Source organism: Schistosoma haematobium, chromosome 4 (genome assembly GCF_000699445.3).
Source record: "Schistosoma haematobium chromosome 4, whole genome shotgun sequence".
Taxonomy (NCBI): Eukaryota; Metazoa; Platyhelminthes; class Trematoda; order Strigeidida; family Schistosomatidae; genus Schistosoma; species Schistosoma haematobium.
The window spans coordinates 5,935,767-6,057,662 of NC_067199.1; the positions used below are offsets into that span (position 1 = coordinate 5,935,767).

The 121,896-nt window shown below is 32.8% G+C and overlaps 2 protein-coding genes across 2 annotated transcripts; one reads left to right on the forward strand and one right to left on the reverse strand.

Moving 5' to 3' along the window:
* Nucleotides 1-31,051: 31,051 nt before the first annotated feature.
* Nucleotides 31,052-118,712, forward strand: ORC2_1 (Origin recognition complex subunit 2). Its single transcript, XM_051208165.1, has 7 exons — nucleotides 31,052-31,764; nucleotides 75,037-79,026; nucleotides 87,696-87,754; nucleotides 90,895-91,561; nucleotides 102,644-105,402; nucleotides 110,708-111,587; nucleotides 118,420-118,712. The coding sequence occupies exons 2-5, from the start codon at nucleotides 75,348-75,350 to the stop codon at nucleotides 103,549-103,551; spliced, it is 5,313 nt and encodes a 1,770-aa protein (XP_051066044.1). The 5' UTR covers nucleotides 31,052-31,764; nucleotides 75,037-75,347; the 3' UTR covers nucleotides 103,552-105,402; nucleotides 110,708-111,587; nucleotides 118,420-118,712.
* Nucleotides 56,993-68,458, reverse strand: MS3_00000381 (uncharacterized protein). Its single transcript, XM_051208166.1, has 2 exons — nucleotides 67,362-68,458; nucleotides 56,993-58,184 (listed from the first exon to the last, which is right to left on the reverse strand). The coding sequence occupies exon 1, from the start codon at nucleotides 67,761-67,763 to the stop codon at nucleotides 67,362-67,364; it is 402 nt and encodes a 133-aa protein (XP_051066045.1). The 5' UTR covers nucleotides 67,764-68,458; the 3' UTR covers nucleotides 56,993-58,184.
* Nucleotides 118,713-121,896: the final 3,184 nt, after the last annotated feature.

Consider the following 121,896-nt stretch of genomic DNA (forward strand, 5'->3'; position numbering starts at 1 on the left):
TTTATTTAAACCCTTGTTATACTGTATGAATATGTCTTCAGTATAACTTCCAACCATACTCTTTTATGTAAGTAATTCAAACCCATTATGTAATAAAGATTTTAAATCTTGCAGATTGTAAGTAGCTGACGAGAACCTACGAAATAAAAGTGAATTCATGATATTCTTTTGTAATCTAAATTGATCAGTTTTTAGAAATACTTACTTACTTACATACGCCTGTTACTCCCAACGGAGCATAGGCCGAAGACCAGCATTCTCCAACCCACTCTGTCTTCCGCCTTCTTTTCTAATTCCATCCAATTATTATTCATTTTTCTTATGTCTATTTCCATTTCCCGGCGTAATGTGTTCTTTGGTCTTCCTCTTTTCCTTTGACATTGAGGATTCCATGTGAGGTCTCGTCTTGTGACGCAGTTGGGTGCTTTCCTCAATGTGTGTCCTATCCACTTCCAGCGCTTCTTCCTAATTTCTTCCTCCGTTGGGATCTGGTTTGTTCTTTCCCACAGTTGGTTGTTGCTAATAGTGTCCGGCCAACGGATCCGAAGTATTTTGCGTAGACAACTGTTAATAAACACTTGTATCCTCTACATGATGGCTTTCGTAGTTCTCCAACTTTCCGCCCCATACAGTAGAACTGTCTTGACATTTGTATTGAAAATCCTGACCTTGGTGTTGGTTGACAGTTGCTTTGAGTTCCAGATGTTCTCCAGTTGTCAATATGCTGCTCTTTAGAAATACTTCTTCATTCTTAATTTGAAGAAGTAAAAGAAACAATAATAAGTATTATCTTTTAATAGTTTGTTTATTTAAATGAACTGCTATTCAACCTGCATTTCATTGAATATCATCTATATTATTGCTTTTAAGAGTTCATAAAACATAATTATTTGACATGTACCAATAACAGAAGCAAGAAAAACATGTTATCATATGTAAATGGATATTTAAGTCTGATAATGATTTGACTTCTAGCTACTATCCATCTTTGCTTATAATGCTTGTGAATCAAGACTATATTGAGACTGATTAATTGCAGTCCTCAAGGCAATTTAGTGACAAGAATTTTTTATCTTCAATGATTAGTTTAAACTAAGATGCTGGTAATTGGTATCCTATCAAAAAAAAAATAATCGCTTCATTTATCAGAATAGGCCATTTTCAATATCTAACGAAAGAGATTTTGTTTGTATAGACCGTTTTTTGTGAAGATTATTGAGTTATATAGTTTATATCACCAACTGAAGTGTTGAAAACCAAAAACAGACATTCTCTCTAAGTAAAATTTAAGTATAATTTAAGTCAACAGAAAACCTCACACATCAGTAATGATTTTCTATTCACTAGTGACTAATTTCAAGAATCGATATCCCGAGTTCTGTTGAGAGTCTACTACCATTGTAGTTCAATTATATTAGGAGTGAGACAATACTCACCAATGAGATTGAATGAGTGTCGTATAAAATCTCAAATTGAATGGAGTTAGGAATATAGTTTACTGAACAAAAACTCAGTGGTTTGAAGGTTTCGCCCCTATCATATGGCTTGAAGTTATTGATTTCAATCTGTTGAAGGGATTGCAGATAGGCGGTTCTGTAGAGTCCCATATTAAGACCACTCAGTACTCCCTAGTTTTCAATAGTTGTCTTAATACAGTTGGTTTATGGTGTAAACTACAAAACGAATATCATTTTTCAGGTGCACAAATATTCTCCGATTCATAAATTCATGTGAATCTATGTGGCATAAGATGTGTTACGACGTAGAATTTCATGTGCTTCGACGATATTTATCTAATAAAGTAACTAATCAAACTTAATTAATGATGTTTATTAAAACTATTTTAATTAGGAATCTAATATTACTGTATATGTAAATGGAGGACAGTTGACAAAGTCGTTCGAAGTGAAGACCGGTGTTAGTCAAGGTTGCTTACTCTCACTCTTTCTCTTTCTCCTGGGGATCGACTGGATCATTGTTAGGATAGTCGGAAAAATATACCAATAATTATCGTGTTAAGTCTATGGTGGCCTTGGACCTAAAATGTACATTTCCTATTGGTCGATGTTTATTTCACTTGTCAAATATTGTGTAAATGTTGTTCTCTATTTTATGGTACGATGTGGTTTGTTTGTTTGGTATATAAATAGAGTATGTCTGAAATACAATGATTCATAACTCAGAGGCTGTGACTTGTGTTCTTGACTCAACTGGCTGGGACAGACAGCGAAGCAGGGCCAATCAGGGCACTAGGTCGTCCACTACGTGTTTACGTGTCTACTGTAATCGATCGATATAAACGCTGCTTATCATAACCTGCAGTCACACCTGTTACAACAATCATGAAGACGTCGACGTCTGAAGGGAAGCATGGGATACAGTGGACATCTAGGATGCAGTTAGACGATCTAGACTTCGCAGATGATCTGGCCCTCCTATAACACACGCAAAGACAAATGCAGGAGAAGACGATCAGTGTGGCAGCAGCCTCAGCAGCAGTAGGTCTCAATATACATAAAGGGAAAAGCAACATTCTCCGATACAACACAGCATGCACCAATCCAATCACAATTGACGGAGAAGATTTGGAAGATGTAAAAACCTTCACATAATTGGACAGCATCATTGATGAACATGATGGGTCTGATGCAGATATGAAGGCACGGATGGGCAAAGCAAGAGAAGTATATTTACAACTGAAGAACATCTGGAACTCAAAGCAACTGTCAACCAACACCAAGGTCAGGATTTTCAATACAAATGTCAAGACAGTTCTACTGTATGGGGCGGAAAGTTGGAGAACTACGAAAGCCATCATGCAGAGGATACAAGTGTTTATTAACAGTTGTCTACGCAAAATACTTCGGATCCGTTGGCCGGACACTATTAGCAACAACCAACTGTGGGAAAGAACAAACCAGATCCCAACGGAGGAAGAAATTAGGAAGAAGCGCTGGAAGTGGATAGGATACACATTGAGGAAAGCACCCAACTGCGTCACAAGACGAGACCTCACATGGAATCCTCAATATCAAAGGAGGAGAAGAGGAAGACCAAAGAACACATTACGCCGGGAAATGGAAATAGACATAAGAAAAATGAATAATAATTGGATGGAATTAGAAAAGAAGGCGGAAGACAGAGTGGGTTGGAGAATGCTGGTCTTCGGCCTATGCTCCGTTGGGAGTAACAGGCGTAAGTAAGTAAGTGATATGTAAATGGAAAATAAAACTCCATTTTGAATGTACAAACTATGCTCATCTGCTATTGTATTAGTGATTTTGCAAGAGAGATTGACAAAAAAGTGTTTTTCAAAACCACCATTATTTGATAACATCAAACTAACTTCTAATTCTACGAGTTTTCTGAAAACCTTCTATCAACTATTGTTGTGTACTTACGTCTAACTTGGTCTTAAATGAACTAATTAGAATTTTATGATAAGTTACATCTAGTGGAACGTGATATAGAACCATTCAGATAGACTGGACTTCTTGAAGTTTTTGTGATCACCAAAATACATGAAATTTATAATCTTATTGTTGTGAATATTCATTAAAACTAGATCAAAACAACTATCTAATCCTTTCAAACTTTCGACAATTCTATAAGTAATATCAGTGTGTAATGTAAACTACCGTCAAACAGAACTGACTAAAACAAATCATCTAGTTCAATGGTATTTACACCGACGTAATCAATGCGTTAAACAATAGGGGTATTTAATTGATGGGAATTACTAGTGTAATTACTTGTTGACTACTAAAACTAATGTTTTACGATTAATTTATTTTTCATTATATCATTTGAAAATGGATTACAGTCAAATTAAACTAAAGATGATTATGAATTTTTCTTGATTACAATTGCAACATATAGAAATTATGAGTTCGACGAATAACATATAGAAGGAATAATCGTATTGGACAAGGATGTGCAGGGATGATAACTATTAAACACATAATTAAAAGTGTTGTGTCTTCTTAAAAGTCACAAATAGACAAAGAAGCGAAACCTTTTAAAAGGTATGACTACTGTCCATTTTATCTTTGAACCGATGTGTTTCAAATTGTGATTGTTATCACACATAGGTGTCTAATATAATTTGTTTTCGAATGAGTGTTTTTTCTGCTGTTAAAATTACATCTTCTCATTGATGTTAAAGACTACAAGTGATCACTTTAATCGACCAGCAAACGGCATAAAGTTTGAGTATCAAAGTGAACATCATCTCTGGAATGCAGGTACATCCTAAACAGGATGAAACGTGCATCCCGGATTCCAGTGCTAGCCAACATCTATCTCTGTTTATATTGCTTTGACTATTTATACTATCATTACAAAACATTACTTATTTCTGTATAGTATTTATTCTACCATTTGTGTTCTTTGCGTTGTGCTTATGCATATAAACCAAATCATTTTATTCACTTATGTACTCAAATATATGTGTACAAGCTTATTTCTAATCATCTGCACTATTTTACTAGAGGATTTAAAGAGTTTATGACTATTATGTTTTAAAAAGTAGCAAACGGAACGAAGGTATGTAGCACACTGACTGGACAAGCTAATTTAATTTCATACTCCTCAGCCCCACTAACTAGAGAGAGACTAGATTCAGTCAAGAGGAAAGGATATCCCACAAGCAGCCAGAATCACGAACAAACCAAGTACACAACTCAAGCGTACTTTTACAATATAAAAAGGTCCTTGGGAAACATCACAAAATAGCGTATTAAAAGAGGAAACGAACTAATGGCATTTAGAGTCCTGTACATGATATCAATATGCGAAGAATTAACTTAAGGATGAGATTAACTCATTCAACAAAAAATCACAGAAATCATTTAAAAAGAATTATATGAATGCTTTCGTCATAAATTACATACTTACTTAATTACGCCTGTTATCTCTCCTAGAGGAGCACAGGCCGCCCAACAACACTCTCCATCCAACTCTATCCTGGACAATGCTTTTCAGTTCTTTCCAGTTCCGATTCATCCTTTTTGTGACTACTTCTAATTTCCGAAAAAGTGAGTCCTTTGGCCATTCACTTTTCCGCTTCATTTCAGGAGAAGTGGTACTTACCTCGTGATGCAGTTTGGTGACTTTCATAATGTAAGTCCTATCAACTTCCAACGTCTTTTCTTAATTTCCTCTTCAGTTGGAAGCTGGTATGTTTTCTGTCACAATAGGCTGTTGCTGATGGCATCCAGCCAACAGACATTGAGTATCTTGTGAAGATAGATGTTTATAAATACTTGTACAAATTTGATGGTGTTTGTAGTAGATTACCAAGTTCCAGCTACGTACACTAGAACTATCTAGATGTTTGTCTTGAAGATTCTGACTTTCATATTGGTCGACAGTTGTTTTGTGTTTCATATGTTCTCCAACTATAGGAATGTTATCCTTGCTTTACCGATCTTCGTCTTCACGTCTCTGTTGTATCCTCCTTGTTCATCGATAACAATGCGAAGATACAAGTAAAACAACACCAAGTGAATTTAAACATTCATAGTGTTAAATTAACTTAAAAAATTTCAGAATATTCAAAAGAGACTGTCTAAAACTTCCTGATTTCTTAAAAAAACAAAAAAAAGAGAAAACAAAACAAAACGATTACTGCTCATCTTAAAAAAATAAAAAAAGAGGGAAAAAATATACCTTCAAAATTCAAGAAAAAGAATAATAATTACCCTCCTATTCTCAACAAACTATTCTTCATTGTATAATAGAAGACATTTACCTTATTCATAGTTTTATTTGTTTATTTGTTTCCTCGTTTTTTTGTGTTTTTCTTTTTGAAAACCATTTTATAATGACATTTTATTGAAAATAAATTATAGACAAAGAAAAAAAATGGGGGGGGGCTTTCTCCAGTTTATCCTATTTTATATACAATACCCAATTTCTTTTCTCCTTATTTCAAAATACCGCTTCATTTTTCTTTTTCCTTTTTCTTATTTTTTTTCTTTAAAGATGTTTTATTTTCAATACAATAAGGAAAGAAATGAAATAGAAGAAATTGGGTCAATTTTAGTAGAGAATTTCTTCGTTCACGTTTTTTCCTCAACGGTTATTCACTGTTGCCGTTTTGTTTAGGATTTACATTCGAAACCCGGCTACTTATTGTGCATTTATATATATATATATATATATATATATACACCTATACGAACTCATTCAGATTTCTTCCAATGATTCTCCCATACAATTGCTTTCGTTGCTTTTTCCACAGGTGAATCTTTGCGTGACTAAACAATGCCAAATGATTAACTAGGAAAAATGATATGAATATTAAGTTTTTTAATTGCTTTGAATAGTTTGTTATTGTTGTTTTTTTTGTTGTTGTTGTTGTTCTTCCCCTGTTACCATTATGCAAGTATTTTATCTATTTAAGATATTCTAAAATGTTGGTACATAAGTTTATTCATTATTGGAATTGAATACTTATCAATATCATGGTCACTATATATATACAACACATGACCGTCTTCTATTCAAATTAACCACTGACTGTCTACGTAGAAACCTCTCATTTTTATCATTATTATTCTCATTGTTATCAGACTAATAACTTAATAACATTAATGATAATTTAAACAGAGATGAATAGTTGCCAGCACTAGAATGTAAGATGGGTGTTTCGTCTTACTTGGGACACATCAGCTGGCTGTACCTGGATTCCAGAGTTGATGTTCACTTCGGGACTCGAACGCAGTGCCGATTACTAGCTACCGTCCATCTTTGTTTATAATACTTATGACTTAAAGCAATATCAAGGCAATCCATACAGGATGCACATATGCCAATAAGAGATTGATCAATTGAAGTCTTAAACATCAATGGGAATATTTAAACAAACAATCTAAAATGAATGAATGATAATATTTTTAAGTGGTGTGAATGGTTTAATATCTTCATATGTGAAAGTATTTGAACAATTCAAAAACATTCCATTTGTATAAAAATGTTATTGTCTCTATATTGTCTTGATATTGAATGAAAAAAGTTAATTGACTTCTTAGCTCATGTTAAAGGCTCATTTGATATATTGATTACTTTTAACTCAACTATAAATTAAGCACTTCAATAATAGATACGGTAAGTGATTATTCTATAAAAACTAACATGAAATGCAAATAAGTCTAGTCGATGTATCAACTAAAAATGTGATGAAGCTAGAATGTATACAGGATATCTTTTAGATCTTAAATGAGTCTGAACTGTATTTATGAGCATATTCTAACGTTGTTTACATATGAAATAAATGTAACCTAGTAACAGAATAAATGTCTAATTTGTTCTAAACATTGAAATTCACTAGGAAAATTGTCACTGATCAAATTAAATGTTTCTTATTTACATACGCCTTTTACTCCGAATGGAGAATAGGCCGCCAACCAGCATTTTCTGGTTAGCGATTTTTAGCTAGTAGGTTTTCTACGGGCTGGGGTCGCTAACCTCATGCCAAACCCTCCTCCTGCATCCGGGCTTGGTACCGGCAGTAGCTCCAGATGGGCTACAGGCGGATTTGAATAAATGTTTCACAGAATGTTAATTTTTGTTTCGATAAATCAGCATCAGTTGTTACCGATATTAAATTATGCATAATTAAATTAATACATAATTTAAAACATGTTGTTCAGTTGACGTCCAATTTTGAGCATGGATGTAAGCTTTTTATTTTGACTGCCTATCCATTATACATATTGCTAACATTCTACTCTCTGGTTACCTTGGTAAATTTGTTTTCTTTCTTAGGGTAAAGCATTCTGAATTATCAATTTTATTCGGTATGTAATTTCATGTTGTTTTATACTTTTTAAACAGCTGAGGTCAACTCTTTTCATGAACTTTGATTTCTATTGATTACATTTCTATCTATCCATTATTCATCTTCCGTTAAATATTGATTTTTAATATTATTTCCCTTGTCTCGTACCAATAGGTCAGTCATTCGGTCAGTTACAACGTAAGACCAGGCACATATATGCATCGGTCCAAGTTGCCATACCTCATTAGCACAGCAAGACGAACACCGGATTCATAGAAGCAGTTAACTCAACGGTGTAATATATAAAGGAAAGATTTTATATAAGGACATACTACAGGCAGAAGGAATTAGTTCGTAGAATGAAAGATATGAAACGATTTAGGTCTCTTAGTTTAATGGAAGACAGAGAGTGTATACTGCTACGACATTGTGATCGATTCTGAACCATGTCACAAAGAGTCTCCAACCATTAACGACAATAGTCACGCGGACCACAACCAAGTAGTCTGCATCTACCAACATGGCTAAGACTAGAAGTTAGTGACTTCAAGCACTGATGCCACATTTTGGTTTGGCCGCCCCTAACTTTCTTCCAACCATCCCCAACACTAGCCAGCATTGCGCGTCATGGTAATCGGTGTTCATGTATACGTAACATGTGGCTCAACCATCTCAGTCGATGAAGATTCACAATTTCATCAACTGATTTACCATCATTTACCAGTACACTGCGTCTAACCTCACTATTACTTACCCGATGATCCCAGAATATGCAAGTGATATTTCTAAGGCATCTGTGGTCAAACACCAGTAGCTTGCGATTATCTTCAACTCTTAATCGCCAAATTTTGCAGCCGTAAAGTAGAACAGAACGAACTGCCACGCTTTATATTCGTCCCTTGATTGATAGACCCAGAAATACATCTGTGATTTTTATAATTCATTTTCTGTTAGGAGTAATGCTAATATTATTTACCTTTCGTCAGAAATTATTTTATTGAACTGATATGATGTTTCAAAACTGGAGCTAATACATGTTTTTTCCTTGTACTGAGTTGTTTATAACTGAATGATAAAATGGTTGATTGAAAGATAACCATGTACAGACACTGATTGATTACTGGACAGTGACCAATCTCAAATACGTGTTTTCTTTACTGTTAATAAAATTCTATAAATCAAATCAGCTAGTCAGTTAATCTTATCTAATGTAAAGCGTTAAAATATTTTCTGTTATCCAAAGCTTGTATTAACACATCAGGTTGACAAAATAAAATCAACTGAATTAAATAACAATGGGGTCGTATTAATAGTAATAGCGATAATAATCAGAAAGTTTCAAAATTAAGGATCCAGTTCTATAAAACACAATCAAGAGCTATTCATAAACAAAGATACTATGGCTTGAAAATTACTTAATAAATGACAATGAATCTTTACTGAACTATTTATTTAAAATGGTGACAACAATCCAACAAACCTGAAAAAATTGACAAACAGTTATTTCAAAACGGCCATCCAATGCTTCCAGGTTTTCATTGGTGGTCTAACATCAATCGGATCATGATCTCAATCGAAAATTTATTTCAAAAATTGAATTTAAGTGTGAATTAAGAAATGAATTTTTGTTTTTGATTACGATCATGAACTGATTGATGTTAGACCACCACTGAAAACCTGGAATCATTGGACGGCCATTTCGTCCTATTGTGGGACTCCTCAGCAGTGCGCATCCACGATCCCGCCTCGCGGGATTCGAACCTAGGGCCTTCAGTCTCGCTCGTGAACGCTTAACCTACTGGAGCACTGAGCTGGCATCCAGTGGTCCTAATGTCCAACCTCGACCAATCCACGAAGTTGCACGACCATCTTCAATTGTACTGAGGTAGACACCTGTTTCTACCCGACACCGATTAGCTCCACTGGTCAAGGCTTCTAACCAGAACTCTGAGAATTTTCTCACGAAGCTAGTCACTAGTGAGCACATGGTAGTTATCAGTATAGTGGTTGTGGGGACTGTTAAGTTTTTGATTGAGATCATGCTGAGAAGTCCCACAATAGGACGAAACGTCCGTCCAGTAATTCCAGGTTTTCAATGGTGTTCTAACATCAATCGGTTTATGATCTCAATCAAAAGCTTAACAATCTCCACAACCACTAAACTGAGAATTTTTTGTTGTTGGGAATAACATATATAGTAAAAGTTATTAAAAAGCTGTGGAATATTCTATTTATTCTGATTATAAATGAAAACTTAATAATACTGTTTAAAAAATAAAACGAACGAAATCACCATTTACTAACTGACCTAAACTGTTTGTGAACATGATTAAAACGGAAATGATTTAAGTGTGATTGCATGTTTTTATGCAAATAGATATAGTTGAGATCATGATCACTGTAGTTTTAAATTTGAGGAAAATGTGTTTTTTCATGTTTTATTGATTTTAGAAATAGTAATTGAATTCAAATATGACATAATTAAATATTGAATGAACCGAACACTTACTTACGCTTTTTAAACTCAATGAAGCATGGGCCACCGATCAGCATTCTCCAATACACTCTATTCTGGACCTTCCTTTCCAGTTCTATTCATTTGTTGTTCATTTTTCTTATGTCTGTCTTCATTTCTCAGCGTAATATGTTCTTTGGTCTTCTCCCTCTCCTTTGACTTTGAGGATTCCAACTAAGAACCTGTCTTGTGCTGCAAATGAGTGGTTTCCTCAATGTGTGTCCTATCCACTTCCAGCGCTTCTTCTTGATTTCTTCCTCCGTTGGGATCTGGTTTATTTTCTCTCACAATAGGTTGTTGCTGATAGTGTCTGGCCAACGGATTTAAAATATCTTACGTAGACAACTGTTAATAAACACTTGTATCTTGTGGATGATAGCTTTCTTAGTTCTTCAAGTTTCCACCCCATTAATGTCAAAGTGGCTTTAAATTTGTATTGGAAATTCTGACTTTCGTGTTGGTTGACTGACTGGTTCATCTACATTTATTTGTAGTTGAAATGAAACTGATGAAATCTATCGGCAAACTATATAGTTTGAATGTTTGATAAGCACAATAAGCCACCTAGTTAATAGTACTCATTTCCACGAATAATTTAATAGTTGAATCCATGGGTCGATTAAAGCTAGACCATCATGGAAAACCTAGAAGAAGTGGACGGCCGTCTCGTCCTAGCATGAGATTTCTGAACAGTGCGTACCCACGATCCCACATGTGGTACTAAAACCCAGGACCCTTAGTCTTGCGCAAGAATGCTTAACCTCTGTATTATTGAACCGACATTTAACGGTGTTAATGTCTAACTTCAACCAATCCACGATTTTGTACGACTGTCCACCATTGTATTGAACTAGTAACTGCCTCTACAACAGACACAGTTGAACTTCACTGGTCATGGCTTTTCACTAGAACTCCAGTAAATACCTTGTAAATCTAGTCACTAATGAGCACATGATGATTATTATCAGAATGGTGGTTTGTGGAGATTTTAGTAATTTAGTAGTTGAATTCATGAGTCAATTTAATAACTTCAAAATACATCAATATTTTAATGTATAAAATAATGCAAAACTCATGAATTTCATTTGTAAAAGGTCACTTTCAAAAAAAATTACGAATCGCACAACTAGTATAGGAGAAAACATTCAGAGTGCTGAATTTTCATATCTTTGATCACGAACTGCTGTTAGCTAGACCACCACCGAAATTATGGCAGCATTGGATGGCCATTTCGTTCCAGTTTGGCATAAGTTCTAATAGGCTAAACGTGAAGTTTTGTTCGCTGAGCTGGATGGTTTGATCGTGGAGATTTCATTGTTCTCCTGAATAACATCATCAACACAAACTTCGAGTAGAAGTGAAGTGTTCGAATTCCTCTGGGTGTGACATAGCTGATTCTGTCCACCTCGATCTTGATCGGTTACTATTAACCTTTATCCAACCACTGCTTATTTCTTTATTTTGATTGTATCTCTCACTGATTTGATTTTTGGTCCTGCATTTGTCCATAATTTTTTCCTACTGGTTGATAGATTGAATCGATTTCAATGTGTTTGTTGATTTCTTATAGTCTTTAGATATTTTTGTTCAAAAGAACGACTACCCAATCAGCTTCATCAAAAGATATCAACCCAACGCATCAAGAGAAACAAAATAAAGTATAGAAACCAACATATGGATCATTCTGCAATATATAAAAGACACCTGGAATTACTACAAGATTATTAAAGCTGTTTGAAATCGATGTGCCACACAAATCAGCAAAATCACTTCACTTAACCACATACAAACCAAAGAACGAAATGACGAAAGAAGAAAAACCGAATATCGCCTTCCTCATCTCTGCCTACATAAACATCACTTAGCGATCAAACTCCATGATACACCTTCGTTTATATCACTCCATGTAGATAACCGTGGACACACATTCGACTGGAAAAATGTTAAAATCTTGAATAGAGTGTATACCAATAACATCAGAAAATTTTTTAAATGCTTGACATTCAGGTCAATCAGTAATCAACAAACATTGAAATCAGTGCAATTTATCAACCATTCAGAAAAATCATAAACTGTAGGACCAATGATCCGATCAAATGGAGATACAGTCAAAATAGAAAAATAGACGATGACAAGTTACAGGTCAACAATAGTCAAACAAGATCGATATGGACAGGACAAGTTATGAGTCATATGTGGAAAAACTCAAACACTTCACATATCTTTAAACGTTTGTGCTGATGATATTGTTCAGGAGAACAGTGCAATCTCCACAATCAAATCACTTAACTCAGAGAATAAAACTTCATTAAAATTATCTACTTAAACTACAAATCTTCTCTACCATATCAAATAGATTATAGAATCTTTAATATTCTGATTCACCACACATCTGACCTAATATGATTACCTATTTGTATATCATTTCAGGTGATTAGGATAAGTACACTATCATTCTAATAATAATAATAATAATTAACCATAGATACTAATAAAAATGTCCACAAATGTTGAATGTTTAAAAAGAATAAATGATTGTTACAATTTGGAAGAATGTTGTTCTCCTCTATTTTTGTAAGTAACACTAATTCATGAAAGAAACAAGAAGAAATAAGGATGTACTTTTTTTAGAAAGAAAAGAAAAAAGAAAAAAAGGAAAGAAAGAAAAACATTATACACGTAACATTGTATCATTTCTTTTCCTTTTATTGAAATTATATATATATATATATATATTCTATGGGAGTAATACATTATGCTTAATACAGTCATATTATTATTAATATTGTAATTCAAATAATAAAGACATTTGTAATTTCAATGAATATAAACACTTTTAATTATCTTGTATCCAAATATGATTAAATTGACATTTTCTTTGTTAAAAGAAGAAGAAATAATAATGGGATATAGATGAATGAAGAATATTCATTTCAATAAATTTGTACCAACTTACTTACTTCTTTACTTGCCCCCAAATGCCCTGATACGGCCGAGAGTTGGGATAGTCCGCTCTCCCTCACGAAATGCTCTCAAACGGTCACGCGTATATAGCCTCTGCCATGGAAGTCCTAATCACTGCCTTCTCGTGGCGGGGTGTCGTTTACGAAAATGAAAGGACGAAAAGCGAATGTTCGGCGTTTTAACCGAATTCCAAAATAATGGTGTACATGGGCTCCAGTATCCTGTGGGAACAAATGGCGTATGAACCACTTGTTGGTCACTGGCTTCAATGGGACTGCATCTTCACGAGATGCTCCACTGCCTTGTGGATCAGACCTTCAGATTGAAAGCTCGGGGAGTGGCCCCCTAAGAAAACCATCTGCTTCGGTTTGGGCACCCGGTCAGTGTCACAGGCCTCACACATATCAAATGAGACTTGTGTGGCGCATATATATATGGTGCCTCCTTGTACCAATATCTATGTGTTAAAAGAAATAAATAAAACTTCCTTACTTAATTACTTACACCTTTTACTCCCAATGGAGTGTAGGCCGCTGACCATCATTCTCCAACTCACTCTATCCCGGGACTTCCTTTCAAGTTCTATCCAATTTTCGTTCATTTGTCTCATGTTTGTCTTCGTTTTTCGACGTAATGTGTTCTTTGGTCTTCCTCTTTTCCTTTGGCCTTGAGGATTCCATATGAAGGCTTGCTTTATGACACAGTTGGGTGCTTACCTCAATATGTATCAAGTTTTACAATTATTATAAAGTGAAACCATTTTGGAATAATTGAGATGATTTACAATTTGGATGGATGACTTCGATAATGTTTGATGATTTAAGTTATAGTAACTATTCTACAATTAATTTCGATGATGGTTTATTTTGTTTAAGTCCTTGTTATTAACTTACTTAACAGATAATTTTCGATAATGATATTAGAAGATGAAGATTATCAGAACTATGTGATATATTAGCGCAATACATTTCGAACAATCTGGTCACACATATACTTGTTAAGAGCATTTATATATAAAAAATAAAAGGTCAACTAGACAGGAAACGGGGTAAGAGGAGATAAGGATAATGATAAGAGTAATAATAATAATAATGTGAACACAAAGCGAAACCTAATCACTCTGGTTAATAAGTCAATATTACCAGGGTAGGTTTAAGGTAAGAACAAACTGTTTTTGAACACATAAAGGGGGTTTGAACTTTCGTATGGCTAAGGCTTCAATGAACCTTAGTATACGCCCTTTTACACTTTTATACAGCACTACAAAAGCTGAATTTAGATCAATCTTGTGACCTGTTTCAATTATATGTTTAGCAATAGAGGATGATGGATGTTTATCCTCTGCTCTTATTGGGTCACTTGATTGTATTTGTTTCTGAAGCCATTTGGGTACATGTTCACTCACCCTAATGTTGAGATCACGATTACTCCTCCCTATGTATGTGTGACCACACACACATTTAAATTGGTAAACACAGTGGGATGTGACGCAATCGTTTCCATGTACTTTAGGTTTTGAATGAAGCATGCACCTTGTTCTTTCTTTGATGATGACCTTTGCTGCGCAATAGGTTTTATTGATGACTGATTTAAGTCGTTGTTTTAGTAAAAGGCTATTTGAATCACCTCTGAATGGTAAGGTGATGTAGACAGGCTTTTTCTCTACCGAGGCTACAGTAGGTCTCGCTGAACCATGGACTTTCCATCTATTTATGAATTTCAGAGGATAGCCATTTTCTATTAACGTTTTATTTAACAACTTAACATCATCATCAATGGCGTCATTGGTACAAATACGGTCGAGTCTGTTGAAAAGACACCTTATCAAACCACGTTTGTATTGCACAGGGCAATAACTATAATAACTAAGATATTGACCTGTCCACGTTGGTTTTCTAAAAATAGATCGCTTTACTGAACCATCTTCTCGTCTACTCAGGAGTATATCTAGGAAGGGAAGCTGATCGTTTTTCTCCTCTTCACATGAGAGACTAATATGGTTTTGGAGAGTGTTGAGTTTATTTAATAAACCGTACATATCCTCTTTTTTCTCACAAACAACTAAGATATCGTCCACATATCTCTTATAAAGTGACATGTTTCCAATTAATTCATCAGTCTGATTTTCAACATGTGCCATGAACACATCTGCTAGTAATGGTCCTAGCGGACTACCCATAGCAACTCCATCAATCTGACGAAAGTATTCACCTTCAAAAGTGAACTGAACTTTGTCAGTACATAGTAATAGTAAATCTTTAAGAAGTTTTACAGGTACACGTGATTGAAAATTGTTTTCAGATATGTAATCACATAATATATCAATGGTTTTTTTTAAAGGTACATTTGTAAACAAGGAATTTACATCAAATGAACACATTGTCTTTTCCTTGATATTAATATCATCTAAATGATCAACCGGTTCAAAAGAATCCTTTAGAGAATACTTACATAGATGTCTTCGAATAGGATCCAACAACTTTGCTAACCATTTAGCCAGATTATGTGTAGGTGATCTGCACATTGATAGAATTGGACGTAAAGGAACATTAGGTTTGTGAATTTTAGGCAGTCCATATAAATGAGGGTACTCGGAACCCGCCTCGCGGGATTGGAACCCAGGTCCTTCGGTCTCACGCGCGAACGCTTGACCTACTAAACCACTGACACGGCCGGCATCCAATGATGTTAATTTCTAACCTCAACCAATCTACGGCCGTCCAGTGCTTCTAGGTTCTCAATGGTGTTCTAAAATCAATCGGTTCATGATCTCAATCAAAAACTTAACAATCCCCACAACCACTAAACTGATAACTACCATGTGCTCACTAGTGACTAGCTTCGTGAGAAAATTCTCAGAGTTCTGGTTAGAAGCCTTGACCAGTGGAGTTAATCGGTGTCAGGTAGAAACAGGTGTCTACCTCAGTACAATGGAAGATGGTCGCGCAATTTCTTGGATTGGTTGAGGTTAGACAATAACACTATTAGCCTTTGATTTGTCTTGTTGCGCCCTTATGCGATTTGACTATGTCATTGCTCATAAATACTTATTCACCTCTCTGCTTTAAATTCGTTTGTTTTACTTATAACTTTGTGATCTATGCTATTGACTAATAAACTGTAGTTGTCGTTTCTAATTGTCTTCTGATTTTTAACACCATTGAGATCTATATTACAACGGTTATCGCAGTGATTGATTAATGAACCAAAGCCAATACAAAGTATAATGCATTTATTATCACTCTGAACAACATTTTCAATACCTAATTCATGTGAAAATGAGCATTTCGAGTATTTCACAAGCGTCAGTATGTGATGAGAATTTGTATCTGTGACTGGTTTTTTTCATAAAGTTTGTTGTCTATATTTGTTCTTCTATCCATGTTTACTCTTTTTTTGCAGTCCGTTCCCGGTCTTGTAAACGATTTTCTTTTTCCGTATAGTTATGTGAAATGGACACAAATTCATATGTTTATTCAGTTGCAATCGATTTGATTATTATGTTTCTAGAAAGTCACCGGCATTCTTGAACTTTTCCTGGTCCAGATTATCAACGTTTCATGGTTTATCATTGCTGAAATACATTAACATCACTTCCATTCATTCCAATGTAATGTTTCATGCATTTATTTCAGTTTATTTCGTGGACAATATTGAATTTATTCCCTTTCAGTGTTCGGCTTTTCAGTTTGCTTATTTCTTCAAACTATCAAAATGAACTGATATAACAATTTTGAAATAACTGGAAAGCCTATTTCTGCAAAATGTAGGCGTTAAAGATATTAACCGAAATGAAAGTCCAGCAAATGATTCATCTAATTTTAAAATCACGACACCATTATATTGATCATTCTGAACAACAACAAAAAACAACGCTGGCTTAATTACTTACACCTGTTATCCCTCCTCTAAGAGGATAGGCCAACTACCAGCACTCTCCATCCAAACCTGTCCCAAGCACTACTTTCCAGCTTTTTCCTGTTGTTATTCATCCTTTTCATATCTGATTCTATTTCCCGATATAATGTGTTCTTTCGCTTTCCACTTCTCAGATTCTCTTCAGGATTCCAAGTTGAGGCTTGACTCGTGATGCAGTTTAATGACTTTTGATATATATGTAATATCAACTTCCAATGTCCTTTGTTCATTTCCTCTTCATTTGGAAGTTCGTTTGTTCTCTCCCACAGAAGGCTGTTGACGATGGTATCCGGTCAATGAGTGTCGAGTATCTTGTGTAGACAACTATTAATAAATACTCTTATCTTCCTAATGATGGTTGTAGTATTTCTCCAAGTTTCAGTTCTGTACAATAGAACTATTTTCACATTCGTATTGAAGATTGTGATTTTGATATTGAATGACAGTTGTTTTGAATTCTATATGCTCTTCAATTGTAAGAATGTGGCACTTTCTTTGCCTATCCTCACCTTTATGTTCACATCCGTAATGTTTCCCTATATACACTGTCGAACGCCTTATCATAGTCAATGAAGTTGATCTATAGTGACGGGTTGCAATCAACTGATTGTTCAACAATGATCCGTAGCGTCGCGATTTGATCTTTGCTCGATCGATCCTTACGAAATCCAACTTTTTGATTTTGCAGTTGCGCGTCTACAGAATTTTTTTCATTTGGTTTAGCAACACTCTGATAAAAACGTTTGCTGGTACTAACAGTAATATGATGCCTTTGTTGTGCTCTCTTAGTTGACAGGTAACTTATAAATTTACATGTTATGTTTGCTGTCTGATTAATTTATTGGCTTCTGTCAGATCATGATTATGTACATTTGATATTTTTTAAATTATATGAGAATGTAAAAGCTGTAATAACCTCCTATTGCAACTTTCTTTTCTTTTTGAAGCTATGGATTGAAAAATCTGATTACCTGAGGCACTTCTGATGGCGTATTTATTTTTATGATAGTATTACCAGTTATTGGTTTGTATATTTTAAACCAAATGCAAAATCCATAATATTACACAGTCAACCTCTTGAAAGTGTACAGTACTGTATGTAAATAAATCTTGGTCCAACTTATAAAGTCCACAATCAGAATACATTTTCGCCATTTTACAAATGAATTTATCAACCATAATTGGCGTTGTGAGACTATCAATTTATAAACATTATTTGAATTGTTTCAAGGATTTTGTTATAATCTAATGATAAACCGGTTTCATTATAACTGAATAATTAGTATCAATTTATCATCTAAAATGGTTATCGTTGAATTAATCGTCAATTCTTCCCATTGTTATTTAGGACTGCAATTGATCGGTCTCTTATTGGCATATACGCATACTGTGCAGACTACCTCGATACTGCCTGAAATCACAAGCTTTATAACAAAGATAGTTGGTAGCTAGCGGTAGAATGTAGGACGCGCGTGTTGTCCTATATGAGACTCGTCAGCTGGATGTGTATGCATCCCAGAGTTGATGTTCTCTCTAGGACTTGAACTTAGTACCGTTCTCTCCAAACGCCAACACGTTATGCACTTAGTTACTAAGTCCTGATAGGCAATCGCTTGTGCAATGAGGTGAAAATATATTCACTTGGTGTTGTTTTAGTTTTATCTTCCCATTGTTATTTAGGACCGAAATTTATCAATCTCTTGTATGCATATATGCATCCAGCTGACGAGTCCCAAATAGGACAAAACGCGCGTCGTGGATTCCATCACTAGCCACTATGCAATCTCTGTTATTATTATTATCATCAGAATAGGGAACTAATGATACAATAAATTATCGATAATAACTGTTTACTAATTAAACGTAGTTGTGTAGTGTAATTTTTTCACAATAACTTACAAATTTCTATTCACTTATTTACAAATGTAATGAGAAACTATACATTCATTAAAGTTAATACTAAAGTGATCTAAAATTAAATAACTAGTGTTATTGGAGTTTATTTAAGGTTTCTTATTATGTAATCAACCTAAACTCCGGAAACGCTGTCTGATATCAATTAATTCTACTATATAAATAAAAACAAATAGAATGAATAGCATGGTAATTAGCTATAATAAAAAGCAAACCAACAATATAAACGGATATTTAAACAATTAGTATTCTCATATGCCTCATATGTAATAATAATAATAGTAATAATGCTAATAATAATACTAATACTACTACTGATAATAAATTAAATTCTGCCATTAATGAATAATGAAAAGTCCCAGGATATCAGTTGTTTTTATTTTCTTATCTTTTATATTAGCGAATTTATGGAACGTACGGAGCTGAAAATTGAACTACCACAACTATCATTAAGAAGGTATAAGTATTTATAAATAGCTGTCTACGCAAGATACTCAACATCCATTGGCTTGATACTATCAGCAACAGCCTACTCTGGGAGAGAACAAACCAGCTTTCAGCTGAGGAAGAAATAAGGAAAAGACGATGGAAATGGATAGGACATACATTATGCAAATCATCAAAATGTATCACGAGGTAAGCCCCGGTTTGAAATCCTGAAGGGAAGCGGAAAAGAGAAAGGCCAAAGAACACGTTACGTCGAGAAATATATTCAGATATGAAAAGGATGAATAGCAACTGGAAGGATCTGGAAAGATTCGCCCAGGACAGGGTTGGATGGAGAATGCTGGTGAGCGGTCTATGCTCCTTCACGAGGAGTAACAGGGATAAGTAAGCAAGTAAGTAAAAATTTATAAAACGGACTAGAAATGTAAGTTTTAATTTATTGTGGCATAAGAACAATAAATGAGTACCTTTAGAAAGTTAGATAAAACATGAAGATATTACTTGTTCATTATAATAGCAATCAATAAGCATTCTGATCTTAGAGAGAGGAAAAATAGTTATCGATGTATAACAGTCAGTGTTATTGCAAGGGCCGCATTTCACAAATGAAGAACATATAGAATTCAAAACAGCTGTCATTCAATATCAAAATCACAATCTTCAATACGAATGTGAAAATAGTTCTATTGTACAGAACTGAAACTTGGAGAAATACTACAACCATCATTAGGAAGATAAGAGTATTTATTAATAGTTGTCTACACAAGATACTCGACACTCATTGACCGGATACCATCGTCAACAGCCTTCTGTGGGAGAGAACAAACGAACTTCCAAATGAAGAGGAAATGAACAAAGGACATTGGAAGTTGATATTACATATATATCAAAAGTCATTAAACTGCATCACGAGTCAAGCCTCAACTTGGAATCCTGAAGAGAAACTGAGTAGTGAAAGACCAAATGCCGGCATTCACTGGTGTTAATATCTAACTTCAACCAATCCTCGAAACTGAGTAACTCATGAAATTACTAGAATATCCACAAAAACCCTTCTTTATTATAGACAATATTTTTATATGAGAATAGATGGAAAGGAAGAAAAAAGAGAAAAGAAGAAATAACTAAAATAAAGTTTAATCATTATCTTATTTCAGTCAGATCATTTAGTTAATACATATAATTTATCAATAATATGTTCTGTGTAGATTGATAAGTTCCGGTATTTCATGGGGATAATACATTTTCAAATAAATGAAAGAGTAGGGAAATTAGACAATTTAATAGAACCATTTATTGTTCCTTATATATATGTATACATTACATAGCAGAAGTATTGATAAACTTCAATAACGTCTACATTTCTATTGACATGCATAATTATGATTAGAGTTATTCATCAAAAGTCTATTTTTTTTAATTATCAGTAGTATATTAACTAGTATATTAAGATTTCTAGTAAAATAATATGTATTATACTAGTGATATGGTAAAATGATTATTTACAATCATTAGTCAGTCAGTCTGTCAGCAACAACGTAGAACTTCGTACGTACGTACATCAGTTCTAGTTGTTATAACATATTAGCACAGAGATACAATTGTTGATTTAAATCCCCTAAATGGTAGAATTAGTAAAATTATAAGCAGTAATCGGAAAGATTATGGTTTGAAGATGTTATTCAAGGAGTATAAACCAGTGAAATAAATTTGGAAAGAGAAAAAAGGGAAACGAAGAACTCAGAAGATTAGAATCTGGGAGAACACAAAGAGTGGATTCACCTGCGCCATTGTAAACGACTTTGAGTCATGTCATTGAAGGTCTCTAACTATCGGTTGCTATCGTGTAACGGATCCCCACCAGGTAGTCTACACCTACCAAGATGGTTCAGTCCACTTGCCAGTGACTTTGTGGATTTGTGCTATGTTTTGGTCTAGCTGCCCCTACCTTTCTTACAACTTGATTTTACACCATTACATCATTATGTGCAAAGATGGAAAGTGGCTACAAGTGGAATCCGGGACGCGCGTTTCGTCCTATTTGAGAAGATGCAAATAAACAATACCAAGTGAATTTAATTTTCACCCCATTGCACAACGAAGTGGCTATCAGGACTCAGTAACTAATTGGATAATGTGATGGCGTTTGAAGCGAACGGTACTTAGTTCGAGCCCCAGAGTGAACATCAACTCTGAGATACTGGTACATCCATCTGACGCGTCGCAAATAAGACGAAACGAGTGTTCTAGGTTCCATTACTAGTCACTATCCATCTTTGCATAAAATGCTTCTGACTTACGTACTGTTAGCACGTATGTCAATAAGAGTCCTAAACATCAATGGGAATATTCAGACAAGCAAGACCAAATGATTGTTTAAAACGTTTGAGACGTAAATTTATGAACATCATAGTTTCAAGTAATTAAAGCTACTCTAATTGATTAGTTTCAACGGAAATGAAATCTTACTTCTAAGTAATTACATTTTGTCGATTCCAATAACATTAAGTATACTTATTCTGATACTGTACACAATAATTATTGAATTCCATAGTTTTCAGTACACCTATCAAAGCATCAACACCAACATGTTGGCGAAAATCTGAAAGATGTCGAAAGCTTCATGTACCTGGGAAGCATCATCGATGAACAAGAAGGATCGGATGCAGACGTAAAGGCAAGGATTGACAAGGCAAGGACCGCATTCCTACAATTGAAAAACATGGAACTCAAAATAATTGTCAACCACTATAACATTGAGAATCTAAAATACGTACGTCATGACAGTTCTATTGTATGGAGCTGAAACGTGGAGAAATACTACAACCATCATGAAGAAGGTACAAGTATTTATAAACAATTGTATACGTAAGATAGTGAAGGTCCATTGACCGGACACCATCTGCAACAGCCTACTCTGGGAGAAAACAAACCAACTTCCAACTGAAGAGAAGATTAACAAAAGCCATTAGAAGTGTGTAGAACACACATTTCAAAAACCATCAAACTTCATCACAAGGCATGCGCTAATTTGGAATTATGAAGGGAAACAGAAAAGAAGAAGGCCGAAGAACACAGTGTATCAAAAATTGAAAGCAAACACCAAAAAGAATAAATAGTAAGTGGAAAGAACTGGAAAGTATTGTTTGGAACAGGGTTGGATGAAGAGTTCTGGTGGTTGACCTATGCTCTTCGAGGAGGGATAACACACGTAAGTAAGTGAGTAGGTAAGTAAGATGAAGTTCATAGTTTTTCTTTGCTGTACTTCAATCACTTTCAATTCCCAATATACTTACTTAATTGAACACTCACCACAAGTCTAGTATAAACAACAAACTTATGCAAAAATGCATCAGCTATTTCAACAATTAGAACCAACAATTACCCTATTTTAAAACATCACAGATAAAGTAAGAGAAATAGAGAATGTTTACCAAAATAATTAACATAATTCCCTCCAATATTTCATACACACCTTATTTATAAAATAACTAAACTTATTGGGTGTCATCACACATGATTTCTAACTACTAAAAAATTATCTTTATCACTTTTTCATTGTCTTGTCTAAGAATCAATGGGCGAGGAACATAAAGAAAGAAACCTAAAAAGAAAACGATTATCAATTTTATCACATGCTATGTAGCTTTTTAAAATAAAACAAACAAAAAAATTATGGGTAAAAAATTTTTTCATCAGGTTTATTAATACTACTTATATATACTATTAATAATAATAATATTGTCTTATAGATTTAGTCACGCACTTAATTGAATACTCAGGTTTTATGTCGAAGCATTAATCTTTTTTTGGGTCACTAATCTCATGCCTATAATTTAAGATTCTTTGAATATATATGTATATGTATATATGTTACCATTTTAATTGAATTCATATTTGGTAGTCAAGAGATTGTTTGTGTGACTAATATGATTATTATTAGTAGTATTAGTATTATTAGTAGTATATTAGTATTAGTAGTAGTAGTATTGGTATTAGTAGTGGTAGTTGTGGTGGTAGTGGTAGTAGTAGTAGGAGGAGGAGGAGTAATTTACTCATAAATGAAATGTCTTATTTATTTTTAAAAAAAAACAAACATTTAAGCTCTCAATTAATCAGGTTATTCTTCAATATTCAATAATGATAAGTTAATATAGGTCAATTATAGATTGAAATAAGCTATCAGCTAATATCTGATAAAATTCTATTATTAAATAATAATAAAAGATAGAAACAATAATATGTGAATAGTGAACATTAGTCTAATATTGTTTACCATAGTCTACTCCCTTAGATTATGATATGATGATGAGAGAAATATAATTGCTTAATATATATTACAATTAAAAGGATTAGCATTTTAATATAGAAATAGATGATTCTTGAAAGGAATTGAAACTGATAGATGATGTAAAACCTGTTTTTCTTTTTTAAAATCAATAAACAAAATCAATTGAGTTATTAAGAAAGAATGAAGATGTTGTCAAATGATGTAAGACTTTAATTTTATGCATTATTTATCATGGATACAAACTGTTGAAGAATCTTATACTAGGATGAAACAGCTGTCCAGTGCTATCAGGTATTCCATGGTGATTTACATTCAATTGACTCATAAATTCAACTATTACAATTATTATAATATCCATAAAAACCATCTTTGATGTTATTCAGCATATGCTCACTAGTGACTGGCTTCAAGAGGTATTTCCTGAAGTTCTAGTGAGAAGCAGTGACCAGTGAAGTTCAACATGGTCTGTTATGACATGGTAACTCACTGATGACAATGGTGAACGGTGGTGCAACTTCGTGGATTAGTTGAAGTTAGACACCAATACCGTTGGATGCCAGCTCAATGGTATAGAGTTTAAGCGTTCACGTGCGAGACTGATAGATCTTGGGTTTGAATCTCGCAAGGCGGGATTGTGGATGCGCACTGCTGAGGACTCCCACAATAGGACGGAACGGCAGTTTAGTGCTTTTAGGTTTTCTATGGTAGCCTAGCTTCCATTGACTCACAAATTCAACTGAATAACAATTATAATAATAGTAATTATTAATAATGAATTAATTATTATACTTTAAGAGAAGCTTCGATTAGCTTTCATAATTTTGTTTGATATTGTTAAGCTCTTCAATCTTAATATAGAAAACCACATGTGAAATTACTGATAGCTATCATAGTACAGTCTAAGGAAATGATCTCATCCAAAAGGAAATTTCCTTTGTTAAAATGCATTCATTCACTTTTTGGAAATATCTCTTCTATGAATCGGTATAAGCAGTAAAGTGACTGAAAACTAATATGGAACATTAGATCATATACACAATCAAGCATTGGTCACATCACAATACACTGAACAACATATTGTAGAGTGATTGTGTTAGAATTCAATCACTAACTTTAGTCAATGCATAGTTGATTGTGAATTTTATTAGGTGTTATTGGTTTTCAATACCACTTCCTACTTAGTTAAATCAGTATGATAAGATCTTGTTTGAAAAACAAAGTTTAATGAAGAAATATATTAGTGTGTTGTTCCAACACCTGATACTTTGGTAAAGCCTTCAAAGCTACATTAAAAGAGTTCTTAATGTATCAGAAATTTCGATTGATAATTCTATATTTACATGATGTGACTGTATGTAATGACTTACAATGGATCAATCAACACAAATCAACCAAACCGATCTCCATCTTATAAAATGTAAATCAAGACGTTCATAATTGGGTGAATCGGAGATTAGGTTTCATCTATTATTAATGAAAATCTCTGAGTTATTTTACTGCAGAGAACGCGTTTTGTATCTCATTTTCTCCAGTAAAATTCATCAGTTAGAATCGTATGTTTGTTCTTATGTAAATACTCACCTCAAAATTAACTATACAAAACTCCACCAAAATAACTATACTGTCATAAATTGATCAAAGACGGTTTTCATCAATATCTGATGAAATCATTAGGAAACAAGGACTTTTCAGCGTATATCTTATTCTTACTTCGATTAATATCACCAGTATTCATTATGCATCACAAATTGGATCGAGATCATAAACCCTAGATCTCCTTAAAGAATGTCACACTTGCAAATTTAAAGGTAAATCTTAAACATTAGCCAATATGATTCAATGCCACCGACACTCCTATTTCTAAAAAAGATGACTAAATAAAGAGTTAGGCTTAACCAACGATAGTATGACTATACTACTAATTACTTTCTCAATTTATATTGCTCTCAGCACGCCTTATCATGCTAACGTTTAACTTTTAATCTTAAAAAATGTATTCAACAACTAACTATTAGGTTTATAAAATAAATCTATACATAAGCAATGACGAAATTACACAACGAACTTCTATTATCAATGACCTTCAAATAGTCAATAAATAAAACTTTACTTAATGAGATTTATATTCAATACAAAACAATTAGTCCATAAAAACAAGTTTTTTTTCTCTTTTCGATCAATTTCGATCATTTCCTCCTCCTCTTCGTCTTCTTCTTCTCCTCCTTCTCCTTCTTCTTCTTCTTCTTCTTCTTCTCCTTCTCCTTCTTCTCCTTCCCCTTCTTCTTCTTCTTCTTCTCGATTATTATTATCGTTACTTTCATTCCAATTTTAATAATCATAAATTCAATTGACCTAAGTATGAATCTACGTGATGTTCAATTATTTAAAAAACAAGGAGGTTGGTGGCTGGGCATTTTGTTCACATGGTGAATTTATAATTAAATTACTTCTTGTTTATTTATTTTTCTCTATCAAATAATTAATTAAGGTGAAATGTTTATGAACATATCCATATAGATTCAATGAAATAAATAAGGAGAAGGTTTTGAAACAAGAAAAAGAATGTTCATATTAAATTGTTAACTAAATAAACTATTATTATCATTATTAGTGTACTAAATATTATGTTGTGTAGAAGAAATGAAGTTGTTGTTTTTTTCTTTTTAGAAACATAAATGAGTGTACTTATAACTGATAGATTATGGATAACAATGGGATCTAAGATTCAACTTCACTTATCTTGGAAGTTTGATCAGTTCTAATGAGTTGGTGATTGACGAAATTTCATCACGGATTCGAAAAGATTGTTTGGCTTTTGCCAACTTACGTCAATTATAGCGAAGGCGAGATATATGTCTATGAAATTAAAGGATGAGTATAATGCACGGCAGTTTGTTCTGTTCTAATTTACGGTTTCGAAATTTGGCCATTAAGAGTAAAAGATACTAGTATTTGATCACAGATGCTTTAAAAATATTGCTCGTATCTTTTGGGATCACCAGGTAAGTAAAAGTGATGGTTAATCAGTTGATGAAATTGTGAATCTTCATCAACTGAGATGGTTGAGCCATGTGTTACGTATACATGAACACCGATTACCACGACGCACAGTGCTGACAAGTGTTGGGGATGGTTGAAAGAAAGTGAGAGGCGGATAAACCAAAACATGGCATCAATGCATGAAGTCCCCAACTTCTAGTCTTAGGCCTGTTGGTAAATGCAAACATTTTGGTTGTTGTCCGCGTGACTATCGTAACCAATTGCCAGAGACTTTGAGTGACGTGGCTCAGAATCGATCACAATGTCGTAGCTTTATACACTCACTATCTTCCCTTAAACTATGAGATTAAAATCGCTTCATATCTTTTATTCTGCGAACTATTTCTTCCTTCCTGTACTATGTACAATGCAATGTTTGTTTTATATATTTCCACCATTGAAGTAACTATTTTTATGGATTTGGTATTCCTCTTGTTGTGCTAACGAGGTATAGCAACTTGGACTGATGCATATATGTACCAGGTCCTACATTAGAGCAAACTGAATGACTGATTATTTACTATTCAGCTGTATGTCAATTTTCATATTTGTGAGCCTAATCCAGCATATTTCACTCGAATCGCCAAGCATGTACATCCACTGATTCATTGAATCTTTATAATCAAAAACACATTCAATGATGCAATGGTTAATTTTTTACTTATTCTCTAAATAACTAAAGTAATCTAGTGACATCTTTAATTTTCCTGCTCCTGTATTTTTATTAACAATTTGCCGTTGGAGTAAATGTATCTTACTTTTGATGTGAATAATTTTTCGTGTGTCACCATTTAGGGGAATTCAGTATTTTTTAATAGCTGAGATCGTGAGTCAAATGAAGCTAGACCACCATGGAAAACCTGGAATCACTGGGTGACCGTTTCGTCCTACTGTGAGACTCCTCAGCTTTAGTATTTACTGACAAAATATTCAAGAGTGAAGAGATTGAAAGTTTTTGTAGCGCATTGAAATCTGCTTTCCAGTCAAATTATTAATCAATATGATGATACCTACTTCTTTAACATTCTGATCATAAACATAATATATAAATGAATTAGATTGTTTTCTATTAGACTATCATAAAGCATTACTACATAAAATACGTAAATAGTACAAATGGATTGCAAGAAGATAGATGTACTAACAGTGACGAAAATAACAAAATGTGAAATAATGAAATTATTAGTTAACGTTTCATTAGAGGAAGAATAGGTCAAACTTGGATAAAAAGGCTTTGAATTAATAACGATCATAAAAGGATATCGAAATTGCGTTATCAAAATTGTGCAGATAATTAAAGAGTAAGGAATATAAGCAGAAGGAGGTGATGAAAGACAAAGAAATACGGGATGTTAAAAGTTAGTTTAACCGTTCTTTAAGTGGTATCGGGTTCAAGGAAGAGACTAGAGTATCATAAATTTCCTCTGCCCATTTAAACTAAGGTTAAGAGTTCGAATCCGCATAGCCTCTGTCACATATAAGAGACTGGATTGAACCCCATTGGGGACCAACAAAGTTATATGATAGATCATTCATAATGACTTTATTTTATCTACTATATGATCATTGTCAACCTGATGTAGCAAGATGTAGCTGCATATTTTTTTCGTTTGACTGACTTAATAAACTTTCCCTCATTCTTCTGTTAAATTGCCTAATAGTGTGCGCAATATATCTATTTCTGTAGAAAGCGCCGGATTTATAGATGCAAACTGAAGAGATAAACTCAGATTACTTTCCTTTTATTTGTGTAAACGTCTCTGTTTTACTAGAAAGTGTCAATCTTAGATTAGCTGCTTAGAGCATTTTATTATCTGTCCTCTCTAAAATATCATAAAAGAGATCGATAGCCACCGATATTGGACTAAATGTTCATATTTCTGTAAAATATTTCGCCCATGTCTACTTATTCTAAAGCAGTACAGAATAGGAAAAGATTATTCTAACGCTGATGTATTTGTAAGTCGCAAATATGGTAGTGTTTTCATCATTAAACATATAAGGAAAAGATCTGGTAAAACAAGTACACAGTTAAAAGTTTTTTTGTTAGTAAACGGAATTCACTCATTAAGACATTAAATAAGAAAGATTAGTTCAGTGAAGAGTTCCCTTTTCGGCGAATTCATTTTCAAAACTGTACAATCGCACACGTATATATACTTATCTTACAGGATGATAATAATACTGATAATAAACTTTTGTTAGACATGATGAGAGTGAGGTTAAATAAAGGTATTAAAAATTTTTTTGAAAAAAAAGAAAAGTTTAATACTCGTTTGGTTGTTAATGGCTACAGTATTCATCAAAAGATAGATAGGGAAATTATCATTGGGAATGGATTGCTCATGATGATAAGACAAAATGTTGAAACCGAGATTAAATGTAATCAGGATGATCGTAGAAACAGAAATAAAATAGTTGGGGGTAGTAGATTCAAAGGGAAGATGGAAGGTGAAACAGATGGTTGTAAAGGAAGTAAAGTATGAAGAAAGAAAGAAAAGGATCTGTATTTGTTGAAATATTGATAAAGTAAGGTATTAAATTTTCAGCTTGATTGGAATTGCAAGGTTTGCAACTAATTGCTTCTGAGGTAAAGCTTTTTACACGCACATATTCCGATGATTTATTAGGTACTTGTTGTAGAGACTGTATTGCAGCTGAAGGTGGACGCATATAATATTGAGATGGATTAAAGCAATTTCAAATTAATCCATTAGCTCCACACTGACGATGTAAAGCATCACATTGTTTATTTCACACAGTAAGTTAGAAGGTCAATATTTAAATTGCTGAAGTATATTGTTCAAATAATTCATTTCAAAGGACTGACTGATATCCAGTTAATTAATCCGTAGTTTTACAAAGAACTTCGAATAAAATTAATTCATCTGAGTCTATAAACTAACAAAATTTATCTCTGTAATTTACTTTGTGAAAATAAATATCGAAGAATCGTTGAACAATTTAATAAGTGACATCTGTTGTTCTGTTTGCTAACTTATAAAGGGGTGATTATTTAGTGGTTATTTTGACCGATAATTAACTAGATGTTATTATTATGTTTAGTAATTATGAGTAGGTTAATTCAAAACAGACTTTTCATATTAATAATGTGGTGCGGGCTACTTATATCCACATGAGTAGTATATAACGGTGGTTAGGCATAGAATGTATTTTAGCAAAACATCGATAAGGAAAGAGCGAAAACGGAGGGCAATTGGTATGAAAATGAATGGACCATGGAATCTGAGACAATAGACTGATATTTGCAAAAGGAACAGTAAAGTTAGAGACTATGAATTGATATTTTGCAAACTAACTATATTGTTCACAGATTTTAGTGAGATACTTTGTAATTTCGTGTCAAATACATTCGATTGTCCCCACTCGTGTTCTTGTTCACTACAATATGACTTCATCATCTGTTTTTATGTTTATTACTTAATGTTTAAAAATCTTATAGTTCACCCGCGAAAACCGAAGGATCTGAGTTCAAGTGAAGAGAGCAGGATCGTAGATATACATTTCTGAGGAATCCCATACTAGGACGAAACGGCCATCTAGTGATTCCAGGTTTTTTATAGTGATCTCGCTTTAATCAACTCGTTAAAAATATTATTCTGACTTAAATCATGAGAAGTAACATAAATATATTTTTAAATAATAACAGTTTAATTTGAAAATATGATAAAGCTTGTGACATAAGGCAATATCAAGACAATCTGCATAAGATGTACATATACCAATAAGAGACTGATCAATTTCAGTTTTAAACAACAATAGGAAGATACAAGGAAATTTCTATCAAGTCATATTTACCAGACAAGTAAGAAAAATTATAAAACGTTTATCTACTGTTTCTTGATGTCATTTAATGTTGTTTCTAATGTACATCTGATCTTAAAATGTCATTCCTTTGTTTTGTCTTGTTTTATTTCTTCTTATAAACTTTCTTCTATGATATTTACCAAATACCATTATGATTTCAAATAAACGCCATTTTCAAATTACTTATCTCTTATTGGTTAATTTTTCTAAATTGTATATTTTCTTTCTCATATGATTTGTGTAAATAGTTTAGAATAAAAGACAGTAACAACACAGTAGGGTGTAGATATTAGACAAATAATATTACAGGAATATATATATATATATAGTCCTAAACAAAGTAATATTACCATTAGTCTATACTAAAAGGCATTACTGTTTCAATCTACCAAATTTACTTGTTTGAACCAACAACAACAACAAGACAAAAGCCAAACTGAAAACTATTAAATGATTTAGAAATATTAACATTTATTATTGAGATTGTGTCCTATTTCTGCCTGTCTGAAATCTTCTTCTATATTGTACTTCTTCTTCTTCTTATTATTATCATCATTATTCATTTTACATTTTTACCCCTATTCAATATTGTTACTGTAATTCAAGACAGTTGAATAGTAACACAAAAATTAGGAAAAAAAAGAAAACCGTATCAAATTGGTTAACTTATTGAATGAGTTTTGTTTAAATTAGTAATATTTTAGTGCGCGCACACACACACGCACACGCACACGTACACACATACACACAACAACAACAACAAATTTGTTATCAGCCATTCCAAGATTTCTGAGTTAATCACTATGAGATGAATGGAATAAAATCTTATATGAATTGAATATTTGAATGGAACATAATAAACGACCTATTTACTATCTAAACTATTATTATTATTAGTAGTAGTAGTACATTGCATACAAATTACATTATATACAACATAGTCTTACATGTTACTATTGTTATTATTCATGGACTATGAATGGATTTTATGTTAATAAACTTTTAAATTCATAAACAAAGCAAACGGATTAATGATCTATTGGAATTCATGATTCTTTATACAAGGTAAACTAATAATGTTTAATTTATTTAATATTTTGTAATGAAACTAATTTAATGTCGGTTCAGTAGTTTAGAGGTTAAGTGTTCGCGTACAGGATTGAAAGCCCTGGATTTAGATCATGCGAATGGGATCGTAGATGCGTAGTGATATGAAGTCTCATACTAGGACAAAATAACCATCCAGTACTTGCAGGTTTTTCATTGGTGGTTTAGTTTATATCAACTCATGAATTCAATTATAAAATTAATTATCATTCAATTGTTTTATTTATTAGTAATTTAAAGATGTTAGTTGTGGAAATTACTTAGTCTTGAAAGTGAATCAAGATACAAAATGTTTGCATTGACTGCAATCAGCTTATATTAAAAGTCATTATCCGCATTACATATGGTTACATATTAGTACAAAAAAATCTGAGATAAGTAAAAATTTTGAAATCATTATTTGAATTAGTGTTCTCCTGGTCCTCATTTACATTGAAGATGGTTTTCTTTAAAGTATAACACAAGTAGTTATTTGAAGATTCTATCCAGGACGAAATGATTGTTCACCATCATTTGGTTTTCAATTTTTCCCTAGCTAATATCCCATTAATAAATAAACCCTATACAAATGATACTATTATTAACCTTCAAAGAGATGATTAACCTTTGTAAACTAATGTTTCTTATTGAATGTAATATATATTTAACAATATAGTAACTATTCCTCCGGCAGTAGTAATAATAACTTCGACAAAATCAAATTTAACTTCATACTTCTTAATGCAAAGATTGGGTAAAGAAAGAAACTTTTTATTACTAAAAAATAGATAATCCATATAAAATGCAATTGGTGCCAAAACACAAAAATTAGCTGTTCACTTATTGTCGAGATATAAAGCTTCTTTTACAAAACATAAAGATAATAGATTGTTTTAACTCAATTATATAAATGTAACTAATTATAAAAAGTTTAACTAATTACAATAGTTTTGTAAATAAGAAGCAGTGATCAGTGGAGTTCAACCTGGTCTATTGTGAGGTAGTAACTCACTGATGACAATGGTGGATGTGTCTCTCAATTTTGTGGATTAGTTGAAGTCAAACATTAACATCATTAGATGTAGGCCGACTCAGTGGTCTAGCGGTTAAGCGTTCGCGCGTGAGATCGATAGATCCTGGGTTCGAATCTCGCGGGCGAAATCATGGATGTGCACTTCTGAGGAGTCCCACAATAAGACGAAACGTCTGTCCAGTGGTTCCAAATTTTTCATAGTGGTGTAGCCTACTTATTACGCATCACCAGTAAAGTAGTGAAAATCTTCTGAATATCTTGTCCATGTATACAAATACAAAGTCTGAGGCTTAATTTATTTCACTATGAACTTAAAAAATGTTGACTTACAAACAATTGTAATAATTTTTAAAATTATAAATAAATTAATATATTTGTAGATATTTCAATGAGTAGAGAAATTCGATTTTCTGACGTTTCGTAACTCAGTTTAAGTCACTTCTTCAGAGAGTAAATAACCAACTCTAATTAATTTTGATTTGATTTTTTACTTATTCTCTGAGGAAGTGACTTACACTGAGTGATGAAACATCAGAAAATGTTATGTTTCTACTCACTGGAATATCTACAAATCTTCTATTCTTATTTATAACAATCTACTCAAAACACAAATAATTCGAAATTATCAATTCAAATCTTCATCATGATACTTATTTAAAGGTCAATTCAGTAAACAAGTTTCAATTGATAGGATTAGTAAATGTTTACTGAAAATATAAGAAAGTGATCAGTTTTTCATATTTGTGAATAAACATGATTTCATCAGTGGCTTTTCTTCATTTTTTTCTTAGATCACGTAATGTTGTTGTAAAACACTTGCTTATTCCGATCCATTGTGTATTTCATTTATAAAATGATGCATCTTGAAACTAGTTCTGATAAAATTCAATCATAAACGATTAATGAACCTTTGAAATACTTCGAAATTACGATAGAAATTCAAATTTAAAATCTATGGAACCACCAATATGTATATCTATATAATCTCCACAGTAACTGCATTTTGTCTTTCGATTGCTCTTGAGTTGTCCGAAAAATCGTTTTGTACCTAAGATTACAAAGTATCACCTGCAAAATAATAATTAACGAATAAGTTCGATTCAGACATTTTCATTTGAAACAGTTATAGGTGATTATAAGTATATTTAAGTTACATATTTTAGTATCAGAATGGGTTTTGTGGAGATTGTAATAATTTCAATAGTCGAAATCATGAATCAATTAAAGCTAGATCACCATAGAAATCCTCGAAGCACTGGATGGCCGTTTCGTTCTACTGTGGGATTCCTCAGCGGTGAACAGCCATGACCCCGCCTCGAGGGAATCGAGCCGAGGACCTATCACTCTCGCGCGCGAACGCTTAACCACTAGACCACTAGAGCTGGCCGCCAAACAACGGTTTTAACGTCTGATGTCAACTAATCCATGAAATTGATCGACATATCCAACATTGTCTTCAATGAGTTACTATCTCACAACAGAACTGACTGAACTCCACTGGTCACTACTTCTCACATACATTGCTAGTGTTATGCTTGATAGGTTCAGCAAAATATTGAGACAATATATAAATTTTGAAAGTTTATCCCACCAAGAACTGGTATTGTGGTGTATCTTACTGATGTCGAAAGATATAAGTAGTATGTATCAATAATTGAAAATGAAATACCTGGTGTCAGAAGGTTAAAAAGACAGAAGAAAACAGAATGAGAACAGAGAATGATTGGTGTGGAAATCAAGGAACAATCAAGTCTGAGACGATTGATTGACATTTTGCAAATGAAGTATTTATTTTATGATCCTGAGATTTTACCAAGTGATTCTGTAATTTTGCATTCACATACATTCGGTTGTCCTCACTAGTGTTCTCGCTCACAACGCCATCTGTTGAAGAACTATTAAAACAGTGGGTCACTAGGTAACTAAATGCTTTTTCCCGCTTTGAGATCCCGCCAGATTTACGAACATAATACTGACCTGAGGATCAAATACAAAGATAAACATGAATAGTACTATGAATTAATGCATAGTTCTAAAACTGAATGAATTACACTCATATTATTTTATTACATCACATTACTTACTTGTAAGATACACTCTGTCAAGATTAAGAAAACTTTATATATTCTCAAATGAATATATAATAAACACAAACATACCTAATATGGTGATTATTGTACATTTAAATTTACTAAATTTTAAATCGATAAACTTGGTGTAACTTTTACTAAATGTAGTAACACTGAAAATATGATTTAGTCCCAATCTTAAGTGTTACAATTTTGCTTTGGTTTAAGCAAATTATCGTTTTTCACACATTCATATTAGATAAAATAATCTTACTCACTTACTTACACCTGTTACTCCGAATGGAGCATAGGCCGCCGATCAGCATTCTCCAACCCACTCTGTCCTTGGACTTCTTTTCTAGTTCCATCCAATTCTTGTTCATTCTTCTCATGTCTATCTCCATTTCTCGGCGTAATGTGTTCCTTGGTCTTCCTCTTTTTCTTTGGCATTGAGGATTCCATGTGAGGGCTTGCCTTGTGACACAGATGGGTGCTTTCCTCAATGTGTGTCCTATCCACTTCCAGCGCTTCTTCCTAATTTCTTCCTCCACTGGAATCTGGTTTGTTCTCTCCTACAGTAGGTTGTTGCTAATAGTATCCGGCCAACGGATCCGAAGTATTTTGCGTAGACAACTGTTAATAATCTAATTACCTCTTAAATGATACAACAAAATACTTCCCTGACATAAAATTATTTATTCACCTTAAATTTTTTTCAGTTTATGTTTATTTAAGTAAAGTATCCTAACTATTCAAGTATTCAATGTCAATCATATATGTACACACGGTGGACAGATTTAAAAAATTGTCCAATGTTAAACGTTTCAATACATGCAATAATATCATATTGAAGAGACTAATTTCCTACGTATGTCGTACGCAAACACACATATATCTTAGTTATGTCATTTGTTGTGTATATATGATTCGGTTTCTGGACATTATATTTGTAAAACAAAATGTATTATCTATTCTTATTTGTAATATTGTCTTTATCCCAACTACCAACTTTCATAATCAATTACCTTATTCTCTTCAAATTCATTCTTAATTACCTACTCTTCTATAATAAAAGTATATAGTAAACACTTATTATTATTATTAATAGTAATAATAATAATCTTAATTTTCATTTACAATAACAGCTGTTGTATATTTAGAAGTACATTCCTCATTACCGCAAAATTAAAACCCAAATGCGTATACATATATGTTCCATTTAAAGAAAACAAAGAAGGAAAATAAGTAGTCAGTTGTTACTGTTAGATTAGTAAAATGTATTGTAAATACCGCTAATATGAATTTAGAAACATTATTGAGCAATTGTATTTCGTCAGGTCAAAGAAAACATTTTATATAACTTTAATCAATATTATTATAATAAATTGATGAAATAAAAATAAACTTTTGTTAAATATGTGGATTACTTCTTGACTTATTTACTTACGCCTGTTACTTCTAATGGAGTATAGGCCACCGACCAGTATTCTACAACGTATATGGAGCCCCACTGAGGATACTGGCAGTCTCAAGCCCCTGATTAAAGAAGGAGGGTTAGGCATAGAGTTAGCGACACCATCCTGTAGAAGACTAACTCGCTAAACAAAACTCTAACCATAAGATTATTCAAGCCATTTAAGTATATGGATAATCTTACTTTAATTATGATGGTTATTTTCTTATATAACTACTTTGATATTAATAAGTGTTTAGCATATTTTGAATAATGGTCTATTTTGGATGATTTTACAATAAATCCCAAATGTCAAAATATTAATTTTATCCTAGGATATGAAGAGCAGTTTAATGTCATGATGGAATCTCAGGGCTTTTATGATATATATAGTAAGCTTTATCACTATTTTGCGATATTATTCTTCCCTTCAGCGTTACTAATGATATTCATATGATTTATAGAATAATAATTTTCCATATTCGTAAAAAAAGATAAATACTATGATTTTATTACATCATATCAGTAATTGAGTAAATTATAAATAACCATAGCAATAATAATACCGTTGGGTATCATAATCTCCAAGTTTATTTTACTAGATTTATGGGCAAGACTAAAATTTATAGATAAACCAATCAGATTTAGGATAGTAGGGTTTTTGGATTTTAGCACGAAATTCATTCATTCATTCATTTGTCTAAATCGAGTTTTGGTATTTTAACTGATGTCAGTTCGTGATGAAGTCCCTACGTCTAGTTCCTAACCCTAAACATCAAGTGTGAATACTGACACTGATTTATGGAACTCATTTAGTCCTAGTTTGTAGGCGAACATTCTCTAGATCATCCATATATTATAGTCTCACCAAATTTTAATTGATATTTCTTTAGTCAATTTATGAAATTGTATATACCGCTTCCTGAGGATAATATATTATCCAAAGTTAAACGTGAGACAACATCTTAAGTTGTAAACTATTGGAAATCTATGCTGTACAAATTATAATCTTTACAAATTTCTATTTGAAACAATAATATTTAACAAAAACACATTATGAAACATTGAGTAAAAATCTATAGTTCTCAATAGTTGAGATCATGGGTTAATTGAAGTTAGACCATCATGGAAAACCTAGAAGCACTTGATGACCGTTTCGTCCTATTGTGGGACTCCTCAGTAATGCGTAATCATGATCCCGCCTCGTGGGATTCGAACTCAGGACTTATCAGTGTTGTGCGCGAGCACTTAACCATTAGACCACTGAGCTGGCCTGCATCCAAAGGTGGTAATGTTTAACTTCAACCAATTCACGAATTTGAGCGACACATCCACTATTGTCTTCAGTGAGTTACTATCTCACAACAAACCCGGTTGAACTCCGCTGATAAGTCCTGTGTTCAAATTTCACGTGGCGAGATCGTGAATGCGCACAAATGAAGAGTCCTACAGTCGAGTGAACTGACATCCAATGGCTTTAATGTCTAAACTTCAACTAATCCACAAAATTGAAAACCATTTGCTAAATTCCTAACTCATTGATATTTTGTATTCTGTCTTATGTTACTACGGTTTTTAATTTTGTTTCCAAGCTCATACATAATACAGTATGCAGACTCATCAAGTTTTTTACACCAATAAATGTCTTTTTTTGAAAAAAATAAATTTACGAATTAATTAAAAAGAAAATGTTCATAACCATATTGATAGATGAGGATTCTAAAGAGGCTATCTTCTTTGAACTGGACAATCTAAGTACAGTTCAACCATCCAGTATTGATTTGAATCAAATTAAAAATAGATGGGTGTAGTGACCTACTTTTATCAAGAGAACGCCATTGGTGTAATGGAAACAATTATTATTATAAACAATTGTACCACGGATTGTTTTACCGTACTTGTTTGTTCAACTGTACCAAAATACATATGTTCTTCCGTTGATTGTGACCTTGCACGAATTCGGTTACACTCAGTAACCACACTTGTAATCCTTGGGCACGATCTCGGTATTCTTTCGATACCACGAGATCGCCAACAAATACATCTCGACTACAGCCATCATATGCCTTCTGATATTTGGTTTACGGGGTATCTTATCGGTTAACTGGCTCGTAGTCTTCCTGTAGTGATGATCATAGTCAACCGCGACTGGACGTCATACTACATGGGTATAATGGTTCTGTTAAACCATTATATTTTTCATCGCTGTAATATCCCTATTATATGCAAAATATAATTATATAAACGAAGAATATTCTTTTTAAGAATCCATAAAATTGGCCAGATTTAAGGCAGAGTACATTTGAATTTGTACCATGTGAATTAAGGATTGTTGTTTGTCATATTAAATCAAATCAAATCGTTGATGTTAGAACTGACTAATGTAAAATTGTTAACTTGAATCGGTTAATAAGTGAAATGAAATTGTGAGATAAATAATGATCTGAATAAATATGATCAACATGGAGTGAGAGAGAGGGAGAGAATAATGTAGTTACAAATAGAAGATTACGTAATAATACGAATCAAGAAACTAGTAGTAGATAGGGGTGGATGCTGAATAGATTTCGCAAAAGGGTTAGCAAGTGTAATAATAATAATACTGGTAAGATGCGTGGAAAAGAAACGTTTGGGACATAAAAATGAACATTGATCGAATTACGTCACCAATTTGTTCTCCAAAACATAAAATGATTTTTTTTTATATAATGGAAAATATTTATAGATCAAAATGAGGATTCTAATAATGTTTGTCTTCTTTGAACTGGACAGTCGAAGTACAATTAAACTATCCAGTATTGTAAGGATGGATAGTGGGTAGCAGTGGAATCCAGGACGCGCGTTTCGTCCTGTTTGGGACTCTGCAGCTGGGTGTACCTGAATCTCAGAGTTGATGTTCACTCTGGGACTTGAACTCAGTACCGTTCGCTTCAAACGCCATCGCGTTATCCACTTAGCTACTGAGTCCTGATAGCCTTGTAAATTAGGGCAATATCGAGGCATACGCACAGTATGCACATATGCCAATAAGCGACTGATCAATTTCAGTCCTAAAAAAAAATCAATGGGAAGATTCAAGTAAAACAATACCAAGTGAATTATCCAGTGTTGATTTGAATCAAATTAAAAATAGATAGTCATAAGAGTTTAGAATGTTTAACTAACAGATTTATATGAATGAAACTAATCTATAAATATATAATAGTATAGCAACTATCCTACAAACAATTTCGATGACAGTTGATTTTGATTTAGCCCTTTTAATAATAACTTAATTAACAGACAATGTTATTTGAATAGTAACAATTCGTCTATTTCTTTGTACTATTATGATCAGTAAATCACATGATAGACTTTAGATTGCTTAAATGTTGATTGCCTAAATATCATTCGATGATTCACCCTTCTCTCAAATATATTCATATATTCAAATCCTATTATTAGTCTTTGCTTGGACTTGTTGCTCCCTTATGCAATTTGACTATAAATATGCTTATTTCATTGCTCATACATACTAATTTACCTCTCTGCTTCAAATTCGTTTGATGTGCTTATAACTTTGTGATCTATGCTATCGACTAATAAACTGTAGTTGTCATTTCTGATTGCCTTTTGATTTTAAACACCGCTGAGATTTATATTATAACGGTTATCGAAGTGATCGATTAACAAAGAAAATCCACTACAATAGATTCAAGGAACAATATAAAACAAATGAATTGATACCATTCTATGAACTAGTCCTATTGTTTATTTATACTATTATTTCCAGTGAACTACACTTCATTCTTTTAACTAGGTAAACCATATTAGAACATTATAAATGTTCCAAAGATGACATGATCATTTGTTTGTATATTATAATTCTTAGATAAACAGTATGTTGTTTAGTAATGTATACAGAAAAGAATATTTTCTTTTGACTGACATAATCAACTTTATTGGGGATAGTAAAAACCTGCATATAATTCTTAGCTCTACGAATTGACGATTTATTTCTTCAGAGCTTCCATATTTAAAAGCGAAGTTCTAGTACGGAGGACTTGGCAAGTATAGGATGACTTAAGTAATTGAACAAGTGGTTTTATGATCATATTCTTCTGTTAAATGATTAAATCCTATGAATTAGAATTCATGAATTTTAACAGCAAATAATTACCTGTGCGTATGGGCCATTTCCGATAATCAGTAGGTTAATCGTAGGCATAACCACTAATTATTTAACGCAAACATACGGTATCTTAACATCAAACAATCTAGATTCTACTCAGAAAATGAAACAGTACTTAAAAACACTTAGTGAAAGATAATTTATGTTGGTTTAATCAAATGTTTAATTCAAACTAAGTCAATTATAATCTAGTGTTTTCATGTTGTGGTGAATGCTACTTATATCGACAGACATAAGTAGTATGTAACATAAATCAGAAATGGAATGTCTTGCAGCAGAAGTTTAAGGAGATTGAATTGAATAGAGCGATAAGGTAAACAGACAGTAATTGTAATAGCAATGAAGGAAGGATAAAATGTAAGACAACTGATGGAAGATTTACGAATAAAGTATTTAATATATGGTTTTTTTCAAATTTTACGAATGACCTCTATAACTTCGTATCAAACAATAAATTGAACTTCCTCACCTGAGTATTTGTTCAGAACAATGTTACTAAATTGCTTCTTCGTGTTTTTATAACCAAATTAATATATTTCTCATTTGGTCATTTCCGTCTATTTACTAACTGCTTTTATTATAAATGCAAAGAGTAACTTGTGGAAAGTGTTGATTCCTCAAACTTTGTGTACAATCATTGTTCAAAACTGAAAGCATTTTCTTCCTTATTTCATTTATTACCGTTATATTTTTAAATTCTACTAAAGATTGGTTGGTATATTCATGTTATTATAAACGTAGACCATTTTAGAAATTTAGGCGTTGTCAATTAAATATATAAATATAAATAGCTAAGTGGTATTCTCCTGGAATTAACCTTCGTTGAAATAGTATTGAAGCGACCTATTAAGAAGTCTCACACTAGAATGAAATTAGAAATCAATCCTCCTTGGTCTTCTATCGTATTCAAATGACATCAATCCTAAACGACTATCACCTTTAAATTGAAATACTTTTTACAAAACTATTTTATTTCACTTTAACACAGGTATTATATTCATTAGCTTTTGAACTGCAACACTGTTTGATTCAAAATGATGGAACAATATTTTAAGCCTACCCATAGTTATGCTATGAACCTAAATTTAAAAAGAATAATTAAATCTATATTTCTTGATTTGTTACATTTCAAGACTGATGATTTTTGAGAATCCATCCACACATTGTAAAAGAAATTAACTGTCGAGATAGAAACTGAAGATGGTCAAGGTTATCTATTGTTTCGCGACTTTAGTATACTTGGCAGCCTGCTTGAACATCTGAGTCACCTGTTTCTGCTGTCAAGATATTTTAACAAGTTATCTATTTTCGGTTGTTTTAATAAATCATTATGTCTATTAATCACATAACCAATTCAGGTGTATTTCTGAAAAGTGTATAACCTTTCGTTGTTCAAGTTACAAAAGAGCTCAATCAGAGATTTCCCGGTTGCTGACAATATGCAGCGAAAAGAATTTATATTATTTAGATGTCGATTGACTGAACTGCTAACTTCTTAATGACGATCACTTAATACTCATCGTCAGTATTGACCAAGAAGTAAGAAACGGAAACTTGTTTAAATACATTGTGCTGAGATTTCTATATTGTACCAAAACTGTAATATTGAATAAAGCCACTAATAATAATAATGATTAAATAACATAACATAAGCAGAGATAGTGACACTTTAATGACTTAAAGTTTGCTTTTGTAAAGATTTACCAGAATTCATTAAACTCGTCGAATATATCCAATATTACAGTAACATCCCTTGATAGAAATGCACAAGATAATGATTTCTGAAGTTATCGTAACGTAATGTATATGAACTATTGAAGCATTAGTTCATAAAGACATTTTCTGGGACAGATTCAATTTACTAAAGTTTCCGTTTTTCAAAGCTAAGGATAAAACAATTTTATTGAATTTAGAAAAAAGAAAAAAACAACAACTTAGTTTGTTTAGATGAACAGGGATTTTCATACGAAGTTGACAGGAGTATATGAATTGTAAGATTATGTACTTTACTTACTTACTTAAGACTATTAACCCCAAAGGACAATAGGCCACCGTCCAGCATTCTCTAACTCACTGGGTCCTCGGCCTTCCTTTCTACTTCTATCCATTTATTGTTCATTCTTCTCATGTCTGGCTGCATTTCTCGACGTAATGTGTTCTTTGGTCTTCCTCCTGGTGTTATAAAAATAAACTATTCGAGTCACCAAAAGTGATTTCGTGGATATAATAGTAATTTCAATAGTTGAGATCATGAGTAAATTAAATGTAGATCATCATGGAAATCCTCAAAGCAGTGGATGGCCGTTTCATCCTATTCTGGGACTCTTCAGAAGTGAACATCCATCCCGCCCCACAAGATTTGAACCCAGAACCTATCGGTCTCACGCGCGAACGCTTAACCGCCAGACCACTGAGTCGGCCGGCATTCTACGGTGTTAATGTTTAACTTCAACTAATCCACGAAATTGAGCCATACATCTACCATTATCTTCAGTAAGTTACTAACTCACAATAGACTCGGTTGAACACCACTGGTCACTGCTTCTCAACAGAAATCCAGGAAATATCTCTTGGAGACCGTCACTAGTTAGCATATGCTGATTTATATCAAAAGGAGTCCAATGCTTCCAGGTTTTCCATGGTGGCGTTTTTTGCTTGTATCTCCTCATTTGAAGTGCATGGCACTATGTTCGAGTTCCGGAGTGAACATCAGCTCTAGGACGCAGGTACATCCATGTGTCGAGCCCCAAATAAACCGATTACAATGATAGCCAATATCTATCTTTGCAAACAAACAACCATTATAAAAAAATGACAACGCTAAATAAATTCTGTATACCTATAAACTAATAAATTATACTTTTGTCATTTCATTTCGTCTATAAATGAAAATTTATTAACTCAGTAACTTCCTCTTTCTCATTGATATATATATATATATATGTACTTTTAGTTAGCAAAATATAATTTAAAAACTTTGTCTCGCAGAAGACGTGTACCTACTTTAGGCTAAAGTCACATATATGAATGAAAGCAGATGTTTTTTGAAATACAACATGGTATGTTAAGAACAATGAAGTCAAATCATATATACTTCCAAGTTATTTAACAATGAACAACGTACTTGCTATTAACTAACTTCAAGAGATAATTTCAGAGTTATGGCTAGAATCTATGACAAGTGGAATTCAATCTTGTCCTATGTAAGACATTCATTACCCACTAAGTACATTGAGTCGTGGATGTTCAATTCTCAGGAGGCTTAATCTAAGACGAAACAAATGTTCAGCACTTCCTAATTTTCAGTAGTTATCTAGCTAAGATCACCATGTGATATCCGCTATGGAATTGAAAAATTCTTCACTAAATCCCTACGGTAGTTTAAAACATAGTATCAACTTAATTTTCGCATGGTACAAATAAAGAAATAAGCGATTTATGGTGACATAATCCTATCTATTTAATTACATGGTATTAAGCTTTAAAATAAATTTTGTATCTGAGAAAGTTGTAATATGTCAAAGCCTATTCACATAATGACCTTGGATTAAACTGCATTTATTACATCCTTGAAAAAATTGAATTATTTAATTTAAACTTAATGTTTACTCAAAAATATTTAAGTAAAGAATCAGTTTTGAAAGTAAACTAATAAACTTCTTAGCCGGTAACCAACGGTGTTAATGTCTAACTTCAACTAATTGAGCGACACATCCACCATTATCTTCAGTGAGTTACTATCTCACAACAGACCCGGTTGAACTCCACTGATCACTGATTCTCACTAGAACTCTAGGAATTACCTGTTGAATCCAGTCCCTAGTGAGCATATGCTGATTATTATCAGGAAGAGGTTTTTTGTGGATATCGTAGTAATTTCAGTAGTTGAGATCATGAGTCAATCGGGTCTGTTGAGAGATATTAACTCACTGAAGACAATGATGGACATGTGGCTTAATTTCGTAGATTAGTTGAAGTTAAACATTAACATCATTGGATGCCGGCCGGCTCAGTGATTTAGAGGTTAGGTGTTCGCGCGTGAGACCGAAGACCCTGGGTTTGAATCCCGCGAGTGGGATTATAGGTGCTGACTGCTGAGGAGTTCCACAGTAGGACGAAATGGCTACTTAGTCTTTGCAGGTTTTCAATGGTGTTCTAACATTAATCGGTTCATGATCTCAATCAAAAAAGGGTATAAAAATAATCATCACTCTCAACTACGTTTAATAATAATACATGGTTTTAAGTTTTTTTTTTAAAATTTAAACCTTGACTTCACTTTCAACACCCATTTCAAATTGACTTCCTAGAATGGATCAAATTTATGAACATAATAATACCACTCTTTTTCATACGAAATGTAAGACAGATTTTGTTACAAACTGACATGCACTACTAAAAAGGCGAATTAAAACACTAATATCACTTTCCAAGGATCATAATAAACTATTAAGTTGGAATCGAGTTGTTAACATTTAAGGCATCAATATATCTAAGCAGATGACCAGCATTAGTATTTAGTAACTACCATACACAAAAATTAATTAGACTTTACTAGTCAAGTTTGTTCATCATTTGTCTAACTCAATGAAAGCAAACATCCAAATGACTATCGTATTTGTGTACTAACATTATATTATGATACAATGAATTTTCAATAGTTGAAATCATGAGTTAATTGTAGCTAGACCACTATGAAAAACCTGGAAGCACTGGACAGCCGTTTCGTTCTAGTGTGGGACTCCTCAGCAATGCTCATCCATGATCTCGCCCCTCGCAAGATTCGAACCCAGGACCTACAAATCTCGCACTCAAGCGCTTAATCATTAGACCACTGAGCCGGCGGGCATCCAACGGTGTTAGTGTTTAACTTCAACCAATCCATTGAAATTACTAAAATCTCCACAAAACCCCTTCTGACAATGAATTTTATTATTAAAAAAACAACAACTAATGTCTGAAGTTAACTAACACAATACAACCAATACAAATGATCAAGATCTGACGATAGTCTCAACAAAAACAAATATTATTAGTTTTATCTATAAAAGACTTTTAAAACTAATCCAGTGAATACAACGCAATACAACATGGATCATAAGTCATTCTATTCTTATTACTATAACATTCATTCGACAGATACTAACGAACTTTGAATAGTAATTCTTACATTTTCTTTTTTTCTTTCTTTTCTAATCCATTTTAAAACAATAAAAATAACATCTAATGATAACATCAGTAATATCTAGGGGATTCAATGTATACAATGAAATACTATTTACTACTAACTTTTAAATACTTCTCTTTACAAAATTGATTACGTAACTGATAAATTTATTTAATGGCATATAGTAACATCTTTGATAAGTGATAGAAACAAAATGATAATGTCAAATCAATATTCTATGTATAAAGATAGATAGATAGATAGATAGATCTCATCTTTGTTGCTATGCCCATTATCATAATCAATTTTTGTATCCATGTTCAAAAAAATCAATATTTATCATGAAGAAATCAACAATAAAGCAAATAATTATTGACTATAAGTTATAAAAGCGTGATGAAAATAAATTAATGATAGAAAAAAGAAGTATGTCAATTGAATATAGACTCTTACTGTCTTTTTTTCTTTAGTTGTTCCTCTTTATACATTCTTAACGGTTTCTGTTTTCTTTTCAAAAGAAAAAAAAACAAAAAATCAAAATAAAAACATTTGGCAATGGTACATCACATATGTACATGTATATATGGCAATATACATGTATGAATGATGTCTGAATACACCAGTATATGTAAAATAGAGAGGGAAATGTACTGTTATACTGACGATTTATTACATCTATATAGGATATATGAAGAAAGAATATGTATAATTATATGCTATAGGTAATAAATTTGTGGCAATATTACTATAACTGATACAAATTTTATATCAGTATAGTGAAGTAATGAATAAACAGAAAGTTTGTATTGAATTGTTCAATCATATCGATAATTTTGCGGTCTAAAGATTAAGCGTTCATGCATGAGATCAAAAATCTTAGGTTCGAATTCCGCGTGTGAAATCATAGATGAACACAGCTGAATAGTCTAATACTAAGATGAAAAAAGGCGTCCAGTATTTTTAGGTTTTCAGTGCCGGTCTAACATAGGTTAACTCGTGAATTCAATTTTGTAAAATGATACAATCTCCACAGATCCCTAAAATTAGTAATACGAATCCTTGCAATTATCTCTAGAATAAACTTAATTTTCATATTCACAGTAAAATATATACTGCTTTAGAAATAAATTTATCTTAAACAAATTGTAATCTAGACAAAAATTATGTTTCACTCTTATCATATATTTTATTCAAGATTTCTGTTTAAGACTTACTTACTTACGCCTGTTACTCCTCGTGGAGTAGCATTGGCCATCCACTAGCACTCTCCATCCAACCCTTTCCCAAACAATACTTTCCAGTTGTTTCCAATTGTCATTCATCCTTTTCATATCTGATTCTATTTCCTGATGTAATGTATTCTTTGGGCTTCCGCTTTTCCGTTTCTTTTCAGGATTCCAAGTTGGGGCTTGCCTTGTGATACAGTTTGATGATTATTGAAATATATGTCCTATCAACTTCCAACGCCTTTTGTTAATTTCCTCTTCATTTGGAAGTTGTTTTGTTCTCTCTCACAGTAGACTGTTGCCGATGGTATCCAGCCAATGGAAGTTGAGTATCTGTTTAAGAATTCCATAGTTATTTCATTTATTTTGTAAAAACGTTGTGAGAAACTTAAATGAATAAAGTTACGAAGGAACTTTCATTGAAAATATGAATATAACAGTTTAATGATTAAGAATCTGATACTGGTGGATTCCTATTTTATTTTGATTTCAATGGTTGAGATCATGAGTCAATTGAAGTTAAACCACCATGAAAAACCTGGAACCACTGGACGGCCGATTTGTCCTAATATGGAACTTCTCATCAGTGCGCATCCACGATCCCAACTCACGAGATTCGAACGAAGGACCTATCAGTCTCGCGCGCGAATGCTTAACCACTAGACCACTGAGCTGTTAATGTTAAACTTCAACTAATTATTAATAATTGACTGTTTCCTAGTTTCTAATTGTTTGAAAGAATTATTTAGTTCATGATGAAACATCCCAACGTTCCCTATTTTTAAATTATGTTAATAGTTGTCGTTTTAGAAATTGTAAAACAAGGTGAAAATGAAGATAAATAGGTTTATTAAGATCATTAACCGATCAATGTTAGACTATTAATGAAAACCTGGAATCACTGGATGGCTATTTCACCCATAGTGATCTAACAGTGATCGGTTTATGATATCGATAAAAGCTTAACAATCTACACAACTCCATACTCATAATAGCTTTATAGCTGGAATATTATGCATTATAAATAAAAGAGGTACATTATTGGATTCTTAGGTCAACGGATAATACATTAAGTGACTGAAGTAAAAGGTAATGAGTTCAATTTCATGTATAAACATAAACAATGAAATAAAGCTACTCCCAGTTGATGAGTTCTGGATAGGACAAAACTTACGTTATCGATTCTACTACTAGTTATATCCTCAACTGAACGAAAGTCTTTAACTTTCAACGTAAGTCAACAATAACTCCCTCATGTTTTTCTATTCTAATCAGATTTAAGTAATTATCTTTAATTTAAAATACCTCATAAAAATAAGAAAAATGATCCGTTACAACCAACTAGATTACATGAAGCAACCATTTTTTTTATGACTAAACAAGGTAAATACTAACAATAAATATGATTTCTTTATATCTCAATAAGTAGAAAAATTGTATGTCTAATGTTTCGTAACCTAATATAAGCCACTTCTTCAGAGTAAATGCATAACCGAAATTCCCTCTGAAGAAGTGACTTACAATAAGTTCCGAAACGTTGGAAAATTTATTTTTCTACTCATTAGCATATAACAACAAAAAATTATATTTGTAATTAACTTTTTATCCAATACTCAATTCAGCTGAAACTTGGCATTGATACCTTTTATAAATTTATTTCATTTGATATATTAAGACAAAAAACCTGTTTAACCTGGATCAGTGTGTTAAGTAAGTGTGATTAATTTCATTTGCTTAAACACTAACCATTTAATTTGAATAGAAACTAATTAAAATATCACATGTTTAATTAATAGATTAAAATTAATTGTTATAATGGATTGACCACACTTAATGAAATTAAAAAAAACATATATCTATTAAGCAGTATGGGGGTTGTGGAGATTTCTAAGTTTTTGGTTGAGATCATAAACAGATTGATGTTAGAATATTCTTGAAAACCTGGAAGCACTAGACGATCGTTTCATCTGATTGTGAGACTTCTCATCAATGCGCATCTATGATCCCACTAGCGGTATTCGAATCCAAGAACTGTCAGTCTCACGCGCGAACATTTAACCTCTAAACCACCGAGCCGGCCGTCATTCAACGCTGTTAATATCTAACCTCAGACAATCCACAAAAATGTATGATCATCTTCCATTGCACTAAGGAAGATCTCAGTCAAAAATACATCTATCTATTTATTCATTTAAAAAAATCTATAGTGCTTTTTTAAATCACTGACTGATTTTAATCAAACAATAATTGAAAACAATAAAATATTGATATTAAAGCAATTGCCATAAAACCTAAAAATTATAAGTTGAACCCTATGTGGAAATGTAAATGTACATTACTGAAGAGTACATTTCTAGAATCAATAATCTATTCAATGTATTTTAGTTTCTAATAGTTATTTAATTGAAACCAATCATGAGTTATTTGAAGCTAGACCCCGATTGAAAACACTGGAAGCACTGGAAGGCCGTTTCGTGCTAGTACGGGACTCCTCAGCAGTGCGCTTCCACGATCCCGCACCCCGTGAGATTTGAACCCAGGACCTACCAGTCTCGCGCCAGGCGCTTAACGAACTAGGCCACTAAGACGACCGGCCAGTGCTTCCAGGTTTTTCATGGTGGTCTAGCTTCAATTGACTCATGATTACAATCAGTGAAATTTCTGAAATCTCCACAAAACACCTGATAAATTTAACAACCTTCATAACAACTTTATAAGTAACTTAATGAGTAGTTTGTTAAATTTTAAATTAAAAATTAAAAAAAATATTTTTATTAATTTCCAAATAAACTAGATTTTTCGCTAAACCTTTCTAGTTGATCAGATCTGGTATTTATTGATAATAATTAATTGATAAATCTAAGCTTCAAACCTACATGGTCATTGAGAAATATCACAAATGTAACGTAGTGCACAAATTCACTGAGTATAGAAATATATTTCCTTTTTATTGACAATGATATGTAAATTAAAAGGTTTACTGGTTTTGTGATTAATTAAATTGTAACATTGACTAACAATCACCTTTTTTACTTACATACTTAGGCCTGTTAACCTCAATGGAGCATAGGCCACCAACAAGCATTCTCTAACCCACTCTGTCATGGTTCTTCTTTAACAGTCCTATCCAATTTTTGTTCATTCTTCTCATGTCTGTATGCATTTCTCAACGTAATGTGTTCTTTGGTCTTCCTCTTTTCCTTTGGCATTTGGGATTCTGTGTTTGTGTTTGCCTTGTAACACAGTTGTCTGCATTCCTCGATTTGTGTCCTATCCACTTTCAACGCTTCTTTCTGATTTTTTCCTCCACTGGAATCTGGTTTGTTCTCTCCCACAGTAGGTTATTGTTGATACTGTCTGTCCAACTGATCCGAAGTATTTTGCGTCAACTTTGTTTTAGATCATACTAATTTCATTATTAGTTTCTAAATTTTGGCATTTTTCAACGTAACTCAATCATTTTATTATATCGTTAGAATTATGTAAACAGATATTATTATAAATGCTTATGCATTGTTATCTTTTTGTACAAGTTACATTTATGTTTGGTCCCTGAATAAAATAGGCCTCATAAACAGTTAGAGTATCTCTGACTGATTCAATATTTCAGTTGGTCGTCAGCTGGATGTACCTACATCTCAGAGTTGATGTTCATTCTGGAGTTCGAATTAAGGTTATATCGAGGCAATACGCACAGTATACTTACGGATCTGAAGTATTTTGCGTAGACAACTGTTAATAAACACCCGTACTTCCTGGATGATGGCTTTCGTAGTTCTCCAGGTTTCTGCCCCATACAGTAGAACTGTCTTGACATTTGTATTGAAAATTCTGACCTTGGTGTTGGTTGACAGTTGCTTTGAGTTCCAGATGTTCTTCAGTTATAGATATGCTGTTCTTGCTTTACCGATCCGCGCCTTCACATCTGCATCAGATCCACCCTATTCATCAATGATGCTGCCCAAATACATAAAGGTTTTTACATCTTCCAAATCTTCTCCGTCAATTGTGATTGGATTGGTGCATGCTGTGTTGTATCGGAGAATGTTGCTTTTCCCTTTGTGTATATTGAGACCTACTGCTGCTGAGGCTGCTGCCACACTATTCGTCTTCTCCTGCATTTGTTATTGCGTTTGGGATAGAAGAGCCAGATCATCTGTGAAGTCTAGATCGTCCAGCTGCATCCTAGATGTCCAATGTATTCCACGTTTCCCTTCAGATGTTGACGTCTTCATGATCCAGTCGATCACCAGGAGAGACTGAATAATTTCTGTCCTAAACGTTAATAAGAAGATTCAAATAAACAATACCAAGTGAATTCATGAGTTATGTTTATTGATTACTTGACAAATTACACATTGAATAAACTAATAAACTCACGCAAATATCATTTCAATTATTTAAATGTTTAGTTAGGAAAACAGAAGCATTATATAATATTCTATATAACTGTTTTTCCTTTCTTAAAACTTTATTTTGTAATGACATCATTATAGCATGTATTACATGTCGTTTAATGATAAATTGACAATAAACAAGGGTTTATGTTATGTATATATGACAGGTATCATTTGGTATTATATATATATATATATCTCCCTTTATGTAACATACCTATACTTTGATGATTATGTTTCATTATGAATATGAACATATGAAGATCATTTGATTATATGAGACTTAAGAGTTACTCTATCTACTGTCTGATCGAATTTTATTTGATCCATAGTTTTTTTTTAATGTATAGATCTAATTGATTAAATGTCATGTCTTAAATTTGGTTTATCTTTGTAAAAAAAAGGATTATTTTTTATTATTGACAAAAATGGTTTGGTAACATTTAATTTTGTTATACTTATTATCAGAAGGTGGGTTTTGTGTAGATTGTGAGTCGATTAAATCTAGACCAATATCATGGATTGGTTAAAGTTAGATATTAACACCTTGGGATGCTTGCCGACTTAATGGTTTAAAGGTTAAGTGTTCGCACACGAAACCGATAGGTCCTGGGTTCGAATCTCATGAGATAGGATTGTGGACGCATATTGCTGAGGAGTTCTACACTAGGATGAAACGGCCGTTCATTGCTTCTAGGTTTCCTATGGTTGTCTAGTTTTAATTAACTCATGAATTCATCTATTAAACTATTATACTCATATTTAATATTTCCATCTACATGTATACAAATTATATATTTGTTTAAAGAATTGAACTATTGACACGATTATTAATTTTTCGATGGACCAGATAGATGGGTCTTTTTAAAATATAGATCTGATGACAATAAAAATATCCATCAAGCTTTATAATCAAAAAATACACCCGAATAGTGAAGAGTAATCAATCTTTGCATAGTTACTAGAACTGAGAGAATTCTTTTGATTAAATTGCAGTATTATGAATAGTCTATATGATTCCATGAAAACTTCACCATTTTTGATCAGTGAATGAGACGATAACAATGATATTTTTATACGAATCCCTGTCAACTTAATGGACCAAGTTTAATTCTACAAAAGGTAGTTATTTTATAAATAATTTACTTGTATTAACTCTGACTGTGACACTAGTTGTCTTCAATTAGAATCCTATAGTATGTATCATTTATATGAAGTTTGCAAATATATTTTGTTGAAAGGTATCGTATAGAATGAAACCAATGGTAATGACATCGTATCAATCGGTTCTAAACATCTATCGTTGATATGTAACGAATTTGCAACTAAGTTTCATACCATAAATTTCAGTAAACCTTTTTTATATAATTATCCAATAAACTAGAATTATATTTGATTGAAATTTCATTAAAATTGTAGTCACACTAGTATATTTAAAATGAAATTGAATCTTTAAATATCAGTGTTCAAAGAAAATAATTTCAAACATTACATGCAATGATGGATAGTAGGTAGCAGTGGAATCCAGGAAGCGCGTTTCGTCCTATTTGAGACTCGTCAAATGGATGTACCTGCATTTCAGAGTTGATGTTCACTCTGGAACTCAAATCCAGTACTGCTCTCTTCAAACGTCATCACGTTATCTACTTAGCTAGTGAGTTCTGATAGCCATTCGCTTGTGCAATGGGGTAAATTATAAAATCACTTGGTATTGTTTATATGAATCTTCCCAGATAAGACGAAACACGTGTCCTGGAATCCACCGCTATCCGCTATCCATATTTGCATATAATGCTTGTAAATTAAAACTATATCGAGACAATCAGCATAGAATGCACATATGCCAATAAGTGACTGATCCATTGTAATCTTAATCATCAATGAAAAGATTCAAACTAATAATACCAAATGAATATAATTTCAAACAGTTTGGAATTTACAATTTATCACTTTATTTACTTATGAAATAATAATTGTGTTTTCTTTTAATGGAACTGTTGAATAATGAGTAGTAAACTTCAAACTACTCATCTAGAACTAGTTAGAAATCTATAAAATTCTGAAACTCTCAGAATAATAATAGTCATTATTATTATTATTATTATTATTATTATTATTATTGGAAGTAACATTTATTAGCTGAATCAGATAAAGTTATATAAATAGAATATTATAGGCCAACGACTAGAAAATTGCCTTAGGGCAAGTTATATATTATATTCTAATAAATAAATAAATAAAAATGGGCCATAACAGTTAATGAGCATTTGAATATTATTTAAACTTATTTGCAGGGGTTTATTAACCCAGTTACCCCCCTCCAACAACAGCAACAAAAAAACGGTGTTTTAGAGAAATAAACTAATAAGCTATTACCAGTTATTATAAACTTTGAGGTCAATAACGACAATACATACATAGATATATGTATATTGTTATTCAGTATCCTCTTTTAAGAAAACTTGTTTTCATTCAACAGGAATATTGTTAAATATTTAATAGATTACTGTAAAAGTGGTTACATTATAGACAGGCTATTTAGTTTTTTTGATGGAATATTGTTCTCTAAATTGGACAGTTTAATTGTGGAACTTGTTATCATTCTTCTGATTCATTTCATCAGAACAAAATTCAGAATTCTATATGAAATTTGTTCAGAAAGGTGATGAATGTTTCACAACTAAACCATCTAGGTTAGAGAACAAAATTTCATCAAAATCAACCATTTAAGCTAAAAAGGATAGTCTCTATCATCTCAGACTATTTGGTCTTTGAACTTTGTAGAATTTTATTCTATGTGAATCGTCTTGATTCAATTGTTTATGATAAAATTAGTTTATTTTGATTGAGGTCATGAACTGATTGATGTTAGACCACCACTGATGACCTGGAAGCACTGGACGGCCATTTTGTCCTGTTGTGAGACTCCTCAGCAGTGCGCATCCACGATCCCGCCCGCGGGACTCGAACCCAGAGTCTTCAGTCTCGCGCACGAATGCTTAACCTACTTGACCACTGAGCCGGCATCCAATGGTGTTAATGTCTAACCTCAACCAAAATTAATTATTCTGAGTTATAAAACACACATATCTACATTTAAAGATCTGTAATATTGATTATGTAACACAAATCTTATTGAAACATGTTATATTACTGTAATCAGATCTAATTATCTTCTTGAATCTCAGAGTATTTATTAATATCCAATTGATAACCAATGCTAAAATCATTTAAAGAATCAAACTTCTTTTCTATGATGTTTTAGGACGAATGTCTTTATATACAACATAAAATAAAAATCGAATACGCTACTTTCTAACTCTTCAACAAAAAAGTAAAATGATTCTAAGATCTGAAAGAACTCAGAACATTTGTGTGTAATAATAAACTAGATAGCTTCAAACTAATTTATCTGGATACAGAAATTCTTTTTTTTATTCGCAACTTTGCGAAACAAACTGATCCACTGGTTATTGTCTGACTCTGGATTCACTTTAGGTTTTAAATTAAAATTCTTGTTTACTACTACTACTGCTCCTGAGATAATTGATGAATGTTTATTTTATGAACGTATTCTTTTAGCAGACTATTTCCAAATAGTAAACTAATGATGTACATTTCAATATCAAAATGATTGAACTCTACCATCAAAACTTCTTATTAAAAATTTGGCAAACTTATTTGAAAGTTACTCACCGATATGTTTATATACTAGTCGTCTAAAATTTAAGTAAACCTCTAAAACTAACCAAATAAACAGTTTTCCTTTTCTTGTCAACCAGTTACCAAGCCGATTTAAACTGTTCGTTTAATTTCCCTGTTTAACAGCTTTAAGTATCTCACAGAATATAACAATCTCTAAGTATTTTAATCATAGAAACTTTTTTTTTTTGATTTCTCAATCACTAAAAAAGATGATAAATAATAAAGAACAGAACAGATTAAACAAGTTCTTAATTCCTCATTTATCTGTTTTGGCTTTCTCCTTTGTTTTGCCAAAATAACAAGACAATTGAACAATACAACTTTTCAATTAAAAACAGAAGACAAAAAGGAAAGTTTAAAAAAACACTTGAGATGTTTACTCTATTATTGAAGAGTATTGAAGAAGGAGAAAGTTGTGTTTTCGTTTTCGTTGTCACACTCATAATCAGTTATGGGTATTGAATGAGTGGGTGATTAGTTCGATCGCTTCCATCTGGTTTACCGCTTATATTGGTTCATTGGACTAAGTTCTAATATCCAGAAGGCATGATGAGAATGTGTAAGTTGGGTTTTACATTCCAAATAAGGAGGAAAGAACTAGTATTTGTTAAACATGGAAGCACAGATAAGGCTACATTATTATAAAAAACAAAAACAGGATTTACTATACATTGAACATCATGGTGTTTTCATTCAGTTTGCCTGTTCTTCTACAATACGTTTTACCATATATACTCATCTTTTATTTAGACAAATACATTCATATAAATCTATTTAAACATGATCATGAAGAATAGAGAAGTTTTCATTACTTAAATGGGAAAATAATCAAATATAATTCGATAGATAGATAGATAGATAGAGAGCGCGCGCGCGCGCGAGGAAACAAGCAGTAACACACTAACTATCAAACTAGTATTTGACTTTTTAGCATTCTTTTCAAAATATTCCATAAATATCAGTTAACTGAAGTAATTTATTGTAACTGAAACACATACTTACAACAACATATATACGTATAGACATATTAAAGAGTTGTTTTTTGTATCTTCGTTAAGATCTTCTTCTTTTTTTTTCCTTCCTTCACTTCTTTTTTGTGCTGTTGTCTTCATCAATGATTTCATCTTGAAGTTCAAGTAGTTGTTGAGTATGAACTGAATGAGAAAAACTTCAATCTGTTTAATAAGCTTAAATGTTTAATCAAGCAGATAATCACTTCTTCTTCTTCAATTTTTTTTATATGCTCTCTTCTATCACTTTTATACATAACAGAACAAACAATATGCATCTTCTTACATTAAAAAAAATGTATATAAGTAGTTAAGTGAATCGATCTATAGTTTCATTCTCTATCCATTGAAACGTTCGACTATTAAGAAGTTTTTTTGTATGTGAAAAATAACTGTGTAAATAAATGTAGATTTAAAGCCAACTTGTAAGTAACCAATGTTTTACAAAACAGAAAAACAATGTCATTTTACTATTAATTAATCACTAGGTGGTGATCAATGTGATATATCTACGGGTCCTTCTTAGTGTAGATCGAATCTTATCGATCCATGTAGCAATGTAGCTATGAGTCTAGGTAACGTGACACTGCATACACTATGTTGAGGTAAGATGGCAGTTGAAGGTAATCAACAGGAAATCAATTGAAATCCATTGATTCTTATAAGTCATCTTTTATAAAGACGATATTAATTAACTAATTTTTGAGAATGAAGAAATATGCCTTCGTTTGGATTCATGAGCTTATTTTAATTATCGTCTAGGATCATTTTATTCAATATATTTTTCAACTTGATTGTTCATAATATAGAATGGTAATGTAAGAATTATAATACAGAACTGGACATTGTCGTACACAACATGTATATACATTGGTATGTTGATGTTTTAAAGTCTAGAAAATACGGTTTAGTTATGATGTTGTTACATATTGAAAGGCTACAATAATGACGAACAGTAAATTACACATATGGACAATAAATAATCAACGTCTTCTTTTATATCTTCAGTAAAAAAAATTAATTGACCAAATGCATCACATAAATTGGATAAATTTTATATTCTTATTGAATTATGTAAATTAATTAAAAGGAATAACTGTTTATCAATTAAGTTTTGGTGATATTTTGTAAAACAGTTGAATTCAAGAGTCGATCTAAACTAAACCACCATCTAAAACCTGGAGGTACTGGATGGCCATTTCGTCAGAGTATGAGACTACTGAACAATGCTCATCCACGATCCATTACGCCTAATTCGAACTCAGGACCTTCGATCTCCTTCGTGAACGCCTAATCTCTAGACCATTGATCTGGCTGGCATCCAACAGTGTTAATGTATGACTTCAATCGATCCATGATCTTGTTCAGCGCTTCATCCACTGTCTGAGGAGGGTAACTGCCTCACATCCTACTCTACAGTTCACGGATTCTCACTAGAACTTCAGGAAATCCATCTTGAAGCTAGTCACAAGTAAGTGTGCGGGATCGTGTATGTGCACGGCTGAGGAGTCCCATACTGGGATCAAACGTCTATCCAACGGTTCTAGGTTTTAAATGGTGATCTATCATAAATCAACTCATGTAGTCAATGGTTAAAATATAGTCATCTTCATTAATTTCATTCTGTTATTTTATAACTTCGAAAAAACGTCTGAAGTTGACACTTCTGTAAATTCTAACTTTATTTGAATAAATAATAATCTGCTAATTTTGCAAAAAGACAATACTTTCAAAGGAAAGATGGATAGTGAGTAGCGGTGGAATACAGAAGGCACATTTCGTCCCATCCGAGACTCGTTAGCTGGATGTACCTGTATCCCAGAGTTGATGTTCACTCTGGGACTCATACTCAGTACCGTACACTTCAAACGCCATCGCGTTATCCACTCAGCTAATGAGTCCTGATAACCACTTGCATGTACAATGGGGTAAAGTTTAAAGCTTTCCATTGACATTCAGGACTGCAATCGATCAGTTTCGCATTAACGTATGTGCATTCTGTGAGGACTGTCTCGCTATTACCTTAGTTCACAAGCACCATATGAAAAGATGGATAGTGGCTAACAGTGGAATCTAGAACGCACGTTTCATCCTATTTGAGACTCGTCAGCCGGTTGCACCTTCTTCTCAGTGTGGATGTTCATTCTGGAACTCGATCAATTATAATCCTAAATAACAAAGAGAAGATACAAGTAAACAATATCAAATAAACTTAAGACAATTCTTTCATTTAAACAATAATTATATCAATAGAGGTCAACGAACTTATGAAAATTATTTGTTTTCAATTACTCATATTATCAGTAGTAAGACCATTTTTTATTTCTCTAGTCAGATGAGTAGTTCGATTTCTCTAGAATGTGAAATCATGTAAATGTTGATGGGATTTGTGTATTTTATTGAAGTGGGCCCTTCCTTTTACTTTTTGCATATTCCAATGATGCATTTCTTCTTTTGCTTTAATACAAACAAACAAATAATCAGAACTCATACCTTTTGCATGTAAGTCATACAATGTAATGAATTGGACTTCATATTCAATATCAGATTACAAATGAATATTGAAATAATCTATTGTCATAATATTTCTTATTACATTTTAATTGAATTTTGGATAGGCTTTGACATCAAATTATTATGTAAGTCATTGAGTAATTATATACATATATATACAAGGCACAGAGTAGGTTTGAGAATGCTGGTCGGTTACTCCGTTGGGAGTAACCGGAGTAACTAAGTAAGTAAAGCATCAGGTTTGATATTATTATCTATATACCGTCGATAATATATAACCAACCATAAATGAAAATTTTAACCCACTATAATGTAATTAACATTGTTAGTTATATGAATGAACTTAATAAAATATCTTGAAACTATCATTAAGATACATTTGTCTCAGGAGAATAAATAAATTTGACTTGTGAAATTCTATCAGTTCCAATTAAGAAAGAAAATTAATAATGATATTTTCATCAAAAGGGGTTTTGTGGAGATCTTAGTAGTTTCAATGGTTGAAATCATGAGTCAATCATCTACTCACTAGTGACTAACTTCAAGAGACATTCATGGAGTTCTAGTGCGAAACCGTTACCAGTGGAGTTCAACCAGGTCTGTTGTGAGATATCAACTCACTGAAGACAATTGTGTACGGTGGCACAACTTCGTGGATTGGTTGAAGTAAGATATTGACACCGTCGGATGCCGGCCGGCTCAGTGGTCTAACGATTAAGCTCTTGAGCGCGAGACTGATAGGTCCTCGGTTCGAATCTTGTGGGAAGAGGGATTGTATATGCGCACTGCCGAGGACTCCCATACTGGGACGAAACGGCCGTCCAGTGCTTACAGGTTTTCCATAGTGATCTAGCTTCAATTGACTCATGATTGCAACTATTGAAATATGATATTTCTTTGAAAAAGCTTGGATCAGATTGCTAGGCAAAATGTTAGATTTACTTCATATTCATTCGCTGAGATTTTACAAATACAACATTCTTCTCCACCATCTCACAACATTCTTCCTCTTTAATGTCTCATATCAACTTGACACCCAAATACTATGAAACCATTCGATCAAATTTAGACGAAATTTCTTATTTAATAATATGCATGATTAGAAAATATATTTTTTCATTGTCAACTTGTTTGTTTGTTTTTGTTAAAGATCGAAATTCCTTGTTGGTAATTCAAGTTAATGATTATCAGTAAATAACTTTTTTAATGGGGTTTTGTGGATATCGTAGTAATTTTTCTTAATAGTTGAATTCATGAATTGATTAAAGATAGATGTGAAGGTACCAAACGACCGTTTTGTCCTAGGATGGGAATCTCTAGTAGTGCGCATTCACGATCATGCATAGAAGACTCGTCCAGTGCTTCCAGGTAATCCATGATGGTCTAGCTTTAGTCGACTCATGAATTCAACTATTAAAAACTACTACAATATCTACAAAACCCTATTTTGATAATAATCATCATGTGCTGACTAGTGACTAGCTTTATGAGGTATTTACCGGAGTTCTAGTAAGAAGCAGTGACCAGTAAAGTTCAACCGTGTCTGTTGTAGAGATAGTTATTCATTAAAGACAATTGTGGATGGTTGCGCAATATCGTAGATTGGTTAAAGTTAGACATTAACACCATTTGGTACCGGCTTAACGTTCTAGAGGTTAGGCGTTCTCATGCTAGGACGAAACGACCGTCCAGTGCTTCCAGATTTTCCATTGTGGTTTAGCTTTTAATTCAACTGTTACGAATTTTTAGTGTTTATACGGCAAAAAATAATATACTAGAAATAAAAAATGAATAGCATTATGTCTCGAAAGATCATTTTATAGTTTATTATATCTCTTATATTAATCACGTTCTTGTACATAGACGTTTACTTAGTGAATATTTATAAAGTTATTGGGTTTCAATTTAAACCATGCTAACTGCAAATACAGTTTGGTTATGAGGATACTAAGTTGATGTGAAATTTTACATTCACATACATTATTCCTGATAGTTACTTAGTTTGTCTAACTAATATGCCAATTGGGGTTGAAAAAGGCGCTTAGTTTACACTTTTCGTCTTACAGTAATCTGAACTCATCCAATGTATACCCTACTTGTGGCGATCCACTCATACTGTTTGCGTTTCCATCATCCAAACATTCTTAAAAGTTCTACAAACTAGGACCTTAGAATTGTTCCATTATTCCATGATTTACCGTTTCCACATGAGTTTCAAAGGTACCTATTCTTAACTGTTTTATGTCTCAGAAACAAATCAAATTTTTAAAAGATGGTTAAATTAGGTGATTATAGAAAATGATCTAAAATGTGGACAGAACTACCGTCTAGAATTTCATGATAGCTCAATTTATGTGATTATTACTCAGAATAATGAACTTTATTGACCAAATAAACCATACTTCTTATAATCTCTGTGATGTTATGACTCATTACTATTTAATCGCTAATCAATTGGCTCCATATCAAATCTTCTCATCAATTAGTTCTTTTTGAAACTCCTCATAATACCAAGATGTGTTTCAAAGTCAATTTCATACATCCATAACAAGATACCGAGTTCCGATTTTTATTAATCTGTCACAGACAAATTTCTAACTACATACTCTTTTGGTAAATAAATCCTTAGACTTTCATAACTAGTTTTCCATACAAACCTTAATATTCACTATCAGCCTTGTATTTATTTCCTTTTATATCCATAACATGATGGAACAGATTAATAATAGCAGATTATCTAAACTAATTTATTTAGTATAAGAAGACATCATGAAAATAATCTGAGAACAGTTATTATTAGCTAATATGACCGTTAATGTCGTAAGCTTGAATGGCGCTTAGAAAACAGTATCAACTCGTCTGCATATGAAATAAAAACTGTCACGTTCACACCATTAGTCAACTCCATTTTATAATGTTGTTTTCAATGAGTTAAATAGTTTGGTTAAAAAGCTTCATTATCATTCTGGACAAAACCATCAGTGATTACTTTACGTGAAATTGAGTTTTTAATTATTCCCAGAAATCAAAATCAACCTACTCTGATGAGTTTCTTTTTTGGATCGCTTACTTTGTACCTCGTCTGCATGACCTTGAATTATATGATGTATTAACCTTTGTTTTTGCATTGATTGATCTTTTAAGTCTGTATCTCAAAGTATACTGATAGTAAATTGACCGAAATTCTAGAAAGTTCCTGTAATTTTTTATTTTGTCTATCCAAAATACTGATGTTTTCTCAATTAAATTCATGTCCTTGGTTATCATACAACAAAATTATCGAATATAATATACCGATTATATTTTCCTTGAAAAAGCTTGGACCAGATCGCCAGGCGAAACGTTGGATCTACTTCAAATTCTTTCACTGCGATTTTACAAATACATTCTTCCTCTTTAATGATAAACAGTTTGCTTAATATTCTATTCTTTGTAATCGATATGATTCATTTTGAAAATTACGTCATAATGGTCGTTATGTCACCACATAAAATGAATTAATTTCGGTAGATTGTGAATTAAATTGATAATAAGAGGGCTTTAAAACATTTGTCAGGATTTGAGAGTTCGTTTTTTACGTATAATAGGATGATCTGGCTCTTCTGTCGCACACACAATAACAAATGAAGGAGAAAACGACCAGTGTAGCAGCAGCAGTGGATCTCAACACATACAAAGGGAAAAGCAAAATACTCCTATACAAAACAACATGCACCAATCGAATCACACTTCACGGAGAAGATTTGGATGATGTAAAAACCTTTACATATCTGGTCAGCATCACTGATGAAAACGGTGTATCTGATGCAGATGTGAAGGTACGGATCGGCAAAGCAAGAGCAGCATATATACAACTGAAGAACATCTGGAACTCAGAACAACTGTCAACCAGCAACGAAGTCAGGATTTTCAATACAAATATCAAGACAGTTCTACAGTATGGCGTCGAAACTTAGAGAATTATGAAGGCCATCATCCACAAGATACAAGTGTTTATCAACAGCTGTCTACGCAAAATAATTCGGATCCGTTGGTCAAACTCTATCAAGAACAATCTACTATGGGAGAGAACAAACCAAATTTCAGTGGAGGAAGAAATCAAAAGAAGGGCTGGAAGTGGATAGGACACACATTGAGGAAAGCACTCAACTGCGTCACAACGCAAGCTTTCACATGGAATCCTTAATCCCAAAGGAAAAGAGGGAGAGAAAATAACACATAACTATGAGAAATGGAGACAGACATGAGAAGAAGAAGCAACAATTGAATAGAAATAGAAAGAAAGACCGAAGACAATGTGTGTTGGAGTATGCTGGTTTGTGGCCTATGCTCCATTGAGGTTAACAGGTGTAAGTACGTAATTATATATGTTAAATAACTTCTGAAAAATGAAAGACTGAAACCATACCTGTCAAATATTCCCAGTAGAACTCTGCTTATTTCATTACAAGCCTAACCTTTTCATTTCTATACAATCATTATTTCCCAAATTAGTTTATCATATAATTACTTTTAATTCATAGAAAATTTATTCTATCCATCTTTATTCGTACGATTTGACAATATGCATGACATAATTATCTTAAAAATAGAAAAAAAACTTTCAAAGATCTATATGCAGAGAACAATATAGGAAAAAAACTTTTTTTTTGGTTATTTACTTGAAAACGATAAAATTGACAATGTCTCCCTCTCCCCCTCTCTGTTTTTTTGTTGCTTCCTAATTAACATTACTTGTCATAGTTTTTCTTTGTTTTTCTTTCTTTTTTTCATTATATCTTATCAACTAAATCTTTTGTTGTTTTAAGATGACAACAATAATTAAACTATTTAACTATTATCATATAATCATAATTAGTTTGTTAAATTTATTTAATATTGTTTTCTCTTGTATACAAATATATCTAGTTGATGAGTCCTATGATAGGACGAAACACTAACTAGGATTCCATTGCTAGTCATTATCCATCTTTGTTTAATTAGATTTTTTATTCTGTGAACAAAGTGGTTAAAAATTAATTTTTTTATTTTCTAAAATGATAAATTCAATATTTTATTATCCAAATTTTATATCTAAATTAAAAATGAATCTTAAAAGAGAATAAAGAGAAATCTGAGGTAAAACGACATATATATACATAATCACAATATTTAAGATCGTCGAAGTGAACATTCTGATAATCGTTTGACATATGTTAAAAAAATGGTTGGGATCATGAGTCAATTGAAGTTAAACCACCATAGAAAACCTGGAAGCACTGGATGGCTGTTTCTTCCTATTGTTTGACTCTTCAGCAGTGAATATTCATGATCCCGTCTCATGAGACTCGAACTCAGGACCTATCGCTTAACTACTAAACCACTGAACTTTGTTAATGTCTAACAGATGAAATGGCCGTCCAGTGCTTCTAGGTATTCCATAGTAATCTAGTTTCAAATGACTCATGATCTCAACTAATGAAATTACTACAATCTCCACAAAACCTCTTCTGATACTAGAAAAAAAATTAGACTGTAAATATTAGAAGGATGAAATAAACAGAGTACAAAAGAAGGAGGAATCGAGAGTAAGTGAATAATTTAAAATTTTTCATCTATTTCTATACATCAGTACATCAATTTAACTTGAAGATCTTACACGCTAACAATATGGACATATATATGTATACAATAGTAATAAACTAAAGAAAACTATAAGTGTAAGTGAATGAGTCAAATCATTGAATACTTCGTTTATCCTACCTTACTTGATGTTAAACCTTAAATGATACAATCATTAGTTCGCCTGTATTTGCTTCTCTTTTTATGTTTTTAAACTCACTAACAATTATTAGTTCATCAATTAAATCACTAGGGATTAAATGTATGTAGAGAGAGAGAAAATGTCAACCAACTTATTCATTTGTTTACTCCTAAGATATCTGAATGTAAATAAGAAACGAAAAAGAAAACCTGTTATTTTACAAGAAATAAAAGAAGTAATTACAACAACCGGTAAAAGGAAATAAACAATTGAGTGGATGCATGAAGAAAAGCACAAATTACAAGAGTAATAAACTTATATACAATTATAAGTTTATTTTGTATTAAATTGTTTATCAGCGTGTCTGTGTGTATGTGTGTATGGGCTGGCATGTGTTTCTTCCATATACTCTTCGTGTTATAAATTAGGCTTTGTTGTTTTTATTTTCAGCTTGACCTGATTACATTCTACAAATAGCACTACTTTTTATTGTCTTTCTTTTTTGCTCCTTCATACAATATCACTACTCCTTACTCTTGTTGTTTTCTTTGGTCTTTGGTATTTAATGTTAATAATTTTGTTCGAATTCGGAAATAATAAATAAACTTTATTAAAGAAAGCATTCATCTATATTTATGTTGCGTGTGTATGTTTATGCGTGTGTGTGTGTGTGTAAGATGGAGAAAGTGAGTGAGAGAATTAGGAGGACCGGAAAGAGGTAGATAAAACGTCAAAGATGTTGAAACACTATTAATACCTATTTACTTATTTATTTAAACACATAAACATCGGTGCAAAGAGGCATAAAACAGAAATGCGCCAAATAAATCATTCGATTTGTGTGAGAGCCGGGATACTATCTGGGTCCCCAAACCGTAGCAGGTGATTTTCATAGGGGTCACACTCAGAGATCTAGACCAGAAGGTCTAATTCACAAGTCAGTGGAGCAACGTTAGGAGATGTAGTCCCATGGTAGACGGTGACCAACAATTAATTCATACGCCATTGGTTCCTTCATGATACTGGAGCTCATGTGCACCATTGATTTGTAATCAGGATTTTTCGACTCCACTATGTGGACTCTCCGTGTCCACTAACCTGGCGGTTAAAGCACCGGACAATTGCTTTTCCTCCTCTCAATTACGTAAAAAGCACCCTCGTCACGGGAAGGCACTGAGTAGGACTTCCCTGACAGTGGTTATATGCACGAGGCCATGTGAGAGCATTTCGATAGAGAGTGAGAGAGAGAGCTGACTTTCCTCAGTCTCGGCCGTACCAAGTCATTTGAGTCTAATATTATTACTAACAATAGTCATAAAGCTAGATTATTCTATATATTGTTTTTCTTTCATGTTCACTTCTTATAAGTTTTATTTTCTGATAGCCAATATAGAAAACCTATTTGCTACTCTGTTTTAGTCATCAATGATCAAATTTCATGTTAATTAAATTTATATTCTAAAATATATCAATGTCCAATTATTTAAAACAAAACAACAAACTACTAATTTTATTTTCTCCCAGAAATTCCTCTACGCTTACTCTTCTTTTAAGTTTCAACAAATACACTAGTCGATTAAGGTTAAGTTTTGTGTGGAGAAAAAAGTATTACAATTCTAGTATTAAACGGTTAAAAAGGACTTAAAACAAAATAGTTCAGTTTCAAAAGGAAATATGTATACTACTAAAAATAGCAGGTCAGTAGTCTATAGATTAAGCATTCATCACTATACAAAAAGATTCTAAGTCTGATCCTTGATGAATTATTAGGTGTATACTACTTAAGAGTCTTAGATTAGACAGAAATAGTTGTCTAGTGCTGTCTGATTTTCAATGGCTACCTAACAAAAGTCACTTATTGATGTGTGTTGTAGAATTCAACAATATTTAAAAGCTTCTTATAAACAACATATGAACCATACAATAATACTAGAAGAGGTCGATTATCATGTGGAATTCAAATTTTCACATATGTATAGTTATGAAGTTACAAAATAAATGAAACTACGAAGCTTATTTAAATCATTTATTAACTAATATTTGATCATTATTTAGTCTCATATTTTTGTGAAGAATAAAAATGTTTTAGACAATAAGTAGGCTTCAGTAGCAATAAAATCTAGACTTATGTCTAAAATAGGAATTGAGAATGTTAAGTTATTAGAAGTAGTCTACACGAGGACTCAAACCCAGACTGTTTACTATTTATCAGTCTGAGTTACCTGTAATCTTGAGAAAATTGATACTTTCTAAAGGATTCTAGCCCACATCACTTAGTTTCACAATCTAAGGCCTTTAAATTAAGCTATTCATGTACAGGTATGCCTTGTCGATCATTATTTCCTAGCACGATACGTAGATTCTTGGCTTCTTCTCAATTAGATCCAACCATTTAACATGTCATGAAAGTGAAAGTGATGTCAAATTACTTAAACTAATGGCCATATTGTAACTTGATAAACAGAGTTATATCAGAATTAAAAAAAGACTAAACAGACATGAATTTGACAATTATTCAGTGGTCAATCACTTGCAAGGAATGAGTAAACAACATTATTTCTTCCTACTCTTTTTTACCTAAGTTGTGTTATTGTCAACGATTTGCCTGAACCTCTATGATACCTGTTTTCCAACTTTTTCACATATAATAATAATTTTTCTCTGTTTTTCATCCATTTTTCCTGACTGATTTTGTATGCTAACCCTTAAATTTACAAACCATCACAAAGAAGATTAGACTTGAGTACAAACACAACCATTATGATGGTCGGTATATCTTTCTTCTGAATGCTCTTTGAAGAACCAAGCAACAGTTCGCATTGAGTATTTTGTAAATCAAAAAACGTTTCCACACCAGAACTGGTTAAAGAAAATCGTTAGAAATAAAAAATTATAACAGTTGATCAATACTGAGAAACATTTTTCCATATATATTACAATGAAATAAAAACAATGAATTGGATGGTTATTGAACAAGAATTTGTTACAATATTACATAGTTTTGCTTTGAATGGCCTCGCTGAGTAGAACGATAATGACAATGTAATAAATGAAAACAGTAAAACTTATCAAAATGAACCATACTTACTTATTTACTTACGCCAGTTAACCTCAATGGCCAATGACCAGTATTCTCCAACACACTCTGTCTTCGGCCTTTCTTTACAGTTCTATCCAATTTTTGTTCATTCTTTTCATGTCTGTCTGCATTTCTCAGAGTAATGTGTTCTTTGGTTGTCCTCTTCTCCTTTGACATTAAGGATTCCATGTGAGGGCTTGAGTTTTGACGCAGTTGAGTGCTTTCCTCAATGTGTATCCTATCCACTTCCAGAGCTTCTTCCTTATTTCTTCCTCCACTGGAATCTCGTTTGTTCTCTCCCATAGTAGGTTGTTGTTGATAGTGTTTGGCCAACGGAACCGAATTATTTTGCGTAGACAGCTGTTGATAAACACTTGTATCTTCTGTATGGTGGCTTTCGTAGTTCCCCATAAATGTATTTACAAGAAAAATTTTTTATTAAAATTATCACTGAAATCGATGATAAATTGCAATTTTAATAATTCTCGATCTTAAAACTAAATATAACTTACCGTTAATCGGAAATATAAGGAAAGGGGCCATAAAGTAACATAGTAATAACAATAATAAATGAGTTGAAATTTCTATCTTAGACTAACTAAAATGTAATATAAATAAGTGAACTGAATCCTCAGTCGTATATATGTATTGGCCGACTATTATTTCCTGTATAGTCTCACTTTATATAACAACTAGATTATAGTAAACCATTTAATACATGAAAATGGGAATATGGTAATATATATGGGAAATATCAGGGTATGTTGAATAAATTAGTTTTACTGATGGTTTCTAAATGAGACATTTTATTGATTTACTTATTTAAAATATTCATCTTTATACAGCTTTATCATTCTATTGAATATCATTTGAAGTCTAATACTTTATAATTATTATTGTAAAATCATACCATCATGAGGATAATCTTTAGTTTCAAACAAAAATCCCCCACTAGGCGGGATCGTGAATGCGCATTGCTGAGGAATCCCATTCTAAGACAAAACAGCCTTCTAATGCATTCAAGTTTTCCATGGTGATCTAACTTCAATTCACTCATGTTCTCAACTATTGAAGAAAATGAAATTCTTAATAATTAGAAGTAAAACGTATCGTTACAGATATATTTTATGATTATATTTCGGTAGAAATATTGTCATAAGAAAATTATATTGATAAATATATAAGATGTTCATTACTTTGGTAGCTTACAGTAAGTTCTCTATTGAAAATGTTCAGAATAATACCAATGTTTAAAATCATTTTCACTACTGTCAAAACAATCAACAAACATCTGCCTTTTTTGCGGATGAATCACTGTGAAAATCTGTCAAGGACTTTGTGTTTTTGATGGAGTTTTGTTCTCTCAGCTGGATGGTTTGGTCGTGGAGCTTTCATCGTTCTTCTGAACGACATCATCAGCACAAACTTCAGACAGAAGTTTTCTCCATCCACCTGAGCTAAAAGTCTTCTCTGCCGACTCTACGTTTTAAAAGTATAAGTTTAAAAACAGATCATTTTGATGACGAATGAGACACAATCGTTGCTTTCAAAGTAGATAACTTATAGCATGTGGTTACATCATACTTTAATTACTTTAAATACACAATTGATTTGCTTTTAAACTCTGTACTTTGTTGCCTTTGTTAATTTCACTTTGCATTATAAGTAATATGAACATTTTTTTAAATTACGAATTGACGTAATCCCTTTATTAAAATTTATAGATGAATTGATCATCCTCCATTATTATATAGGCTCTCTGAAAATATGTTATGATACTGATGAATCCCATACTAGGATGAAACGGCTGTTTAGTACTTTAAGGTTTTCAGTAGTGGTCTAGCTTATGCTGAAAATTTTACACTCTTCACAAATCCCCTAAACTAATAAATAATAATGATAATTAAATTAACTAAAGCAACTTAAAATACTGGAATAAATCAGATTATTTAAAGGATAATTAACCGAATAGATTTTCATCACGATACATAGTAGTTTATAAACAAAGATGGAAAGCGGCTAGCGGTGGAATCCAGGATGAGCGTTTCATCTTATTTGCTACATCCAATTTGAACATCAACTTTGGGATACAGGTACATCCAACTGACGAGTCCCAAATAAGATGATACGCGCGTCTTAGATTTCACTGCTAAGCGCTATTCATAATTTTCTGTAAAACTTGTGACTTAAGGTAATACCGAGGCAATCCGCACAGAATGGACATATGCTAATGATAGACTGATCAACTACAGTTCTAAACATCAATGGAAAGATTCAAGTAAACAATATCAAGTGAATTTATAGAAGTATGAGATAAGTCTTAATATTCACATCGGAAATAGTTTTATGGATTCATGTTTAATTTCCTATTCTGTACTTTCTCTTTAGATGTATAATCTGAATATATTTGTCATTATACTACAGTTGTAATTAATGATTCAGTTTGTAAGTGGTCATTTCCTTTTACAATCATTATGCTAAACTTAACTGTACAATCGAAATTCAAATCTTTTGAACGGAAAAAGTGTTATATATATATGCCAACAAGAGACTGTTCGATTACAGTTCTAAACAACAATAGGAAGATATAAGGAAACAACACCAAGTCAACTTAATATATATTAGTTTACTGTGGTCTATATAGAGAGAATAACGAATGCAGTCAGTTGTTTATTACAAATATGAGCTATTAATTAGTGAATTTAATTGAATATTGTTCATACGTTTGTACATTTCCCCTCATCTATGTAACATCTAATCATATTCCTGAAGCACATGAATTTATGGACAGTCACATAGAAAAGCGGTTTCTCACTTTTAAATATAGACGGTACAGACATTTTTATGTAATGAAGTGAGCACTAGCTCATATGAAACTAAAATATAGAACTCAATCACAATAAGACAAAATCCTACATCTATTTGTCCCAACATTCCTGCTTCATACTTCATTCCTTTTTTTTTGAAGTGCCACTGAATGTTTACAGCCATTATTTATAATCTAACTGATGTTGATAAGGTCATTTTCTTCAGTTTTAACAATCAAAATAGGACAAAGAATAATTAAGACAATACTATTAAACGAAGAATTAGGCGAGACTATAATTTATGGACGAACCAATCAGATAGTATATACCAAGTCTAAGATTTTGGCGCGAAATTCACTCATCTATTTGGATAAATAGAGTTTTGGCATTATAGTTGATATCAATTCGTGATGAAAACCCTAAATCTAATTCCTAACCTTAACCATCAATTGTAAATCATCATTCAAATTCATCATACTAATTTATAACCTTCATTTAATCCTGGTTATCATGTGAACACATTCAAGGTCAGTCTAACCTCGTTTAAATGTCGTCCATAAATTATAATCTCACCAATTTCTGTATTGAACTCTATCGTTCTGTAACACTTTCAAAGAATATAACTAATTTTTTTTCTGGTATTACACATATCCTAGACAACATAAATGTACTTAAACTGATGTCTTTTACAACAACAACAACACCAACAAATCAACAACAGTTTTCTCGATTGTACACCACTTCAGTATTCATTCTTTATACTTAAATGTCAAATTAGGAAGAAGAAAAAAAAGAAGAACAACTGACTGTCATAATTTTGTTTGTTTGTTTTAAAATGTCAAATAATTTAAAAATGTCAACATTTTTTATATTGAATGGACAGTAGCTTGAAATTTTTGTATATAGTTATATATATGTAAGTAGTTATATACTACTGAAATCGAAAATATATTGAATAGAATTTTATAGAACTAAAAATAGAAATACAAAAAAAAGATTTTAGTTTCCAATAGCTACAAAATAAAAACTAAAAAAACAACAAAAAAAACAAAAAATCGAAAAAGCAAAAAATAAAAAAACAATCGAAAAAAGCAAAAAAAATAGTGTAGTTTTTCGTGACAATCCAGTAATGATGACATTGAACATATTGAAAATGTATACAAATGTATATTTATTGTAAATGAAGGAATGACCATGACATAAAATAAAGTTTATTTTATATCATTAAAAGTGAAGTTAATCAAATTATGGAATATCACCTAGTTACTACTAGAAATATTATTGATAAAAGATTATTTTATAGTGAAAAAATATTCAGTTTTATTTGTTTGTTTGTTTTGAAATGTATGACATTTGAAATAATAGTTTTTTTTTAAAAAAAAAGAAGTGAATTGTCTATATGTTAAAACAACAACAAAAAGGAGTTAGTCAAAGGGTTGACAACACAAATCACAATTCGTACTTTAGATTAATATAAAAAATATATATATTATTCAACGGTTTAATAGGTTGAAATACACCTAATTTCAGAAAGGGATTTGGGGATATTATAGTGATTTTAGTAGTTGAAATTATGAGTCAACTGACGTTAGACCATTATGGAAAACCTAAAAGCACTGAATGGCCAACTCATCCTGCTGTGTGACTCCTCGGTAGTGCGTATTCACGATCTAGAGGTCTACGGGTTGGTGGTTCGCGCGCGAGGCCGACGTCCCTGGGTCCGAGTCTTGCCAAGCAAAGTCATGGATGCGCATTAGTGAGGAGTCCCATACTAGGATGAAACAGGCATTCAGTGCTTTCAAGTTTTTCATGATGGTCTAACATCAATCGGTTCATGATTTCAATCAAAAAATTAATAATCTCTACAACCCTATATTGAAAATCATTTAGAAAGGGAGAAGCGCATCCTAAATATTTTGGCATTTATGCTCAGTCCTACCAGAAGACTCTGCATTTTATCAGTGTCTTTACCAAACAAAACTTTATCATCTGCGTATTCTAACTCCATAAGTTAAACATGGTTAAACATGGAAAAATCATTCAGCATATGTGTATAAATTTCATATACCATTGTCATAAACTTATATATAAATCAATGAAGAAAACATTTGTGTGGATATTATATTAATTTCAATGGTTGAGATCATGATTCAATTGAAGTTAGATCACCATGGAAAATCCAAAAGCACTGGACGTCCACTTTGTCATATAGTAAGACTCCTTAGCAGTGCTCATCCACGATCTCGCATCGCGAGATTCGAACCCTGAACCTATTGATCTCGCACGAGAACACTTGATCATTAGACCACTGAGCCGGTCGGCATCCAACGGTGTTAATATCTAACTTCAACTAATCTACGAAATTCAGTGACACACCCATCATTGTATTCAGCGAGTTAATATCTCACAACAGACCCGGTTGAATTCCACTGGTCATTGCTTCTCAGTGCTTTCAGGTTTTTCATGCTGGTCTAACATAAATTGACTCATGATCGCAACCGTTAAAAATAAACCGAATTGTGAGGATTGTATTGTATCAAAGAATGTTTATTTTAGTGTGTTTATTGAAAATCAGTTTGTTAGTTTAAATTCATTTGGTATTGTTTTATTTGAATCTTCCCATTAATGTTTAGGACTGTAATTGATCGTTTTTTTATTGGTATATGTGCATTCTGTGTGTATTGCTTCAATAGTGCTTCGATTCACAAGTATTATAAGCAAAGACGAATAATGACTAGTAGTGGCTATCAGGACTCAGAAGCTAAATGGATAACCCGAATATCAACTCTGAGATGCAGTTACATCCATCTAATGTGTCCCAAATAGGACGAAACGATCCTCCTGGATTCCATTGGTGGTCACTATCCATCTTTGCTTATAAAGTCTGTGAGTTTGGTTGTAAATATGAGATTTACGAAGTTGGATTTGTGTATTCAATAAATTTTCGATAAATAACCTATTTTTTTACCAACAAATATTAACTGATGAGTTGTGTGTTATTACTAGGAAGTACTGGATAGTTATTTAGTTTTGGATTCATACTTGATGACTTATATATCACAATGAACAAGCTATTCTAGACTTCTAAGTCAAATTGAGAAAATTGTATCGTGAATAGGAACGAATTTAAGTATATGAATGATAAGTAATGTATGGGTAAAATCTCAATGTTTTCACTATGAACTAAATTCTCGACTTCATAAAGTTTCAATTTGAATGTAACGTCTATTAGATTAATTACTCATATGTAATGTGAAATTATGAGATTCGCTATCAGAATAAGTATGGGTCAGATTGTGTGAGAGAAATAACAGTACAATTACAAATTCGATCATATATTCGAGTATACAAAGTCGCATGACAGACCTTATCCATATGAAGAAGTAATACAAGCATTATTACTGGAATTGTATGTATAACTTGGTCATGAATTACTGTAGTTCAAAAGAATACAAGACGCATTTTGTCTTTTTGAAATATTTATCTATCAATTCAACTGCTTCTGTGGAGCAAGTTATATTGAGAGATATTCGAGAAATTTGTACATTCAGGCTCGTAAGCACCTCTCAGTGTGGTTAACTAAAGATGTAGTCAAAACGCTTAACAACTCCATTTTAACCCATTTAATTAACATACAGCCAATATGGAGCAATCTTTCACAAAATTATTTATCTTTCTACTTGATCTCAATTCATCGGACAGGATGATCTAAACAGACAACCCGAACTTTGTTATAATAAAACTGTGTTTATTGACGGAAGATGTACTTTCCAAAATAGATTATAATGTTTTCCCCTTGATATTTATATTACTTATTGAATTGTGAAAATCAATATAAAGAGAGCAAGAACAAAGATTGGTGCAGAATAATACATGAATTCATTTGATTTCGTTAGGTTCTCATCAGCTGCTTACAACCTAAAATATTTGAAATTCAACATGATTATAGATATTGACATACTTATACAACAGAGGGCGATGAAGGATGAATATATGTAACATAATGTGGTAAAGATTTCGTTAGAGTTAATGAGGTCATAAAATTTTGTTTCGAATATACAGAGTTTGGGAGGGAAGGTTCCAGAACATTGAAATAGTGATTAGAACTCATGGAATTAAAACACATTAGATTATTATGCAATGGAATAACTGAAAATAGATTAATGGTAATAAAGAGAGATATGAATTGAAATTGGTCAATTATGGATGATGTAGTTTTAAAAATTCAGAAAGATTTAGAATAATGAATGACGTAATAAATAAATAAATAAAAGGGGGGGGTAATGTTATGGTGTGTGCTACTTATATTGATATAAGTAGTATATGACGCGAGTTAAAACGTAATGTCTGACAGCAGAAGATGAGGGGAAGATCAAAAAAAGAAGAGCGAAAATACAATGGAATTTGTAAGAAAGCGCATGAACAATGGAATGGGAAACAATGGATTGGTGTTTGCAAAAGAAACAGTCCAGTTTGATGTGATGCATTGATATTTTACAAATTAACGATTGATTTTATGGTATTCAGATTTTATTGATTTAGTCTGTCATTTTCGTGCTAAATGCATTCGATTGTCCTCACCCGTGTTCTTGTTCACTACAATGTTACAAGGGCAAAGAAAGATTTATTACTGTTTCTTTTTGTATACAAAGATCTGGTTTTAAACGTTTGATTGCTATCGGTTCGGCAAATTTCAAAAGGTTTGAATTTGATTGTTTGTTGATCACCTTGAAGGACTTCAGTATATCAACTTCGTGTCCTGTGTCAAGGAGATGTCTTGCGATAGATAGATAGATAGATATCATTATTACGTAATTCAATATTACTTAAAATTAATTTTAGTAACTAAACCGAATTTTTCTAATATTTTATTTCAGTCTTAAAAAAATGTTTATCCATTAAGTAATCTGAATACCACACACACTCACACACACAAGGAGAGAGAGAGGGAGAGGAAGAGAGAGGTTATTTCAAATAATCCACTGTCAACTATATATAATGCAACTATCAATTTGGATTGATTTTTATCAATATATTTATATATTATTTATCCTAACCATTCTATTTACAATTCATCATTCAAATCAATTAATGTATAATATTAATGCTCAAACTACACGTATTATACGTATTAAAGAGAATACCCCAATTGGTACTGTAATTATACCAAATATAATTGATTTTTTATATGGACCAAATTATTCACCAATGGAATATTATGAACAAAAAAATAATAAAAAAAAAGAAAAATATTGATTATTTATTAGCTATTGGTAATTCAGTAATGCAAGGTGCTAATTGGTTTGCTATAGATAATTTCAAATATAGTTTATATATAAAAATATCACCAGATCGTGATTTATTATGTCCAAATAATCAAAAATTACCAGAAACAGCTGTATCTATTGCAAATGGTGGAATTGAATTTCCAGAATATAATTTAAATCTTGGATCCAATTATAATTTACAAATTAATAGTAATCATAATAATAATAATAATATGAATATGAATAATAATATTGATAATAATGATTGTATCATAAAATTATCAATTATACATGGTTCATCAGCAAATCCATCATTTGATTTTATTACAATCATTTTAGAAGATATAAATGATCATGCACCAAGTTTTAAAGAGATTCAAACGAATTTAGATAGTAAAACAAATGAATTTGTCATTAGTGTACCAGAAACACCAACTTTATTGGATAAAAAAGATGATATATCAAGTATGAAGCATAGAACTGAGCAGAAACCAGTAAGAATTCTATTACCAACAGCTATAGATCCAGATCAAGGTGTAAATAGTATTAAAGGTTATAGATTAGAAGGTGAAGATGCTTTTCATTTTCGACTTGAAGTAGGTCCTTTAATAAATAATGATTTAAATTATCGAATTCATAAAGAATTTCAACATGTTGGATTATTTCAAGATCATAAATCGAATCGATTATGGTTAGTACCAGTTAGAAATAGTGGTGGAACAACAGAAGCTATAAATAATGGTGAATTAGATAAAGAACAACGAAGTGAATATCATTTTATTTTAGTTGCTTATGATGGTGGTTCACCATCAAGAATAGGTAAACTTCCTATTCGATTAATGATTGAAGATATTAATGATCATTCACCAGAATTTAATCAAGAATTTTATACCGGAAAAATATCAGAAAATGATCCTGGTGGTCATATGATATTTGAATTTTCTGCAAGAGATAGAGATAATACAAAAGAGAATGGTATCATAAAATTTCGTATCCCTGGTCAAATGGATCATAATACAAATCAAAATGAAATTACTGGTCAAAGAGATAGAATTAGTTTAACCGATAGTCAATTAATTGCTGCAGAATTATTTTCTATAGAATATCCTTATGAGAAATCAAATGATTTAATAAATATACAAGAAAATTTCTATAATAGTACTGTTTATGGTCGACTTATTATTAAACGTCAATCCAAAGAAAAAATTCAACAAGCAACATCGAAAGCTATTTCAATCGCTCGACATAATCAAATGATAATCGGATCAAAATTAGGATCTAATTTTCCATTAAATCATCAATTAAACAATAACAATAATAATGACTTACTATCTAATAATGATCAATTACATTTTTTTATAGAAGCATATGATAATGGTATAACTCCATTAGTAACTAAAGTACCAGTAATTATTCATATTATTGATGTAAATGATCATCCACCAGAAATATTTATATCATATCTTAAACCTACACAATCTACAATGAATCAATTAAATGTATATAATACAGATAGACGACATATATGGGGTAAAATAACTGAAAATTTAGAAAGATCAATCATAGCACAAATCACTGTGATTGATCAAGATTCAACATTAACACAATCCGATATTATATGTAAAACAAATGATAGTCGATTTTTATTAGAAGAAATCAATAATCATTTAGATCGATTTAATGATTTTTCATTATATTGGCCTAGTAACAATTTATATAATTCTAATAATAATAATAATATTGATTTAAAATCTCATTTCATTGAATGGAATAATCATAATAAACCATTAACAAAAATATATAAATTAATGTCAATCTCTTCATTAGATAGAGAATTTAGTGATATACAACCATCATTTATAAAATTTTCAATTATTTGTATTGATAATCAACATAATGAATTACCAGGTGGTTCATTAACATCACAAGCGGATATATTACTTGAAATAGAAGATATAAATGATAATTCACCTATATTTGATCATAATGAATATACATTTCATTTACCAGAAAATTATCCAAAAATAAAATTAGAACATAGTATTCATCCATCTGAAATTGAACGTTATCCTATTGGGATAGTACATGCAACTGATAAAGATGGAGGAATTCATGGAAGTGTTAATTATAAATTAGTTTCTAATCCAAGTGGTTCAATACAGATAGATAAATTTAGTGGAATGCTTTATGCTATTCAACCATTTGATCGTGAAACTATAAATGAATTAGTATTTCAGGTATATGCAATAGATTGTACATTATCAAATGGAACTAATGATCGACAATGTGATGAGTCTTTAAGATTAACAGGAACTGCTAATGTTCGTATAATTATTGACGATTTGAATGATTCTCCTCCGATTTTTCAAGAAGCCAATTATCACTTTGAAGTTGAAGAGGGATTAGATCTTGTTAAAGTTGGACAAGTATGGGCTGTTGATGCTGATCAAGAAGAAGCTGCACGTATTTCCTATCGTCTAGCAGTTGGAATTAATAATCGAATTAAAGAACCAACAAATGATGGAAATTTTGCAGAACAAGTTACAAAGTCCTCCAACAATCAGAATCTTTACGATGAAGCACTTGAGATTACCACTCATTTCCAAATTGATCCAAGAAGTGGGATTATTCACCTAAAGGGAAGGCTAGATCGTGAAAGACGTGCACACTATGAATTTGTGGTTCTAGCGTTGGATAACCCTAGGTCCATACCGACTAAAATAGCTGGATACCAAAGACAAACAACAAATGAAGTCATTCAATTCACAGCAACGGCAACAGTTCTAATAACTGTGTTAGACCACAATGATAATCCACCTACAATACTCAGTCCATTGAATCATGTAGAATTTATGCTAAGCCCAGATCAGCTAATCGCCGGAAATACGATATTTACAATACGTGCGACCGATCCAGATTTAGGTGAAAATGGTACGATTGAATACAAATTACTTCAAGTGGAAGATGACCTAGGTTCATGGAATTTCGCAGAATCTGTTCAAAGGAATAGTCAAGTAAATCATAGAAATACTACAGATACGAATTCACAAATGAACCAAGAAAGTAAATCTTCGAATGTTGACTATCCGTTTGCTGTAGATCGAACTGCAGGCATTTGTTATCTTCGCGAGAATCTACCACCGTTAAATGTTGATGGTCCTAGAGCTTATATGCTACGTATATTAGCCTATGATTTAGGAAAACCGGATAGTTTAAACACAACTCTAGTTATTCGTGTGGCTCGTCAAGTAGGATCAAATGGAGATATCTCAAATGGAATATTATACTCAAATAGAATTAATGCTAAAGAATATCGACAGACTGGGAGAACAGAAACACAACAATATTTATTCCCATCAAACGAGCATGATTCTGAATCCGATGTTAAAGTTGGAACATGGACATCAGCAGGGCATGCAAAAATATCCGATAAAACAATGGTCGTTATTTTATCAACTGTATTTGTTTTACTATTGCTTACAACAATTGTTCTCCTACTACTTGTACGCTATAGACGTCTATTAATACGAAATATTCCATTAGAACAAAGTTTAGCATGTGATGGTCCTGATTCAAAAGCAAATGAAGGTTTTGCTGTGGGTAAGCTCAATTAATTTATTAAATTTATCGTAACTAATATGTAGCAACTTTGTCAGTGTTGGTGGCATAAAAAAATCACGTTCCATTAATTTTGTCAGTATAGTGTTGTGGAGATAGTTAAGTTTCATCGTCATATATATATATATATATATATATATATATATATATATATATATATATATATATTGATCTCCTAAGCTCATAATAGTTAAATAACTAAGGGATATATTTGTCAGACCTAGACCCAAAACACATTACAGTATAGTTGATTGATCACTTAGTGGCAACCACTGTCATGTTTGATCAGTCTTAGTGGTTGAATATAGTTTTCAGGAAGCTACGGACCTATGTTAGTTGAAAACAATTATATTAAGCTAAGTCAAGCATAAGACAATTATTTTACTCACCATGAACATGTGAGGCATTGTGATCACAGTTACAACTGATTATATGTACCATTTTTCACTTATATCCAAATCAGTCAGGAAAACAGGCATTACTTTTACTCTCCAATTGTACACAGGACTAATTCTTATGTTAGGTGTCTGCCAAGTAAATAATTCAATAAGGACATTAGGTGGGTGATGCCAGTTTATTTATCTGACTCTAATAGGTTTTTCAAAAATGTTGCTTTTTAATATTAGTTCGCCCAACAAACACACAAACATTGACCATAAGACCATATTGTATACAAGACTTTTCTTTAAAATAATCCCAACTTGCAGTAATACACTTGTCTTACAATCGTTTGCATTGTTATGAACAACACGGAAAGCCCCCTTGAGGTGAGGCCTATCAGCTGCATCGTCGTTTTCAAAATAAAATGTATTGGTGAAGGAATATAAACAAACTGTGTTTTTTCAAACTCATTTCCAAAGCAGTTACCTGAAAATGAATCAGCAAATGATAATCATAGGATGATTCACATGTTCTATCTTTTGGTGAGCACTGAAGGTTAACAGTTACCTTGAAATTACATAATTTTCAATGTTTTCATGGCCTTTAATTAAACACTTGATTTATTCTAAAAGGAGTTATTTTCATGAACGGTTTTCAGTGCTTCATAGATTTCGTTTGTTTATTTGTTTTCGTAATTATCAACACTAGTACATTACTTCGTGTATTTATTGAACTGACGATGTGCAAATAAATCATGATTTACGTTATAGAAAACTGTTGACAAATTCATTATTACGCTTCATTGGAAATCATAATCAGGGTAATATACATTTCTTAATTGCCTAAAATAATTAGAATATAGGGGTATATGGAGATTATCCAATTACCATAGTATGATAGCAGCTGAACCACAATAGAAAACTATGAAGCATTGAGCAGCTGTTTCGTCCTCGTACGAAACTCCACAAAAATGCCCATTCACAACTGAAGCGGGACATGAACCTGGGGTCATCAGTCTGGCTCACAAACACTTAACCTTTAGACTACTAAGCTGGCATCTAACGGTGTATATGTCTCGATTCTTAGTATCGTGTGAATCGATCTTCCATTGTCTATGATAGGTAACTATCTCATACTTGAGATGGTGGAGAAGATTTGTATCTCAGGTGGATGCTTTTGGTGGAGTTTTGTTCTCTGAGCTGGATGGTTTGGTCGTGGAGCTTTCATCTTTCTTCTGAACGATATCATCAGCACAAACTTCACTTCTATCTGAAAGCTCCACGACCAAACCATCCAGCTCAGAAAACAAAACTCCACCACTATCTCATACTTGATATAGTTGAACTCCATTTGTCACGGCTTCTGACAGTCTTAAATGCTTCTTAATTTTCAATGTTGATCTATCTAATATGAATTCATGATTTAAACTACCTTCAAAATAAATTTTGAAATATTCTAGTTTAAATGTGTGAATTTACTAAATAATCAAATATTAGAAATGATCATAGTGACTACACGGTGCACTTAAAGTGTGCAAAAGGAACAATAAAATCACCTTAATAAAAAAAGTATTTGGTGGCTCGGGATCTGACTCCAAGTAGATCATATTAATGATTGCTGTTGAAATATATATGTCGCCTATCCTCGTATATAATTATCGACTTAAATCGCGTTAGTCAATAAAGGAATTATATAAGTCAAATACGAGGATGAATTTCGAATACGTATATTTCATACAATCTTTGATCCAGAAAAAATATCGGAGAAGTGAATGGAATAGAGCGAAGCGAAACGACGCGCAGCGGAGATGCCGGGTAAGCCAACTACAATTTTAACCAGGCGTTAATCAATACTTAAAGTCACACAAAAATAAGCTACAGACATGTGATGAGTAATGGGATGCGAAATATACACACACCTACGCGCTCATATAAAAACAGTCAAGATTGATAATTAACAAGATCAAAATGTGACTCAAGTAAAATGGATAGATTGGCCTGTCCGAAAGCTACAATAAGGCATATAGGCTAAACATAATAACCGACACTACAACTACTTGAATTTCATGTTCTTAACACAAAGTATCAGGTAAGAAAAGAAACCACAATATATTTGCCATTATTATGTAAGAAAAAAACGAACAAATCACAAACCTTTATGATGAATTGAACGAAGAAAAAAGGGAAAAAACTGAAATAAAATGAAACAACTGAAATAGCCTGTAAAATGTAAGTGAATTTAAAAGGCAAACAAACGATACAGAAAAGAAAGGAAAGACGAGGAAAACTAAAAGAAGCGATTTTTTCTTAGGGTGATTGTCCAATCGGGAAGCTACATGTCGAAATTCTGGAATGTTCTTCCAAAAGATGATTGAATAGAATGACTTCGGTTCTTTCAGAGATTCTTGGAGCTTTCTTGAGTTCACCGGGATCTGTCCCTACATTTACCCTACATAGAATTATAATTTGACCATTAATAAGTATTACGTAGAGCTATCAGGGATTACAAACAGGCTGATAGTTATTTCTTTGTCATCTGAAATTTTCCATTAGTTTGGAATTACCAGAAACATTTCCCAATTTAATGGATTGTAGAAATTGTACGCTGTAACTCTGTATATTAAGCAGTAGAATATTAATAAAATCTGATAGTTGAATTATTACTTAAGTTAGTATCATATAAACTATTTCTTAGTTATTAATCTCTCTTGGCTCTAGTGAATAATAATCATTCGGTAGAAGCTTGAATGGGCCGTCTCTTGAAGCTCAGACATGAAACCAAGGTCATTTAAATTAAGACTATATGACAGATTTAATGGACATAAGTACATAAACCAGATTCGAGCAGAAATGCTAATGTAAGCAACCGAATACAGAGGCGAATTAAAAGTCGAAGAAAGAATCAAATGAAGATTTGAATCAGTTAATAAGATTCAAGCACATATTTATGAGAAAGCGAATGATTCATCAAGCTATTTAGGAAACTAATATTTAAACAGAAAAAAGGGATATATGCGTAGGTTGTCACGTGTGATCAAGCCTACATGTTCATACTGAACATGATAATAATAAAAGGTATAGAATTGTTACTGTTCGAACAATACTGTCTGTTAAATAAGTTAATTGACTGGCTTGACAAAATTAAATGTGAACAAACTTAAGTGTAAGAGAAGTGAAATAAGGTTAATGTTTGACACTAAAATGAAACGAGTGAATGCTGTTTTCTATATTTTGCACTTTCAAACAACAACTGTACGTTTACCCATTCAACAGAACATTTGAAATTTTACCTGCTACCTCATAATATATCTTAATAGTTGAATTCATGATTCAGTGAGGCTATAATTTATGGATGACCTTTGAGCGACGCTGAAGTGAACTTAAGAGTGGATACCTACAGATTAGGATTAAATGAGAGTTATGAAGCAGTTAGAATTCTCATTTACAGTTGATGGTCAGGGTTAAAAATTAGATTTAAGGTCTTCGTCAAGAACTGACATCAGCTATAATGCAAAAACACTATTTAGCCAAATGTATGGATGAATTTCGAGCCAAAATTCGTGACTCGTTGTCTTATATCTAGTTGGTTCGTCTATAAATTATAGTCTCGCCCATGATTCAATCTAAGCTAAACCACCATGGGAAACCTAAAAGCACTGGACGGCTATTTCATCCTAGTAGGGGACTCCTCAGTAGTACACACCCACAATCCCGCACATTGGACACGAAACCGGGACTTTCAGTCTCATGAGCGAACGCTAAACCTCCAGACCACTCAACCGGCTGGTATCCAACGGTGTTAATGTATAACTTTAATCGATCCATGATCTTGCTCAACCCTTCATTCACTGTCTGAGGTGAATAACCGTGTCACACTCTACTCGGATTTTATTCCACTGGTCACAGATTCTCACTAGAACTCCAGGAAATCCATCTTGAAACAAGTCACTAGTGAGCACGTGATGATTTTTATCACAATGAGGGTTTGTGGAGATTACAGTAAACCCCCATTCTAATAATAATGTTACATTGATGATATGAACCTTATTACAGATAACATGCGTACGATAACAAAATGTTATATACTATTTTAAGGAGTTTAAATAAACTCAAAAACTAACCTCCTGATAACATAAATATAATAATTAACTCCTTTTTCGGTTGATGTTGTTTATAGGTCTCTTTAAATGAACAATATGTGAATGTCAAAACCGGTTTCATCACTAACTTGTATTCCATATCTTTCGACCCTAAGAAATAGTAATAAATTATTTATCGACCATTATTATATTTCCGAGCTGGATGTGTTCCCCTCATTTACACGTTTTCGTTTAGCGAATCAACACTCATAAATCAAATTATGGTTAGTGTATATTATAAAAATGTGAGATAGCTCACTTTTACTCATTCTAAGGTTAGCATCAACTTAACAAGAAAGATGTAGACAGTTAAAATTTAAAATCTTAATAGAATAACTCGATTACTAGTGTGATTAATATTTGTAACAAACCTACTTCACTTTTCCGGTCCCCACTACTCAATGTAAACAACACACTATCAATGATCAAATCAATATACCAGTAACCAAATTTTATGTAAAAATCAATTAAAGCAACAATAGTTATATCCACTTTTAACTTCAGTTGATTATTTAGTGGCTCGAGATTTCATTCCCAATTAGACGACTGAAATGACTAGGTTATGAACATAAATCTTCTACTTCATCTCATATATTACACTTAGACGGTGTTAATAAAATGATAAATATGGATTAGGTTGGTTGAGCTTATTTCATACACTTGTTTACTTGGACAGATATTAAGGTGAAGAGCGGGAAAGCGGAGCGGAGAAGGCAAATGTACCTAGCCCATTTGACAAAACATGACTAATTATTGTAGTCAGATAGAAAGTAAGCTAAAGAGATGTAATGAATGATGTAATTGCTACACACATACACGCTCTCGCAAAAAACAGTCAAGGTTATAAGAGATTGATTGACAAGGCCAAACCATGTGGATAATAGCTCAAGAAGAATAAATTAACTAGTCTGTCTAAAAGTTAGAATAACTCGTGTAGGCATGACATTGTTATGTTAACTTATCACTTAGTTCAGATAACTTTAACAAAGATAAGAAAAGTAGTTACGTAAGAATCAAGAAATGAAGGTTGAGAAGTTATAAAGTTCAAAGGCAACAGAAACAAAATTACAAAAAAAACAAGTGGAAGAAGTAAGAAAAATAGTTCTTTGAAGGAAATCTTATACCGATGGCCAGGGCAGCGAAAGTGGTTGTACAAATCTCTTTTGAATGCAAAGATTAGGTTTGTGAACATGAATTGCGATGGCTTCCACAATGTGCAAAAGGCGCACTCGTAAACCATGTGGTAAATTTGATGGGATATTATAGATAACCTTGAAAGCTTTATTCAATTCAACTTGATGACCTGTGTCAATCAAGTGAGAGAGAATAGAACTTTTAATCACTTTTACTTGTCCTTTGCTTAACCATGACGGATGATGTTCTGTAATACGATGACGAACTTGACGAATTGTACGCCCTATATAACTAGCTCCACAGGAGCAGTCGAACCGATAGATACACATGGATTTGGCGAATTCAGGCAGTCTGTCTTTATTGGCCGTCCTTATTTTTGGGTGGTTGTAGAAGATGGCATTTAATCTGTTTTTTGTACAGCTCTTCTTAGTTTCTGAGTCACAATTTCCTCAGTGGTGTCATTTATCAATTGTAATTTTATGAACAGTACCTTCCTAGGGACGGTGGGTATCTTTATCCTTGTTTTCTTCTCCATTTATATGACTAGACGATAAATCCATTTTTAGAACTAATATTATTGTTACGATGTTAATAGTTGTTATGGTGCTTTATTAGAAACATTTCTAAAATGATAAAACTTATAAATCTGATCAAATAATGGGAAAGATCCAATTAAAAGCATCATTTTCATTATTGATTCATGAAAACCATGCACATTATATTTAATCATTGTTAAATAACTAATCTCATTGACAATTATCATCTTTGTATTCAGAAAAATGTAATTTTCCTCCTCCTCTCCCCCCTTCTCATCCATATTTAATTACTTGAAATAGGATCTATGGGAAATATAGGTTAGATTTTAAGGGAAAATCCAGTACATTCAAATACATATAATTACCAATACTGTTTACAAAATATCATAATTGACAGCAAACAATTTTACAATTTGTATACAGATCATTATTTTCATTCCCACAATAATAAATTAGTTGGGAATTGTTTCTTTGTATAAACAAGATATATATATTCAAATTGATCTATGTATAGTGTGTTCTTTATGTCTTATAATAATTACAATAAAATACCAAACGTAGTTGTTGTTGGGTTGTTTGTTTGTTTGTGGAAAACTGATGGATAACAACTTGATCCCTTGAAAAATTGTAACAAATCAAGAACACCTAAGTTTGAAGAATAAAATGAGATTAGTCTATTTTTTTAGGCTTCTTATCAGTTATAGATAGCCTCAAATTAATGTCATACAATAGGACGAAATGGCCGTCCAGTTCTTCCAGGTTTTCCATAGTGGTCTAGCTTCAATCGACTCATAATCTCAACTATTAAATTACTATAATGTCCACAAAAAACCCCTTTCTGATATTCAGTCGTTAGTGAGTCAACTACAACGTAGGACCAGGCACATATGTGAATCGGTCCAAATTGCCATACCTCATTAACACAACAAGATGGACACCGGATTCATAAAAGTAGTTAATTCAGAAGTGGTAATATGTAAAAGAAAAATTGTATATAAGGAATATAGTGCAGGAAGAAAGAATTAGTTCGTAGAAAGAAAGATATGAAGCAATTTTAATGTCATAGTTTACTGGAAGACAGAGAGTGTATACAGCTACGACATTGTGATCGATTCTGAACCATGTCACCAAGAGTCCTCAACCATTGGTTACGATAGTCACGCGGACCCCAACCAAGTAGTCCGCATCTACCAACATGGCTAAGACTAGAAGTTAGTGACTTCAAGCACTGATGTCACGTTTTGGTTTGGCCGCCCCTAACTTTCTTCCAACCATCTTCAACACCAGTTAGCATTGCACGTGGTAATCGGTGTTCGTGCATACGTAACACGTGGCTCAACCATCTCAGTCGACGAAGATTCACAATTTCATCAACTGATTTACCATCATTCCCTAATACCCTGCGTCTAACCTCACTATTACTTACCCGATGATCCCAGCAGATACGGGCAATACTTCTAAGGCATCTGTGGTCAAATACTAGTAGCTTATGAATATCTTCTACTCTGGTATTAATGTAGTATAATTTTAAAAAGCAAAGGTTTGTCATAATTTTATGAATAAAGTTAAGATGGATGTTCAAAATAGAACCAAAAAATCGTAATAAGAAGAACAAGACATATAATATTTGACTAAACACAATTAAGACTGACGTGTATTTGCATGTTAGAAATATTCTATAATGCAGAGTAGAATAGGTTAAGTTATAGTTATTAAAAATTATAATGAAGAGACATTAGAATTACTTAATCCTAGCGAAAATAATAAATCATTTCATAACTACCCTACATGATCAAAACTCAAAACATATCGATAGGATTGTGTAAGAGGTGAAAATGAAGTACAAATGAAATTGGTTGTTATTTAGTGGTTTTTGGGTTTTTACACTTCACTATTTATCACATGCCTGGAAATTGCAAAAGTGAAGGTTTTACTCATTTTTAAACATAGATCTTCCAGAAAGTGTTCAGAAGATCTAACAGGAAAATACCTCCTAATCTTAATCCTAATTATTAACACAAATACGTCATGAATTCATAAATTCAAGTGAGTGACAACAGAAGGTGACGCTTAGCATACAGTCATTCCCAAGAATGCGAAGTGTGAATCGTCACTGAACAAATTCCAACCTTAATTTATCCTTTGTACAAGCACTACCAAGAATAAAAGTACGGTATTCTAAGAGTGTTTGGGCATATACTTTTTATTATTTAAAATAAATGAACCATTGTAATGATGGTTACGAAGTATGTAACTCAAAAGTCCTTGAGAATTGTGAGTTTGTTTGGGAACCTGTTCTGAGAAGGAGAAATTATAGAAATACTTAAATCAGAAGTTCATCATTGTAGAAAACTTAGATAACACCTTACTAATTATAGTGAAGTTTAAGTTAAGAAGAGGACCATAAAACTAAATCCGTTCATAATTCATCCCGAATACCTATCTTTTTCCCCTGTTAACAGGTAAACCATTGAGTCCAACTCAAAATAATTTGAATGGTTTCAACGGATTCTTCACTGAGGTAAGTTTGTAACTTGCAATTTTCGTATATTGTCAACAATGTTTTCTTTTCGAAAAATTAATAGTTCATCTATGTTCTCATTTTTTAATTAAAAAGATTCAAGTCCATGAATTTCATATAACTAATGAGGTCATTTGAAAATACTATTCAATAATACACTGCCCCGGTAATAATGACAATGATAGTAATACAAGTGATTCCACATCAGTTGGATAATTTTGTTTGAATTATGGAATGCTTAGGATAAAGTCAGTTAATATAAAACAAGAGACAGTCTCAATTAATCACTTTCATATAATTTGAAGCAATTATATTAGTTTATAAACAGAAAAGTTTGGTGGTTAGATGGATAGTGGCTAGCAGTGGAAATAAGGACACGCGTTTTATCCTAACTTGAGACTCGTCAGCTGAATGTGTTCAAATAGGATGAAACATTCATCTAGGATTCCGATGCTAGCCATCATCCATTTCTGTCTGGAACGCTTGGGATGTATTGACAATATCGAGACAGTCCTCATGGGATACGCACATGTCAAAAAGATACTGATCAATTGCAGTCCTAAACATCAATGGGAAGATTCCGATAATCAATACAAATGAATTACATCAGTTAGTCAGAATAAGATCTAAAAAATGACTAAGCTGTGCCGAATGTTGACAACAGTGAAATTACTTACTTACGCCTGTTACAATAGTGAAATAATGTAAACTATTTAACTTTGTATCACTTCCGTTGACTAATCACGTTAGTAAAACGTAGAAATAGTCACATATGAGTTGAATTTTAGATATATATGTATTTCAGAAACTTGGATGAGAGGACAAAATGAATGAGTGAATATGAAAAGGGAATATATGTAGACAGAAGGAGCTGTAAAAGCTTAATTATTAATAGGTAACTTATTCTTTAAACAACGTGAATAGTATGGGAATTATAAATAACTAATTAGACTGTAAATGTTAAGAACACACTCGGTGAGCACAACTAAAATATCTTCGAAGTTAGTAGTGAATAATCAATAGGAGAACATGTATGGAAACAGGCAAAGAATAGTGTAGATAAACAGTTATAGACATCCATTCATATAACATAAATAATAAATAACTTCAATCGGTTCATGATCTCAATCAAAAACTTAATGATCTCCGCAACTCCTATACTGGTAATTAACATGTACTCACTAGTGACTAGCTTCGTGAGGGAATTCTGGGAGTTCTAGTGAGAAGCCGTGACCAGTGGAGCTAATCCGTGTCGGGTGGAGATATAGGTATCTACCACAGTACAATGGAGGATGGTCGCGCAATTTCATGGACTGTTTGATGTTAGACACTAACACTATTGAATACCGGCTTAGTGGTTCTGTAGGTTAAGCGCTCTCACGTGAGACTGAAGGCCCTGAGTTCAAATCCCGAGAGCTGGATCGTGTATGCGCGCTACTGAGGAGTCTCATACTAGGAAGAAACGGCCGTCCTATGCTTCCAGGTTTCCAATGGTGGACTTACATCAATCGGTTAATGATCTCAATCAAAAACTTAATAATCTCCACAACCCCTATACTAATAAATTTATAATCAGACATGAAACACTTAGAAATGGGTCACACCATAATATGTACTAGTCTGTCATATTAATTCATGATCCAATTGAAAATTTAACTAGATATTTAACATTCAAGTTTAATATCAGATGGGTTTTGTGGAGATTGTAGTAATTTCAATGGTTAAGATCATAAGTCAGTTTTCCATGGTGGTCTAGCTTCAACTGACTCATGATCTTAACCATTGAAATTCAAGTTTAAATAAATCCTTATAAAATAAGCTACCATGGTTCCATTGAGTGATTCAATATGCACTTCGTAGTAATTACTATAGTGACTAAACCACATTAATCAATATTAAATATGATCACTTCAGCAGAACCATAAATCTTACTGAGCTGTATAGCTATCAATAGTCAAAAATTGATCTACGACAGTAAATTGTTATTATTTGTTAATAATACTATTTCAGCCAATATAAAGAAGTACAACTAGAAAATGTTTGAACAAACGAATAATGCTTACATTCTGATCATTCAGATTATGCCCCATTATGAATTTGTACATGAAGTACTGCTGGTTAACACCCTCAAATGTTTCTGTCTAACCATACTACTTTCTTTTATAAATAAATGATCAATTAACAATTGAAACAGGTACAAACACTGACTTATAAGAATGATTCATTTTAGACTATAGAAATAAGACCATATTTCATCTGAAATACCAAAATATTCATATTTCAAGTGAATAAACATTATGGTTAAAAAAACTGATATTTCCTTCTTGTTTGTTAAATTAAAGGATTACAGTCACTAGAAATAAAATAGTTACAAATTAGTGTAAATTCTTATTTACTATTCATTAGATATAAGGGGTTAGTGTTTTTGTTTAGCAAGGTTATTTTCTATGGGATAGGGATGCTGACCTCACACCTAACCCTCCTCCTTTGTTTGGCCTTTGGATCGTCAGTAGCCCTAGAACAGCTATAGGTGGGGAATTACTACAACCATCATCAAAAAAGTACAAATATTTATAAACAGTTGTTTACACAAGTTACTCAATGTCCGTTGACTAGATACCATCAGCAACAACTTACTGTGAGAGAGAAAAAACCAACTTCAATTTGAAGAGGGAGTTAGGAAAAGACGATCGAGATGAATAGGACACACATTGAGGAAATCACTATACTGCATCACGAAACAAGCACTAACTTGTAATCCTGAAGGGAAACGAAAAAGAGGAGAACCAAAGAACCCACTGTGTCGAGAATTGGAAGCAGACATTAGAAGGATGAATCACAGCTGTAAACGACTGGAGAGGATTGCTTAGAACAGAGTTGGATGTAGGAGTCTTGTGGACTGCCAATGCTCCTCGAGGAGAGGTTACAGGCGTGAGTAAGTAAGTAAGTAAGATATAAGGAGTATTCTCATAGTAATCAAATTTCTTCACTGTGTGTCTAGGAAACACTGAATAAAGGGAAAGCTGATTAACTCTTTACATAACAATATATTTACAGTTATTGTATTCTATGAGTTTAATTTTCAATAATTATTAGATATAAACTAATACCTCCTACATTATTCTACTTCATAAATGAAGGTTGTTACAGCTCCTTGGGTTGGTGGTTCAACATCTCCAGTTGTTTACCCAACTCCATGTAACTATCCCACTATATACAATACAGGTGTTAACCGTTCAAGAGGTTTTATAGCAAATCCTAATGCTTGTTGGTCACCTACAACTACTTTATGTAAATCACCTATTTCTAATCATGAAAATCAACGAAAATGTATGCAAACACCAACTACAATGTATCATTCATCACCATCACATGGATTCAGAATATTACCAACATTTGGTGTTACCAGTAATTGTGTTGGTGTTGGAAATAATCGACAATTTGATTCCCCTGTTTCAAGTGTAAATCCATCATTCTCTGGACTACCTAATGGTTATATTCTTCAAAATTATAGTTTACGAGATGATGATGATGATGTTGATGATGATGATGAAGGTAATGGAATACTTCATGAAATAACACCAAATAATGAAATAAATAATAAAACTATTAAAACTAATGATGAAAGACAAAATCTGAAAAATCCTAAATCAGAACAAATCTTTTCAAAATCATTAGCTAATAATCTTCATTGTCAAAATAAATTACCTGAAACAGATATGATAAGATCATTTTCATCATTGAAACGAACAGCTATTAGTCTTGAAGAGATTAATGATTACAAAGATGAAACAAATTCTAAAAATTGTAAGTTTTATAAAAAAATTATTTTTTATTAATCAAATTATAAGTTAAGTATTTCTGTTGAATAGATTCAATTGAACTTCGAATATAATGATGATTAAAATTATTATTAGTCAGGGGAGTTCTACTCTGCCAGGGAAGTCCTACTCACTGCCTTCTCGTGGCAGGGGTGTTGTTTACGAAATTGAGAGGACGAAAAGCGAATGTACGGCGCTTCAACTGGGTGGGTGGACATGGAGAATCCACCTAGTGAAGTCGGAAAATCCTGATTCCAAATCAATGGTGCACATGAGCTCTAGTATCATGAAGGAAGCATTGGCGTATGAAACAATCATTGGTCACCGGCTACCATGGGACTGCATCTCCTTACGTTGCTCCACTGCTCTGTGGATTAGAACTTCTGGTCAAAAGCTCTGGGTGTGACCCCTATGAAAATCAGCTGCTTCGGTTCGGGTACCCAGAGAGTACCCCAGCCCCCACACAAATCGAATTATTTATGTGGCGTATATCTATTCGGTGCCTCCTTGCACCGATGTTTATGTGTTTAAATAAATAAATAAAACCTTTAATAGCAAACAATAAGTGTTACAATGACGTTTTATATTTAAAAATTTGAAACTTTGTATAATTTTAAATTTTTTTAAACTTTGTTCTTAATAAACTTGAACAAAGGAGAATGTGATTGTCTTATTGTTATAAAAAAATACAGTTCTTAAGGCCGCAATACTTTTGGGGGAGTTCCGTTCTCTTGGCTAAATTGTTTAGTCGTGGAAGTAACACTGTTGTCCTGAACAACATTATCAACACAAATTTCAAGGAGAAGTAGTGTTCGAGTTTTTCCACATATGACTCACAACCTGTCCTGTCCACATCGATCTTGTTTCATTATTGTTTACCTGTAATCTGTCATTGTCTACTTCTCTATTTTGATTATATCTCCATTTGATCTGATCATCGGTCCTACACTTGTCCATGAGTTTTCAGAATGGTTGATAAATTGCACCAACTTCTACGTGTTTGTTGATTGCTGATTGACCTGAATACCGAGCATCTAAAACATTCTCTGATGTTATTGGTATACACTCTATTCAAGATTTCAACATTTTCCCAGTCGAATGTGTGTCCATGGTTATCTACATAGAGTGATATGAGCGAAGGTGTGTCATGGAGTTTGACCACTAGTTGATGTTCGTATAAGCAAAGATAAGGGGGGGTGCCCAAATTTGTTCGATATAGTGTTTTTCGCAAATCCACCCGAGCTTCAAATCTTCACCACTCCAATGCTTCGTTTTACTTTCCTGTTTGTAAATTATCCTTTCAAATCCGAAAAAAAATATGTACATAGATTCTACTTGATGATGATACTTACTTACTTACGCCTCTTACTCCTCGTGAAGGAGCATAGGCCACTCACCAGCATTCTCCATCCAACCCTGTCCTGGGCAATCCTTCCCAGCTCCGTCCAGTTGTAATTCATCCTTTTCATATCTGCTTCTATTATCCGACGCAATGTGTTCCTTGGCCTTCCTCTTTTCCGCTTCCTTTCACGATTCCAAGTTAGGGCTTACCTCGTGATGCAGTTTGACGATTTGCGTAATGTATGTCCTATCCATTTCCATAGTCTTTTCCTAATTTCTTCTTCAGCTGGAAGTTGGTTTGTTCTCTCCCACAGAAGGCTATTGCTGATGGTATTTGGCCAATCGATGTTAAGTATCTCGCGTAGACAGCTATTTATAAATACTTGTACTTTCTTGATGGTGGTTGTTGTAGTTCTCCAAGTTTCAGCTCAATACAGTAGAACTGCCTTGACGTTCGTATTGAAGATTCTCACTTTGATATTGGTTGAAAGTTGTTTTGAGTTCCACATGTTCTTCAATCGTAGGAATGCTGTCCTTGCTTTGCCGATCCTCGCCTTTACGTCTGCATCTGAACCTCCTTGTTCATCGACGATGCTTCCTAGGTATGTGAAGGAGTCTACATCTTCCAGAGTTTCGCCATCAAGAGTGATTGGATTGCTGTTCTCCGCTTTCAATTTGAGGACTTTGATTTTCCCTTTGTGTATGCTGAGGCCAACTGATGCAGAGACTGCTGCTACACTGGCTGTCTTTATCTGAATCTGTTCACGTGTACGTGATAGGAGGGCTAGGTCATCTGCGAAGTCCAGATCGTCTAATTGGTTCTGAGCTGTCCATTGTATTCCGTGTTTTCCTTCAGATGTCGAGGTCTTCATAATCCAGTCGACCAACAGAAGAAAGAGGAAGGGAGAGAGTAAACAGCCTTGTCTGACTCCGGTCCCTACTTGGAATGCATCTGTCAGCTGTCCTCCATGCACTACTTTGCACTGTAGTCCGTCGTATGAGTTCCGGATAATATTGACAATCTTCTCAGAAACTCCGTATTGTCGAAGAAGTTTCCATAATGTCCTCCTATCTACACTGTCGAATGCTTTTTCATAATCAATAAAGTTGATGTATAGTGATGAGTTCCACTCAACTGATTGTTTGACGATGATCCGTACTGTTGCAATTTGGTCTGTGCACGACCGATCCTTACAGAATCCAGCTTGTTGATCTCAAAGTTGGGCGTCTACTGCATCCTTCATCCGGTTCAGCAACAATCTGTTGAAGACTTTCCCTGGTATTGACAGTAGTGTAATGCCTCTGTAGTTTTCACATTTGCTCAGATCTCCTTTTTTTGGAATCTTGACGAGGTGTCCTTCTTTCCAGTCCATCGGCACTTGTTCCTCCTCCCAAATATTTTTGAATAGAAGGTAAAGCATGCTTGTGGTTGCTTCGATTTCTGATTTCAGTGCTTCAGCTGGTATGTTGTCGGGTCCTTCTGCTTTCCCGTTCTTGATTTGTCTGACGGCCATTCTAATTTCTTCCGTCGTTGGTGGGTTGACATCTATAGGAAGATCTATGTGTGCTGCTTCGATGTCCGGTGGGTTCATTGGAGCCGGCCTATTCAGGAGTTCCTCGAAGTATTCTACCCATCTGTTTCGCTGTTGTTGAATTTCGGTGATTGGCTTGCCTTCTTTGTCTTTGACCGGCCTCTCTGGTTTACTGTATTTCCCTGATAGTTTCTTCGTTGTATCGTGAAGCTGTTTCATATTTCCTTCTCTTACAGCTTTTTCCGCCGTCGATGCTAGTTCTTCCACGTATTTCTTCTTGTCGGCTCTAATGCTCCTCTTCACTTGTTTGTTTGCTTCTATGTATTCAGCTTGTGCTTGGACTTTCTCTGTTCGTGTTCGGCTGTTGTTTATTGCTGCCTTCTCGTTCCTCCTTTCTTTGATCTTGTCCAGAGTTTCTATAGAGATCCACTCCTTATGATGGTGCTTCTTTAGACCCAGAACCTCGTGACACATTGAAGTTAATGCTTCCTTGATGCCTTTCCAGTTGTCCTCCATAGTAGTTTCTTCTTCTTTCAGTAGATCTTGTAAGGCTTGGAACCTGTTGTTGAGAGCTATCTTGAATTCATTGAGTTTGCCAGTATCTCGAAGGAAGGCTGTATTGAACCTTTGTAGTGCTGTTTGTCCACTTGTCCAGTTCTTTTTTAGCTTCAGTTTTAAATTGGCTACAACTAGGTGGTGATCTGAAGCTACGTCAGCACCTCTCCTGGTTCTCACATCTTCCATTGTCCTTCGGAATTTTTTGTTGATGCAAATATGATCTATTTGGTTCTCTGTAGTGTGGTCCGGTGAGATCCATGTAGCCTTGTGTATACGCTTGTGTGGAAATATTGTGCCTCCTATGACCAATTTGTTGAATGCAAATAGATTTGCAAATCTTTCTCCATTTTCGTTTCTTTCTCCCAGTCCATGTCGTCCCATAATATCTTCATATCCAGTGTTGTCTATTCCGACTTTGGCATTTAGATCTCCCATCAGAATAGTTAGGTCCTTTCTTGGGCATTTCTCAATGATTGACTGCAGCCGCTCGTAGAACTGATCTTTAACGTCGTCGTTGCTATCATTGGTGGGTGCATAACATTGGATAATATTCATTAAGATCCCCTCCTTCTTTGTTTTGAATGATGCTTTGATGATTCTGGATCCGTGAGATTCCCATCCTACAAGTGCATTTCGTGCTACTTTGGACAGCATAAGAGCGACTCCCTGAGTGTGTGGAGCATTTTCCTCGTCGTGACCGGAATATAGCAGCATCTCTCCCGTAGCTAGCCTTTTCTGTCCAGCTTGGGTCCAGTGGGTTTCGCCGATTCCCAGTACTGCTAAGTTGTATCTCCTCATTTCCATTGCTATTTGACTGGTCTTCCCGGTTTCCCACATTGTTTGAACGTTCCATGTACCTATAAAAATTGTTGCTCAGGTTGTTAGAAGGGGCATCGGCCTCGTGGCTTCCGAAGGAACTCGGCTTTCACCATGAAGCGTCATAATTCTTCTAAATGAAGACCTTCTAACTCCCAGGGCAGAGTTTAAATGGTTTGGATTATTTTTTCTGGTAAGCGTTTTTTTAGCGAGTTAGTTTTCTACGGGATGGGGACGCTAACCCCATACCCAACCCTCCTCCTTTACCCGGGCTTGGGACCGACAGTAACTCTGGAAGAGCTACAGGCGGAGTTTTGATGATGATAACAATACAATTAATGACCAATGAAAGTGATTTGTAGTACTGACTATTTTAATAATTGCTTGTGATACTGCTTCACATAAGTAAAATAATTTCCCGTCTTTTCTGGGATTTTTTAAATAAAACAATTGTTTTTCCGATAGAACGGCGTAGATATAGAACCATTGTCATCGTGTTCAGTGTATGAACTGTTTCGCCTATTTTATAACAATCTAGAACCTAAATCATATTGGTGGATTGCGTTCTGAAAAGTCACAATGAATTAGAATAATTTGACTATATATAAAACTTCCCATAGAATTCAGACTTCGCTTGCTAATTTATGGATACTATTGTCTACTACGAAATGAATCATTAAAGTACTTATTTGAGATATGATGTTTTTATTAACGGAGCATATTTTACCATATATTCTAGTATTTTTACTGTAATTCCGAAGAAATAACTATCGTTTATCTAACTAACATCAAGAATGTTACTTACGATTGGTCAGAATCTTACTTAGCAGTAATTCGGCATTCTGAAAACATTTTAATTACGTGAGTTGAAGCAAACAACAAGAACCTTGAAACTGGAGCTAATACATGCTTACACTTGCTCGCATGGCTTATTATCAACTGTGGTATTTCAACTTGTGACATCAATGTTTCACAATAAGCAATAATGAACTCGTCATTCTTATTTCTTTTGTGCAATTCAGTCAGATGTCTTTTTGGAAATCCGAAAGAAATTTCAAAAGTTTCGAAGTGGATATAGTTTGTAACGTTCATTTCTAGTCACCAAGGTGGGACGGGTTTCATGTATACACAATTATTAATATATACCAATAAAACTTAATGAGTGAGCTTTCTTACAATTTATCAACCCATGAGTTCCCAACATATTATCATGATTTGAAAATGTTTAGCTTAATAAGTTTTACATAAAGATGGTAAACTTTCACTGACTTACATAAGACTATTTCAGAACATTTCTGCTTTCCACAACTTGTCTCACTCACTTTATAAATATTTTGAAAATCAATTTTGATCTAATATAAATAGTCAAATAATGCCCATGCCGATTAAAATCCTTTGAGTAAAACTAATTCAAACACTTGTTTTAATACAATGGAAACCTAATCATTTGTTTACGATATATGGATTGTGAATAGGAATGAAACCTAGGATGATTATTTCATCATATTTGTGACTATTTAGTTATTGATTGAAATCATAAAACCGATTGAAAACCTGGAAGCATAGGACGGCCGTTTCGTCTTATTATGAGACTCCTAAGCAGTGTTCACTCACGATCCCGCTCTCGGGATTCGAACTCAGGGCCTTCAGTCTCAAACGCGAACGCTTAACTTATTGGACCACTGAGCCGGCCGGCATTCAATGGTGTTAATGTCTAACATCAACCAACCCACTAAATTACGCGACCATCTTCGATTGTACTGTGGTAAATACCTGTCTCTACCCGACACAGATTAGCTGCACTGGATGCACACTGCTAAGGAGTCTCACAATAAGACGAAACGGCCGTCTAGTGCTTCCAGGTTTTCAGTGGTGGTCAAACATCAATCGGTTCATGATCTTAATCAAAAACCTAATAATCTCCACAACTATACTGACTATTTAGTTCGATGTTCAGGTATCCTAATAAGTGATGTGCACATTCAGTCTTGAACTCAATACCTTTCTCTTAGAATACCAACTCCTTATTCACTAAGTTACTGAATCCAATAAACCACTAGGTCTTATACGTTCAAAGCCGAAAAAATCAATTATTTGTTATGAAATAAATAATATACTGATTACGAACAGCTATTAAATGAATAGCTTAACAATCCTGGAATAGACAGAAAATTGAATATTCCATTTGAATTTACTTTAAATACTTCAATCAGCATCACTTATTATTGAACTATAACGAAACCGCTACTGAAACCAATCAAATTTATCACAAATTTTGTATTTTAATTAAAACAATTTTTTTCATAATAAATAAAAAGAAAAATATTCAATCCAAATGTCTTTGGTTAAACATGGGAAAAATGTGTTTTTTTTAAAAAAAAGATGATTACAATAAATGTTCAAGTTTATTCATCATTTAATAATTACTTAGTTATTTAATCTTGTTACTCCCCAATGGAGTATTAACCGTCAACCAACATTCTCCAACCCATTCTGTCCTAGGTTTTCCTCTTTTTTTAGTTCTATCCAATTGTTGTTTATTTTTCTCATTTTATAAGAAGATGAAACGAATCTCAGCATGTGTGTATAAACTTCAAATACCATTGTCATAAAATTATATGGAAATCAATGAAGAAAACATTTTACAATTGTATGTATCTTTACAGAATAAATAATTAGCTTAATGTATAATTCAAATATTACAGAAAAGAACTATTCATAGTAATTCTAATTATGGATTATATTCGTCGAATTAATTCTACGGTAATAACTTGATAGTAAACATAAACATTGGTACAAAAGGAGCACTGAATATATATGTGCCACACAATACCAATAAGGTTGTGGGGAGATAGAGAATGTAAAGTGTATATAATTAAAAAAAGAACAACAACAACAACGAACAGAAATTACTGTATGGCAGTGAAATAATAATAATAATGGGAAAAGCAGTTCACTTGGTAACAATATAACCAGAAGGAATTCTTTGAGTTATAGAAGTTACATTCGTTTTTTTTATGAAGGACTTAAAAGAAAATGACAGCTGAATCACTACTGGCTTTTAGTTTGAACCATATCTGATTGTTATAATTTGTCGTTTGAATACTTATTGTCTTGGCTCTTTTGATGCTACTTTTTGTATCTGGTCGTCACTGATTGTTATGTCGGAAACGCTTATCACTTATACTCGGAACGAGGGACCTCTGCAATTCCCATGATGTGAAAGTAAGAACACAAAGACTCGTATAAGTGCAGATTTATTAAGCCAAAACACTATGACGACGACGACTCTACTAGAAAATACACTCATTTATATATCGATTGCACACCCATTTTGATTCATAATTAGGACGAAATCACATATATGAAAAATACTTTGAGTTGTAACAAATCACATACAGAGCATAGTTCATGTCAATGGAATACAATAATATCGTATATTATACAGAACAAAATATCATACGAGAGAATAAAACAAATACTACATTGAGTAATCATTACATTGAATCAAAACAGAAGTCATCTTGAACAAAACTCATAATGAGTAAACCAATCGAAAATTGACTTTTCTTTCCATCATATCACTGATAACATCTCTAGCCATTGTGTTGCATCGTCTCTAGGGTTCTAACCAGGGAAGGAGCAACAGAAGATAGTCCTGTACAGATTTCTTTCATACCACGATAATATGTCATACATTGACTACCTCTCGGCTTTATCCAACAGGTCCATGTGTCGATAAATAATGCACGGCTTGGAATTTTCTAAGACGACATTCATAGGACATGACCGAGTCTTCAGAGTCAACGTTTAAGGATGGTGACAACAATTAAGTTATCGTCACTGTGCCAGAAGACACGATTCCGAACCTCTGCATTACTAACATGTTGTTGTACATCTGCAATGACTGTGTTGGTAGTTAGTGCTAACCAGAAACATTATGCAGTCTGCCCAAAGTTTCAGTAAACGGTTACCGTTATCGAACTTGTGACTAACAAGTCCCCATCGGCCACTTAAATGACTCTCTTCTGTGCCTAGATGCGCGATCTGAGCATTCAAGTCTCCGGCTAGTACTACAATATCTGTAGAAGAACAGTTAACTGGTGATAAAACTGATGCTTTATCACACCCGGGCTACAATCTGTCGGAGCGCAGGCGGAGATGATGGAAAGACATAGATTCTCACACCGATTTCTCCTCACATTGATAGAGCTTTCTAATCTAACAGCATATAACCGACTGCTGATGGGGATCCCGTCGATCAGTTCCTTCTCAGCTCTAGCGCTTAGTGAGACAACAACGCTAACAAAACCAGACGATCCTACAGGGTTACCGGATAAATGCATGGGAAATAAGCTTTTCGAAGCGAAAAATGGAGAGCGAATTTATAGTGCATCACCGGAGTCTTGAATATGGGTCTCGGATAGGCAACAGACGTCGATATTAAGGCTTTCTAAAGACATAGCAAACCCTATCTGTTGTCCGATTCACATTAGTGTGCGAACATTTGAAGGAAATCTGTTTGAATGGTATACGTGGTTTCAGAAAGACTCTTTCAGTATTCGTATTTAGTGGTAGCATTCAAATTTGGACCAGTCAGTGGCTTGAGATCGTTTAGATACAACAGGGTTTCTACCATAGGTGGATTGCTGTATAACTTGAAAAACGAGGGTACGCAAAGTGAGAATGGGAGAGAGTAGATGAGTGACGTAGTACAAAAGAAATTAGAACGAATTTTACCAAATGAATGTGAATATGATTTATCTGAAGTAAGAGTTATTTTTCCAGTATCAGTTACTATTTGATTTGTCTGTGAGTTGAGACACTGTCCGAGTGCCCAAAGTGAGGCAAGTGATTTTCTTAGGCAGCCATGTCCTGAGCCTTTGATCTCAAGGTTTGGTCCATAAGGCAGTGGAGAAACGTTAAGAGATGCAGTCCTATGATGGTCAGCGACCAACAGTAGGTTCATATGCCATTTGTTATCTCACAATCCTGGAACCCATGTACACCATTGATTTGGAATCAGAATTTTCCGACTCCCCTAGATGGATTTTCTGTGTCCATCAACCCAGTCAAATCGCCAGACATTCACTTTTCCTTCAGTCAATTTCGCGAAGGCTGTGAGTATGACTTCCCTGGCAGTTACTGTAGGCGCGAGGCCATACTAGAGCATTTCGAGATGGAAAGCAGGTTTTCCCAATCCTCGGCCACACCAGGCCATTTGAGGGCCACATGAGAATCACTAAACTTTCCAGGAATAGTGAGAAACCTAATTAATCCAAGTTGCAAATGCTTCGGACTATCCAGCTGCTAATATTTTGGTCAAGATTTGGTCATTTTTACCAGGAGTATGTACATTCCGTGTAGCCATAATAATATATATTTACAAAGAATAGATGAGATATGGCTAGCAATAGGATTCAGAATAAGCGTTTCATCCTATTTAAGGCTCTTCATATGTGGAGCAGGTTATATATGTTGCACAAAGCGAGCTCTTTCAAAATCAATCTCCAAACATTACCCTGTCTGGCTCTCCGAAGGATCACAGAAGTCATTCAAAAGCTCAATCTTAGAGCTTCACCAGAAGCCTTCTTCAAAATCATGCATATAGTCAGAAGGGTTGGCTCAATAGGAATGTAAATGAAAAACTTATGTGTAGCATAAGCTATTGCTGTCCACCAGTTTAAGCCAAACCTTTGCGTATAAAAATGGTATTTTCAGTCCCTCATTCTTCCGTCGACTTAACCATCCTTCCAATCTTCCATAATTCATCTTTTTTTATTTGTTTTATCATTTCTAATCCTTTCCAATAATTTTCACAATTATTAACATTTGTATTGATTTCAACATCTTTACATGAAAACCTAATAAGAGATATGGCTACATTTTATGTTTAAACCGGAGAAAGATTAACTTCCATTAAAGAAAATAGTAGCAAATTCGATATGTTTCAGGTTTGTTCCAGACTTTGTATTGACTTCTAGACGACTACGTTAATTCTAAAGCTTGTAGCTAATATTTCAAACCAATTGTCAAATGGACAATCATTTCCTTAATTCGAAAATCTTACTTCACAAAATCGGATCAAATAAGATACACTCTAAATCCAACATTTGTTTCTGAACACGAAGAAGCAAATTTTTTCAAACCGTTGATGTCCAGTAATCTCTCGGTGTTTAAGTCATCCTAATGTCTATATTAAAAATCAACTGTTTGTAATATAGTTAGATTAACTTTTATATGAACATTATATGTGTATACATATCTTTGCCCTGACTGTTTTCATGAAACTTTTTTAATTGCATGTTCAGTGTGATCATTACTAAAATTATCATCATAATCATGGCAAAATTTCACTCATATATTGTGTCTTATTTATACATGTTTCAACTCTTTTGGCCATAAATCACTTCTTTGAAGTACATTACTCTTATCCCTTCCTTATATGATTATGAATGGAACATTTTGAAAGCAATAACCATTTTATCCTAGTATAGAACTTCTCACTAGTGGAGTAAGACCGTGTTCATTATGAGACAGTTAACAACCAAAGTCAGTAGAATATGGTCGCGAACTATAGTTTGGGTTTGCGTGTGAGACTGGAGCTCTTGAGTTCGATTCCCACATGAAGGGTTATGGATGTACGTTTCTAAGCAGGTCTACAGTAGGATGGAACGGCTAATCCTTATTCTCAATGAAAGTTATGATTGTTAATTCCTAATTTCATTATATAAAATTAAATTTAAATATGAAGTTTGAATTATATCCATCATATTTATTCCATGTTTAAATTGCACATATTTTTTAAAATAACCTTATAGATAGTCGTTTAGTACGTTTCCAGTTAGCGCAAGGTGATATACATGAAAATGATCCTGCGCACAATATACCAATATCATCTAGAAATGAATATCAAACGTTAACATCATTTCATCGTGGTGATGATGATAGACAATTGAATAAAACTTCACCATTATTTTGTAGTTGGATAAAATCTAACCAACATCAACCGATTGAATCATTCCTAAATCCATATGATCAATTAAATTGTAAAACACAATTGAAATCATCCAAACCAAACAATATTAATAATAATAGTAATAGTGGGAAACAAAATCATACTACTACAACCAATAATAATAGTGGTGGTGGTGGTGGTGGTGGTGGTAATAGCAACAATAATAATAATAACAATAACAATGGTAACATTCATACTATATTCCCAGATTTTTTTCAATTACAACCATTGACACATTCACAATTAACTGATAATCACAAAACACCATCATGTGAGAATTTATGTCCATCGGATGATTTTTACATGTCAACAATCAAATCCAATAAAAAGTCTATTAATAATAATGATAGCATATTCGGTAACAGTAATCATAATAATAATAAACTAATGCCTACATTGAATAAATGTAATTTATTAAATAATAATCATTCATTAACAAATTATCCAACAACAATTGAATGTACACATAATATATCAAATGAATTGAATAAATCACCCAATAAATTAAAGGAAGGGGAGAAAAAAATGAAAACAACACGTCAATCGAAAATGGTTACATTGATTTCACCAAAAAAGGATTCATCAGTAATCATTAACAATAATAATAATAATAATGATACGAATGAAATGCATAACTTATATGATGATAATAATAATAAAGGAAATACTAATGTAAATAAATCTTTAAATGCTGAAGGTAGTTTTGTTTAATGTCATAGTAACAAAATTATAATGATTACATTTAGATTTAATCATTCTCTCTTTCTTTATATATATATATATATATATATATATATATATATGGATAAATATAAACATAAAATTATGTAATTAGAAATGCAATTTTTGAGAAGAAAAAAGAGGCGTTTTTCTCTTTATTTCACTTCTCCACCCTACCCCCTCACACACACACAAACACTCACGCACCAATTTATACACCTATTGCGTTTAGCTCATCTTCCCTCTATTTTTTTCTTTTTTTTAAAATGAAATCGATTTGAATTTACACACCTCACCGATTCAATGTCCGATAAGGAAAATTTTAAAGTTACTTCTCAGTTGTTACTATATATATATATATATATATATATATTGAGTAAAATGACTACAGAAAAATAATAAAAGAGATTCCATCTTAAAAGTAGACATTTCAATAATTCCACTATGTAATTATTTACTGGATAGAAATCAAAAGTGTTATTTATTATTGTATTGTATTGTATTGATGAAATTACCAATATAGGGAAGTACCGTACAATGCTGGTCTATGCTTCATTTGGGGGTAACAGGCCTAGGTAAAGTAATATATACATACGTTTTTCTTACTTTTATTATTTGTACAGTTATAAAAAGCACAAACATTTATTTCTTTAACAAGACAACATTATCCCGAAATCATTTTCTTTTTGTAAAACCTTCAGAACTGTTCTAGTAATGTATTCAGACATTTCAATGCTCATCTTGAATATTTTTTACAAGAACTCATTCATAAATACATATATTTATTTTAAAAAATATCGTGAACGAATCAACAACAACGACAACACAAATCCCAGATGATCTATGAAAGCTTTTAATTCTGATATAAAATGATTCGTTTGTACTATTTAAACTTGAATTCATTTTGATTTAGTCATTTATTCTTTGAAGAAGTGACTTACATTGAGTTACGAAACATTGGAAAATTTAAATTTCTTTTTTTTACTCACTTGGAATATTACAAATATATATTACTTAATTAGTTTCTTTATTGCATTTATAACTTGCATCGTTAATCCTATTGTTATTAATATTATTATTGCTATGTTTAATCAACACTTGAACATATATAATGTTACTAACTATGTTACATTATGACGTCGTCATTAAGATCTGAAGCATTACTGAATATTGTATATATTGTTTATTAATAAGATATGAGTAAAGTTGTTTTCTTTTTCCTTTTTTATTTGTAAATAAAATGTAAATTGATTGTATTTCAATAAAGTAATTACATGTCTTATATATTGGTTACTTGGTTACATAAGTGAATCACTAAGCAAAATTGTTTTATACAATGAAACATTATTCAGTGAATTTTATTATTGGTGAGATCCAGAAAACTCCTTGAAATAAGAAACAACCAAGAAAGTCTTTGAAAACACTGAAAAGCATCTTATCTAATTAGCGTTCACTAGAAGTTTTGCCAGAAACATACTTACTTACTGATGCCCGTTACTTCTCTTGGAGGAGCATAAGCTGACCACCGGCACTCGCCATACAACTCTGTCCCAAGCAATCCTTCCCGACTCTTTCCAGTTATTATTCATCTTTTTCATATCTGATTCTATTTCGCGACGTAATGTGTTTTTTAGCCTTCCTGTTTTCCACTTCCCTTCAGGATTCCAAGTTAGTGCTTGCTTCGTGATGCAGTTTGGTGATTTGCGTAATGTATGTCCTATCCATTTCCATCGTCTTTTTCTAATTTTCTCTTCAGCTGAAAGCTGGTTTGTTCTCACTCAAAAAAGAATGTTGCTGATGGTATTTGGCCAATCAATGTTGAGTATCTTGCGAACAACATCGGTAGGTACTATTAATATGGTGGAAATTAAAACTATGGATTATACAAATTAGTTTAAATCTACTATGTAGAGTATAATAAATAAGTTTGTTGAAACTATATATCTACACTTTAAATTTGATGCTTTCAGTATAATAGAAATATTTGTATACTGGTAGAACAAAGAATTCTTACACGTCAAACTTTTAATATTGAAAATTTTAGAATAAATTATAAGCAAGGATGGATAGTGGTTAGCAGTGGAATTCAGGACGCACGTTCCGTCCATTTGATACTCGTCAGCTAGGTGTACATGCATCTCAGAGTTGATGTTCACTCTGGGACTCGAACCCAGCACTGTTTGCTTAAATTATCATCGCACATATGCCAATATGAGACTGGTCATTTGTAATCCTAAATACCAATGGAGAGATATAAGCAAACAACATTAAGTTAATCTAAGATAAATTAGTTTTTAACTATTCACTATTGATATTCATGTTAACTTAATACTGACGTTTTCTTGAAAGTTTATTTTTACAACGATCATAAATATTACTATTCGAGGCCCAGAGTGAATACCAACTCTGGAATTTAGGTATATTCAGATGACAAGTCCCAAATAGAATGAAACGCGCGTATTGGATTCCACTGCTAACCACCAGCCATCTTTGTCTATAATGCTTATAACTTAAGGTAATATTGAGGCAATACGCACAGTTTATATATAAGAGACTAATCAATTTTAGTCCTAAATAACAATGAGAAGATTCAAGTAAACAATAGCAAGTGAATTTATTATGCTTTTTGTTTGAACATTACAAGAAATTGACATTTTTATATCAACCTAATACATTTTTCCATGAACTTTAGAAAATCGTAGTCTGTTGACACAGTTTATTAAAAAAGATTATCAGTTAAGAAATACATATGTGTAATACAAATTCATCTTAGGAGGTTACAAGTTGTTACTTCCTTGGTCAGTCTACCTAATAAAATACAGGAGAGAAGTTATCTCGATCTACATTAAAGCCTCGACACGATAGACTAACTGACTTAACCTTGAGACTAGAGTATGTGAGTCCGAATTGACACTAACTACCTTCGTTAAAGAAATGTAAACTATTCTATCACTTGATTGGTTGACAAGAGAAAAAAGACCAGTCAAATGGAACATTACTCGATTTATTCCGGCTTCTGATCCCCAATTCCGATTCAGAATAAACACATCAATAAATAGATGACATAACGTAATCACAACGTACAAGCAGTTGTAAAAACACAGTTATGACCAAACTGGGCATTAGGGTAGAAAAATAGAGTACCAAAGTCATTATATGTGAAAGTTATATTTGAAATAATGTCAGCGATCTAAACATAAAATAATTCCAACGTTTCGTCCAACAAATTTGTCTGAACTACTTCAGAGTAATAATCAAAATCAAAATCATCAAACAAACGAATAAAAACAGCCTGAACCATTAGGATGGTATTCAACTAGAAACTACTTGACAAATATTCGTTGACAGGTAATTAGACCCTTGCTTTATTCAACCCGATTATTTCACATGCATCGTTATATTAAGGGAAATTAATGTGAGTTATTTTTACCCAATACCAATTATGTATTTGATGATTCTTACTTACTATGTACATCGATGATTCAGAAACAATTTTCTTCAACCTTCAACTTGTACGTTTATTTTTCCTTTATATAAAAATATAATAATACCAAATATAACACCGAATAACTCAATCTTACACAAACATACACAAACACACACAATTCGTTCAGTCATTTATTTTCACATCGTGAACTTACCACATGATTCTCATTTAACTAACTCATGTTATCCTATTTATTCAAGTCAGCATCCAAATATGATCGGATCAGTTCGGCGTAGATTTGATTGTTAAACTCTATATAGGTCCTGATAGGTCCTGTGTTCGAATCTCGCGAGGCAGGATCTTGAATGCGCACTGCTGTAGACTCTCATACTAAAACGAGACGCCAGTTCAAGATTTTCCATGGTGGTCTAGTTTCAATTAACTCATGATCTAAGCTATTAAAATCGCTATATATTTCTTTGATGATTTTGATTTTCATTCTTACCCTGAAGAAGTCCAGACAAGTTTGCTGGACGAAACGTTGGAATTATTTTTAAATTTCAATCGTTCAGATTATTTCAGAATATAATTCTGCACATATAATGACTTCTCTATACTCGGTGCCTAATTTGTATCAAACTGTTCGTTCTAATCTTGACGAATATTCATATAGAGTACCAAAAGGTTACGTTTAAATTACAATAACTTTGGAACAGAAAAGGATATAGTATTAAATCATACATCAAACGAAAGCTTATAGTTTGTGGGATAAACTAGGAACAAAACTAAATTCTAATATTTAAGAAAGCTAATAATTCAGTGAAATAACTTCCCTAAAAATAGCTTCCGTTGTGTTGTTATTAGCTTCTTTATTTCACTGTTCACATCAAAATGTCTCAATTTTCAGCCATGATTATCGAATACACTTTACAAAGTACACACATATATTTCATAATCCCAACAAATAACCAACTTTAAGAAAAAAACAAAAAATTAAATGAAAATGGTACAGTTTATATCATTACTGGTATTCTTAATACCGATGTCATTTGTGTGGTCTTTATGTAAGATGAAAACGTTTAAAGAACAAAAAAAAATCAGGGTATTTCTCTGTTTATAAAGTACATGGATACAGTTTCTGTTACAAAGTTAAGGCAACAAAAACAATGTAATTTATAATTTCAATGACATTTAATAGAAAATGATCAAATATTACACATAACTTCATTAAGAGTAACTTAATCTGGAGTGTTTTACTTCTAAAAACATTAACATTTATTAGTGAAAAATCATGTTTATTACAAATTCACTTGATATTGTTTTACTTGAATCTTCACATTGATATTTAGAACTGTAATTGATCAGTCTCTTATTAGCATATGTAAATACTGTGAGTATAGCCTTGATATTGCCTGAAATCACAAGCTTCATAAGTCAGTCAGTCAGCAACAATGTTGAACTTCGTATGTACGTAAATCAGTTCGAGTTGCGATACCACATTAGCACAGAGATACAATTGTCGATTCAAATCCCGTAGTGGTAGAGGTAGTAAAAGTATAAGCAATATTCGGAAACATTGGGGTTTGAATATATTATTCAAGGGGAATAATCCACTGAAATAAATTTGGAAATAGAAAAAAAAGAAGTAAGGAGAATTCAGGAGATTAGAATTTGGGAGAACACAAAGAGTGGATGCACCTGAGCCAATGAAAACTATTTTGAGCCATGTCATTAAAGGTCTCTAACTATCGGTTGCTATCGACTCACGAATCCCAACCAGGTAGTCCACACCTACCAACATGGCTCATTCCAATTGTCACTGACTTCATGGATAGTGGATGGAAGTGGAATCGAGGACGCGCGTTTCGTCCTATTTCGGACTAGTTAGCTGGATGTACTTACCTCCCAGTGTTGATGTTCATTCTGGGACTCAAACCCAGCCACTATATACGTTTGCTTATCATGCTTGTGAATCAAGGCAATATCGAAGCAATGCGCACAATATACATATGCCAATAAGTGACTAATAAATTTCAATCCTAAATAACAATAGAAGATTCGAGTAAACAATACCTAGTGAATTTAAAATTCACCCCATTGCACAACCAAGTGGCTATCAGGACTCAGTAGCTAAGTGTATAACACGATAGTGTTTGAAGTAAATGGTACTGGTTCCGAGTCCCAGAGTGAACATCAACTATGAGATACAGGTACATCCAGCTGACGAGTCCTGGATAGGACGAGACGCGCGTCCTGGATTCCACTGCTAGCCATATTTGTTTAGAATTTTTCTTATAGTTAATTAGAAACACAAATAATACTTCATGTTTATGAAACAAATGAATTTTACGGGTTGAATCACTGAACCTAACAGTTAACATTCAAAATTGATAGACACTCAGATTTAAGTCTCATTCAATTTTGTAAATGTACAATAACAATCTATTTCCTCCTTTCCTATTAAAACTAGTCAAATGAATATTGTTTACTTTGGTTCAGGTTATACTAAATTCCAGAGAATTCAATCTAAGAATTTTCATTGAAAAAAAATATCGTGTTGAAATAAATATGCTTTGAAGTTTAAATCACGAACTGCTCTTAGTTAGACCACCATTAAAAAACTGGAAGTACTGGATAGATATTTCATCCTGGTATAGGATTTCTCTACAGTGAATTGATGCTAAACATTAGTACTGTTGGATACTGGTCTAGTAGTCTAGATATTAAGCGTTTGCAAGGAAGATTAAAAATTCTGAGTTCCATAGCAAAGTGAGCGAACCTCATGCATTTACTTCATATCAGTAACGTAATGGCAAGAATATTTCATAAAATCGTAAAGCTGATTTTATTAAAATATATATTGAGTTCATGACCATCAAAACGATAATCAATTGAGTAGCTTACATAGTCTTGAGAAAAACAAATTTAAAAGACAGGACAGTTGTCTAACGAAAACAGTTTTCTACTCGATAAAATAAAGACAAACAAACAAGTGTTTACATGATATGAAATGAAAAAAATTATAGTTAAGGTTTGCATAAAATATGGATTGTTAATATTTCATGTTATTTAAAGATCATTGAATTCACAATTAATCTAACACTGACTATGGGTTACATGCGGGATCGTGGATGCGCACTGCTCAGGAGTACCACAATAGAACGAAACGGCCGTCCAGTGCTTCCAGGTTTCCAATGGTGGTCTAACATTAATCGGTTCATGGTCTCAATCAAAAAAATTTAGGGATTTATTTCAATTATTAACTTCTATGTACAACCAGAAGTACATATAGCCTTTGGTGTGAAAAGAACTTTTCTTATGCCATTATAATATATTCTGTTAATCAAGTTTGTGAAAATGTATCATTACTGCAATAGACTTTGGATCATCTTTTGTGTTAATGCTCAGAGATGTAAAGGAATGAAATAGGACAAAACTTCTAACCAATGATCTTTGGATTTTAATGTTAGCTCATGATCAAATTTATTTCCATATTATTTTAATTTAATTTGATATAGAAATCTGGTTTTATTAACTAAACGTTCCGTTTCTAATCATTAAATTGATTCAAACATAATCGATTAATATTTGTTATTTACAAACTTAATCAATAATTATTACCAAGGATTTGTTGGTGAAAATTTCCCCTTTAAGATATACTACAAATCAATTCATTTCAGATTAAGTATTACCTTAAATTTATTATCTTCAACATTATAGAGTTCCTGAGAAGATTGTCAACATTATTCCGAACTCATACGACGGACTACAGTGCAGTCATGCATAGAGGACAGCTGACAAATGCATTCCAAGTAAGGACCGGATTTAGACAAGGCTGTCTATTCTACCCCTTCCTCTTTTTTCTGATGGTTGCATGGGTTATGAAAACCTACACATCAGAGGGAAATCACAGAATACAATGAACAGCTCAGAATCAGTTAGAAAACGCGGACTTCACAGATGAACTAGCCCTTCTGTTCCATACACACGAACAAATGCAGATGAAGACAACTAGTGTAGCAACGGCCTCCACACTAGTGGGCATCAACATACAGAAAGGAAAAAGCAAGATCCTCAAATACAATACGGAAAACATCAACCCAATCACACTTGATGGAGAAACTCTGGAAGAGTTGGAATCTTTCACTTACCTGCGAAGCGTCATCAATGAATAAGGAGGATCGGAAGCAGACGTAAAGGTGAGGATTGGTAAGGCAAGGATAGCATTGCTACAGTTGAAGAACATACGGGACTCAAAACAACTGTCTACCAATATGAAATCGAGAATCTTCAATGCGAACGTCAAAACAGTTCTACTGTGCGTAGCTGAAACTTGGAGTACCACGACAACCATCATCAAAAAGTACAAATATTTATGAACAATTGTCTATACAAGGTACTCAATGTCCGTTGGCCGAATACCATGAGCAACATCATTCTGTGAAAGAGGACAAACCAGCTTGCAACTAAGTAAGAGATTAGGAAAAGACGTCTGAAATGGATAGAACATACATTGAGGAAATCATCAAACTGCATCACGAGGCAAGCCCTAACTTGGAATCCTGAAGGGAAACGGAGAAGAGGAACACCAAAGAACACGGTGTGTTGGTAAATAGAAGCAAGTTTAACTGTTGTTTTTCAAACAAGCGTTTGTACGTTAAACATTTTATTTTGACACAAACGCCGTCTCCACATTTCAAATATGTTTAATACAACCTATACAAAACATTATGTTAAGTTATACTTTGTTAATGAACCAATAATATTTAAGGTAACCGTAATTCGGATTCACACAATACTCAAAAGGCGGTGACGGATGACTTGTAACTCATTAGAAGCTAACTAGAACCTATGAAAACGTTTGAAATTGATAAACACAGGGAACCTAAAGAATAAGTACCATGATTTATGAATTTATAAAGATGACTTTAAATTTTTCTATATTCGATACTAAAGAACCAATCATATCAATATTCAGCCATATGGTTACAATACATTCTTCAAGTCTTGTTTTAACCATAACTATTAAGTCCCCATCCTGTCTTCTGATCTTAAATTGTTAACCTTAACTTCTAACCTTAAACCGTTACTGTTTTATGCAACAATATTGATCAGTTATATCACCTGAATTTTAACTGACTACAAATTGTCTTTATATTCTACAGGTAATTTCAGAAGGTAAACATTTGTCCAGGTTTTTATTCCCTGTTATGTAGGAAATATTGAGTTGGATACCCAAAAACTGAATAAATAAATGAATGAATGAATGAATGAATGAAGACAAGTATACAAGATAATATATATTGAAATAGTGTGTATTCAATTATTTAAGACTTTAACAATTGAATTTTACAAGCAAATTTTCCAATCCATTCTAGTAACTTTAATTTGACTCAAAATGAATAACCCATCATTTAGATTTCTATGTATCTAAAAGTTGAAATGGTGAATACACAAAATAATCATTAACTTATAAAGGTAATTGTATATAGATTATATACTATTAGATTAGATCTATTTCAATGAAGATGATGATATATATCAGTATATTGTCAGTATATTGCTTTAAACAAACATATCTCTCTTTCTTATTCTCTAAATATATATACATTTGTATCTTATATATTCATTTAAAGGATAATTACTGAGATAGATAATTGGAAATGACACCTTTCATTTAATGATCCATTCTTCATTTCAGTATAATGAGTTTAGTTAATGTCAACAATCATAATGATAGAATTGAAGATTTAAAAACAACAATTAGTATTGAACAGAAAGAAATAAGATTAAAATTGAAGAAATAAATGACATCACATTTTCTATTAGTAGTCTATTAATTCTAACATTAATGTATAAACACCTGACAGAAACCATTCAATGAAAGTGTTATTTTATAGTCTATTTAATGTATAATAGATGATTGATTAGAATATACTTTAATATATACATATTTACTGGTATCAGAAGGAGTTTTGTGGATATTCTAGTAATTTTAATGGTTGAGATCATGAGTCAATTGAAGTAAGATCACTACAGAAAACCTGGAAGTACAGGACGGCCGTTTCGTTCGAGTGTGGAACTTCTCAGCAGTGCGCATCCACGATCCCGCGTTGCGAGATTCGACACCAGGACCTATCGGTTTTCCATGAAAGTCTATCTTCAATTGAATCATGATCTGAACTACTGAAATTACCATGATATCCATAAAAAACTCTTTCTGATATTAACCAACATATGCTCACTAGTGAATGGATTCAACAGGTACTTACTGCAGTTCTAGTGAGAAACAGTAACCAGTGGAATTCAACCGGGTCTGTTGTGAGATAGTAACTCACTGAAAACAATTGTGGATGTGTCACTGAATCTCGTGGATTAATTGAAGTTAGACATCAACACCGTCGAATGCCAGCCGGTCCAGTAATCTAGACGTTAGGTCTTCTTGCATCAGACTGGTCAGTCTTGAGTTCGAATCTCCCGATGTGGAATCGTGGGTATGCACTGCTGAGGTGTCCCATAACAAGACTCACCGGCCGTCCGGTGGTTCTAGATTTTCCATGGTGGTCTAGCTTCATTTGACTCATAATATATTTATTGGTTTCTAAGAGTGATGTAATCCATTCAACTCCATAAAGAAGCAATATTTGTGATAAACGGGAATTAAAATGATCGAGTGTGTATCCTGATAGTATCCTGATAATTGTAGTCATTATTCACCAGGACAATTGTCTATACTGAACGAAATCATTGAGTACCAACGCTATTGCAATGTCTAATACTATATCAAGCCTATATGGGTTATTCTAGCTTCCGAACAGACCAGTTTATTCATTTTTTTAAGTCACATTTTTACCCTATCAATAATTCGCTTATTAAATTTGGCTGTTTTCATTTTAGTGTATGTGTGTGTATTGCTTATCCTATTCATCGCATATCTGTAGCTTGTTTTTTGTCTGACCATAAATATCGAGTCATGTTTAATCGAATCGAGTTAACTCACTTATCTTCTCCACTTTGCTTCGCTTTCCCGATTCTTACTTTGAATTTCTGTCTAGATAAACGAGTACTTGAAATAAATTCATTCAACGCCACTTGTATTTACTTTCTTATCACCGCAGTCACATAAATGGGGTTAGACTAGGTAGTATACCGAGTTAAATAGAAGATTTATGTTCATAGCATCTTCATCTATTCATCTAAATTGGAGTTAGACTAACCGGCCACACTATAAAATGATCTCAAGCATATACGACTGGATAAGAATTAATCAATTAAAATCATCCTCAACATTTATTAAGGTTATATCTAAGACTGTTAGAATCTTTGTTACATATAGTGGTTTAGTTCATTAGCGAGAATCGTTGATTTCGAAGAGAATATCTGATAACTTTCACTGACTAAATATAAGCTTTTAATAATGAATAATATATTAGAACATGAAATGGAAAACAAATTCAATACACCTGAAATAACTATTTTAAACCGATTGATTATTATTGTTAATATTACTGTTCCTTCAATAGACTCATATACAAGTGCTGAATACTTAAATTTACCATTATTGTTTATTATATCTTTGTTGTCGAACAGCCTTATAGTATTGTCCATTAATGAATATAGATTATGTTTATTGTTGAACTATGTGTTTGTACAAATAAATAAACAACGAAAGTTTGAATGCTTTTGGTGGGGTTTTATTCTCTGAGCTGGATAGTTTGGTCGTAGAGATTTCATTGTTTTACTGAATAACATCATCAGCACTAAATTCGTCATCAAAAAAGACGAATTTGAAAACACCTATAATCTGATCAACAACATCTTCGATGGTATAAAATTCACAATGCAAAAAGAGTCGAACCAAAAGCTATTATTCTTAGATGTATTGATCACCAGAACCAACACAGAAAAACAGGAAACTCAAGCATATTGGAAGCCGACTCATTTACGGTAGCACAAAATTAACTGCATACAAATTTTATTCAAGAGGTTAAGAACACGATGCAGCACACTTGCAACGCAGAAAAATGAGGAAAAATATCTTATGACAATACTTCATAAGAACGGATACCCAATCAAATTCATCAAAAAAAATATCAACTCAACTCATCTTCAGAGATGAAACCAAGTATGGGAACCCTCAAACGGACCATTCTACCATATATAAAAGACATCTGAAATTACTACAAGATTATTGAAGCTGTTTTGAATAGGTGTGCTTCACAAACCAGCAAAATCACTTCAATCAATCCCATGCAAACCAAAGGACAAAATGACGAAAGAAGAAAAACCGAATATCATTTACAAAAATAACTTGTTCCAACGGCGAAAAACACTATATCGGACAAAGTAGACTTCTACCTAAAGTTTGTGCTGATGATGTCTTTTAGAAGAATGAACTATCAAGCGAAGAGAAAAAAACGCTATCAAAATTCTCCCTCTCATCTTCGCCTACAAGAACATCAATTAGTGGTCAAACTCCATGACACACCTTCGCTCATATCACTCTATGTAGATAACCATGGACACACATTCGACTGGAAAAATGTTAAAATATTGAATAAAGTGTATACCAATAACATCAGAGAATGTTTTAGATGCTCGGTATTCAGGTCAATCAGCAATCAACAAACACGTAGAAGTTGGTGCAATTTATCAACCATTCTGAAAACTCATGGACAAGTGTAGGACCGATGATCAGATCAAATGGAGATATAATCAAAATAGAGAAGTAGACAATGACAGGTTACAGGTAAACAATAATGAAACAAGATCGATGTGGACATGACAGGTTGTGAGTCATATGTGGAAAAACTCGAACACTACTTCTCCTTGAAATTTGTGTTGATAATGTTGTTCAGGACAACAGTGTTACCTCCACGACTAAACAATTTAGCTAAGTAAATGAAACTCTATCAAAATTATGTACCTGAACTACAAACCTTCTCCACCATCTCAATTCCTAATGCTCAGTTCATTCAATATTTACTCGTGAATTTTGTACTTTTTTAGGTCTACTTTGTTTAATTTCAGTATAAACAACCCAATTAGTTTTTTTGTTATGAATAGACTTCTATCTCTAGTAATTCCATTGAAACAATCTAGTATCTACCACTGTTGCACAACATCTAATGTTTTAGTAAAGTGATTACTTTGGAACCTATTCCACTTTTTCACAAATGAAAAGTGCTTGTTCACTTAATAGAGAATTTTACTTATGATTACTAATATGAAATCTATTGCTGTGTAAGCTGATATCAACTTTGATTAAGGTTACTATATCATAGAAAACAAACCACTGGGTGGATGTCCAATAGTATAATTCCTAAATTAATCAATTCGCGATATATCATGATAATCACTTAATCCTACTGATAACAACATTTTCCTTCGCATTATGTTTTAACCTGATCAATGAAGATCTCCCACTAGGACTTCAAGAACATTTTGAAATAAGTCACTAGTGAATTGATTAGGTGCACACTGTCAGGAAGCCTTAAACTAAGATAAAATAGTTGTTCAACGCTCCCTAGCTTTCAATTATATCCCAATTGGAGAAAAATCTCTGACGAATACAATCTACAAATTAAATAATAATTAATTTTGCTAGTGATTTATTCCAATTCATCAGAGTGCTACTAAAAATCAATTGTCTCATATGATCATTCTCTTCAACAGTTTCAACCTTGACTTTAATGTATATTAATTTCATGATTGAAATATACAGGAGTATATCTCTGTCACCTCCGGCAGCATGCGAAAAAAAAGAATTCTTCACAATGGTGAGACTATAATTTATGGACAATCTTTGAGCAAACCTAGACTGACCTTGAGAGTATCCGCCTAATAACCAGGACCAAATGAGGGTTATAAACCCGTATGAGGAATTAAAATTATGATTTACAGTTTAATGGTCAATGTTAGGAATTGCATTTAGAGTTTTCATCACGAATTGATATCAACTATAATGCCAAAACTCTATTTATCCAAATAGATGAGTAAATTTCGCGCTAAAATCCGAGACCTATTATCTTATACCTGATTGGTTCGTTCATAAATCATATTCTTGCCATCAAAATCTTTGATATATCCCGATAAGAATAATGAATGGTAATTTTTGGGATCCATTTATGGACTAATACTATATGTATATTTTTATCGTATAATTTTTATGTAACTAAACTATTCATATCCGTATCCCTCTTATTATGAGCTTTATTTTGACCTACGAATTATTATTATATGATTTCCCATCCTTGAATTATACCCTGTCTATTAATTACTATCCCCCTCATTCACAGTCACATTTGGCTAATTTTTGTACAAATGACGTTTCATATTTTATGGTACGTTGTGGTCTGTCTGGTTGATATATAAACCGAATATGTTTGGAATAAATGATTCATATTGCAGAGACTGAGATTGGTGATCTGGACTTAACTGGCTGGGCTAGGTGGAAAGCAGGACCAATCAGGACACTAGGCTGCTCGCGCGTGTTTTACGCGTCCTTGATCCGATCGGTAATTCGCTGTTCTCTGATTGGCGGTATAGTTGCGTTATACAATAAACAGGGCACACAGATTCACAAGTTATAACAATCTTCTCTTTTCACATTTTATTAACACGAAATAAGTAGGATTATTTTATTGATATTTCCGATTATAATTTATATAAGAGCGCAATCTTTTTCTAAGAAAACACTTGGCTAACACAATATGTTTTATACTTCCTGTTAACAAAAAAAAAAACAACAGAAAAAAGATTTTTTGTCAATAACTCTATATTGTGAAGTATTAAAGTGACTGTTAGTAATCGATGTAGATTTTTCATCAAGTGGATCAAACAATCGAGCGAATTATATGAAAATTAAGGATGTTGTGACAGAAAAAAATTTAGAAAGAAACTTTTTTTTTTCTTAAATTAGAATAAGAGAAATGGGAATAAGCTTGGACAAACGAATATACTTTCAGAAATCAATATACTTGCACAAGTTTCATAGTCTCTTTAGAGGAGAACTCTTGATGTGAGTAGAGTTCGTCCTAATCGATTGGGAACAATGTTTCGAAACCACAAGCTCATTTTTAATGTAGCTATTGGTTCATCCCCATAGTAAAGTTATGCCAAATTATCAGCATTTCACACGAAATCAGTCCAAAATTAAAGCCTACGGCATTCTGTTGGAATGAAGTACTTTGAGATATCATCGATTTTACCACCTAGTGGCATTTGGTAGTGTGTAAGAATCATGGTAACAAAACTCTACAGTCAAATATACCAAGGAATTGGTTGGATTTTAAAATTCACAAATTCCAAATTATGCAGTACTTCAGTTTGAAATTACCTGGATATGACATTCATTAGACAATGTTAACATAATATTCCAAATTACGAAGAGAAGAACTACTGTTGAGATTTAAAGTTTTTTTTCGTTACAGATTAACATCACTTGAGGAGTTCGATCATAAAAGGAGTCATGCACTTTACCAGTGATAGTACTGGATCAGTGTCCAGTTATACTAATGATTGATTGTAGACGAAAATAAGAACTATTTATTGCGAACTCAGTGGTTTAAAGATTATGCTGTCACTACCAAAAGGATGTCCTGAGTTCTCTATTTGGTGAAATCGTCGCTGAACATTTCTATAGGAATTCATTGAAATTCATTGAAATAAAACAATTATACAATCCCTTCTGAATTACAGTGATTTCCGAGCTGGTGTCAAACTCTAAAATCAAGTGACAGGAAAACTCTATGTAAATCCCGGAAATAACGACACCGAATATCTTACATAATATATAATTAATTTAGGTATGGAACTAATCATTTTTATCAGAATGGAGTTTTTGTGTATATTGTGGTAATTTTTAATAATTAAATTCATGAGTCAATTAAAGCTAGACCACCATGGAAAACCTGAAAGCACTGGATAACCGTTTTCTTCTGTTATGGAACTCTCCAGCACTGCTCATCCACGATCTCTTACGCGACTTTCAAACTCAGGACCTTCGGTCTCGCGGGCGAATGCTTAACCTCTAGACCATTGAGCCAACATCTAACGGTGTTAATGTTTAACTTCAACCAATTCATGATATTGTGCAATCATCCACCATTGTCTTCAATAAGTAACTGCCTCTACAACAGACACAGTTGAATTGTATTAGTCACAGCTTCTCACTAAAACTCCAGCTATCTAGTGCTTTCTGACTATTCATAGTAGTCTAGCTTTAATCTACTCATGAAATCAACTATTTATAATCACTTTTACTCAATATACACAATACATCAAAATTTCTATTTCCATAGGTATGCATGTTTATGATTTTCTTCTTTCTCTCTCTCTCTCTCTCTCTCTCTCACTCGAACATCAATAAAAACAAGATATTATATTATTTTTTAACCAAAACTTGTTTTCTATTCCTCATTACATCATTATTAGAAAGAGTTAGAATTGAACGACAAAAGTGAGAGAAAACACATGTAATTAATTTTGATGAAAATCAATCATGTTTCATCTTAACACGGTTTTATTTTTGAGTATACATTTATGAGTTTACATGTGCCTATGTATGTATGTATGTATGTGTGTGTATGCATGTATGTATGTATGTGTTAATGAATTCATATTACATACTTACTGTTTAGCATTATAACTCTATTTCAATCCATACATTTACATGTGTACAACTTTGCATACACACATTTCAATGTTATACACATACACATACATACATAGTGATTATATAGATTATTTTATGCATTTATTACTATGGTATGATAAATTGATAAACGGATATGTATAAATAAACATACAAAAGCAAATACACAACAACAACAACAAAATAAATATCCATGTACATTCATCTCATACAATACACAGATCCAGCAGCATTTTGAATTTTATTTTCCGCCTTACCTTTTTTTCTTATCTTTCATTCTATTATAACAAAACCATAACACCTATTCTTTCTTCCTGAATTTTATCTCATATTAAACTTATTACTATTATTATTATTATTATCACTATTATTATTATTATTATTATTATTATTATTATTATTATTATTATTATTGTATACAACATAGTGATGTATAATGGTTGTTTTTTAAGAAAAGAAATTTGTGAGCTGTTAATTTCTGTCTACAAATTTTAAAAAAGAAAAGAAAAAAGAAAAGAGAAAATACCTAACAAAACAAAACTGATTAAATCACGTTTGACTAAACAGGATATAATATGTGTTAGTTAATTAATTCATTAATTAATAAGTAGTATGTTTCTTTTGTTGAAATTGATGTTAAGTTTTTTTTTTAATTGTTCCGTCCCAAAGAAAAATCTTTATATGAGTCTAACATTTAAAGGTGATCGAACATTAGATATAATCAATAATCGTCTAACGATAGTGATTAAAAGAACATTTAATGCGGTTAAACTGAGAATAACCTTCACTAGTAGAAACTTATCCGTAAAAGATAAGCTTCTGCGTCTGGTCGCCACCATGTGCATCTATCAGTTCACTTGGTCTTGTGAAGTAAGGTATATTGGTCGTAGCTAGAGCTCACTTTCAACCTGAAGATGGGAACAAATCTCAGTTTGGTTCTACAAGGGTGAAAGAAAAGCAGTTAGATGTTCTATACTTGAACACCTAATCGATTATAATCATTCTACGGATCCACAGTTTGATTTTAAGGTTGTTTATATGATTCGTTCAAATCTACCTAGATTTATTCGTATCCAACTCCTAGAAATAACTGAAGCTCTTACCATCCATGAGTTCAAACCAGAATTATGAGTACAACAGAAGTATGTCTTATCGTTATCGTTAACTTGGCCTTAAATAATATCATCATTATTTCACTAATATTATTATTATTATTATTATGGTGATCTAGCTTCAATTGACTCATGATCTCAAATATTGAAATTACTATGAGATTCACAAAATCCCTTTTGATTTTAATTGTTAAGTTTGCTATTTTTTGTTATATATGTATGATGTTATGTATCTATATCATTATATATCCATACTAGGGCGAAACGGCCGTCCAGTACTTCCAGGTTTTCCATGGTGGTCTAGCTTCAATTGACTCATGATTTGAACCAGTGAAATTTCTAAAATCTCCACAAAACCCATTCTGATTATATTATTTCTGTTAGTTTTTTTTTCATATTAAACACCTCTAGGATGATTAAATATATTTCTTACTATGGACTTATATTTTTTGGTTAGGACTCACTAGAAAATACAAACATAAACAGTCTATCATCACTAAAAGGAGTAATCATTACCCATAATTAGTTTGAAGAGAGTCTTTTAAATGTTTAACCAGTCAACAACAATAAAAAATCATGTCTTCAAACAGAAATCCAAATTATTTGTAAATAGATAATAACCAATCACCATCCAACTAAAACAAAAAGTTATACTACTCCACTAAAAATGTACATTATTATCGAAAGTGAAAGTTTTAATGAATAATAGAATTACAATAGTTGAGATCATGAGTCAATTGAAGTTAGACCATCATGGAAAACGTGGAAGCACTGAATGGCTGTTTCGTTCTATTTTGGGACTCGTCAGCAGTGCGCATCCATCAACTATTGACATTAATATAATATCCACAAAAAACCCTTCTGATGTAAATCAACATATCCTCACTAGTGATTGGCTTCAAGAGGTATTTACTGGAATTCTAGTGCAAAGCAGTAACCAGTGGAATTCAGCCGGGTTTGTTGTGAGACAGTAACTCACTGAAGACAGTGGTGGATGCGTCACTGAATTTCGTGGATTAATTGAAGTTAGACATTAACACCGTTGGATACCGGCTGGCTCAGTGGTCTAGAGATTAAGTATTCTTGCGCGAGACTGATAAGTGCTGGGTTCGAATCTCTCGAGACAGGATCGAGGATGAGCA

What these genes read in the sequence shown, in the direction of transcription:
- MS3_00000381 (XM_051208166.1), bottom strand. Translation starts at nt 67,763, where the DNA reads ATGGGGAACTACGAAAGCCACCATACAGAAGATACAAGTGTTTATCAA.
- ORC2_1 (XM_051208165.1), top strand. Translation starts at nt 75,348, where the DNA reads ATGGACCAAATTATTCACCAATGGAATATTATGAACAAAAAAATAATA. An exon ending in TCAACGGATTCTTCACTGAG is followed by an intron (nt 87,755 to 90,894) that starts GTAAGTTTGTAA and finishes TCATAAATGAAG; the next exon opens with GTTGTTACAGCTCCTTGGGT. An exon ending in TGAAACAAATTCTAAAAATT is followed by an intron (nt 91,562 to 102,643) that starts GTAAGTTTTATA and finishes ATAACCTTATAG; the next exon opens with ATAGTCGTTTAGTACGTTTC.